Source organism: Candoia aspera, chromosome 3 (genome assembly GCF_035149785.1).
Source record: "Candoia aspera isolate rCanAsp1 chromosome 3, rCanAsp1.hap2, whole genome shotgun sequence".
Taxonomy (NCBI): domain Eukaryota; kingdom Metazoa; phylum Chordata; class Lepidosauria; order Squamata; family Boidae; genus Candoia; species Candoia aspera.
In genome coordinates, this window is record NC_086155.1 from 110,925,352 (window position 1) to 111,069,530 (window position 144,179).

The 144,179-nt window shown below is 40.7% G+C and overlaps 2 protein-coding genes across 2 annotated transcripts; both read right to left on the reverse strand.

The window, feature by feature from the left end:
* Nucleotides 1-23,754: 23,754 nt before the first annotated feature.
* CRIP1 (cysteine rich protein 1) lies at nucleotides 23,755-32,703 on the reverse strand. The gene is made up of 5 exons (XM_063298593.1): nucleotides 32,504-32,703; nucleotides 27,042-27,136; nucleotides 26,449-26,506; nucleotides 24,369-24,417; nucleotides 23,755-24,243 (listed from the first exon to the last, which is right to left on the reverse strand). Exons 1-4 carry the CDS (start codon nucleotides 32,541-32,543, stop codon nucleotides 24,377-24,379), a joined length of 234 nt encoding a protein of 77 aa, XP_063154663.1. The 5' UTR covers nucleotides 32,544-32,703; the 3' UTR covers nucleotides 23,755-24,243; nucleotides 24,369-24,376.
* A 19,413-nt stretch (nucleotides 32,704-52,116) lies between these two features.
* Nucleotides 52,117-120,070, reverse strand: LOC134493809 (cysteine-rich protein 2). Its single transcript, XM_063298592.1, has 8 exons — nucleotides 119,919-120,070; nucleotides 84,392-84,486; nucleotides 74,024-74,081; nucleotides 73,073-73,210; nucleotides 67,998-68,066; nucleotides 65,290-65,384; nucleotides 54,696-54,753; nucleotides 52,117-53,393 (listed from the first exon to the last, which is right to left on the reverse strand). The coding sequence occupies exons 1-8, from the start codon at nucleotides 119,959-119,961 to the stop codon at nucleotides 53,326-53,328; spliced, it is 624 nt and encodes a 207-aa protein (XP_063154662.1). The 5' UTR covers nucleotides 119,962-120,070; the 3' UTR covers nucleotides 52,117-53,325.
* Between the last annotated feature and the right edge of the window lie 24,109 nt (nucleotides 120,071-144,179).

Here is a 144,179-nt window from a genome sequence, read left to right on the forward strand (position 1 = left end):
TTTCAGCAGTGGGGCTTGTCAACAAGGCAGTTAGTGATTAGTAGCATCCAGTTGTAGCATTCAGCCATTATCCAGGCCATCATCAGGTCACAAGGAAAAACACACAGCTATTTCAACCTATGTGAAATGGTTTCAAATTGTTTGATTAAAGACAATATTGCCACCACCACCAAAAGGGATCCAAACAATATACCAGATAGCAATTGGCACTGAGCAGGGATAGACTGGAATCATTTAGTTCCAAAGCAATTTGATGGACGGCTGTTGGAATGCCAGGTAGCTTGGGGTCACAGGGAATTGGTTGTGGCAGTGCTAAAACTCACAAATCTAAAATAACGTATAACGTATTTCAACTATAAACTGAAAATAAAAATGTGCAAAGTTTTAGTAAAGAATCTCTCACAGAATAACATAAGGAAAAGCAAAATTGCAGAGCAGACCATGTCATGGTTTTCCAGCTTATTTTTGTTGGCAACTGCTAGATAAGGTGAGGTCCAAAATATATAAAAAGCTCTGTACATGTGCAGAAAACATAAAAACACAGACAATAAATGAATGCCTAATTCTCCAGTTCTAAACAATGTATTCAAATGACAACTCATTGAATTAAAAGTCACCTCTTAAGCATAGTAGCTATATATGCTTAAACTTCTCTGGAATATCACCATTCTTTATAATTTGAAGTTACAGGGAATGGTGCAGTCCCTTGTTTTTCCTGCCTCTTTTCCAGCCTTCATACTCTCATTTTTCCACCTAGAGAAGAGATTTTACCCACAATTGTTGTTGTTTATTCGTTTAGTCGCTTCCGACTCTTCGTGACTTCATGGACCAGCCCACGCCAGAGCTTCCTGTCGGTCGTCAACACCCCCAGCTCCCTCAGGGACGATTCCGTCACCTCTAGAATATCATCCATCCACCTTGCCCTTGGTCGGCCCCTCTTCCTTTTGCCTTCCACTCTCCCTAGCATCAGCATCTTCTCCAGGGTGTCCTGTCTTCTCATTATGTGGCCAAAGTATTTCAGTTTGGCCTTTAATATCATTCCCTCAAGTGAGCAGTCTGGCTTTATTTCCTGGAGGATGGACTGGTTTGATCTTCTTGCAGTCCAAGGCACTCTCAGAATTTTCCTCCAACACCACAGTTCAAAAGCATCTATCTTCCTTCGCTCAGCCTTCCTTATGGTCCAGCTCTCGCAGCCATATGTTACTACGGGGAACACCATTGCTTTAACTATGCGGACCTTTGTTGTCAGTGTGATGTCTCTGCTCTTAACTATTTTATCGAGATTTTTCATTGCTCTTCTTCCAAGAATTAAGCGTCTTCTGATTTCCTGACTGCAGTCAGCATCTGCAGTAATCTTCGCACCTAGGAATACAAAGTCTTTCACTGCTTCTACATTTTCTCCCTCTATTTGCCAGTTATCAATCAAGCTGGTTGCCATAATCTTGGTTTTTTTGAGGTTTAGCTGCAAACCAGCTTTTGCACTTTCTTCTTTCACCTTCATCATAAGGCTCCTCAGTTCCTCTTCACTTTCAGCCATCAAAGTGGTATCATCTGCATATCTGAGATTGTTAATATTTCTTCCAGAGATTTTAACTCCAGCCTTGGATTCCTCAAGCCCAGCTTGTCGCATGATGTGTTCTGCGTACAAGTTGAATAGGTAGGGTGAGAGGATACAGCCCTGTCGTACTCCTTTCCCAATCTTAAACCAGTCTGTTGTTCCGTGGTCTGTTCTTACTGTTGCTACTTGGTCGTTATACAGATTCTTCAGGAGGCATACAAGATGACTTGGTATCCCCATACCACTAAGAACTTGCCACAATTTGTTATGGTCCACACAGTCAAAGGCTTTAGAATAGTCAATAAAACAGAAATAGATGTTTTTCTGAAACTCCGTGGCTTTTTCCATTATCCAGCGGATATTGGCAATTTGGTCTCTAGTTCCTCTGCCTTTTCTAAACCCAGCTTGTACATCTGGCAATTCTCGCTCCATGAACTGCTGAAGTCTACCTTGCAGGATCTTGAGCATTACCTTACTGGCATGTGAAATGAGTGCCACTGTTCGATAGTTTGAACATTCTTTAGTGTTTCCCTTTTTTGGTATGGGGATATAAGTTGATTTTTTCCAGTCTGATGGCCATTCTTGTGTTTTCCAAATTTGCTGGCATATAGCATGCATTACCTTGACAGCATCATCTTGCAAGATTTTGAACAGTTCAGCTGGGATGCCGTCGTCTCCTGTTGCCTTGTTATTAGCAATGCTTCTTAAGGCCCATTCAACCTCACTCTTCAGGATGTCTGGCTCTAGCTCACTGACCACACCATCAAAGCTATCCCCGATATTGTTATCCTTCCTATACAGGTCTTCTGTATATTCTTGCCACCTTTTCTTGATCTCTTCTTCTTCTGTTAGGTCCTTGCCATCTTTGTTTTTGATCATACCCATTTTGGCCTGGAATTTACCTCCGATGTTTCTAATTTTCTGGAAGAGGTCTCTTGTCCTTCCTATTCTATTGTCTTCTTCCACTTCCGCGCATTGCTTGTTTAAAAATAATTCCTTATCTCTTCTGGCTAACCTCTGGAATTTTGCATTTAATTGGGCATATCTCCCCCTATCACTGTTGCCTTTTGCTTTCCTTCTTTCTTGGGCTACTTCTAGTGTCTCAGCAGACAGCCATTTTGCCTTCTTGGTTTTCTCTTTCTTTGGGATGTATTTTGTTGCCGCCTCCTGAACAATGCTGCAAACTTCTGTCCAGAGTTCTTCCGGGACCCTATCTACTAAGTCCAGTCCCTTAAATCTATTCTTCACCTCCACTGCATATTCCTTAGGAATATTAGTGAGCTCATATCTAGCTGATCTGTGGGTCTTCCCTAATCTCTTTAGTCTGATCCTAAATTGTGCAAGAAGAAGTTCGTGATCTGAACTACAGTCAGCTCCAGGTCTTGTTTTTACCGACTGTACAGATGTCCGCCACCTTTTTTACCCACAATACAAAGGGTAAATAACCCAGCCACACACAAACCTCCCCTGCCCATGTGTTAAACTTAGAAATTCATTTTGTTGTCTGTGCTTAAAGAAAATCTGAAAATGCAGGAGTTCTCAAATAATAAATGTGTATTTTGCCCAAACTCCTGAAATCAAGAGCGAGAGAAAACAAGACAGGGAGGGGGAAAGAGGCTGTAACAAGGAAAGCAGTAGTGTTTTACCCCAGAATAATACCTCAAAAGAAATTAGGTAAAAAGGGGGTTGTTACTGTGCTAATTCAGAGGAGAGGGAACGTCAGAAAACCTTCAGACTCTAGAGCTCAAGTTAGGCTCCAGCTAGGCTGGGAAAAGATATTGCCACATTGGAAGAAGAAACTGAAAAAAACAAGATTTCTTTGTGTCAGAAAGGAGAGGACAAGAATGTAAAGCCCATTTTGCAATGTGAAAGATTCCTGGGAGGAAACTTTATTTTTTTTCTTTTCCTGTCCCCTGCTTTTTATTTACATCTTACAGAAATCTGTATGAGACAGAGAGGATCTCCCACAAAGGACAGGGATGAGGGGTTCAGAAAAAATTCTCCACGTAGCCACTGCCAGAATCCCTTGTTTTTTCCCTATAGTGAGAACATGAAAAAAACTAAAAATAAATTTTCCATAACAGTACGATAAAATTAAAGCCAAATTCACACAATAAATCTCTCTCAGGAGGTTTTGCATGGACTCACAGGATTAGGAAGTTTCACAATCCATGAGTTTAGAAACAGAGCAATATATAGATAAAACCTATTTATAAACAGTCTCTGAGCACGCACAAATTCCGTTACCCAATGTTAAAAATCTATAGTGTGTTATAACAGAAGCTGTATTAAACTACATTTTTATCACCAAGTAAGAACAGACTTATAACATGCAGTAACTTATTAAACTAAAGGTGCACCAAAGAAAGAGAAAAAAGTAAAAGTCCATTGGAGTTGGGCAACCAATAAATTTAAAATAATAATAATTTCTTTATCTGAAAAATATTCCCATTCCCTTCTGCCAGCCTAGAAAATATACATTTGGGCAGAGTGGGTGCACTCCAGGTCCCTTCTATTAAACGCTGCCATCTTGTGGGATTGAGGAAGTGTTCCTTCTCTGGCACAGCCCCTCCAGCCAGTTAAGGAAGGCACCCACTCTCCTGGGGTTTTGCAAAGTCCTTAAGACCTGGCTTGATCCCAGGCCTGGGGTTAGTGTGTTGGAGCATGTGTGTTGTGTCATGCTTTATAGTGGCTGTTTTAGTCTGGGCTGTCTTGTTTTGTCTATGGAGTTCTTGTTGCTGTCTGAGCTTGGTTGTTTACTTGCAGACATTCCCAACTAGGTAAGATCATCAGTGCTAGTGAGTTGGGGTTTGCTCCCTGTTTATATACAGTAGCTTGCCCTGCCTGTGTTGGTTGGGGTGTGGTTTTATCCTTGGTAGTTCCTTGATTAGGGTGTTGTTTTCTGCTTGATTATTTGTCTGCTTATCTGGGTGTTGGCTGCTGGAGAGGATGTGTTCTGGTCTTTTTGCTTCCTTCTTAGCTTTTTTATTGTCTCTTTTGAATGGTGTGTAAATGTGGTTTATCTCTATGTGTCTATTGATGGCTGATTAGTCTGAGTGCCAAGCTTCCAGGAATTCCCTAGCATTTTTGGATTTAGCTTGGTCTGGGATGCTCACAGTTTCCCAGTTGAAAGTATGGTAGAGTCTGTCCACGTGTTGTTTTCATCATGTCTTTTGACTGCTAGTTGATGTTCATGGATGCTCTCTGCTAGTCTTCTGTCTGTCTGTCCTACAGTGGCTGCTACAGTCCTTACACTGTGTGATGTAGATGACTCCTGTTTTTTCTTCTTGGGCTACTGGGTCTTTTGGTTTGCTTAAGATGTTTTGGAGGGCGTTAGTTGGTTTGTGTGTTATGGTGATTGTCTGTTGGTTGTTTCTGAGATGTTTTTGATGTATGGCAGTGTTATCCTTTTCATAGCTTGTGTTGGTTGGCTATAGTGGGTTGAGTGGTCAGGCACTTTTTGATAAAGTTGTGTGGGTATCCATTTTGTTGGAAGATGTTGTATAGGCGGTCTGTTGCCTTTTTCTGGTGTTCTGGGTTGCTGCAGTGCATTAGTGCTCATCTGACTAATGTACTTACACAGCTCCTCTTGTAGGAGGTTGGGTTTTTACTTTGGCAATGAAGCACTTAGTGTGGGTTGTCTTTCAATAGACTTGTGTTTCTAATTTGCCACCATTTCCCCTGCTGATGAGGTTACACAGGAAGAGTAGTGTGTTGTTTTCTTCTTGCCTTGTGAATTTTATTCCTTTGAAGGTGTTGTTTCATGTGTCTTCTGCAGTTGTTCCTTTTTTTTTGACAAAGGTGTCATCATGTTTTGTCTATGTTTAATTGTTTCTAACTTTGCATTAATTTTGTAAGTTGCCCAGAGTCTGTTGGAGCAGGCGGCCATAACAAATTCAATGAAATAATGGTACATATATGACCTTGGCAAGCAAAAGCAGTTGGAGAGTTCAGAAGACAGTAGGAAATCTTATTTATTGAAAATCACAATATTTTTACCCAGAAATAAGTTAGCTCAGCCAAGGTCAACAAATTAAGGTACTTCCCCTTACAGACACAAACACATTTCTTCACTCCCTTTTCTTCCCCTCTTTTTCTCATTTCCTCTTCCATTTAAGGCAGTAAAGGTATAAAAAAAACCACTCCAAAGCTTTGAAGTTTTACCTAGCAATCTGATTTCTTAGGAAGGGGGGAAAAAGGAACCAGACAAGGAAAAGGATGCTTCTGGAAGGTTTTGTCTCATCAAGGTGAAGGATTTTGACAAGGACACAATGTCTTTTTATTGCCTTGATAAGGGGCTGCAGCTAATAACTTTCCAGTAAGTTTTAAAGTCTGGAGAGAACTTTTTGGTAGCCAGCTAGTGGTGTCAGGTGGGGACAAGGAAGGAAGGTTTGCCAAGAGGGAAAAAGTAGCTGTTTGGAAGTTCCAGCTCAGGGCTGAGGCATGTGTTGGGGTCAGGTGCCAAACCAATTGTCAAGAAATGGGAAAAATGAAAGCCTGGTGCTTGCCACAGAAGTAAAATTCCTGCTTCTATGTTTCCAAAGCATAGCACTCTGATGCCAACTGTAGTAGAAAAGGGATTTATCTGAACCAGAGACTGAGACATATTACACTGAAGCACAAGTTGATTTATTGACAGCACTGGAGGCAAAAATGGGCCTACAGACAGGCGGGATTACAGTCTCTCTTTATAGACTTATGCAAATTAAAACATACATGTAATAGGATATCACAGCCAGGTATTGCATCATGTGTCTAGTGAGGACAGTGAGGCCGTTGGAACTATGAGTAGTGGGACAGAACAACAAAGAACAGAGGGGTCTTGAAAGAACAAAGAGATAGTATTCCATGAATATGGTTTCTTTCTAGAGAATTATTTTCTTTTGATTTCCCAGAACTCTCCTGGTGTCTTTTCCCAGCCTATGAGCGATCTTTGACCTTCTAAAGGTTTTTATGTCTGAGCTGACAGTTTTACTTTCCCTGAGAAAGAGTTTTTGTAGAGATGGTAGTTGTCTAGTTTGAAACAATATAGTATTCTGGAGCTGAGCCAGTGCTTTCTTTTCCCTGGGAAGATATGCATTTGGTTAGGGGCTTTTCGCTTGGCCCCCCAAATTCTCCTTCACTTGGCCCCATCAACAACTTCCCTAGGCTACATATCAGGAAGAGATGCTCCAGTCTCTAGACTGATATAGGAGAAAATGGACTAATTGGCTCTGTCAGTACTACTGTGCCTGTTGTATCAGGAGAAAAACTTCTCACCCAGATTTGGTCCCAATTTCTTCCAGTGCAATTTGGTGCCATCATACTACAAATTCCATAAATCCTGCTGAATGCAATTGATTCATCTTGCCCAGCAGATTTCATCCTCCCTTTACTTCCCATCATGATTTTGGTTGGATTTTTTTTAGGCGGAGGGGGATGTTGGCTAGGTTGGAGGGAAGCCTTAAAACTAAAATTATTTACTCACACTAACTGAATTTCCTACCAAATAAACAAGCCTCAACTGAGAAAGGACTTGGAGGAAAGAAGTCATTTAAGAACAAATTCTCCCCTTCTTTGTGAGGCTGTATATCATTAAACTATTTACAGATGCCCAGTATTTATCATGCAGTATTAACTGGATGATGATAATGGAAGAACCAGGGATGAGTTTCTGGAATAAATCTGCAACTTTATGAATGAATCTGATTGAGGGGAAAAATATTCTGTTAAGTGACATGAATAGATGGGTGGGAACAAAGCAAGATAATAAAAAAAGTGGTTGGACCATTCAAAGACCCAAGAATAAATGTGATTGTTTGATGAGTTTCTGCTTAGAAAAGGTGTGTTTGTTTCAAATACATAGTTTAAGCATAAGTTGGTTCCTGTGTACACAGGGCAAAAGGTCTACAAGTCTACATGCATGGATGATTTCATGGTTTGTGATGAACGATTGAGAAAATTAGTGAAGCATACAAGAGTGACTGTGGGACAGACTATTATTTGGTAGTGTCAAGAGTGGAACTTGGGAGAAAAATAGATGTGGAAGAAAATAAAAGAAGGGAGAGAAACAAGTGAAAGTAAAACTACTGTAGGAAGAAAAGGAACTACAGTATGAAAAAAATGTTAGAAGATTAATCTTCCATAAGAATGAATGGAAAGTGGACATGAGGAAAGAGGATGTGGAAAGTGGAACAGATTGTAAAGAATTATGTTATAAAGACCAGAGAAATGTGTAGAAATATGCTAATGGGAAGTACAAGAAAAGAAGTTTGATGGAATGGTGCTGTAAATGAGGACAACATGTATATTAAGGGAATGATTGCTGCAAAAAACCAAGATAAGAGAAAAATATATAATGTGTATAGAAAGAAATGTGGTCAAAGAGAGCAAGGAACAACCTTCAACTGAGTAAATGGAATTAAAAATGAAAGTCATTCAATTATTGGGATGAGATTGAAGTGAGGGAGTGCTGGATAGAAGGAGTATTTTCAAGATCTGAATGTGAATGAAAAATATTGGAGAATTGAAATAAATGCTATCAGTGTCAGTAGCCAAGAAAAATAAAATGGAAGTCATAAATGCTATAAGAATATTGAAAATTAGTAAGACTATAGATATAGACAGAGTAATGGAGAAGATGTTTAAAAAATGATGTTATTTGTTTACGGAATGGGTCTGTGATTTGTTTAATGTGTGTGAAGACTACATCAGTGTTATCTGGAAGAGTGATGTTATTGTTCCCCTAATCAAAAGAAAAGGTAGCAAAAATTAATGTAAAAACTAAAGGGTTTTTACATAAAGTTTTTAGTTTGTTAAATGTGCCTGGGAAGGTGTTTGGCAGGGTACATTTGGGAACTGCAATATAGCTTCATGGTAGGCAAAGGGTATGCAGATTTTTAAGAAAAATAGGTTCATGAGAATTTTATTGGTTGGATTGAGTTTGTGAAATCGTCAAAAAGGTGAGAAGTCTGAAGAACAAAAGTCAATGAATGGGCAGTATATGGACATGGTGGAAACAAGGATGGTTTGCAAGAATAGGATGGTGTGAAAAGTACAGTATAGTGAATGGTAATGGGGCAGACTATTTTTAAGTAATTTCCTTTTCTTTTTCTTATAGTAAACCTTTAATTTTGTTGGCTTATAGCTTCTTAGTTCTGCCCTGTTACAACACAACCTCTATCCTTACATACTATGAATTTCGAAGATCTAGGAAGGATGCACAAGAACTGGGGGCTCAGTTGATGGTCTATAGATCCTTCTGGTCCATTGAAAAGAACAGGTAAAGGAAAGAAAAATACTGAAAATGAGTGGCCACATAAATGGTATTAATGGAACAAGGCTGATTTCTGGAATCATGGTCTTTATTATCTGGTGTCTTCCACCTGCGTTGCAACTCACAAAGATTGCAACTCACAAGGAATGGTAAAAATATGTTTAGCCAAAGCATGGCAAATTTTGATTAGAATGGCTTTAAACTGAGTCTTGTAGGAGTTGCTGTAATGGAGCTGATAAATCACTAAGTGAAAAATCAGAACATCAGCTCATAAAATTCATTTTCTGTACCCTAATGCTCAGAATATTGGAAATAAATGAGGTTAAACACAATACAGAAAGGCAAATGCACAGGGATTGGTGGAAATAGTCCCTTGACTGGAATTCAGCAACTGAATTATACAGTTTCTTCAAAAGGAACAGAAGAAATAGAGAGGTGGAGTTTCACTGTATGCTAAAAGTACGTACTCCTGCGTGATCCTTTTAAGAAATTCTTGACATGTTTTCCTGACAAATTTTCCTTCAGAGGATAAATATCACTTATTCTTGACTTTAAACTAGGTTAGGTTTCCCCTGCACAGTCGTGTCTGACTCTAGAGGGCGGTGCTCATCTCCATTTCATGGCCAAAGAGCCAGCATTGTCCGAAGACACTTCCACCATCATGTGGCCAGCATGACAGGCACAAACGCTGTTACCATCCCACCAAAGTGGTACCTATTTATCTACTTGCATTTAAACTAACCAAAAAGGTAAACTTACCTCAGGATGTAGAGTATCAGCAGCACTAGGAGAAAGTAACCATGATGCAGTTCTTTAATTAAAAAAAAACACAGTGAAACAACTTATTAAAAGGTTTATCAAGAAACATAATAATGATACATAAGATTATCAGATTAAATATTTTACAGAGTATTCTATAGTCTTGATGCAGTTCTTAACTATAAGGGAAACTAAAGTTGAGTATAATTCAAATGTGTGTATCTTTGATTAATTCACTCTCCCAGATTTTAATCACTTTGAGTAATTAGTAAGACTTTATGGGAGGAGAAACAAATGGGTGAGAGATGAGTGAGAGATCCTAACAAAAGAAATACTGAAAGTGTAGTTGCAAACAATTCAAACTGTTTCAGTTCAATTCAAAAAAGGAGAACAGGAGAAATAGCCACATACAATTTAGTGAAGATTTGAAAACAAACAAACAAAAAAAGGACCTATTCAGGGAATGGATTGAGGGCCAGATCACCAAGGAAGAGTACATACTTGCAACCAGGAACTGTAGAGCTGATGTCAATAAACTAGCTTAGAATGGGCTGAGTGTAGCAAAGGATGCCAAGAATAACAAGCGGGGCTTTTCTGAAGGAATGAATCAGTAAAGTAGCTGCTCAGTGGAGATGGCAACATCCTGACAGGTAGTAAAATAAAGGTGAAGATTTTTATTCTGCTCTTGTTACATTTGTTTGCAGATGTTGAAACTCCAATCAGACTGGAACATAGAACTGATCTGTCATTTCAAATGTCTTCTTCCAGTTTCGCAGATCTAAGTTTTCTCCATGATAAAACTTGGAACTAAGGGCAATGAAGCATTTGAGATAATAACTGGAACACAAAAACACAAATGGAGGGATTCATGTTGAATCCAACTGAACCCAGGTAAGACTCCTTATTTTGATGAGTGTGGTAAAGAAGTGTTTTCCATCTTTGCTGCATCTTCACAGTGTTATCCAAGAAAGCTGTTTGTAGTGGAGAATGTATTATATTCTGATAATTAAAGAGAAACAATCAACTCTCAATAATTTACCATGATAAATTGCCAAAACACTTTGAAGAAAAAGTTGATGGTGTTCAAAAGGCCTTTACTTCCATGTGAAGTGCAGTTACTTAATAGATGTATTTTTTGTGTGTGTGTATTATTGAAGATTTTAATTACTGTAATAAAAACTAATACAAACTAAGCTCAGAGAGAGAAAGGAAAATAAAAAGAGAGAGTAAAAAGTGCAAGGAAGGATAAGTAAAAAAAAGAAGAAAAAGGAAAGAGTGAAATAAAGAAAAAGAAAAGAAATATATACAGAAGTGACTTCCAATCTTCATCACAAGTATAAACAAGTTTGGTAGTCTCAGTCATCGTCTCTGCTCTCTACGGAGACATGTTTAGCTCACCATGCCTTCACTGGAAGTCCATGTCATAGATGTATTGTGAACATTACTTTATATAGTTGTATTGAACAAGTTCCATTTTTGAGGCTGAAAGATTATTCTTGCCTATTAGTTAGTAAATGGGATGCGGTGGCGCTGCGGGTTAAACCGCTGAGCTGCCGATCGGAAGGTCGGTGGTTCGAAACCGCGCGGCGGGGTGAGCTCCCATTGCTCGTCCCAGCTCCTGCTCACCTAGCAGTTCAAAAACATGCAAATGTGAGTAGATCAATAGGTACCGCTTCGGCGGGAAGGTAACGGCGTTCCGAGTCGTCATGCTGGCCACATGACCCGGAAGTGTCTATGACAACGCCGGCTCCAAGGCTTAGAAACGGAGATGAGCACCGCCCCCTAGAGTCGGACACGACTGGACTTTACGTCAAGGGAAACCTTTACCTTTTTATTAGTTAGTAACCAAGGATTAGTAATTAATTCCTGTTAGAGAAAGGAAGCAGTATCTGAAAAAGGCAATAATCAGGAGGCTCTTGAGGAAATTTATCTTGGCTTCAGAAGTGGTAGATTACTCAGGATCCCATTTTATGTGGGCCTACCAGAAATTTCAGTTAGTCAAAAAGAAGGCTGAAAGATGCTCAACTGGCATTAGCCAATACTGTCATATGGTGATAGTGTTTTGTAAGATTCATTAGCTGCCACTTTGTTTTTCAGCCTAGGTGGGATCACTCTGACTTCTCCAATACCAGGGCACTGCAATCATCATCAGAGGGCTTGTCTGGATGCTGCATCAACTGAAGTGTAGTTAAATAACTACAAGGAAAAGGGCTTTCTCAACTGTGGGACTTCTGTTTTTGGGTGGATTAAAATAAATTAAATAATAAGTAATAAGTAATATGAAGCTTCAGGCTTTGTATATTGTGGCACGTTTATGGTGCCTTCAGAGGACATTGACATTCAATTGTGAGGAGCCCATATTTGATCTCTGAGCCTCATGTGTGAAGCCATTAGTGGACAGCTAGGACCACTGAATGGAGCAGAGCTTAACACAGCAAAAGGTGTACACAGAAAAAGAATATTATCTTAAATAGCATTAATGAGCACATTAGAGAAATATAGGTTATTGATGTTACACATTTAGCCCACCCAAGCATAAAGAATTACACACTTAGACAAAGTAGGTTCAAAAGTAAGTAAAAAGAGTCTTACTGATTTATTTGGTCCAGTTACATCCATTCCGAAGAAAAATGATGATTCTCGTTCTTTCTTTTTCCTAAACTTAATTGACCATCAGCCCTCTTTGCTGCTGAAGACTGCATGGAGAAAGGGGGAACCTCCTGATTCAAGGCCCATTGCATGGCCCAAAATGGAAGAGCTGCAGCTGCATGCTTCTTCCCAGAAGGCGGAAGGAGGAAGTGAGCAAAGGAATGTGGGAGGGGCATATCCAGAAGCACATAGAGAATTTGCATCCTAGAGCAAATTCATCCACATGCTAATAAGGCATGCTAATTTGCTGGGACCTCCAACAATGGGAGCCTCATATGAGCAAGGATAATCCCCCAAAGTACAGACTTAAAACAGAGCTGATGTGGATATTCTGCTTTGGTGAGGATGACTTCTACATCAGCATAGCTGTTTTCTCTCACTTGTTCTACTTCTCCCACCCCATCATCTTACAATAATAGATTTATTTATTTATTTATTTATTTATTTATTTATTATCCCGCCTTTATTATTTTTATAAATAACTCAAGGCGGTGAACTACCTAATACTCCTTCCTCCTCCTATTTTCCCCACAACAACCCTATGAGGTGCATACTGGTTTTTAACTATATATCAGTAATTTTCTCTTCTTTTTGGAAGAAACATTTGTTCTGGCTATTTTCCCTTGCTGTTTAACATGTCCATTTATTGCTTGCTCATATTAGGGGTATGATGGTCAGCCTACATGCTTTTTTTCTCCAGATGTGAAGAAATTATTAGAAAAAAGGGAGGTGTGCAGTTTTAGAAGTTATTTCTGGAATTCTGAAAGGAAACAAAATTTGTGAACCTCCCATGTATGTTTTTTATTAGCCCCACTAGAACAGATACAGCAGGAAGAAGAAAGAGAACACATCCTCTCAAATTGTACTTGATTCCAGACAGGGCCGCAACTAGGGACTGTGTCACCCAGGGCAAACATGGATTCCATGCCCATTTTGGTGCCCCCCCAGCACTCATTTTGGTGCCCCCCCCCAGTTGCAGCCCTGATTCCACTTACAAAATTGGAGGACAAGAATCTCCTTCTTGAGGAGAGGTATAGATCTGTAGTTTCAAGAAGACAAAATGCAGTATCTACTTGCCTCTGCTGCAGATAAAAAAAATATATTTTTTAGAATCTATAAAACTTGCAAGTAGTACCCATGGCCACTAAACACACCAGGGTGGGGCTAGATTATCTGAAGGTTTTCTGAGTCCATAGATTTTGTGATATAGCTGCTGCCTTAGTCTATTTATTTTCCTAGATACAGCAATAGAAAGAATAAATTATCTTGGGAAATTCCACTGCTAATCTGATTCATTTTTAAATAACTTTCCCAGTCCTACTCAGTGCAGTTTTCTCAGATTCTCCTAAATGCTTATTACATGATTACAAATTACAATTATATTTTACATTTCCCAAATCCCTTAATGATCAAGTGTATGTATATGTGTGTGTTTTCTTAAAATGCCCTGCTTTGGTAGACATTCACAATATTAAAGTAATATTCTCTGGATGGGGGAAGTGTTTGAAATAGTGTCTAACTTTTTATTGTTAATATTAGGCTCATCCCAGAAAATTAAGCAAAAAAGGCAGATTGGGGGAGATGGGCGGTAATAGAAATTTGAAAATAAATAAATAAATAAATTTATGTAATAGCATTAGAACTGGAAAAAAAGTATTTTAAGATGTGAAGAGATTTATATAGTCCTCTCCATTAATGTGGCTCACGATAGTAGTCAGACTGACAAGCCCTTCTCCTTTCCCCTGCAGACCTAGCATCTCTCTTTGTACCTACAGGACAAGTAAAAGATGGCCACAAGGAGCCATTTACTTGGGTTTAGGCTAATGCTTCACCTTGTGCATTTCAAATTGCTGAGGTCTTTTCCGAATCGTGGAGAAGTGATGAATCTGAACCTTGTCTTGTTTAGGCCTGGCCTGGCCTGGCCTGGCCTGCTCAGTTCTGATGGCTATGATGGCCTGAGATTTCAGTTTACGAGGAGGGGAGATTGGTTTCATCCCTTGCTTAACCACAAGAGCTACACGCCTCCCAGTGTGAGGCAGGGAGCAGTTCTCTGAGGGAACTGAGATGGATGGAGAGAAATCTTTCTAGGCTCTGAATTTATAATTCCTAAAGAAAAACTAGAGACGTACTGTAACTGTATGCTACACAGTTAGCATAAGGTATTCCTTAATATTTAAAATGCATAAACAGCTGTCTAATTTATTTGCTGTGTCTAGTTAATTCTCTCAAAAGGATTTTCTTATACCGAGGAGCTTCTAGTCTGGACCTTCTAGAATAGGCCCAGGAGATGCCCGGCAGGCAGTGATGCTTGAAATATCCCCAGGCTTTAGTCAGCAGTCAAGGGCAGAGGGCAGGTTTAGGAATGCTCAGTAAAACAATAGAGATGTTTTAGGCTTGTCATATTTGGTTAGTAGTTATTTTTAATTTTCAGTTTAATACACAGTAGCTCTACTCTGAATGGTCTGTAGTCTGTAATAACTTTATTGATTAGTCAAATGACCATATCAGAAAGTTGGGCATCAGCCACTATAAAATATAAAATGTGATACCATAAAACAGCTAAAAACAGTAAAATTAACTAGAATATACTATGTTGAGATAAAATAAGATAAAATACGGTAAGATAAAATAGAGATAAAATTGTAAGATAAAAATGCAGGATGTGATAAAACAAGTGATAAAATACAGAAACAATGTGAGTTTAAATGAATTCATCACCTTTACTTGCCACCCCAATGCGTTCTCAGTTGGATAGCCCTAACTATAAACTTAACAGTTCTATTGACCACGTATGTATTTGTGCCCTGGAGGAAGTAACATAGTCTTTTGTTACGATCCCAGTATGTGGTTCTGTCAATTAGTGTCTGAAGGTACTGAGCCCTTGCTGGGGCATATAGTTGGCAGTTAAATAGGACATGTGCAATGTCTTCTACTTCGAGTGCTCCACAAACACATGCCCGCTCAAGGTAAGGCACGTGGTGAAATCATCCGTATCTGTCCATAGAATCTAACTGCTCAAATCTTGCTCTAGTAAGAGCTATCCTATGTTATTGTGTCAGACCCATTGTCAGGTACTTTTCTATTTGAAAGGACAGTTTATTCTTGGCCAACCATTTCGACGACCTATTGTGTGCAAGTGACTCAATGTCTGTCTGGGCATTAACATCCAAGACTCTTTGTTTGAATATTGCCTTGGCCTGGTCTCTGGCTGAAAGTAAGTATTGTGATGAAAAGCCAAGGAATGCGATAGTTTGGAGGGGTTGGTTGATCCATGTGGAGGGTTGAGGTGTGCCCATCTGTTCTTCAAGGCACATTTTTGGTAGTCTATCATGTTCCATTGGGAGAATCCTCCACCAGTAGTTGAAGACTTTGGTTACTGATAGACTATAAATGGAATGGGTGCCTGTTGCAGCTCTTACTGCTGCTGCAGGTGTATTCCTGTCGGTCCCCAGAATAGTTCTTAAGAAGCATGCTTGATTTTGTTCAAGTAAGGAGGCCTTTGATAGGCCCCACAATTCGGCACCATATGTTAGCACGGGTACAACTTTTGCCTTATGGACCTTCAGAATGAAGAGCAGAGAGCAAGGGTGGTTGTAGCTGAATTAGTGTTTTAGAACTTGCTGTGGCCTTTGCAGAACTTTGCTTGTAATGATTAGCCCAAGGCCCTGTATCTGTAAAAACCACCCCTAGATATGAAAAAGAGTCTATTTGTTTTATAGGCTCCCCATCAAAGTGCCAATTGTACTTGGCCCGTCTTTTCCCAAAAACCACCACTTTGGATTTGGACTTGTTAATGTTTAAGATGTTTGCAGCACAGTAAGCACCAAATTTCCCCATCAATCTTCTCAGGCCTACTTGGGAATGTGCCATCAAAACCATGTCATCTGCATACAAGAGGATATTGATATGTCTGTTGAGGATCTTTGGCATGTGGACATCCGTAGAACGGAGTAATCCTGGGATGTCGTTAACATAGAGATTAAACAACACTGGGGCCAAGATACATCCTTGTCTGACACCTTTGTGGGTGGGTATGCTCTGTGTAAGAGAGCCATTGACTCCGGTACGGACTTTCAAGCGTGTATTTGTGTAGAGGGCCTTTATCAAATATAAAAGTCTAGGTTCCATATTTAACTTGGCCAGCTTTTTCCATAAGATATCTCTATTTATGGAGCCAAATGCCGTGCTAAGATCAATAAAGGATGTAAACAGGTACCTTCCATCAGTTGTATATTTAGTGATAAGATGGTGTAAAACAAAGCAATTGTCTATTGTGGAGTGCCCATGTCTAAACCCAGCCTGTTCTTCCACCAGTATATTTTTCTCGATCGCCCAGTCCTCTATTTTTCTCAGGAGGTGTTTTGCATACATCTTAGCTGTTATATCAATAAGGCTTATGGGTCTGTAATTTTTAGGGTCTTCCTTGTCCCCTTTTTTGTGCATGGGAACTATGATGGAAAGTTCCTGTCCTGCTGGAACATGGTCAGTGTTGTCTATGTTTGTAAAGAGTCCTGCCAATAGTGGAGCCCACCAGTCAGTGTGTGTCCTGAAAAGTTCTGGTGGTAGGAAGTCTTCACCAGGTGCCTTACTGGGTTTCAGTGAGTGGATGATGTGTTTAATTTCTGTCACTGTTACTGGTAGCCAAGGAGGAAAATTTTCAAGGGTCAGAGGCTCAGTAGTCATCTTTTCAGGATAGTTCTGCTTGAAGCTGGCAAATAGGGTAGTATAGAAATCCTCCCAGACTGAAGCTGAAATGGGGATATCAAGTAGGAGCTTACGCTCCTTCAACATGCCAGATATGATATTCCAAAATATGACTGGATTAAACCCTTTTGCTGACTTTTCTAGCTCAGACCAAACTGTAGCTGTATATTGAGCCTTCTTATTGGCTGTTAGTTTCTTATAATTGAGTCTGAGCTTTAACATCTTGGTGTGATTGTTTGGGGTGGGGTTTCTTTGAACCAGACGCATAGCTGCTCTAAGGGTCTTTCTTGAGAGAGAGCAATCAAGATCGAACCAATTAGATCTTACGGGCTGTCGGTTCCCAACTGGCAGTTTATCTATTAAAAGGTTTCTTAATGTGCTGCACAAATTGGCATATCCAGTAAGGATTCTATTTGGGTCTTGAGTAGTTGTAACAACCATGTTCACCCAAGACTGGGTCCTCTCAGAGTTCATAAAATTAGAAATTGCCTTAGTATCCACCTTGGTCCATTTAAGCCTCCTGTCTTGCCTCACTTCAAGGTTAGCACGTAACCTTTTGTCGTGTGTTGTTGGCAATCGTAAATCGAAGTTACCATAGAATTTAACTGCAATCGGTTGATGATCGCTGTCCTCCCTCACGTGAACTTGAATGTCTGAGAATAAGTTCATTTTGTCTGTTGAGACACATATGTAATCCAAAACACTGCTAGCATTCCCAGCATGGAAGGTAAAGAGATATGTGTAGCAGCTGCCTTTGCCTCCTAGGATGTGAAGGTTGCATGTATATATCAGAGAGATCAGTTTGGAGCCAGCCATGTTCCTTTTAGAGTCTCTGGAGTGCCAGGGTGGGTCGTTTGTTAAGTAGGTCTCAGGTATGATACCCAAGTGTACGTAATCATACAAAGAAGCCCCCACCCTAGCATTGAAGTCTCCCAGTAGCTTTGGGATGTTTTATGTTTATCTCTATGACTGTCTTTTCTAATTGCACCCAAATATCAGAAGAGAAACAGGGAGAGGAGTACGGTGGTATGTATGCATTTAGCAGCACAACTTCAAATGATTTGTATTTGAATTGGATAGCTAGGAGATAGAAGGGGTCTTCTCTGAGGACCAATTGCTGCCCTTGCCAACCCAGCTCTGCCTTAGCAAGTACGTATAATCCCCCTGAGGCCCACCCTTTTGAATAAAATTTGCATGATGGTATAGACCAGGATCTGAAGCCTGTTAAGTGAGCGTCCTCATCACTGGTGGTTAGCCATGTCTCTTGGAGTGCTATGATGTCAAATTTGGAGAGGAATTCCAACAGATCTCCATCTGACATTCTATTCTTCCATCTGGCTATATTCCATGTCAATATCCGAATAGAGCTTCCTTGTTTGTTGCCAGGAGGGATGACTGGTGTTGTGCTGAGATCTGTAGTTGGATGGTGTGGCTCATGCAGTCATTCTACAGGTAGGATAAGATCCAGCATTCCTTCAAGTATCTAGGAAGACACACTGGTTGAAATTTGGCCTTCCTTTACCGCTGTCTTGCTGCTGTGTGGGTTCAGGTGAATTGTGTGGTGGCTTACACATAGGGTGGTAAGCATCAACAGGTTGTTTCATATCTGTGTCAGTGGCCAGAGGAGTTGTCTCAGTCTCAGGCAGTGGTCTTCTTCCTACCTCAGAGACTGCCTTTACCTTAATTTCCTCTGGTTCCTGCGGCAGAGGTCTGCCTGGAGAGCTGGAAAAGGTGCCAATTTTTGAGTGAGCTAGACTGCTGTTATCTGTCTCAAATTCCTGGTGTGAGGGATTTGGATCTGCTCCAGGGGCCTCTATTGATGATATGCATATCTGAGTTCCACCTGGTAACGGAAGGGGCACAAGTGCCAACAAGATCTTTCTCAAAGTTATTACAATTGCCTTGGGTAGTTGGCAAAACTAGATCGATTAGTGGTTTGGCTGCTTTGCGTGTTGCCACCAGAGTCTCTCTCAGATCACCCAGTCTTTTTATAATGTCAGCTTGTTCCACATCTGACAAGGCACTAAAGGAGTTAATCAGATTTCCCTCCAGAAGACTATCTGTGCACTGTCTTGCTATAGGTAGTACAGAGTGTTTGCCTGGGCCGTCTTCTCTCAGGGGCTGAGCTGGTGAGGTGTCCTTGAGGTTATCTGAAGTTGAGTTGTCACTTTTGTTCTTTAAGGTGACAATGCTCTCTAGGTCCAGCTGGCTTAGGAGTGGGCTGAGTTCCTCTGAACAAAACACGCGTGTTGGAACTATTGAAAAGAGGTGCAGAAAGGGCCTCATTTTAAACAGCATGCTAGAGATTATGGGCTGCCTGAACGTAAGTAGAATTCGCTCGCAGCCTCTGCTGAATGGGAGCCATTCAGCTTTTTCCAAATCAACCAGCTGCCTTTCGCATCATAGTAACTGGCTTAAAGATAATTGCTCTTTTGGATCTCCATTGTCCTCTGTTTACACTGTTGTTTAATATTTGTAGGGTAATTTGATTAGGCGGTAAGTAATATTTACGCTTTAAGCGTCTCTCTCCCTTGTTTGCGTGGCCAATAGGCACTTGTTTCTCGCCCTTCTCCACCTGTATAATCAGCTCTGATTGCTGTCTTTCTCTTTCTTAATATGGGGGAAAGGTTACCTGTGACTTCCCTGCTAACTGCCTTTGTTGCACACCTCATATGGGAAATCTGTGCTTCAGCAATGTTGTCATTTGTTTGATTTTCGTTAAACTTCATAAAAGCTTCTCCCAAGGAAACCACCTTGTTCTCAATCGTTGTCAGCAGCTCAAAGATGGAGAGAACAGTTTGTGCTGTCAGCAGGCTTTGCCTGGTTAAAAAGTCAGTTATATTTTCGTTCTTTAAATTTATCAAGTTTGTGTTCTCACTCCCATCCTGCAAAAGCTGTGCAGCTGCTGAACAGATAGCAGCAGTCTGTTCAAGTGGGGAGGGTGCATCCTCTTCCATAGAAGAGGAGAAATCTATGAGTTGCTGGCTTTCAATCTCTACTTGTAAGTCCCACTCTAGTGCATCATGTCCATTAGGGAGATTAGAGGGGATTAGGTTACTTACAGGAGATGGCTGCCTGGGCAGCCTGTGTTCCGGAATGTGTGCGGCATCTCTTCTTTCTTTTTCTAGTGTCCCAGAATTTTCCTCCACTCTGTCTGCACATTGAGGACTCCAATAAGACAGCACCAGGCTGTCGCACCAGGGGGTAAGTGTGGAAGATATTGAACAATAAAAAGTAATCCTTGGAGGAGATCCTTACAGCAGTTGCTGCCTCATCGCCATCTTGGCTCCACACAAATAGGAGCAGTAGAACAATTCCTTTCCTCCACTCTGGTTACAGTGTAATGCCAAGCTGAGCATAACTTATTTTTTCTTGCTGAATCCCCAAAACAGTGCTTGTGTGATCTGGGTAAAATAAGTTAAATCAGGGCCAAGGCTCAGTTCCCCTTGTTCTCGATCTCAGGCTGTTTACAGCTAAACATGTTATGAAGACAACCAGTTTCCTGTATGTTCTTTCCACTCATTATCTATTTCTATCCACACCCAGTAGAGCAGATTGCCTTTGTTTTGAAGACTGTTTATAGCAGCTAGAACTTCCTCAAAATCTCTGAAAGGGCAAGTTTTTCTTTCATGCTGCATCTGGTTCTTTGCTTGGTGACAAGTCTTCCTATGGTGGGAATTTATTTGGGTCCTTGAACAAGAATTTAGGTTGTCTTTCAGTGAACAGGATAGCAGATAACCACTTTATGCAAACCTTTCTTTTTTCATCAAGGCTGTGTAGGTTTTCTGGAGTAAATAATTGCAGAAGGCTTTGTAACTGACCAATAGATGCTTTTTGAGAAGCTAAAGGAAAATGTAACTTGCTATGTAGTAAATAGGAGCTAGATAGCTGTTTGCTATCTAGTGCATTAGAGTTTTATGCATTGCATTTACTTTAATATAGTTGTCATTGCAGCACTAACTGCATCTAAACTGCATTTAACTTAAACAGTATTTCATAGTAGCAAATTTAGCTTGACCAACTCTGGGTGGTATGTGTGTATAGGAAGGGAAGTTTCAGAACTAAGCTGCATGTGGTTTTGTAGAGTGATATGCAAACAGCAATCAAGGAGGCAGCTAAAACAGAAAATACAGTTATGAGTGCCAAGTAAGGTTTCAAGTGCAAGGCAAACTTTAAGTTAAAGTTAAGAAATCAAGTGAAATATTAGGTTAGAATTGGTAGAAAGATCAGGCAAGAAAGTACATTTAAATAATAAAACAAAATACACTTTTAAAGAAGGAAAAGCTTTTTAAAATCTCAAGCTTAGTCAAGCAGCAGAGAGAGAGAAAAACTGAGGCTTTGCAGACAACTGGCCATTTCCCAAGTCTTTATAATGCTACTGTAACTGCAATAATGCCTCTATCTTTTCAATTTATGCTGACATCCAAAGCATTAATGGTTATATCTTTACTTTTGCCATTCTACAATGACATGGAAAGTTTGCTGAGCAGGCCAACCAGTATATGTCCTTACTGCCTAATAGTGGGTCAAGTGATAACTTAGCATATTTTGCGCCCCCATCTACCTGAAATTCACCTCTTCCCCATCTGAGCCTGTTCAAGCTGTGACCCAACAAGAATCCCTCCGTTTTCCTCCCATAGAAAAAACTTGTTAGACGTTTCCTCCCTTTTTGTTTTTCTAACAAGTAAGAAAAATTAGCAGCAAACTGTTAACTCACCTCTCTCTGCATCTAAACTCCCATTGCTTTCACATTCCTATTTTCTCCTATGTATCATTCTTTTAATGTTTCAGTGTTTGTGTATTTTTTGAAGTGGCTGGCCTTTGGAGAATGAATGGATGCATGTATGTATTCGTCCACATATATCAAGCAGGTTGCAAAACTTCTGAGGGGAGGTCAGAGGGAGAGGACGGAAGTAAAACATGTGATGGAAAGTCCTGTGATGCAGCATCTTCCCAATCAGGATATCATAGTAAACCTGCATAAAGAAGCCCAAGTGGCTGCAGATATGGAGGCAGGCCTCCAGAACCAGCATTCAAAGCTATTTCAAGGAGCTGCAAGCTCAGTGGTATTAGATTTTTATCCTGCCTTTTTTATATACAGTATAACTCAAAGTGGCCAATATACTTAATACTCCTTCCTCCTCCTATTTTCCCCACAACCACTACCCTGTGAGGTGGGCTGGGCTGGGCTGGGCGAGAGGGACTGGCCCAAAGTCACCCAACCAGCTTTCATGGTCTATGCGAGGACTAGGCCAGCACATTCACCACAACACCAAACTGGCTCTCATACGGTATGATGCTAAATGTTCATATAGAAGCCCATCAGATAGATAGGGGGATGCATAATTCATACACATAACCCTAACCGCCCAGTCATTATGAGATGGGTGGTAAAGAAATAGGACAAATAAATAAATACACACGCACCAGAACATATTAATCAATCAATCATATTTATATAACTGCTCATCTCACAAAACGTGCCTGGTAGTTCTGTGATACATGGAGAAGTTGATATACCTCTTTGGGCATGGAGAGAGTAGCTTGATTGCAGATGTTGTAATGTCCTGGTTTCAGACAACAATGACATTTCAAACTGCAACAGGGACATGGTGGGAAATATTTCCATGCAAAACAGACCATCTATACAGCCTGCAGAGGCCCTAGTGAAGGTACCCATGTTAGAATGGAGTAAAATATTTTGTTTGATAGATCCATTCATCCCTCATTATTTTCCCTGAGACAGTCTTCTTTTCAGATGCTTTGTGTGAAGATGCATAAATATCTGCTCCAAATTCATGCTGTCCTGTCTTTATTGCCTTTAGTATTAAACATAATCCTCTATGTACTAAATGTACTAAATCTGTATTAATTTTGCTTTATTTGGATATTTTTAAAACATTTGACAAATTTCTTAAACAATTATTGGTGGCGATGGAATTCAGATGCCCTTTTATTTCAGTGGGCAAGCAGCACACATTAATCTGTTTGTAAATGTCATGCCTTTCTTTCTTAAATTAAGAACCCAAATAAAGATTGTAGCAAATGGTGGCAAACCCAATTCTAAAAGATTCAGCCAGTGAAATGATTAAAGCAAATCCTATCAGTCAAACCAGGGCAGAGACATCTGAAGGCCAAAGACTCAGAAAAATCAAATGCTAAAATTCCAATCAGCAGCAGCTTCATTTTCTGTTTGTCTTTTCCTTTTCTTTTACAAGAATGGGAGCATCCCTTCACTGAATAACTATGTGTTGTTTAAGTTAGAAAAAGTACTTTGAATCATTTCCTTCATCCAGCACAACAGCTCTAATCAAAATTGGAGCCAATTGCTTTCACATAATCTGGTTATTTTAAGTAAAATGAAAATATCAGTAAATCTCATAATTGAGTTCCTATGCCACATGTATATTTTCTCTCTTAAAACATGGCTGCATTGCTGTACAATTGGGGCCACTTTGAATGGTACTGTCCCAGCTTTTCTATTTGCCATACGCTTTTCAGCTTCAATATAGAGTCAAACTTACCCATACTACCCTAACAGTGGCCTAGACTTGCTAGTTTGCAGATACACAGTAGCTATGGAAAATATATTGAGGAGAAGGAGTTGGATGGGACAGTCAGGTTAACAATATATCCCCTTTACTTGTTTTCCACTGCAAGTTATATCCCAGATTACATATTGCACGGTAAATTAAATAGCCTGCTAAAGCTGAGTATAAATGAACAGACAGCCTCTCTGGGATTGCTTTAACACAAATACACATCAATGCTCTGGCAGACTACATACTTGGTTGCTGATTGTACAATCAACTGATTGCTCCACAATGGGTTTCAATCTGAGCTGAAGTTTATAAATTCAGAATGCAAGTTTCAATGGGTACAGTAAGTGTTCATTTCACATGAGTTCACTAAAGACAATTCTGAAGACAGTTGGATAGCCTCTGTAATAGTCTTTCTTAAAGAACATCAGCAAATATTAACTAGACTTTTATGTTCATTTCCTGATTCACTGATCCTCTGCAAGCCTCTTTTGATTTAAGCTTTTATTTGTAAGTTATAAAAACCAGAATAAAAGGAAAGATCTAAAAGCAGGCTTAGATTTTTTTTTAACTTGCACACTTCCCTAAGTTGCTGCCAGTGCTATTATTTGCTGGTTTCTACATGATTATATTTCTCAACTGATGTGAAACAGGAAACTCCCATTCATTTATCATCTCTCTTTCTGAAGTCTTTATTATATTCACTTCTAGGAGAAAAAACAGTGGTTGTACTACTTATGAACTCCTGCCTGGACTCAGCAAAGTTAATCCTTCCAGTCCTAAGGAGGAAAAGAAAACATTATGAGCAAAACCAAAGAGCAAGACTTGGCCTACAAGGCTAGCTCACATCTGGCCTCTCTAATCAGTGGGCCTATCAGTAGAAGTTTAAAGAAATGACACTTACCTAAGGCTTTATTTGAAAGTGTAGCTTTCAGCACCTCCACGGCCAAACCCTAAGAGAAAACTAAGGTCAGGCATTATAGATTTTAACAGCACCTCTCCATCTCTCAGTCTATGACAAGTGCTTCTCCTCCACTCTGAGATAAGGTACTGGGGGAACTTTTATACTATCTGATGAGCCAGAAAAATTCAGGAAAAGAAATGGTAAACGCTTAGATAAGACCTTTTAGCCAATGCTTCTTTCTTCTGTGATACCTTCCAGATATATAGAGAAAAATCTTTTCCTGTATTGGTTTGGGTCAACTATAGCCTACTCTGTAGTGAGGTCAGAAGAGTGTATTTAAATGGACTGAAGCTTCTTATGATGTAACAACAGACTGCTACATTCGGAGTTTGACAGCAACAACTTAACAATGTCCTGAATAAATGCAAGACTTCTATGACATTGTCTTGGTGAACAATGGCTAAAAAGAATCTGCCACCTCACTGTTAACAGAGGAAAAATCCCATTTTTCAGAAATTTGCGACACCTTTTGTCATTTCTATCTTTTGTAAAACTTACCTGTTAGAAACATACAGGAATATTATTTATTTGATTTCTATAGCCGCCCATCTCAACAAGTGACTCTGGGCGGCTTACAACAATATGTTGGAGAAGAAACCCCCAATCCCTTGTACTGTTGCAAAACATGAATTGTTATCAAAACAAGCTTTCTGTTTGGCAAGCTTACCCCTAACCCTAACCTCTAAGGTGAACACAGGACACATCAGTGTTGCTAATATTTGCCTGTTTTTCCAGAACTTCAGACAAGTAGTTGTGTAAAATATCCATAGTACAGCAAGATTTCCCACTTCATTCCAAACCTTGCATTCACGTCTTATCTGAAAGAAGGAATATGGGGGAAAATACTGGGTCCTATAGGATTTGGTAGAGTTCCCTCTCCAAAGTCATTAAGAGGGCTCCAACTCCTAAGAGGTAAAACTGACATACAGTTCTTCCTTCTTTCATCCTTCCCTGCTAATCTCTGATTTCTCACGTCTTGAAATCTCTTAGAAAGCCTTAAAATCTCATAGAAGCAATTGGGCAAAGGGTGGGAGTGCAAAAGACTTGTAGATCCTCCCCTGCCTTCAGTTATGCTACTGACCCAGGGGAAATTTAGAACAGCTGCTGGCCTGGTTTGAATAAATTCTTTCCCATAGCTTAGAATAAGAAAAATTAAGAAGATAGAAAAATAGAACCATGAAAATACGTGACAAGCAGGGCTTTAGAACTGCTAGAAAGCTGGAGCATTTTGCAGTACAACATGGGATTGCTCTATATATTATTTAGTAGCCAGCTTTTACATAAAATATTTTATATTTAATAACTAGCAAAAGTATTCCATTTATCCAAGATTTTTGCATGCTTTCAACCCAAATACATAGAATTTGGAATGAATCATCTCTCAAATATGTTACAATGGCAATGCTTCAAATGTTACAGCTAAGTTCTCAATTCAAAATTTGTATAGAAAAACATTATATAAGGAAACATTCCTTATAAAAGATGTGCAGAAATGCACCTGAAATAATGTACACATTGTTATGCATAAAAAACCATATTGCAAACAAATGAGTCACTGGCATGGAACAAATTTACTATTATAAACTCTTAGAGAAAATGAGTGAAAATCTACTTGGCTGGCTTTATTTCAGATGAGGCATCTGACATTGTGACATTATAATGATGCCAGATAGAAATGCTATTTATATAGGACAGATACTAGCAAATGCACACTCAAGGTAGATTTTACATCTTATGAACATCTTGTGTGAAGCAAAGAGATTGCTGTAGCACTAGATATGCCATTAAAAAGTTACTGTATTATACTTCTGGATAACATTATTCAAGAAGAAAAAATGCTAATCTCTCTCTCTCTCTCTATCATCTCTCTCTCTCTCTCATCTATCTATCTATATCTATCTATCTATCTACCTCTACCTATCTATCTACCATCTATCTATTCATCATCATCATCATCTGTTACTGTCACTAGAATTTCTCTAGGCGGCTTATACAATAACATCCTCCTGCTGACGCCTACCTTTAGGTCCAAACAGTGCAGCATAGCAGGGGTAGTTGCAATAAGGTTTCCCATCATGCTGTAGAAACAAGAGAAACATCTCAAAGGAAACATAAACAAAATTATATTTGGTGGAGTCTGCCCAAATTTCTGTTGGATTACCTTCTCCCTCTGAGGATGGAGGCAGACACAAAGTCTCAAAACTGCCAGTTTACTCATCCCCAAAGTTAAACAGGCAGGTGTTTTGCAGTGTAAACAGACTAACATTAAGAGCCATAGGCCTGGCTTTTGTCCCTATAGTTCCCTCTCATTTGGATAGACATCTCGACTATGGTCTCTCTTCTCCAGTTTGTTCGCACAGATTTTTTTCCAAGCATCACTGGAGAACACGGCCATTTACTGAAGAACATGGTCCCAAAAGTGGTATAGGAAAACAGTTTATGTGGCATTATTTCTGTCCCACATATGGTTAAATGCCAGGCCTGATAACTAAACATAAAAATAGGAATACATTTAAAAGAACAATTATGCATTAGCTATGCTATGTGAGACAGGACAAAACTGTTCTTCAAGCAAAAGCAAAGGACATGTATCTTTCCATGTACTCCACTTACCTCTGCATGGCCACCTGCACTTAAGGTTTTGTTGCATTTTTCACACTTCAAGCATGGTCGGTGCCAATCTTTCCCCAGGGAGGTGACTTTTTCAGCTGTCGTCATATAAACATAAATCAAAAACATTTATGGTAGAGGTAGAGCCATAGACGAAGAGAGACTGAATGAAAGTGCCCCACTCCTAACTGATATGGTCTTCCGAACAGCTATTCTCCAGGCAGGGAGTCTTTCCCAGCCTTCCCAACAAATCCCTTTTTAATAGGAGAACTTGGGGAAAAGAATGTGCTATCTTGCTAAGCCATAGCTTTTGGATATTTTTTCTTGGCTTAGTATGTAAACACCAAGCTAAGGATGTAGGAGTTTGCTGTGACTATTTGTTCAAACACACAGTTTGTTTCCTTTTAGCTGTTGCCATCAATCATTTGACTATACTTTATACTGAAGCCATTTCAATTAAAAAGATCTTCCTCCTTCCCCACTCCACAGTACTGGTTTGCTATCAGGCAGGCAGGCAGTATGTGCATGCACAGCCACCAACCCCTCCACAGAAAGAAAATTTCAAAAGCCCCTTTTCTCATAGCCCCAGCCCATCATCTATCTGCTGTAAATAACAGCAGACAACTCATTTAGTTGCTAGAAAGATGACTGAGTATGTCCTGAAAGGTGGCGTATACTGAATGGGAGTGTTCTGGGAAGAAAATGAGTTAATAATAACCAAAAGCCAGCTAGATGTTACATAGTGGGTGGTAAAGTAAGTTGATAGTCCATGCTAGGTGGGAAAAATTTTTGACTACTTAGAAAATTTTGGACTTAATTACATATAAATAATACAGACAATTTTAAAGATTAATATACACTTGAAACCAGAGAATTTTCTTTTGGGATTGATAAACAGTTGAAAAAAACCCATAGAACTTAGTTTTTGTATATGACAACTGCAGTGAGATTATTATGTGCACAAAGGTGGAAAGATTGGACTTTACCCACAATGGAGGAATGGATGGTGAAGATGATAGAACTTGCAGAGATGGCCAATTTGACAGCTTTAATTAGAGATAAGACATTGTCTAAGTTTAATGCTGATTGGAAACCCCTTATTGATTTTTTGTGTGAAACAGAAAAAAAAAATGAAATTATGATTTTTTTGATGATTAGAAAAAAAAATAGATTATAGAAAAAATGTAAGCAATGCTATAACCAAAGAGTAAGAGACTAATTTACATTTATAACTATTGTAAAAGAAAATCGGAGGTCATTTCTTTATATTCTTTTTTCTTTCTTTTCTGCACTTCCAGCTTCATTCTTTTATTTCCTTCTTTTTTCTTCTCTCTTCATTCTAAATACTAGTTTTTGTTAGTTTTTATCTTTCTTTTAAAATACTCTGACTATGAAATAACAATGAAAAAAGGGAGTGAGGAGAGAGAACAGATTAAGCTATTTCCTGGAAGTTGGCAGCATCAGTTGGATGACCAACTAATACATTTAGTGTGAAAGGGAATTCTGAGGGTGCTTAAACTATTCATGTAGAAAGGAACTTTGGTTAGACTGAGCAGCAGTACTATCAATGGGACTTACATATTAAAAGTATTTCTATAACACTGTTCATTATAGATAATAACATCTCTAATGCATCAACTGTTCTTCAAACAGAAAAAGAGTTGTTCTAAACCTTTTAAAAATCTGTGTACAATTCAGTTCCTTTTTTTATTGCAGTCACAGGAGAACAGTTGCCATGGAGAAAATTGCTGGGTAAGACAAGACAATGACTAAACTGTTTTTGCCTCAGTTTAATCAAAGACTCTCCAAGTAACCAAACAAAACAAAAATTAAAGCAAAGCTGAAAGTAAAGATTTTTAAAGTAATAAATACCCCAACATTACTGCAGGAGAAGCCCTGCTGGTATCTTATATTTTAAAAAGAGAAAGTAGGGGAGAAAGAGAATTATTCTGGTTTTTAAATTTTGAAGCACTTATGGGTCACTTGAAGGGTGGCGAAATGTCTCCTTTGGCTTTTCTGCAGATGCCTCAGGATTGCAACCATTTTCTCATCATTGTTTGTATACTAAGATAACTTTGTTTCTAAAATAGAAGTACCACTGTGTGGACTGGACAATTAATCTATTGTAGATGGATGGTTCTGAAAGCTGCCAAACCATTGTTTATCTATTCCAAACTGGATTAAGAGAAGGACAATCTTACTCTGAACAGTGAGAAAGGTACATTTACACGTACTTTCATGGATTCCTGAAATGTGTTTTCATAGATGTCTGAAACTAGCGTGAAGAGGTTTTTTGTGAGATATATTCGTTTTCATAAATATCTGAGAACTGATCATATAGATGTACTCCAGTTTGAGTGTGTCTATCTGCACAACAGGCAACTCAACATGATCTCAGTTCTGCAGAACACACATGACTTGACTGGATGTTTGAAGACAATCATGGTGTACTGCCACAACCATTTGATGATCCAAAGAACAGTAATAAATACATAGCCTTGAAAAAGAATTGGATTATTTGTACAACCTTTTTCTTTACAAGACAAGTCATATGGGTATCTAAGCATTGTATCACACCCCAGGTCAGTTTAAATTTTCTTACAGAGATTAAACAAAATACTTAACATAAAAAAATTGTCCTGCTTTTTCCATTGTGACAAGGATAGTATTTAGGACTTTCTATCCCTAGCAAGAAAGTAAAAACAAACCAACTAAACAGCTAGTATGGAATAGACTAAGTCAGCTCAGCTGCAGCCCTTAGCCAATGCTTATGGTATCAAGGGAGAATTACTCATTCTATGTTTGTTATTAACAACATCTAGAAAGCTTTTGTGTTAATTTTAATCATTCCATTTAACTTGCTTTCCTCTTCTTCAGTTGCTTGTATTCCTCCCACTTAATTACCTTTACATATTTTTTTTTTAAAACAAGAACTGCATTGCTGGATGTTTGTTATGCTTATCTGCTTTACACCTTAAGCAAACAACTAATAAGTTGAAATTAAAAAAAACTATGTGGACAAAAGGTAGCATTAGTCAACTTTCTATGGCAGCAAGTCAGTTTGAGCAGCTATTACCCATTTCTGTTCAAAAGGCGACGTGCAAAACATCTAACAGCAGCTGCTTTTTTAAGTAGTGCTGCGGCAGGATATATATTTCTTTAAAAGTTGTAATATGATTACTTTATGTGCCTTGCACATATTCAGAGTTACCTCTTGCATGTTCTAAAATTGTACCCCAGTACTAAAGAAAGACCACAGGGTAAAATCCTAAGATTCCTCACATCAAATTAAATTGTATCACCAAGTTGATTTTTGCATTCTGTCTTCCAAGATGCATGCACAGCTCTGAATAATATACACTGAACAACATGTTGCACCAAACTTCAATGATTCCCTCACATAATTTCCATGAAATATTGCCCTGGGCCTTTTATTTACAAACCACAAAAATCTAGACACACACAGTGTCAATCCATATATCATACAAATCGTATCATGGATTTGCTTAAGGTGTGAACCCAGACACACACACTTTCCAGTCTGTCTGAAAAGCAGGAGAAATTATTAGTGTCTTGCTTCTTTTATTAAACTTCTTACATTTCTGGTTGCCTAATTTACAGTGTTGCATCATGTATGTAAATTAATTAAAGAAGTGAAGAACCTTTGTTCCTGTCCTTAGAATCTAGGGTATTCTATGCATTATGAAATCTGCAAGTTTAACTCATTTATTCACCTATATCCTGGGCATGAAAAATCTCTGAATCACAATACTGTATCCATGTTAAAATACATGTTCCTCCCTTCTCCTGCTGGTAAAAACTAAGGAAGCCTGGAATTTATAATTCAGGAGAGAGCAACTAGCATTTCTTATTATTTTCACCCTCAGGCATATGCTCTCCCATAGGGGCATCTTCAAGAGCAGGTGATTGTGCTATTTTAGTATTGTTTCTTATTGGCTTCAGCAAATTTTGTATCATCTGGCTACTCCATACAGAAATACAGGGAAATATATTTATAAAGTGATCATCAAGCATGAACTATGATATACTTCATTTTTTTCATGATAACAAGTTTATAGCCCCAACTGGACTCTAGATCCAATCAAAGGGCACTGTTTTCCAACCCTCAAGCATGGATTCTTCTGTCCTTCAATAGGAAGCTTGCAAACCAAATTTAGAAAAAAACCCCTTCCCAAAAGTCTGGCACCTTCCACATGAATTGAGACTACAACTCCCATAATGCTCAGCCAGCATGGCAACACTGGGAGTTCTGGAATTTATAGATCCAGTATTCCTGGACGACACTGGAATAGGGAAAGTTTGTTCAGCCAAGTCTCTGACTGGACATATTTTGCATAAAACATGAGTTGCTGAAATTATCCTCTTAACTATTTCCACAAAATGCAGACTACTTCTTTTTACAATCTATATTAATAACATCAAACTGGAAAATGAATAAAGAATGTAGGTAAATGCTAGTGGCTGCGAGTGAAGTTTTGCAGTCTTATCTGGGAACAAAATCCACTAAATACTGCATATATTATTTTTACACACCACCATTAAACTCAGATTGGTGGTGGTTCACCCTACATCCTATCAGAACATTGGTCCACCTAGCTTGGCACACTGTCACCAGTTCTCCAGGGCTGAGAAACTCGTTCTCTCTCTGAATGGCTGACTTAGCCTTTATGTAGACGAACCAGTTCCTTGCCCATCTGCAAGAAATAAATCTCCCTCCTCCTGAATCAAGCTATTGTCTGTCTCTACCCCCCCTTTCTCTTTTTCTTCTTCGTAAGGCGCTCTCCTTCCTGCTGCAAATAACTATAAGGGAGAGTCTTTTTAAAGTTCTAGAAGTGCAACGTACGGAATGTAGGTCTGGTGTACTGAAATCTTCTAGTTTGGGAAGATTGGAGTGTGCTAATGTGAGAGACAGTAATTCTCAGTGCCCTGAGATGCACCAAAAAAGGTCTTCGGATCAGACTACAACAGAAAGACACAGAGAAATCAAGAAAAACGTAATAAAAGTGAACTTTAGCCCAAGCCTGTGCCCTTTTCCTAATCGAAATTGCGTCTCCGAACTTCTCTTTACTACGCAGAAGACCTCGAGCTCAGGTACTACAGTCTTCCCACAGCGGGCTCCCAGGGTGGTCCACACATTGGAGGACCCGGGACGCTCTCGGACTTTTCAGTGCCCCACGACCTTAGTAGGGGTTTGAGCCATTAGCAACTTTGCCCCGAGAGACGGGGACCCGAACTGGAGGGCCACCGAGAATCTCCGTCCTGAATCAGCCTTAGCTGCTACCTAGCACGCGTAACGCCGGCTCCGGAAAAGGCCCCAGAAAAGACCCAAATCCTGGTCTCTCAAGTGTTTCTCGGAAGTGGTTCCAGACAGTGGCCCCTCTTTGCTTTGTCCACCCCGGCTATGTCTGCCCCGGAGCGAGGAAGGGACAGTAGTTCTCACTTACCGAAATAGACCTCTTTCTGGCAACGAGGGCACTTAGGCATGGCGTCGTCGAGGGTGCAATCAGTCCGCAGTGCAACGAGGAAGCAAGTGAGGCTCCGTTAGCGGATACTCCCCGCAGAAAAGATCTCGCTTCACCACCTCCGGCCACGCCCGCGTGGGCAGCAGAGCGGGAAGGGAGGACCGCGCCCTCGGAGCGGTAGCATTCGGGTCGCCGCGGTCTTCGGTTACTCGATTACTTTTAGGCGCGGCTCTGTTGATTGGTCTCTCTAGGCGCCCTTGACAATTAAAGCCCGGGATGAGCTTGGTGGGGCTGCCCTTAGGAGGGGCCTACTAAAGCGGAAGGGAAGAAACTCCGCGGAAAACAGCAGGAGGTCTCAAAGGACCGTAGCTGCAATTCAGTAACAGGAATAAAGAATGCATCTTGAGAGAGAATAAAATGGATCAAACAATTGTGTAGCTCTGCCATATTATTGTTAGAAATGTATTATTATATATATTTTTCCAACTACTGTCTTTTCTCACTGTTGCCCAGAAAGTTCCATTTTGGATAAAAGAATGGAAGGATTGGAAGGGATGTTGGACATAATCTAAAATTCACTACAACAGCATCTTGACAAAAAACTGTATAGCCTTTAGGTAAATACTTTCAGTGAAGGAGATTCCACCATCTCTAGAGGCAGGCTGTTTCATTGTTGAACTACTCTATTGTTAGGAATTTTTTTCTAATGTCCAATCAAAATCTGCTTCCTTGTATTTTATCCATCTAATGTTAGGCTGACCATATTTCCTTGAGACAAAAAAGGGACATTAGGATGGCAAAACAGGACGGGGTTAAACTTATGTAATATTCTGTATTCATGAAAAAGACAATAAAAAACATCAACAGTAAGCTGGGAAGGTGCAGGAGGAGGAGGTGCGGCAGTGGTTGGGTCTGAGAGGCTGGTGCAGGGGTGGCGTTGGGCGGAGAGGTTGCTGGAGGGCTGAGGGCGGCAGCAAGCTGGGACGGGAGGACAGGAACGGAGGAGTCTAGTAAACGGTTGTCCCCGACAACCTGTTCCTCTCTGGCGCACCCTTTTATTTTATTTTCTTCCTGCTGTTTTGGCCTGAGAGCCAATCAGCTTCTTTTCTGCTGGGCACACTTTTCCAACCGTCTTCCACTGCACTGATTGGCGGCAGCATCTCTTCCTCTTGCTCACCGCCAATCAGTTGTTCCTGCAGTTCCCACTCTAGGTTTCCTGCCGGATTGAGAACTACTGCCAAGTCAGCCTCCTTTTCAATTTCAATTTCAATTTTTTCCCGCTTTTCCCAATAACGGCTCCAATGTTTTTAAAAAACAGGACAAAATTGACATTTATATTAAAATGACAGGATGGTTGGGAAATGTTAAAAAAAAGCAGGACTGTCCCGTTCTAAACGGGATGTATGGTCAGCCTCTAATGGCAGCACAGTCGAGATCACATTTTGCCATATTTATTTGTTTATAGGCTGTTCCAACCAGCCAACCTGAGTGGTGTACACTTGCCCAATACATAATGAGATTTAAAACAATACAAATCAAATTTAAAAGCAAAACCCTACGTTACATTAGAATAACATAAAACCAAAACACATATTCAGAAGAATAAAACCAATTCCTTCTCAGAAGGGGTAGTTATAGCAAACTAGCCCCCATGGTTTGGTGAAATAGACAATTTTCATTAATTTCCTGAAGGCTAGAAAGAGGGGGCTGCTCAAATGTTGTGGGGGATACTGTTCCACCCAAAGGGGCAGCGACTGAGAAACCAGGCTTCCATGGTCCCTGAAGACGGCAGTGTCTGGTCAAGGTCACATACCCTACCTATCCTACTAGATCTTTTGGGGGAGGCAGATGTTACTGAGATACTGCAGATACCCTGCCACTAAACCTTGTAGGGTTTTAAATATGACAATTGGCACCTTGAATTGTACCCCAAAATCAGTGCAACCCTTGGAATAGAGTTGTTACATGGGTGTACTTGAGTTGCTGCATTCTGGATGCTCTTGTTTGTTTATTTTAAAAGATTTATATGGCCCCCCATCTTGTCAGACACAGCTCTGGGTGGCTAACAACAACAATAAATAACAGAATACAGCAATACAACAAACTAGAAACCAGGCACCCAATCCAAATGCAGTATATCTATCCAGCTATATAGTCCCACCGTGTTATCCAGTGCCTGGGGGAAAAGCCAACTCTTGATGGTTTTCCAGAAGGTTAAGAGGGTGGGGGCCTGCCAGATCTGGAGGCGAAGGGTATACCATAGGGCAGGGGCTGCTATGGAAAAGGCATGCTTCCTTGGTCCCACTGGATGGCAACATTTGAGGGAAGGGCCTGGAGCATGTTCACTCTATTGGACGTAGTGGGATGGGCAGATAAGGGCAGCCCTATCTAGAGTGTGTAACAGTAGTCCAATCATGAGCATTGGCATGAGCATTGGCATGAGCAATACAGTAGTGAATAATGCCTTCTGTTCCAGGAAAGGTAAGAATCGGCACACAAGATGAGCTGTGAGTCTAAGGTGATCCCAGTTGTGAACCAGCTCTGTTTGGGGGAGTGCAACCTTACTGAGAACTAACAATGGAATCTTACTGGAATTGATAGGCTTTCAAATCCAAAGCCAATCCATCTCACTGGGAATCTTAACCTGTTCCTCCCCATCCAGATGTGGACAGGCTCCTGGATAGCAATTTGACAGCACCATTTATTTGGCCAGGGGTCAAATAGTCTCTACTGAGATTATTACAAGTCTTGTTGAGTCTAAGTACAATAGATTTCAGCAAAATTGATACTCTACCAAAAAAGTTAGTTACTGTACTTCAGGCATCACTTGTTCCTGATGAACACAGGCTGATTCCTGCAAGCAATTTTTTTTTATATGTCCTCAGATTGAATTGGAATCTATGTTTACAGTAATCACTACCACTTAACTATCTCTTTATTTACCATTGGGCTGCCACTTTCTCCTTGTGTTACTTGTTCTGCTTAAGTCCATTTGAACACAATTCTCATTTGTTTAGAAGACAGAAGCAAAGTTACACTGCCCTCTTGCCTTCACCTGTTAACCAGCCCTTCCTTTTTTCTTTTTGAAAACTATAGTTATGTTGAGGCAGTCTAAAACTGCATTTCTATGTTTTACAACCACATCACACTGCTGACTCCTATTCAGTTTTCAATCGATGATTCCAGTAACTTTTCTGCAGGTATTATTACTGAGTGAGGAATTTCCCATCCAATACCTCTGCATTTTAGTCTTTTCTGAGTAACATACAGTACTTTTGATTTGTCCCTGTTAAATTTCATTTTGCTACTTACTTTCAGTCTGTTTCTCTTAACCTATCAAGATTATTTTCAGTTTTATTTATATCTTCTAGGGTATTAGCTTCACCTAATGTTGTTTTACTTGCAGATTTAACAAGTTTTCCTTCCATCTCTTCCTCTAAATCATTAATAAAAATACTGAAGAAGACTCAGATTGAATCTTGTAAACCCTACTTGACATTTCCCTCCAACCTGAAGAGGAATCATGCTCCTTGAGCATGATTTACAAGCCACTTAATTGTAACTTGTGTGCAAACCAAAATGTCATGGGCAACTTTTCTTATGTCTACAGTATTTCCAACAATTGATTGTGGGAGTTACCCAGTCAAAAATGAAAGCAAATTAATCTGGCAAGACTTGTCCTTGACATATCTAAATCTTTCTGTTCTTGATTTTGGATTTTTTTGCCATTCTTCCCTGCAGAACTCTTTTAGCTCAGAAATTTTCTTAATGTGACCTCTCAGATTTGATTGTTGTTCTACTTTCAGCAACCATGGACTCTTCAAAGTAGCTCTCTGAGCATTTGGAAAGAAAGATAAGCCCAAGAAGGCTGTTAAAAACTCACTGTCTCCAACTAGCAATTTCAATTGTGAGAAGCATTGTGAAGAAATGGGAGCTATATTTCAATTAAGGTAAGCTCTGGAAGAAAAGTCTTTGTTAGAACTGCTTCCAAACTGGTCACATTTCTAAAATAAATTCCACAGATCACTACAAATGACCTGCTGAAAAGCTTAGCTGACATATAAAACCATGATCTGCATGGGAAAGTTGTTATTCTGGTTGTCATAAGTGATGGGGTTTTTAAAGGTTAATAAAAGAACTCCAAAGCAGCTAACAACAATCTTGCAAAGTAGAAGTGTGAACCAAAAAGAAACTTGCACATTAAGCTTAATTATGTTCAGAAAAGAATTCAGTCTTCACACAGTAGTTAGATGAAGAGGAAAAAAAGGTAGCTTACATTTATTCAGTGGATCTGGATACAAATAGCTTCATAATAGAAAGCTGGTTCTTTGTAGACACATTTCTATGTGGAATAGAAATGTCTGCATGCAAGCGAGATGAAAAGGATGAGAGCTTGCAGGTGTGCCCAAGAGGTAAAATGGAGATTGTTAATCCCCAAACCCGAGAAGAAGGAGGAAGTGGAAATCAGGTGACCCACGTGACATCCCACAAGCACAACTGAGATGCGTTTACTAGAAAAAAACCCTTATGCTTATGAGACAATGCTGAGTTGACCACTGATAATTCCAACAATAAGAAAGCTTATTTTTTAAAAAAACCTTAAGTATGCCAAAGAAACCTTAATAGACATGAAACATTTTGGAACAAAATGCTTTGGACTGATGAAACAAAAATTAAGCAGTTTGGCCGCAAACACAGAAGATACATTTGGAGAAGAATGGATGAAGCATTTGAAAGAAATTCTTTTGTGTTTGCCTGGGGTTAGCTTGGTTATGCTTGGTGCTGTGTAGCAGTCAGGGACACAGGAAATACTGTGTGGGCGGAAGGAAGAGGGGATTCAACACATTGTTAAAGCTGCCCTGCAGTCAGTTAAGAAAGTGAGGTTGGAAAGGGGTTGGATATTTCTTTTTTTTAATTATTAAAACATTTAAAAGAACAGAATAAATAGCTCCATAAAAGGAAAAAAACAGCTCTTATGAAAGAGACATAATGCTTAATAATAAAAAATATCAGTTAACAGGGTTTACAATTATCATAACATTTCAAATTCTTTATTTCATCAATCAATTAATTAAATGTACAGAACTAAGCTTCTTATGTCATCTTTAAGAAATAACTAGAAATTAATATTGATATCACCACTATTTGTCATTGTTCCAAAGATAGATGCATGTAATCTTGGAAAACAGGCATGGACAATATACAGCCCACGGGCCAAATGTGCCTGCCGAACAGCCTTAAAAAAACTCACCACTGCCAAACCTTACCACTGCTCTGAAAGACACACTGCACCTCCAACACCTCCAGGCTCACTGCTGCTGCCAGTGTAAGATCAATAACATTGCTGCTGCTCTGCTTGCTGCCAAACAGCTGATCAGCATACCAGGTATTCCTTTATGGTCTGTGATTGTTTTTAACTTATCAGTGTGATCCTTTTCCCTCCACAATTGTGCAGGCCTGATGTAAAGGGAAAAGAAAAAGTATAAAAATGAAATTCTGTTCAATTCAAACTTTGGTTTTACATTTTTTTGTGAATAACACTATATATTTCTTTCCAGTACTTTTGAGTTTTTTACATGACCATCACATGATAAAATGTTCCTTCTGTATCATTTGTCTTAAATTTGTCTCCTTTCTTAAGATTGCTTTTTATTCTTCCAGTAATCTGTAAATATATCAACCTTCGTAGATTTCTGCCTTCACCAGATAATTCTTGCTATGTTTTTAATCTATTTCGGAAGACTGGATGCACCATATCTTCATATATACAGTAATTACACATTTCTTGCAATAATTATTTCCAGAATAAGAAGCATTTGAGGATGAGGGTAAAGGTGAGATTGCTGGACTTTCATTTTTGTGGAATTCTGTGGAAACTAAATCTTTAGTTGCAAGGACTAATCCCCCATCTGGGTTGCTGCATCTTTAGATGGAGAGATTGAACAGGAATAAATCCTAGGGAGTGGCCTGTGGACAAGTCATTAATGTTATTTATGTTGGAAGTGTTAACAAATAAGCATGCCTCAATTAGCAAATAAATGAGTTGATCCCATGATGCAATTCTCTGTGTGAGAGGAAGCTGTTTGTTGCCCCTCCCACTTCCTCTCTCTTTCTTCCTCCTTCTTCCACCAACTGAACAGGCAGCATGGATGCTGCTGTCTTCATCAGGGCCTTGTGCTTGGGCCTTGATGAAGAATTCTGCTCTTATCTTCCATGCAGCTCTTAGCAGCTGTAGGGCTAAGGGTGAATTATGTTTAGGGACAAAAGAAGAACAAAGATTTCATCTTTTCCACCGAACATGGATGTAACCGAACCAAGAATAAAGTCAGTAAGATATTCTTTTTACTTCTTAACCTACTCTAAGTGTGTGATTCTTTATGCTTGAGAGGGCTGAATGTGTAAGATCAATAACATGTGTTTCTCTAATATGCTCATTGAAGCTATCTAAGATAATATTCTTTTTCTGAGTATAGCTTCTCAGCTGTGTTAAGCTCTGCTCCATTTCAGTGGTTCTAGCAGGCCACTAAATGGCTTCAATTTATTAAACAAATTTATATAGCCACCCATCTCACCAAAAGTGACTCTGGGCAGCGTACAACAAACATAAAACAACAGATAGAAAAACAACAGATAAAAACATAAAAACCACATTAATAAATACCATAAAAAAGTAAAGATACAAACCACTGGCAGAGGGAGGATAATAATGGCCCCCTCAGCAATGGAGCCATCTGAGCAAGTCTCCGGTTCGCTGAGACCCCCAGGCCTGATCACATAACCAGGTTTTGAGGGCCTTTTGGGATATCAGATGGGATTGAGCTGATCTAATCTCAGGGGGAAGGATATTTCATAAGGTGGGCACCACAGCAGAGAAGGCATGTCTCCTGGGACTCATCAAATGCAGGTCCCTTGCTGATGGTACCCGCAGCATGCCTTCTCTGTGAGATCTGATGGAGTGGGCTGATGTAACCAGGGAGAGGCAGTCCCTCAGCTAGCCCAGTCCCATGCCATGAAAGGTTTTAAAATTAAAACTGGTGCCTTGAATTGGACCCAGAAGCAAACTGGCAACCAATATAGCTTGCAAAGCAGAGTAGTAACGTGCGCTGTTCTCGGAGCACACATAATGGCTCGTGCTGCTGCGTACTGTACCAGTTGAAGCTTCCAGATACTTTTCAAGGGCAGCCCCACATACAGCACATTGCAATAGTCCAATCTGGAGGTGATTAAGGCATGAGTGACTGTGAGCAGGGCCTGCCAATCCAGGAATGGATGCAACTGGTGCAGAAGATGAAGCTATGCAAAGGCCCTCCTAGCCACGACTGCCACCTGCTCATCGAGCAGGAGTCTTGAGTCTAGGAGGACCCCCAGATTGCACACTGGGTCTGTCCATAGTGCAACCCCATCCAGGACCAAAGATGGCATAGCCCTGGAACCAGTGACTCTCAAAAACCACAAATATTCAGTCTTGCCAGGGATCAGCTGAAACCTGTTGTTCCCCATCCAGACCCTCACAACCTCCAGACACCAGGATAAGACATTCATGGCATTGCTTAATTTGCCAGGAGTGGAGATATATAATTGATCTCACCCCATGGCAATGGATGAGCTCACCCAGCGGCCTCATGTAGATGTTAAAAAGGAGAAGAGAAAGCACCAACCCCTGTGGCACCTCACATAGTAGAGGCCGAGGGCAGGACTTCTCCTCCCCAATCATCACTGACTGGAATTGACCCTGAAGGAAGGAGGTGAACCAGCACAGCACCATGCCACCCACCTCCAATCCCCTGAGCCAATTCAGAAGGATATCATGGTTGATGGTATCAAAAGCCGCCGAGAGGTCAAGTAGGGCAAGGATGGATGCACTACCCCCATCCTGCCCATGTCAGAGGTAATCCAAAAGCGTAACCAATGCCATTTCTATCCCATACCTGGGTCTGACTCCTGACTGAAAAGCAACCAGATAATCCACTTCTTCCAAGGCCCTCTGAAGCTGTTGTGCAACTACCTTCCCAACCACCTTCCCCAGAAAAGGGAGGTGAGATACTGGGCGAAAGTTGTCCAGTATAGTGGAGTCGAGCAATGGCTTCTTGAGGAGGTGGCGAACCATGGCCTCTTTAAGAGGTGAAGGAACAAGCCCCCACTCAAAGAAGAATTAACCACCACCCAAACCCACTCACATGACATCCCCCAGACTGCTTTAACAAGACAGGAGGGGCATGGATTTAAAGAGCAGGTTGCCAAGCTCACAGTCCTGAGGACCCTGTCTACTTCCTCAGGTCTAACAGGTTCAAACCATTCCCAGCAAGACTCCTCCCCAGGCATCTCCTTGGGACCTGTGACAAGGCCAGCATCCAACTGGAAACAAATCTGAGCAAGTTTATCTAACAGGTGCTCTGCAAATTCCTTTGCATGCTCCTGTATGAGGTTCTCCACGCCCCCCTTACCCAGGAGGGCCATTGTCACCTGAAACAGGGTTGCCAGGTGGCAATCTGCAGATGCAATAAGGGTGGAGAAGTACTGGCACTTCGCTGCCCTTATCTCCACAAGGTAGGTCTTAATAGCAGCTCTAACTCATGTTTGGTTGAGTTCACCCTTTGTTGAGCACCAGCAATGCTGTAGACATCTCCTCTCCTGTTTCATCTCCCTCAGTTAGTCAGTAAACCACGGGGAGCACCGGGATCCCCAGAAGGAAGATGTTGCACAGGCGTGATCCAATCCAAGGCCTCAGCCGCCACCTTATTCCAAGCGGCAACCAGGGCCTCAGATGGGCCGTGCAGCAGACCAACAGGGATGATCCCAGCCCCCTCTGAAACTGGTCAGGGTCCATCAATCACCGGGAGCAGACCAATCTAATGGGTCCAACCTCCCTGCAGTGGGTAGTGGCACAAGAGAAATCCATAAAAATCAGGGTGTGATCTGACCATTACAAAAGCTCCCCTAATTTAAGGTCACATTGCCACTGCTCCAACAGGAACACCAAATCCGGAATGTGACCACTGTCTCAAGTCAGGCTCTGGAATACCTTGGATAGGCCCATAGCTGTCATGGAAGCCATAAACTCCCAAGCCACCTCAGACCCCATTCCCAGGGAAGGCAGATTGAAGTCCCCCAGAACCTGGGGAAAGTCCACTGCCAACCTGGAAATGGCATCAGGGAGCCCAGGCAGGTAGGTTGCTATGCAGCAGGGAGGTTGGTACAACATCAATAATCCCAACTGATCCCTAGAACCCAGCTTAAGGAACAGAGTCTCACAACCAGGGACCTGTGGGGCAGGGCCCCTGAAAGCCATAAGAGATTCTCTGATGACAATCACCACACCCCCAGCCCTGCCCTGGAGTCACATTTGATGTCACACTTGAAACCCAGCTGGGCAAATTTCAGAAAGGGCAACCCCTCCTTCAGGACCCAGCCAGGTCTTGGTGATACATGCCAGGTCAGCCCTCTCATCCACAATCAAGTCACAGATGAGGGGAGGCTTATTACAAACCAACCTGGCATTCAGCAGCAGCAACCAGAGGCTGGAGCCACTGAAGGTCCACTGACAGGGCATTGGGGCTGGGATCAAGGAGCTGGAATGTGGAACTGTTATGAGACAGCGTTCCATGTTCCCTGAGAGCAGCCCCCTCCTTGTCTCATGCCAAATCTCCCCATGCCTTTCACCACCTGCCTCCATCGCCTGGAAGGTAGCTCCATCCCCATATCCAAGGCCCTCAATTCCCAGACCCGGGAACACCTACTTTCCTCACCAGGCATCCTTGGGAGGGGAAGCTGGGCACCCTGCAGCACTTTAGCTTACCAGGTCTCAGCACCAACAGTCACCTCCCTACTCTACCACCACACACACACACATACACACCCTGTTGTTCCCACCAGCAGGCAGGGGCTCCCTTGCCCATTCACCCTTGTCAATTCCTCCTCCGACTCTCACCCAGGAGGAGGAAACCAACACACACACACCCAACATCAGTCATCAGTTCCTAACTAAAATTAACTTCCCAGTTTCTATCTAAATCCTTCTTACCTAGGAGGTGGGCACGGCACAAGTCATATATATGTTGGCTGCTTAGGTACAACTTGAAACATATTCTAGGTAGATGCTGTTCTCATAGCCTAATCATCTCTTACAAATCAGGGGCCAGGGTAGAAAGGTTTCTTGGACCACCATTATGATGAACCAGGGAATGTACTGCTCTGGTTTATAATCTTAGGGTAAGATTAGGCTAGTTCACGATTATGTTGTGAACTCTTCTACCATTGGAGCTCCTACCTCAACAAACTTGGATGCAAGCAGTTTTTTTACTGGATATTTGCAAGCTACCTTGGCTAGCCCCTCTACACATGTACAATAAAATAAATAAATATATCTTCTTGGATATGGATACTATCTTACAAAGTAATGTATTTCTACCCTTCCTGAAAGAACTTGCCCAGAAAAAAATGGATTTTTTCCTAGTTTTTCCTTAGGCCTTTTTTGTTTTGTTTGTTTTGCAAAAATTAAGAAATATTTGGAAAAAAAATATAAAATATTCCATAATATTTTCACCTTAAATAATAAATAAAATGGTTAAGACATAAAAGAAATTAGTCTATCTTTGCAAATATACCAGATCAAGTAATAAATGAAGTGGCAAAGTCTGTCTCACAATAGGTAAAGCTTCAGTTTCCAGGGGTCCATGAAAACAACAAGATAAAATATATCAGAAGAAATAGAAATTGCTTATAGTTACACTATTTCACTCCCCCTCCAGTTTTCCAGTGGGTTTTTTTTCTGAAAATTTGTGCTTTTCTATATCAGTTTGATACAGTGGAGGACAAAATTTGGAATACATAACTTTTTCTGTGGTTTGGTTTTATGTTATTGTAGTGTCATGTGGGGTTTTGTTTTTAAATTTGATTTGTATTGTTTTCAATCCCATTATGTAAAATGTGCAAAATGTGTAAAGTGTGATATGGACTATGCTGCCATTAGATGGATAAAACACAACGAAGCAGATTTTGATTGGACATTACTGTAGAAAGAATTTCCTAACAATAAATTAGGTATGTTATAGGTACTGTCCGTTCACCACCTTGATTTTATATATATACCAAAAAACCCCTAAGGCTAGATTGCTTTTGATCACAATGCTGTTGTAGCAGATTCCTCCATGACTGCTACTTGAGAAGTTTATGTTGGCAGAGTGCTAGAAAGCATTTGGCCCAGGAGAGATCAGAAAAGTCACACACCAGGCATTTCTATAAAAATAATTTTATTTACAGAAAACAAACATATTTAAAGGCTGTTTGCTGAGAGGAGAGATTTCTCTCAGCTGCATATTCTCTGCAAGCCTACACAGAAGGGAAACTGAAACTAAAACAAGTTCAGGCAAGTTCCTCCCTTAGGCAATGCAACCATTAACACGTGAAAAGGGGACAATTAAATTCAACCTCTTCACCTGGCCAAAATGATTAGTTACCATACTAACCTTAATCTGTAGTAGAAAACATATTAACAGTTTATAGTATACATTTTTAAAACCAGACTGCTGTACTCCCTTCAGATCAACTTTTTGGAACCTGTGTTGCCATTGATCAATAGAGCCAGAATGAAAATATATAAGGCGACTCCCCTCTCCTATTTTCCCACTCTTTTTTCCCCTCACAAACACATGTCCACATTTATGCACCTACAAAATGATGCCACTCCCCATAATACAGCTAGACTTGTAAAAAAGAAATTCAGTACATCTTTAGATTTTAAAAAGCTGTGGCATTGTTAACAAGTGTGTTTTCTGAGATTAGGTTTGACCAAAGTCCCCAGCCCCAAATGAATTCCATGATCGGCTCCAGTGTCAGATCCTAAGCAGCAGATAAGCTTTTCAAGATCTGACCTTGAAAAAAACTCAGCAAGAATGGTGGAAGAAGGTATAAGGAACGAGCAGGCACAAAGTTATGCTGACAGTAATGGCCAGCAGGTGGCCAACTGCAGGATTATGGACTGTTGGGGGTGTGAGATGAAAGTAAGTTCATGAAAAAAAAAACTTGCTTCCTAATTAATTAACATTTTTTCAAAATATTCAGAAAACTTCCCATATATTTATCTGTAGGGTTTTTTTTTAAATAGAGACTTCCAGTATGTGGCACTTCGTAGATTTTGCACTTTGTTCTTCAATGCCTTCCTCCTTTTGATTTCTTTATTGCTGTTAATTCAGTACCATTATGTATCAGGAATGCATAACAAGCTTGGGGGAGTGTGAGGCAGGTTGCTCCTTGTACAGTGCTTATGAGCTGACAGTATATGCAGATGGGGACTGGAGCTGCCAAGGTCATTAGCCTTTCCCCAGGCAACTTGCATTCCAGCCAGGTAGATCCATAATAAAAATGACTTCATTGTAGATTAATAGATCAGTGTGAATTGTCTTACTAGGCAAGGTTTATCTTTCTCAGTGAACTCCCAATCCATTTCCAAGCATGATTCAAGGAACTGATGTTTACCTTTAAGGCCTTACAAGGGATTCTCCCAGAATAAAAGATTTGTGAAATAAATGAAATCATGCCATGCATCTCAGAAAATAAACATACACATGTGTACAGTTGTGGGAAAAAGAAAGTACACCCTCTTTGAGTTCTATGGTTTTACATATCAGGACATAATAAAAATCATCTGGTCCTTAGCAGGTCTTAAAATTAGGCAAATACAACCTCAGATGAACAACAACACATGACATATTATACCATGTCATTATTTATTTTACAAAAATAAAGCCAGAATGGAAAAGCCATCTGTGAAAAAGTGAGTACACCCTTACTGCTTCCATAGGTATTAAGAGGTTAAGTAGCAGCCAAGTGCTGCTAACCAAATTCCCTTGATTAACTGATCATCAGCATGTGTGCCCACCTCTATAAAAGCTGAAGTTTTAGGAGTTTGCTGGTCTTGAGTATTCAGGTGTGTGTTAACACAATGCCAAAGAGTAAACACATCAGCAACAATCTTAGAGAAGCAGTTGCTGCTGCCCATCAATCTGGGAAGGTTTATAAGGCCATTTCCAAACAAAGTAAAGTCCATCATTCTACAGTGAGGAAGATTATTCCCAAGTGGAAAACATTCAAGATAGTTGCCAATCTTCCCAGGAGTGGATGACCCAGCAAATTCACCCCAAGGTCAGACCGTGCAATGCTCAGAGAAATTGCAAAAAATCCAGGAGTTACATCTCAGACTCTACAGGCCTCAATTAGCATGTTAAATGTTAAAGTTCATGACAGTACACTTAGAAAAAAGACTGTACAAGTATGGTTTATTTGGAAGGGTTGCCAGGAGAAAGCCACTTCTCTCTAAAAAGAACATGGCAGCATGGCTTAGGTTTGCAAAGTTGCATCTGAACAAATCACAAGACTTCTGCAACAATGTCCTTTGGACAGATGAGACCAAAGTGGAGATGTTTGGCTATAATGCACAGCACCACGTTTGGCAAAAACCAAACACAGCATATCAGCAAAAACCTCTCATACCAACTGTCAGGCACAGTGGAGGGGTGATGACTTGGGCTTGTTTTGCAGCCACAGGACCTGGGCACCTTGCAGTCACTGAGTCAACAATGAACTCCTCTGTATACCAAAGTATTCTAGAGTCAAATGTGAGGCCATCTGTCTGATAGCTAAAGCTTGGTCGAAATTGGGTCATGCAACAGGACAATGATCCCCAGCATACCAGCAAATCTACAACAGAATGGCTGAAAAAGAAAAGAATCAAGGTGTTGCAATGGCCCAGTCAAAGTCCAGACCTCAACCTGATTGAAATGCTGTGGCGGGACCTCAAGAGAGCTGTGCATAAACAAATGAGCTGAAGCAATGTTGTAAAGAAGAGTGGGCCAAAATTCCTCCACAAGGATGTGAGAGACAAAGTCATACAGAAAACACTTACTTCAAGTTATTGCTGCTAAAGGTGGTTCTACAAGCTATTGAATCATAGGGTGTACTTACTTTTTCACACATGGGTTTTTGACCCATTTTGGCTTTATCGTTGTAAAATAAATAATGACACGGTGTAATATGTCATGTGTTGTTCATCTGAGGTTGTATTTGCCTAATTTTAAGACCTGCTAAGGACCAGATGATTTTTATTATGTCCTGATATATAAAACCATAGAACTCAAAGAGGGTGTACTTACTTTTTCCCACGACTGTATATAGAAGTAGTGTTTACTGTTGGATGTCTCTTGCTCTCAGTCCATCACAAATACAACTGTGGAATGCTTTCCCCATTTCCACATCCTACCCCCAGCTGGACAGGGAAGGATACATGTACTATAAGGGGGTGGTGGTGTTGATTGTGTAATGCTATGCTGTTTAATGACCAAAATAAAAAAGATTTGATATTATTATTATAAGGGGGTAGGGTGGGCATGCAATCCAGTACAGATCAGCCAATTGAATCAGAACAAGCATAGCTGCTGCCTAGTTTTTAAATTAGTTTTGTAAGGGGAGGAATTGGGACCAAATTCAGCTTACAGGGGCAAACACTGATTGGTAAGATTCTAGTTCTGATTTTTCAAAAGGGCGATGAATGCATTCTCTTAGCCAAGTGGCAGCACCTGGCTAATTTGTCTGTACTAGGAAGCAAAGCCAGGCCTGCTGAGTTTTTTTTTTAATATTTTATTGGTGAAATATAACAACCAGAAGATATGATGAAGTAGAACCAAAGATATAACAGCACTAATACAATCAGAAAAGAATATACCGAATAGTAATTGTGTTTGAAGAAACTAAAGATATATTCATAACGTGTTAATATAAAATGAGCTCAATCCTTTAACATATTATTAAATCTAACCATATAGACCACCTATTGCTCCATCTTCTCAGTTTTAATAGGCCTGCTGAGTTTTTGGATGGGAAACCACTAGGGTCCAAGGTTGTATGCTAGACTAGGTAGCTGAGCAAATTTCCCAGAAGAAGGCAATAAAAGGCCCCAGCTAAACAGCTCAGTTAGCACCTCATAATTCTTCTTCTTGTTCTTTAATACTGAGATTTGCAGTATTCCCCTTATCCCAGTAAGAATAACAAGAGGAGACTCTGGATCCAGTCCTGGAACTCTGCACCTGGCCAAAGCAGCTGAACAGCTAAAAATAAGTGATTATCTAGCCAAGAAGCTCCTTCCCAGATCTCTGAAGTCTCTGACTCCAGTTAGGATACTTTAATTGCTCCTAAAGAGAGCCAGTTTGGTGTAGTGGTTAAGGCATCAGGCTAGAAAAGTGGAGACTGAGAGTTCTAGTCCCGCCTGAGGCACAAAGACAGCTGGGTGAACTTGGGCCAGTTACTCTCTCTCAGCCCTGGGAAGGTGGCAAGGGCAAACTACTTCCAAAAAACCTTGCCAAGAAAACTGCCTGATGCCTTAATCACACCAAATTAGCCCTCTATTATTATTATATGTTATTATTATATAATATTAATGATATAATTATTACTAATATTATAACATATAAATATAATTATTAATAATTATGTAATAATAATAATGTATCCCAATAAGTAAAGGAGTCAAATAGGGCTCCTCATACCCCATCTAATATCTATTTGAATTCTATTGTCCCAGAAATTGAAAGGCAGGGAGAAAGATGAAGATTCTGCCTGAATGTGCTTTGGGATATTTTGGCTGACGGTGGAAATAGTTCACTCACCAAAACTCTTGTAAACTCTCCGTTTCTTAACCTTAAAGAGTCTTTGTGAAAATCATCTGTGGAAAAAGAATTTCAGTTTTAGGAGATGGTAGAGTCTGATGCCCAATATGCCTGCACAACAATCATTGGGAGGGCATATACATTTCTCTTTAGCCTCAAGACTGCTATTGATGCTAACTACACACAGACAGCAGGCAGCTATCAGGGAGTCTTTGAGCCATCTGCTATGGATGTCCAGGTGGCTGCCACTGCTGTCCTTGATTCCATCAGGAAATTTAGCTTCCTTCCCCAATATAACTGTTATCCCTAATATTTTCCTGGGACAAATATAGTGAGGATCATCCAAGTAGTCTTTTTGCCAAGCAAAATCACACTCCCAGGAGCTCACCAAATTATTGATTTAACAATTTAAACTAGAAAGAATGTGATGGGAAAAGAGAGACAAAAAAGAGAAATATTCTCATTTTCTATCCTTCTCCTTGAAATCATATGCTTCCTTCCCTCATCCTGGTCAGCTGTTGTCACTGATGGGAAGTATAATGTGATTTCAGTGCAAGGAGGAGACGCTTAAGACATACATCACTGTGTGCTAGAAGGGGTGACCATACCTGGGTTTAGAAGTCTGTGTGTGTGTGTGTATACACACACACAACCTGTGAAGGGAGAGAGAAAAGTATTTGAGTTGGTATATGTTTGGCAACATAGCTATGCATTGTCTGCACAAAAAGAGCTGCAGACAATACACAGCCCTTAAGAACAGAAAGATTAGACCACTTTAATGTACACAGACTAATGAGTTAATACAGGATCTTGTGCAACCCTTTACACAGCTGTTGCATGGAGCTATTGGGCATGTGGTGCTGGATTGACAGGACTGTCAATCTTTCATAGCATTTCCTCAATTTTTAAAATTGTATCTGTATAATATCATGTCCATTGTGGACAAAAAAACAAAATTAAACAGGTAGATTAAGTTCTAGTTAAATATCTCAATTTTAGAACAGAAGGGATATTTTAAGTGACCTTCAGTATTATTGCTCAATTCAGTTGGTCATTGACAATGTTGTTTAAATGAAACATTTAGAAAGCCAAACAGATCCAATAAAATGTAAGATTACAGTGTAAGATTACAATGTTTTTGGATCAACATGTAGAAGCTTGTAAAATATTAGTGTAGTGGAAAAAATAAACCTAACAAACAGAATGAAGACAGCACCCCTCCCCCCTGTCTTTTAGATGTTAGGGTCAAACCCAGTTCATCCCTCTGCCTAATCCCATCAGACTCAAATTGACCTTCCTTGCCCCAGACAAATCCCCCCTGCAATCCCACCAAACCAAAGAATAGACGCCTCTTTACCAGCTCACATCACAGCCCAAAGGCAGGCCTTACAAGGGACTTGCAACATAGTAACAGGGTGAGAAACCCTAACCTCCTATCCTCCATCAGCCGATGACCTCAAGGTTCCATCTTCTTGACAGTGAATTTTCCCAGCTCTGCTGCCTTCCCATTTCACTTAACAACAGAACTCATAGAAGAGAATATCTGTAGCTCAGGGTTGAACTGGGGAGTCCTTGGTGCTCTCTGAGCTTGGTTGTTTACTTGCAGACGTTTCATTACCCAACTAGGTAACATCATCAGTGCACTAGGATTCCCCACCTTGTAGCCCTCAACTTGACCAAGGACAAGATGGATGGATGATATTCTAGAGGTGACAGATTTGACCATGGGGGAGCTGTGGGTGGCGACAATCAACAGGAAGTAATGTCTAAATGCAGAATTGCAGTTACAGTTTTGACCATGATATGGGGTAGCTCTTTGTTGTTGAAAACTGTTGCCTATCTTTTGTCACCTGTTTATGCCTCCCTAAAAGTGCCTAGTTTAATATGAACATTTTTGCAAGTTATAGTCTCTGGCATCATATATATGATAGATTTTATATATATAGAACTTAAATACAAATACATTTCATATTCATATATTTTATATTTAGTATTTATATATTAGAACATTTGCATTTTTATTATGGCTCTCAAACCATGTTTTATTTCCTTGAAGAGTTGTGTTGGCTTCCTTACTCTTCCTTTCTAACAGGCCTTGATAGATAGCTGTGCCCATAGAAGCAAGATAAGGCATACATTCCAAAAATAGCTTCTTCAGAGGAAAATGAATAATAATCGTCACGCGGCCCTAGCAAGGAAGTTAGTTCCTTATATGGAGTGATGTTAAGATAGAGTGAAGGAAGTAAGTTCCTAATATGGAATGTTGTTAAGGTGGAGTATGGGTAACTGAGTAAGGAGTAGTATTCTAAAGGAGGAATTGAATGGAATGCATATAATGTGCTGAAAGGAGGGGTTCCTGCACAATCCCCCACCTAACAGCTTGCTGTCATTGCTTTTGCTCTTGGGTGAAGAATAAAGAACTTAATTTCATGCAATTGTCTTTTTCTCTGACCCTGGCTCAGAAGTGAACCTGGTAAGGAAATAAAAAAAATTCTCACACACACACACACACACGTGGTTTTTAATTTTCGTCATTGTCCTATCCTCCCTATTTTCGCTGGGTTGCATTTATACCTACTTATTTGGATGGGATAAAGGTAAGATGGATGGTTTTGCAGTTCACGGGATTTGCAACTGATTGAACCACCACAACTGGAAGGCATTCTTAAATGATTCTACATTGACCTGGAAGAAAACATCAAAGAGAAGACTCAGTCCTCAGCCCAGTGCTATTCAGTTTCTTTCTAAACGAACTAAAGGATGGAATGGAAAGGATGCTCCCCAAATTTGCAGATGGACACTTAAAATAAGAGGTTATTGCCCAATACTTTAGAGAATAAAAATACAATTCAAAATGTCCTCAAGAGACTTGAACATTGGCAAAATTCATTGGGCTTATGATCAACAGTTACAAATGTAAAGTCTTGTATCTAGGTAGAAAGATCAAATCCATAGGCTTAGGACTGGTGAGATCTGGCTTGGCAGCAGTGGATAGGATAATACTTTAGGGCTCCTAGTGGACCATTAGTTGAAGATGAGCAGACAGTGTAATGCAGAAACTTATCCAGGGAAGTAATCGATCCATTTAACTTCTTTGTATGAGATGGGCAGTGAAGAAATGTGATAGATAAATAAATCTGTGCTGGTTATACTTCCTTGAAATACAAGGAATGACTAAAGTAACTGACCGTGTTTAGCCAGTAAAAGCTACATCAGCCGTCTACAGATATCTAAAAAAATTGTCATGTGCAACAGGGATCAAATATGTTCTCTGCTGAAACTAAGGTAGGGCAAAGACGAAAAAAAGCTGAAATTCCAAGAATTATTCATTTTGAATACTAAACTGTCTGCAGAATTCCCACTTGCTGGAGGCTTTCAAAGAGGCTTGATGGTTAATGGATTTCTGCACTACGTTGTGGGTTGGGCTAGATGATCTATAGGTCCTTTCCAATGTATACATTCTATTGTTCTATATATTCCCATCATAATAGTCCTCTTCATTAATTTTTTCATTCAGTTGCCCATGGAAAAATGAAGTGCTATTGCTGTGAGGCAAGAGTAAGTGAGGAAAGCGTGGAGGGTGTATTATTTTTTCCCCTGTGGCATATTCACCTCTAAACTCATAGTATGATTCCCTGGTTCTGAAAGGTAGCATTAAAATTAGAATAATACATAAAAATAAATAGTAACTGTGATGTAAGCACTTTTTTGCCTTGTTATCATGCTTCAAACATGTTGTCCCTTTGTATTTTAAGAAAAAAGTGACACTGTAGCATTCTCAATCTTATCTTTGGTTCCTACAATATGTAGTATCAAAGCAGAACAGAAGATCACTATATAAAGATGAAGGACTGTCTCTGAGGATAAAGGATTTTTTAAAGATTAGGATGAACTACCCCCTTTCTCCTAGAAAGAATAGTTTCAAGCACAGTCCACACATGAGTTGTCAAACATCTTTATTTACTGCAAAAAGTAGGCAGATAAGCATTCTGGGTTGGAAAAGCTAGTCTGCAGGTTGGGTAGTGCAGGTTTTGCAATGCGAATTTGTTAGTGCTGCCTCAGCTCATACTCTTGATTAGTTTTGATTGTGCCTTCTGCCCCTGAGTTAATGGTCCAGGGCAGCTAGAAACATTAGAAAGATAGACTATTCTCCAAAGCAAAAAGCACATTACTATCTGGTTATAAATAAACCTCAAGCACATACATAACCCAAGTTCAGAACCGGTTCCTTTGCTAGGGTTCCACCCAACACATATAAACACACACACACACACAGTGTCTCTTTCTTTGCTCCTCCCATTTTATAATGCAGGCTGCTTTGTCTTTATAGCAAAGAGGACACATTCAGTTGGCAAGCAGTAAGATCTTCCATGTATACATACACGTGACAGATACCTACACAAATAGCTTATACTTCCACATCCAAGTTACAACCGCATTCTGTCAGGCATATTAGTAGGGTCATAATTTCTGACAGATTCCCCAAGAATACAAACTGTGTTTTCAAAAGACAGCACTTCAGCTTTAGCTAAGCATACAGGACCCTAAGTCAGCTGCTAAGGAGAGCTTGCTGCTGACATCTGCTTCCATAAGGACTAGTTCTGAGCAGTGATGAAATTTCATATAGGAAAGCAATTCATAGCTAGTAAGAATCTGGATCTCAAACTAGCAGTCACTATTCTAGATTTGGCAGCCTTGTTCAAAAATATAACTGATTTTTTTTACCTTCCTGCTAAACTTATTTATACTTCCTCCAAGTGTTTAGCCATTAATAGCTAATGGCAAGTTGGACCTCAAAATAATGAACTCCTAATGACTACGATGGCCACAAGGGACATAACTGAATTGTGTTCTGTCATGTAAAATAATGGCAGCAAAGTTATTTGCCCAGAACACACTGAGTTGAAGAAGTGAAATAAAAATGAGACCTTTGGTAGAGAAGCAGCTCTGTCCTTTTAAAGCACAGCCATTAGAAACGGAAGAGGGAACAGAATGCCATCTCCTGCCTGGGGAGCAGACAATGGGACCTATGCAGCCACCTCATCCTCTGCTTCTAAGCAGGTGTCACTATATCTATACACACAAGATTAATCAAGAGAATGCAGTGCAAACAGGCTGAGCAGATAAACAGTTGGCTAGAAAAAGCTCTCAAGGTTGGTCTTTTGCTTCAGATTCTTTATCATAGATGTAGCTTCCAACTGCACCTGTGTTCACTCCTACAAAAGAAAAGAAAACAGAAAAGAGTCAGTGGAGGAAGAATTAAGGACTGAAGAGGCTGAAGGGAAAAGAGGAAGTGCAAGCCAATTTGGGGGATTAGTTTTAATTTATATGATCGTAAAAACCAATAGTGAATTCATTATCTGAAAATGGATGTTTGTAAGAGAAGTATCTGCAGGTTAAGAGAACCTCAGGGAAATGCAAAATGTTTTGAAAAAGGCCTATGATGGGTGAGAAAAACAAGATGATCCAATAAGAATTAAGCATACTTAGAGGCCACACAATTTTGACTGAGAGAAAGAGGCAATGCAATAAAATGAAGTGTCTAGAAAAAAGGCATGGTTGATTGGCTAACATCTTGATCAAGAAAAGTAACAGTTAAATACTTCAGGGCAAGTCCCACTTGTTATTCCTAAGTGTCAAGGATATTTTTCAGCAGTGTCTGCAGGGTGGTATCAGATACACATCAGCAGCACTGCAGCACAAACTCTGCCCCTTTGCTACATGTATTGTGATGTGGCACACCTGCCTCAAAAGAACGGAGCTCATGGCAAAACAGCATGAGACAGCTTTTGCATTTTCATGAAAACAGCAAGTTCCTGTGGACCCCACTATTACTTTTTTACTTGTATGCTCCTTGCCATAGCTAAATAGTTTTATTTATTGTATTTATTTCTTATAATTATCATATGATGTGCTTTCTAGCTTTAATTTAGAAGTATAACACTTCAATTATACTTTAATCATAATTTGAAGTTTTTCATCAAAATAAAATTGTAATTTAAGATGATTTCTTTTATGGTAAAATTATGCAAAATACATGTTACAGAGAGTCCGTAACAGTTTTCATCTGATATGCCCAATATCTTATCTTGTTTAGATTTGATATGCCAGATCTAGACAAGAAACATGTCTAGTGAAGAGTGACAAGCAATGAATCTGCACAGCAATAACAAAATAGTACTAACAATTTTCTTGTGTCACTTGGGCCCCATCCATCCATCCATCCATCCATCTGATTTGTATGGCTGTCCATCTTAGAGTACATCTCTGGGAGACTCACAACCACAATAAAACTATGAAAACCATAAAAACAGAAACTGAAAATCTGGGGCCTCAAGTGTTCCCAGGATGCCCCAGCAACTATCCACAGGCTCCCATCGCTTTACCCCAGTGCCTGGATGAAGAGCCAGGTCTTATGACTAGGTGGCAACATGAAATGAGGTGAGAGAAGAGGTAATTGATAATAAGTGAGTCAGTTGCCTTGTCAATATTTAAATTTATCTGTCTATCACACTCACCCTTTGGTCCAAACAGGATCCCATAGCATGGTTTGTGGCAATATGGCTGTCCATCATGCTGGAGGGAAGAAAAATAGAAGATGAATACATCAGTGTAAGTCATGAGGTCAGCCCCCTTTCTCCTAACAACTTTAAACACATTGCTAACTATTGAACTAAATATTCCCATTAGTATGTTCAATCAACCTATGCCTCAAAGCACATTAAGTATTACATAAAGACACATGCTCTAGAGGAGGTGCCAGAAGTGAAAAACAAGCTTCTAACTTAGCCCCTGGACATCTATCATACTAAAATATTGACACTCCCTGCCTCATGGCAATTATAACATAAGGCCAAGGAAATCCCTCACTCCATAGCTGCCTCTGTTCTAGCTGTCCCAGGGATAAAACTGCAAGCCTTTGACCAAATTAAAAGGCTATGTCCATTACTGGCAAATAGTACACATTGTGCCTGAATACAAAAGCACATTTTGGATCCCAGATCTCACTGACAAACAATGTAGAACAATGATCTAACACATCTCTATACCTAGAGGAATGTTGTTTATTCGTTTAGTCGCTTCCGACTCATCATGACTTCATGGACCAGCCCACGCCAGAGCTTCCTGTTGGTCAACACCCCCAGCTCCCCCAGGGATGAGTCCGTCACCTTTAGAATATCATCCATCCATCTTGCCCTTGGTCGGCCCCTCTTCCTTTTGCCTTCCACTCTCCCTAGCATCAGCATCTTCTCCAGGGTGTCCTGTCTTCTCATTATGTGGCCAAAGTATTTCAGTTTGGCCTTTAATATCATTCCCTCAAGTGAGCAGTCTGGCTTTATTTCCTGGAGGATGGACTGGTTTGATCTTCTTGCAGTCCAAGGCACTCTCAGAATTTTCCTCCAACACCACAGTTCAAAAGCATCGATCTTCCTTCTCTCAGCCTTCCTTATGGTCCAGCTCTCGCAGCCATATGTTACTACAGGGAACACCATTGCTTTAACTATGCGGGCCTTTGTTGTCAGCGTGATGTCTCTGCTCTTAACTATTTTATCGAGATTTGTCATTGCTCTTCTCCCAAGGATTAAGCGTCTTCTGATTTCCTGACTGCAGTCAGCATCCGCAGTAATCTTTGCACCTAGAAATACAAAGTCTTTCACTGCTTCTACATTTTCTCCCTCTATTTGCCAGTTATCAAGCTGGTTGCCATAATCTTGGTTTTTTTGAGGTTTAGCTGCAAACCAGCTTTTGCACTTTCTTCTTTCACCTTCATCATAAGGCTCCTCAGTTCCTCTTCGCTTTCAGCCATCAAAGTGGTATCATCTGCATATCTGAGATTGTTAATGTTTCCTCCAGCGATTTTAACTCCAGCCTTGGATTCCTCAAGCCCAGCACGTCGCATGATGTGTTCTGCGTACAAGTTGAATAGGTAGGGTGAGAGTATACAGCCCTGCCGTACTCCTTTCCCAATCTTAAACCAGTCCGTTGTTCCGTGGTCTGTTCTTACTGTTGCTACTTGGTCGTTATACAGATTCTTCAGGAGGCAGACAAGATGACTTGGTATCCCCATACCACTAAGAACTTGCCACAATTTGTTAGGGTCCACACAGTCAAAGGCTTTAGAATAGTCAATAAAACAGAAATAGATGTTTTTCTGAAACTCCCTGGCTTTTTCCATTATCCAGCAGATATTGGCAATTTGGTCCCTAGTTCCTCTGCCTTTTCTAAACCCAGCTTGTACATCTGGCAATTCTCGCTCCATGAATTGCTGAAGTCTACCTTGCAGGATCTTGAGCATTACCTTACTGGCATGTGAAATGAGTGCCACTGTTCAATAGTTTGAACATTCTTTAGTGTTCCCCTTTTTTGGTATGGGGATATAAGTTGATTTTTTCCAATCTGATGGCCATTCTTGTGTTTTCCAAATTTGCTGGCATATAGCATGCATTACCTTGACACCATCATCTTGCAACATTTTGAACAGTTCAGCTGGGATGCCGTCATCTCCTGCTGCCTTGTTATTAGCAATGCTTCTTAAGGCCCACTCAACCTCACTCTTCAGGATGTCTGGCTCTAGCTCACTGACCACACCGTCAAAGCTATCCCCGATATTGTTATCCTTCCTATACAGGTCTTCTGTATATTCTTGCCACCTTTTCTTGATCTCTACTTCTTCTGTTAGGTCCTTGCCATCTTTGTTTTTGATCATACCCATTTTTGCCTGGAATTTACCTCCGATGTTTCTAATTTTCCGGAAGAGGTCTCTTGTCCTTCCTATTCTATTGTCTTCTTCCACTTCCGTGCATTGCTTGTTTAAAAATCATTCCTTATCTCTTCTGGCTAACCTCTGGAATTTTGCATTTAATTGGGCATATCTCCCCCTATCGCTGTTGCCTTTTGCTTTCCTTCTTTCTTGGGCTACTTCTAGTGTCTCAGCAGACAGCCATTTTGCCTTCTTGGTTTTCTCTTTCTTTGGGATGTATTTTGTTGCCGCCTCTTGGACAATGTTGCAGACTTCTGTCCATAGTTCTTCTGGGTTCCTATTTACTAAGTCCAGTCCCTTAAATGTATTCTTCACCTCTACTGCATATTCCTTAGGAATATTAGTGAGCTCATATCTAGCTGATCTGTGAGTCTTCCCTAATCTCTTTAGTCTGATCCTAAATTGTGCAGTAAGAAGTTCATAATCTGAACTACAGTCAGCTCCAGGTCTTGTTTTTATGGACTGTATAGATGTCTGCCACCTTTGGCTGCAAAGGATGTAGTCAATCTGATTTCGGTGTTGTCCATCTGGTGAAGTCCACATATAAAGCTGTCTCTTAGGTTGTTGGAAGAGAGAGTTTGTTATGCAGAGTGAATTGTCTTGGCAAAATTCTATCAGCCTATGTCCTGCTTCGTTTTGTTCTCCCAGGCCATGCTTACCTGTAATTCCAGGTGTCATTTGACTGCCCACCTTAGCATTCCAGTCTCCTGTGATGAAAATAACATCCCTTTTAGGCGTGTCGTCCAGTAGGTGCTGCAGATCCTCACAGAACTGCTCTACTTCAGCATCTGTGGTCGGGGCGTATATTTGGATCACTGTGATGTTAGATGGCTTGCCCTGAATTCGAATTGAGATCATTCTATCGTTTTTTGGATTGTATCCAAGCACTGCTTTAGCCACTTTACTATTAATTATGAAGGCTACTCCATTTCTTCTGTGGTCCTCTTGTCCACAGTAGTAGATCTGGTGGTCATTTGATGTGAAGTGGCCCATTCCAGTCCATTTCAGTTCACTGACGCCCAAAATGTCTATCTTTAATCTTGACATCTCACCAATAACCACATCCAATTTGCCCTGGCTCATAGATCTCACATTCCAGGTTCCAGTGGAGTGTTGATCCTTAGAACATTGGATTCGCCGTTCACCACCAGCACCGTCGGCCGCTAGCCGTCCGTTCGGCTTTGAGCTAGCTGCGTCATCACGTCTGGGGCTAGTTGAACTCATCCTCTGTTCCTCCCCAGTAGCATTTTGACCATCTTCCGACCTGGGGGTCTCATCTTCCGATGGTATACCGACATATCTCTGATTGTACTGATCCATTTAGTTTTCACGGCAAGAATACTGGGGTGGGTTGCCATTACCTTCCCCAGGGATCGCATTTAGTCTGACCTCTCTGTCATGACCTTCCCGTCTTGGGTGGCCCTTCACGGTTTAGCTCATGGCATCATTGAGGTGCTCAAGCTCCAGCACCATGACAAGGTAACGATCCTTTGCTGAAGGGAAAAAGAATAGCTCCAAACATTTTGGGCATTGGACACTGATATGTAAACCCCTGCCCCCACCCCCACCACAAGCTAACTTCCATAGTGGCAATGCATCCATTTGTTCCAAGAATTTCTCCATCCGTAATACAACACATTATCTTAGAAGGGAAAAAAAAGTGAAGCCTCCTTTGAATTGCTTGATTCCCAGTGAGTATCTAGGCATATCCAAGTAGTTTTCTTGCTTTGCAACTGCTGCCTTCTTAAGACTTTTTTTACTTGTAAGTTTAGCCTACAACCCTAGAATTTCCTGGTAGTCTTCTATCCAAGAAGTAACTAAACCTGACCCCATTTAAGCTTTTAAGATCAGCCCAGATTAGCTAGGTACTTTCACCTGGTTTCTACTCAGTAGCATACACTACAATTTACAAACAAAAACTTACAACCCCAAAATTTCTGTATGAAAATGTAGAAATTAGATAACATAGATATTTTACACTGCTGTAGATACACCTATTGATAAATGAATCAGATGCAGAGTTATAAAAGAACATTTGGGAGTTACTGTCAAAAACACATCCAGAAGGGACCAAGGGTAGGATACAGTAAGGAAAAAACAGTGTGTTATGAAGTAAATGTACAGAATAATTAATTATGAAGAATCAATGTGTGGTTTATTTTGTGATGTGAATTATTAATGTGAAATCATGCCAAAATCTGCTTCTCTTCCAGATCATGTTTCATCTCTTCTAGTAGCAAAATATGCAAAAGAACTGCTAGTTCAGTTCCAGAAATGCAGGAAGATAAAACCTGAATCCAACTCAATGGAGTCCTACCTGTCCTAACTACCAGGAAACACACTGAGACAATGAACTGGTCTCTAATATTTATTACTAGTACTTAACAAGAATCCTAACAAACTGAAGAAGCGTGGGAAAAACCCAGACATATAACCCCCAAGGGTTAAGGCGGTCCCGATCTGTGTGTCATGTGCGCCGTTTCAATGTCTTTGATGCATCGTAACGTTTCGCATGTCATTAATTGGATGCGTGTTTCAGTTGTCTAGGGAGGATGGGAACGATTATCTTTTGGCTTTGCTTTGGAATGTATTTGTATTATCTACTGCGCTCAAGGTTACTTTCCCAGGCTAGCAACTCTGACGATTGCTAGCACCTGTGCCGGGCGGGGCTGTTACGAGGGGGGCGGGATACGTTTGAAGCAAGGGTTTAAGTTTGTATTTGGCGCGCTTTTGCTCATTCTCAGCTTTCTCTGTATTTGTCTCTAGTACTTTAATAAATCAGATTTCATTCAGCATCCTCTTGTGAGTCTGAGTATTTGGGGCTAGGGCAATCATTACATAAAGCTGAGAATCTAAGTTCCTAAATCCGCTGGCCCCTGTCCAGGAAAGACAAGCGTCTAACCCTGTGAGGGAGAGAGCCCGCGATGACTGAACCCGACATCATGATGATGGAGGAAGGGGAACCGGACTCGACCGTGAGGCAGTCCGGCCGACCGTCCCAGGGTGGGGAGCTGTCAGCCATCCGAGAGGAGGCGAGCTCCGAGTCGGAGAGTGAAGCCGGGGGGCTGAAAACGGCCCCAGAGACCACCGTAACTTCGCCGGGCGAGCTGCTCACCTGGGATGAGACACAAGGAGATGCCACGGCAACGGGGGGTCCCTCCTGGAGGCAGAGATACCCATTATCCCCCAACGTGGTGCAGGTGCAGCCAACGGAGGGCTCACCCACTCCGGATCGGATCCGAGTGTTGGAGTCCAAAATGGATTCGTTGGAAGCTATATTGAAACAGCTGAGCTTGGATGTGACCTCGTTGCGAGAGGTCCGAGAAGAATCAAGCCAAAGGCATTCAACCCCCTCTTCCCAGGGGCTGTCCCCGGAACGGCGACGGGTGGTGCGGAGGCGCGAAGGGGACCAGTCGGTCCAGATGGAAATCGCAGCATCGCCAGGGCGATCGCCCCGGGGCCCCGTACCGCCCCGAGCCAGGGAAACACGAGCCGCGGCAGCACCGGTGGTGGGGCGCAGCGCGGCGGGAGGCGGCATGCGAGACTTCCCTGTCAAGTTTGATGGGGATCCGACCAAACTCTCGTTCTTCCTGACGAACGCGAAAGCCTACATGGAAGAATGGGGGGCGTTTTTCCAATCGGAAAAGGCAAGGATCATCACCATTGCCACCAAACTGAAGGGGAGGGCGGCAGACTGGTATGTCCAGATGTGCCAGTCGGAGGCGCCTGAACTGGAAAGTCTCGAGGAGTTCCTCGGGGCGTTGAAGCAACACTTCGAGGACCCCTTAGCAAAGGAGAGAGCAAAGCGAGCCCTGAAGGAACTCAAGCAGGGGTTCAGATCAGTGGCCGATTATGCTTTGGAGTTTAAAGCGCTAGCTGGGAAGGTGGATGACTGGTCCCAAGCAACCATTATCGAGCTCTTCAAGGATGGCTTGAATACAGAAGTGCTACGCTGGTCCCTGGGGAGGGACGACCCATACACGCTGTATGAGTGGATCCTGCTGGCGGGGAGGGCTGAACATGCCCAGGAGATCTTTGCCCAGCGGAAGACCGCCAAGTCGGGGCGGGAGGTGAAGCCCAGCCGCCCATCGACCACCGGGGGGAAACCGGGACAACGACCCTGGGACGAGGAGCGGGAGAAGCGATACGCAAAAGGCTTGTGTCTGAGATGTGGTAAGGAGGGGCATCGAGTGGCAGCATGCCCAAAAGCGAAGGTAGAGGAACGGCCCGGAAAACCGCCAGGAAAGTCCCCTGCATTGCCGAGGAAACAGAAAGCTGCGGTGGCTGAAACCGAGGGAGACGATGTGATGTTCTTCGAAATTGAGGGGGAGACCGAAATCCCGCAGCCGGCGGGAAACGCCAGCCACCTGCTCTAAAGGGCGCCGCTGGGCAGGTGGTAGAGGACGGGCGCGAGCCTCCATCGGTGAGTGGCACTTACCGCATACTCATGGTGAAATTGAAATTGGGCTCCCAATCCAAGACTGTGGAAGTATGGGCCATGATTGATTCGGGGTGTTCCCGGTGTCTTATGCACCCCGACGTGGTGGCAGCTTTGGAGCTCCCCACGTTCCCTTTACAGCGACCCATCGCTTTTACTCAATTGGATGGGTCCGTGGCAGGGGGCAAACCGGTCACCCATTTTACAGGGCATGTAGCCTTGCAACTGGGCAGTCACCAGGAAGGGTTATCTTTTGTAGTGGCTCCGGTTGGGGGACCATTGGTGGTGTTGGGGGTACCCTGGTTGGTGCAGCAAAATCCCCAAATAAACTGGGTCTACCGAACTATCACGTTTAGGGATGGATTTTATCAAGCGGCAGAGGGGAAGGGTGCCCCAGAGGAGATGGTGGGGGTTGCGGCAGCTGCGACTCCGCCTTACCCGGCCTCTCCTCTGGAAGGCTTGCCGGCTGAGTACAGGATGTTTGCTGATGTATTTGGTGAAAAGGAAGCTGACCAGTTGCCTCCCCATCGAAAAACGGACTGTGCCATAGAACTGCTACCCAACACTCAATTGCCTAAACCAAAAATTTATTCCATGACGCAAAAGGAACTGACCCTGTTGAGGGAATTTGTGGACAAAAATTTGGAGCGCGGATTTATTGAGCCGGCGAATTCACCCGTGGGGGCGCCGGTTCTTTTTCGCCCAAAAAAGGACGGCACATTGAGACTTTGTACGGATTTCCGCGGATTAAATGCCGTCTCAATTTCCAACAAATATCCCTTGCCATTGATAAAGGACATGTTGTCACATCTGGCCAAGGGCAAGATCTTCTCTAAACTGGATTTAAGAGAAGCCTACTATCGTGTACGAATCAAGGAGGGTGATGAGTGGAAAACTGCATTCAATTGCCCGTTGGGAGCCTTCCAGTATAAGGTGTTGCCGTTTGGGTTGGCTGGGGCCCCTGGGGTATTTATGCAATTAATCAATGAAGTTTTGCATGAACATCTGTTTAAAGGTGTATTGGTGTATTTGGATGATGTATTGATTTATACGGAAACCATGAAAGAGCATGTAGCTCTGGTAAAGAAAGTCTTGTGTAAACTCAGATCTGCTGAATTGTATGCAAAGCTATCAAAATGTGCCTTTCATCAGACCCAAATTGACTACTTGGGGTATAGGATTTCTGATAAAGGTATAGAAATGGACCCTGCCAAGGTGCAGGCTATCATGGACTGGGAGAGTCCCCGCACCCGCAGGCAACTTCAAAGTTTCTTGGGGTTCAGCAACTACTACAGATTGTTCATCAGGGGGTTCGCTGAGATTGCCTTGCCCCTAACGGAGCTGCTTCGAACAAAAGGGGTGGGAGATACTAGGAGAGTCAAAAATCCCGGAGCGCTGTTGAGGTGGACGCCCGCTTGTCAAACGGCGTTTGAGCGGCTGAAAGCAGCGTTCGTCAAAGAGCCCATTCTACAACATCCTGATCCCTCCAAGCCTTTCGTGGTACAGGCAGATGCCTCCGATTATTCTATTGGGGCATTATTGATGCAAAAAGATGAGGCAGGATGCCTCAAACCCTGTGCCTATCTATCCCGCAAATTCTCCGAGACTGAGAGACGCTGGCATGTTTGGGAAAAGGAGGCATTTGCAGTGAAAGCTGCATTAGAAGCTTGGCGGCATCTATTGGAAGGGGCAAATCATCCCTTTGAGGTCTGGACTGATCATAAAAACTTGGAGGCTCTTAGTACCCCTCGAAAACTGAGCCCTAAACAGGTTCGTTGGGCTCAATTTTTCAATCGCTTCAACTTTCAGTTCAAATTTATTCCAGGGAAAAAGAACTTCTTGGCTGATGCCTTGTCCCGGCAACCTCAGGATTCTGGGGCGGCGCCAGATGTGGTGAGCACCCTCTGGACGGCGCCCCAATTGGGCATGCAGGCTGTGACGCGAAGCCAAACACGCGCACAGCAACCGCCTACCACAAGCGCTGCTCAGCCAAGCACTTTGTCAATTCCCTCCCAATTGCAACAAAAGTTTCTAAAAGAGCTAAAAACTGATACTTGGTTGCTTGCGAATAAAGATACTGTCACTTTTGACAGAGGCTTCGCTTGGAAATCCGACCGCCTCTACGTTCCTGAAACCCTCAGGAAAGATGTGTTAACACGTTCCCACGATGACAAACTCGCAGGTCACTTTGGGTTTGTGAAAACCCTGCACCTCGTTCGGAGGCAATTCTGGTGGCCCACATTACGCAAAGATGTCAAAGACTACATTGCTTCATGCACTGTCTGTGCAATGTCCAAGCGCAAGGTGGGCAAACCCCAGGGACTGCTGCAGCCGGTAGCAACCCCCTCTTCCCCTTGGGAAGAAATTTCCATGGACTTTATTGTAGAGCTTCCACCCAGCCAACGCAAAACGGTCATTTGGGTGGTCAAAGACTATTTTTCCAAACAAGCTCACTTTATTCCTTGCGTGTCCATTCCGTCAGCACGTCAATTGGCCCGCCTGTTCCTTGTACACGTGTACAGGCTACACGGATGTCCCTCCCGCTTGATTTCGGACAGGGGTACACAATTTACCTCACAGTTTTGGCGGGCTTTTCTCAAGCTGTTAGGCACGAAGCAAGCCCTGTCCACGGCTTGGCATCCTCAGACGGACGGGGCCACTGAGGCTGTTAACTCTACTCTGGAGCAATACCTGCGCGCTTTTGTGAATTATCAGCAGGACAATTGGGTAGACCTCTTACCATTTGCTGAAGTGGCTTACAACAATGCAGTGCATCAAAGCACTGGACAAACTCCGTTTCGAGTGGCTCTGGGTAAAGACTTTGTACCTATCACTGATCTCCCACAACCTCCTGCCAGTACAGTCACTACACATGATTGGTCAACACAACTCGCTGACTCTTGGCCAATGATTCAACAGGCATTGGCTGATGCACAAGCAGATTATAAACTCTATGCTGATCGGAAGCGTGCCCCACACCCTGCATTCCAAGTTGGGGACTCGGTTTACCTTTCTACCAAGTTTATCAAATCTGCACAACCTTCAAAGAAACTGGCACCTAAGTTTGTGGGTCCTTTCCCGATCGTTGCTCAGATTAACCCTGTGACTTTTAAACTTGACTTGCCTCATAACCTGAAACGCTTACACCCTGTTTTTCATTGCAGCTTACTCAAACCGACTATTCCTTCTGATCGCTGGCATCGGCAACCTCCACCCCCCACCCCCATCATGATTGATGGTCAGCAACACTTCGAAGTTAAAGAAATCCTCGACTCTAGACGCCTTCGCAATACTTTGCAATATTTAGTTCGTTGGAAACATTTCCCTCATCCTGAGTGGGTCGCTGCACCAGATGTGGCTTCCCCGGTTCTAGTGGCCCGTTTCCACTCCGCTTATCCCTCGAAACCTGGTCCCTAGGGGTATTTTTAGGGAGGCGGTATGTCATGTGCGCCGTTTCAATGTCTTTGATGCATCGTAACGTTTCGCATGTCATTAATTGGATGCGTGTTTCAGTTGTCTAGGGAGGATGGGAACGATTATCTTTTGGCTTTGCTTTGGAATGTATTTGTATTATCTACTGCGCTCAAGGTTACTTTCCCAGGCTAGCAACTCTGACGATTGCTAGCACCTGTGCCGGGCGGGGCTGTTACGAGGGGGGCGGGATACGTTTGAAGCAAGGGTTTAAGTTTGTATTTGGCGCGCTTTTGCTCATTCTCAGCTTTCTCTGTATTTGTCTCTAGTACTTTAATAAATCAGATTTCATTCAGCATCCTCTTGTGAGTCTGAGTATTTGGGGCTAGGGCAATCATTACACTGTGTCTCTTTGAATGGCTGAACAGTTCCTCAGTGCTACGCATGCGCTTGACAGTCTGGATGGGAGCCCCCTGCTCGCCATTCTTACTCATGACACTACCTCAGCATGGCCTCCAGGGATTAGAGTCTTCCCGCAACGCTCACAACGTAGACAGGGACGGTGCCAATCCTTGCCCAATGAAGTCACCTTCTCAGCTACAATACACAAGAAAATGCATGTAGTTCAACTTTTTTTTATAGGTGTAAACCAATATAGGTGTAAACCAACCTTGGAGTCAATGCAGTTGTATGTTGTTAAAAATAAGAATTTTAACACATCATCCTTCTCAATGTTTATTTCAAGACCTTCAAAGCACATTACATTCTGAAGTGAATATAGTTTTATTTAAAACTTAACAATATAGACTTCAGTTGTATCTCTCCAATGCAGAAGATCTGTAATTAGGAAGCTGCCATTAGCTTTGAAAAAGAGCCTAAAAATAGTGTGAGGATGCTTGGTGTAAAACTAGGCTTTGGTTGTGCTTGCTAGCCAAATGTACTGAAAGTCACTGCACTATCTCTATCATTAGCAGGAGTGCTATTAGTGGCACTACTGGTTCCTGTGTCCCATGGGATTGCCCCCTTCTGTCTAGCCCCTGACCTTTGCACCCATCAGTCCTCCTCTGATTGTGCTGGAGACTGGAACCTTGAGTGTTGCCACCTTGTTCTTTAATGTCCTTTATCATTGATTGGTATGTTCTCTCAATGACATTAGCCAAAATGTTAGCCAATGAACAGTTCACTGGTCAATCTTCTTATTATCACCAACCTTGCTTGTCTCATTCTCAGAGGAGCTCCATTGCAGCCTTTGGAACTTAGTAGTGGAGCTCAGGAGCAAGAGATATGCTCAGCATGAGAATTAAGGCACTGCAGCTGGAATTTAAGTGGGCTGTAGCTTATAATGCTTAACTCAGAAATAAACCTGCCTTGTGCTAGTATTTTTACTACTTATTCAGATTCTGCAAATGGATGTCCATCCACTTGTAGCCTTTTGTTCCCAAGTCCACACAATCTCATGTTAGAAAGAGGAGAAAGGAAGGCTGGCAATTAGCAGGCCCACCTCATCAGGTACAACAGTCCTTGATTTCCTCTGGGCACCAACCAGCTCCAGCCCTGGAAGCCATGGCTGGTGGGAATGTGGGCAAACTGAGGGCCCCTGGGAGACAGGAATGATCAGTTGATGATAAGATGCCGCTTCCTTCCCAATAGGAACAAAGATGCAGCTGCCTTGAACTCAGAGTACCCAGCTCTGCATCTACCCAGGAGCTCCTGATACCAAACATGAAGAATCAAACAGCAACACCCCACAATAACGCAGTCTGTCCAGAGAGAGTGCAACCTCCATTTATCCATCTACGTCATCCGTTGCCCTCCCCCCTTTTTTTTACTTCCCTCAGCCTTTTTCTTAGTCCATCATTTGGGTCATGAGGTTTTGGGTTCTTGGGAAATTATCAGACAATCACAGCACGCACAAACCATGTGGATTTTTTTTTTTACTCCTTACACTCATAGCATCAACAGATACCCTCTTCAGAGTTAAACAACATTAATAATGCTTGATTGGCCACCTCCAGGCTAGCAGCACAATCATTTCTTGGATCTTCACTATTAGGCACAACTTCTCAGAGTTGATCTGTCTTACTGTCCATCTTCATTATTCAATGGTCTTTTCCTGGTCCACTCTTTCATTGCTTCAGTGAACTTGCCTTATCCTAGAATCTACATAGCTTCAGTAGCTAAAGCTGCCTAAATCATCTTCATTCATTAGCCATCTTCTTCTCCTTCCAAATGCCAAAATCTCTGTCCATCTGAATTAAGTCTTCTCTTTCTGCCAGCACATCATCCCCTTTTCAAGTTCCCTTCCTAATGGGAAGATTTCTATGTAAGTGTAATAGCTTATCTCTGTAGTGTAACACTTTTCCCATGCCAGTTTTCCAGCTTATGCTTATCAAAGGACAAGAACAGTGTGCATATCCAGGAGACCTTGTGACATGACAGCAGACAGTATTCTACTTTCTGCATCCTATCACAATCTGCTTGCAACACATCCCTGTTACGTGAGTTTCTGTTTGCTATGTTCATTGCCTCTAGGAAGTAATCAGATTTTATTTAGTAGAGAATTTATTGATTAGTCCTTCAATAGCCACAATAGTAACCCCTCACAGATCAATCATTCAAAGATGTTTATTTTCTTGCTCTCACACTTCTCACTGAAAAAAAGTTCAACTGATTAACTATAGGATGGGGAAGAAAGAAATGTACTGCATGGAATAACCAGAGCAATCTACATGCCAACTGGAGAAAGCTTTTCACATGAACAGTTGAGTTTCAGCAAAGGAAACCATAAATCATGGTTTTTAGAACTTTGTGTGTTATAGCTGTTTGGATAGCAGCACACCCAGACCTATTCCAGTGTCCATTAAGGGTGTGTTCTGTGCAAACAAGATTTAGGGCAGCATGATTTCATATCAGATCTGGGATGGGGGGTGGGTGGGAGTGGCATTAGGGCAAAATAACTATGTGGATGTGGCTAGAATGTTATTTATTGCTATGATACATCTCAAAAAACAGTAATGATCCTTAAATCTCTCATATGTATAAAAAATAATACTTCGTATTTTCCATAGCAAAATTAGGATAACTCCCTTTAAAAAAAGCTACCATTTCCAAATGAAGTGTGCTTCTTTCATGGGGCTGCAAGATCCACTGTATGTGTGACATAAAGATAGTTCAGGTGCAATGCAAGCAGGAGGTCTTCACAAAACTCACCAAAATAGACCTTCTTGGAGCAGCGTGGACAGACATTGGGCTCTCCAGTGAAGGTAGTAATGCTGGAGGCTGAAACATATAAGAATGCATGTGTTACAGATATATGCAATTCTGTTGACAGGATCTGCATTAGATGGACATTAGTTATCTTGGGAAATATACTCTGAACCTGATATTGGTGTCCTGAATCCAACCTGCACTTTACATTGTATTGTGGAGAAGTGAAAAAGCAGAATTACCCTGTATTAAGAAGAAACAAAATAGGAATGTTGCAGCGTTAAGTGTCCAGATTAATTAACCAGAAGGAAGATTCTAAGCAAGATTTCTGTCACCTACACATTACACAGAGATCATAGTCCTTGTTCTACTCAGATCCTAAATAACACAAGACATTTTAAAATATCTTATTTAAGTAGTCTGGCTTAAGAATATACTGTGTTGTACTCTAAAATCAATTAGTTTTGTCCGATGAAAAATGAATTCCTTCACCTTTATAAATTATTCAAGTTGAAACTGCATGCACAATTAGTTTATTTTGCATACTCCATTCTGTATTTTTACTCTTCTGCATAACATTTGCTGGTTTGCTAGTCATGGACAGAGATTTGCAGTGCTCTAAAACTCTGGCTCCAGTCCTATCTACTGAAATTCTTGTAGCAATCCTTCTGGTTCCTACATTTTAGTGGACATCACCCACACATTTTCAAAAATATATTCCTTAACATACATTTTTGTTTTTAACAGAAAGTTGAGAATCTCAGGTAGTTTAGTTTTGTCCCCAATTCCAGACTGTTTACATTTTGTAGATTGTGGCACAAGTACAGCTCCAAAATATACTCATCTCTGATTAAGGGCATATCTGTACTTACCATTTAAGCATTTCCTGCCTTGTGCTCAAGCTGGCTTGACTCCAAGCCAACTTAAGAAAATGCTGTTCAGACTTAGACACTTGCAAGGTATTCAGTCTGGACAGCAAGCTACCATGACCTCCCACTGGACAGTTTCCTGTTGCTGTGCCCTCCAATCTTTCTTTTCTAGGAAAGCAACTGCAGTTTACGTTCCTTCCTATGGGAAGGTCTTACTGGATGTATATACTTTTATATGTGTGAATATACTGTATATTACATATATACAGAGTTAAACTGAACTTTACATAAAGAGTTAAAGCATCAAAATGTATCTACATGCAAGCACAAAAGCAAAAATTCTTTTCTTACTGTCCTGCTGATTTTTAAATGTTTTTAAGCTGTCTTTCTCATGAACGCTATAATAATACAATTATAACACTTGCTCTATAAATAGAAAGTTGCTGGTTCAAAATACAGATTTTTTTTAAATTATTATTTTTCTTTTCCTGAACTTTTCCTTGTGCTTTTTAAAAACAAGTCCTGCAATGCATCGTTTCATTATTTTTCCCGTCACTCGAGGTAGAAGGACTTCAAGTAGTAATAAAATATATATTTCTGCTAGGTTTTGAATCAGCAACCTTCTATTTATCTTCTATTTACAAGACAAGTGCAAGGACCCTTTTGCTTTTACAGTATTCATCATAATAGTAACTCCAAAAGGTACCAAGGAGTGTGGTAAGCACTGACTCAGTTGAAAGGGTATTCCTCCCCCTGGGAAGCAGCCAATGAACTTATGGGTTATCCTGCAACAAACTGAACTGCTCTATCTGAAATACACAGGAGTGTTCAAGGTGATATAATATAGAACAGTATACTTTGGAAATGAAGCAGAAAACACTCTGAGGTTTCTTTGATGGTGAGTGGGAGATTCATAAAGGGCAACACTGTTTATTTCTGTCCTCCAGAAATAATTGTCCACCTGTTCTGTCAGGCATGACAAGGATCAGCAAAACAAAGATGGAGGATAGCTTTACAAAAAAAATCTCAAATTGAACCAACCATCTCATCTTTCATAAAAGGATGCGCAGAAAGAAAAAGCAGATGTCTAGGATCTTATCTGCTAACTCCCCGAAGTCCTTCAGCCACCCACATTTGCAAGATCCTGATTTATTTATATATACATACACATACATAATGTAAAAAAAAAATTCCCTTCTCACCCATATGGGTGGTACGTGTCTTCCTCAACCTTGGGTCCTCTACCAGAGGCCTGGGAGTTTGAGGGTTCTGCGCAGGATCTTAGCTGTTCTTAGCATTGCACTCTTCTGGACAGAGAACTCTGATGATGTTCCTGGGATCTGTTGGAGCCACTCTCCCAGTTTGGGGGTCACAGCCCCAAGTGCCCCTACCACCACTGGGACCACCTTGGCCTTCACTTTCCACATCCTCTCTGGTTCCTCCTTCAGGCCCTGGTACTTCTCCAGCTTCTCATACTCCTTCTGTAGCACCGCTACATCTATCACCACCACTGCCTTCTGGTCCTTGTCTATTACCACAATGTCCAGTTGATTGGCCAGTACCTGCCTGTCCATCTGGATCTGGAAGTCCCACAGGATCTTAGCCCTGTCATTCTCCAAGACCTTCTGTAGAATCTTCCATCTGGACTTGGGAGGGTCTAGCCCATACACTGTGCAGATGTTCCTGTACACAATGCCAACTACTTGGTTGTGCCGTTCAGTGTTTGCTGTTCCTGCCTGCATCTTACACCCTGCCACTATGTGTTGGACTGTCTCTTAGGTCTCTCTGCACAGTCTGCACCTTGGGTTCTGTCTAGTGTGGTAGACCTCTGCTTCTATGGATCTGGTGCTTAGTGCCTGTTCTTGTGCTGCTATGTTCAGTGCCTCAGTGCTGACTTTTAGTCCAGCCCTTTCCAGCCACTGGTAGGATTTCCCAATGTCAGCCACCTCAGCTATCTGTCGATGGTACATCCCATGCAGGGTCTTGTCTTGCCATGGCACTTCCTCTGCTTGATCTTCCTTCCATGTCTGCTGCTGCCTCAGGCATTCTGTCAACAGCTCATATTTAGGTGCCGTCTTATTGATGTACTCCTGGATGCTCTGGGTTTCATCCAGGACAGTGGCTTGGACACTCACCAGACCCTGCCCTCCCTCTTTCTGCCTAGTATACAGTCTCTGGGTGTTGGACTTGGGGTGGAAGCCTCTGTACATTGTGAGGAGCTTCTGGGTCTTCATGTCGGCAGCCTCCATGTCCTCCTTTGGCCAGCTCACTATACCGGCAGGGTATTTGATGACTGGCAGGGCATACATGTTGATGGCATGGATCTTGTTCTTCCCATTGTTCTTCAAGACCTGTCTGTCCTTTGGTGGTACTTAGTTGTTGCTGTCTTCCTTGCCTCCTCATCGTGGCTCCCATGTGTCTGTGGGATACCAAGGTACTTGTAGCTGGTCTGTATGTCTGCTATGTGGCCTGCTGGTAGTTCCACCCCATCAGTCTTAACTACCTTCCCTCTCTTTACTACCATCCGGCCATGCTTCTCCAGTCCGAATGATATCCCAATGTCCTCACTGTAGATCCGTGTCAGGTGGATCAGTGGGTCAATGTCTCGTTCACTCTTAGCATACAGCTTGATGTCATCCATGTAGAGGAGGTGGCTGATGGTAGTTCCACTCTTGAACTTGTATCCATATCCAGTTCTTGTGATAATCTGGCTGAGGGGATTCAAGCCCATGCAGAACAGCAGTGGGGACAGTGCATCACCTTGGTATATGCCGCACTTGTGCAAGCTGCCTTGAGTTGACTTCCAGTGTTGTCTTCCACAGTCCCATTGAGTTCTTGAGGAAGGTCCTGAGTGTCCTGTTGACTTTGTATAGCGCCAGGCATTCACAGATATGGATCTGTGGCATTGAGTCATAGGCTTTCCTGTAGTTGATCCAGGCTGTGCTCAGACTTGTCTGTCATTCATATGTATATGTATATGTATATGTATATGTATATGTATATACTGTGTGTGTATGTATGTATGCATGCATGCGTGTGTGTGCATATAAATATATAATTTTACTGAACATTTTAAACACAGGAATAAGACTAATGCAATCTAAAATAGAATAAAAATAAAAAGACTAATGCAATCTAAAATAGAATAAAAAGAAAAGAGAAAAAAGAAAAGAAAATACTAAAAGTGCAAAAAGAAAAAGAGTAGCAGAAAAATAGAAAAGAAAGAAAAAAAGATACAAAGAAGTGGCTTCCAATCCTCTTTACAGCAATTATAAGTACAATTATAAATTGACCTCTCTCTCTAAAGTTACATAATGACTCTCTTCTTTCTAGCTCAGGGTTGAACTGTGGAGTCCTTGGTGCTCTCTGAGCCTTGTTGTTTTCTTGCAGACGTTTCACTGCCAGATTAGGCAACTCCCTCTCCCTCTCCCTGTTCACACTGAAGATGTTGCCTGGTCTGGCAATGAAACATCTGCAAGAAAACAACAAGGTTCAGAGAGCACCAAGGACTCCATAATCTATCCTATCAAATCAAAACCATGAATCATAAGTTCATTCTTCTATTTTTTATGCAGAAAGTCCATAAAGGGTTTTAAGTCACCAATAATCTCGCTGCAGTTATCATATATAAAAACAATGTTCCATGACTTTTTTCCAACTGCTTATCCATCAGTCCCAAGAGGAAAAGTTCTTGTTTCAGTTTAATGTTAATCACAGTGTAAATTTCAGTCCTTTCAACCACATATTTCCCCATTGTTCCATCTATATATTATAATCAGAATGTTTAGCCCACTTTATCATACATTCCTTAACTTGTTCTTCTTCTGTTTCAAATTTCAATAAAACTTTATACATTTTAGCAATCACATGTTCATCATTTGTACACAATTCCATTTCAAAATCAGTCATACAACATTCAATACCATAAATTATTTTACTTTAAATCTTTCTGATAACTGTAAATAAGAAAACCATTGACAACTATGTCCCTCTGCCATCAATAGTTCTCTTGATTACAAGATCTTGCTATTTTCTTCAGAATGATAAAAGGAGCACCATAGTGTTGCATTACAAGTACTGCCCCTTTTGAGTGTGCATGCAACATTGTGATGCACACAGAAAGAGGGCAAGGCTTGTGTTGCAATGCTGTGACACTGATTTTGTCAGTCCAAGCCCCAGGCGTTTTCAGGCTTCTGCTTCACTGCTTACCTTTGCTAGGTCCCTTTGGTGCAACATTCGCTTTCTTTTCTTCCATTTTGGATATGTGCTCAATAGGGCCTGGTGCAAGCTGTCCTTCAGAAGGAGGCTTATCATAAATATAGGATCCTGCTCCTCCAATATTTACACCTGAGAATTGAACGGGAAAGATCAGAGAACCCTGATGCCAGAAGCCCTTCTGTGCTGACTTATTCTCCGCCATATTCACATATTTGATGAAATCAAGTGGGGTCATGAGCAACATTCAACAGTCTTCTTTCTGTCAAGATTCATTACATCATTTCCTTAATTTCTCTAATTTCTCAGGCTGTAAAGGAGGCAGCAGGAGTTTTTTCTTTCAGACTTGCAAGATTCTGTTAATGTAGCTTTACAATAAAGTAAGATTAGCTTATCTGGTTGTGTTTCCTGTCTGGTCAACCTGTTAAGGCTGACATCAAGCTTGCAAGTCTGAAAGTACAAATCTCCTGCTGTCTCTTTTATAGCCTGAGAAATTAGAGAGTGTCCCTTCTGAGCCTCTTGCTCTTCCCACTATCCAGCTGCGGGCTATGCCCTCTCTTATCTGACCGTTTCCTAGGCAGCATCTCTTTGCCCCACCTCCCAAGGTCTTTTCCACATACCATTACACTCACACACACTCTCTCTCTCTCTGCTTATGCCTCTATTCTATATTATGCCTTCTCACAATACTTTTTTGCATATTTTTGTTTGCACTGTTTTGTTCATTAAACACTAAATCACATCTGACATAGAGCATACCATAAACAGGCAACGTTTGCCACAATGGAGAGTCCTATATATTTCCATCCACACAGAACTAGATGTCTTTGGCTGGGCTGAAGGAAAACTAAGTTCAGAACAAGAGGATGAGAGGGAGGAAAAAAGAGTGACTGCAATTTAGCAACACTGTGCTAAATTCCCAATGAACCAGGAAGGGACACATACCTTTTGGTCCAAACAATGTTGCATAACAGGGCTTGTGACAGTATGGCTTCCTTTCATGCTAAAATGGAAAAATGCCAAGAATTAGGCTACAAAAATATTGGAAATTATAATCTGCTTCAAACAACTGCTTCTCAGATTTCATTCATCACTAGATCAAAACCTGAGGGTCCTAAGTACTACATGGGCACCTCAGCCTTTAAGGAATGTGGGCACTCTAAAAAAGTATAGCCATTTCAGTTACTTGCTTTGAAAATGTTATCTACTCTTCCACTCAGAGTAGGGCATCTCTTGTAACATTTAAAAATAACAAACCAGTGTAGAAAAACAAAACACAAAATAAATAGAGTTAAACTTGGATCCTGGTGACTTAATGGGCTTGTCCGTGTATTTTTCTTGCCAACAGTTTTTTTTTAATTTCCTGTAACATAGGACCCAGGTGGTCTCCCATCCAAATAGTATCCTAGCTGAACTTTTTAATATCAGCATAGCTTTGATGCTCTAGGCCACACTAGTTCCAGCATATGGGTAAGACCTAAAAGTTGTTAAGATGGCAAAAAACTAATAACATGGGAACTAAGAGTTTTTACTGGGATTGGGAGTTCCAAAATCCTATGGACTCTAACAATAAAAGTATTTTCCTGGCTCCTGCTAGAGCTGCTAGTGAAGAGGCAAATTTTTTAAAACTCCATTCTCTGGTTCAGATCAAAACTGAACTGGAAAAGAATGTATAGCTTCCTTTTTCCTATTTCTTGCAGCACTTTCAATTTACAAAAATATTCTGTGATAACCCACAGTACAAACTGGTAACTAGCTCTCTTTTCTTTATTTGCCTGAAACTTCAAAAGACTGTTCATTCAGCAAATTTGAATATACACTACCATATAATTAGAATGCTCATCTCAAATTAAGTATAGAATTATCTCAAACACCCTTCAAAATAAAGTCTAATCAAAATAATCATTTTTATACAAAACATGATAACTTTGCAAGAAAATTACATTCACATATAGAATCATACAATGTAAGGATTGAAAGGGACCTTGGAAATAATCTAGTCCCTGCCCAATGAAGGAATTCACTACTACAGCATCCCTAATAGATGGCCATCCAGGCTTTGTTTAAATACTTCCAGCAAAGGAGAGTCCACCATTTCCTGAGCAGTCTGTTACAGTGTTGAATAGCTTTTAATGTTATGAATTGTCTAATGTACCCATGTTCCCAATGTCTAATGTACCCAAATGGAGGCCTTTGCATTTGCTCCTGTTGAAATTAACCTTGCACCTTCCAGCTTGACAAGATCCTCTTAAATCTCAATATTGTTGTTTTAAGTGTTTGTTACTTCCCCCCCACCATCTTTATGTCATCCACAAATTTGATATTCTACTTTCAAATCCCTCATCCAAGTAATTATAAGTATGTTTAACAGTACAGTGCTCAGAATGGAACACTGTAGTGTGCTACTTGACACTTCCTTCCAGCTTGATGTTGATGTATAATTTGTCAACCAGCTCTGTACCCATCTAATGCTAGCACAGTCCAGCTTTTATAAAACCATCTTCTCTACTAAATTCTCACTGAAGCCTATTTCAAGGTACACTATGTTCACCATATATCCCATGTCAGCTATATTGGTCACTCTATCAAAGAAGGAAGTCAGGTTGGTTTGTCATGATTTAATTTTGATAAATGTATGTTGGCTGCTGACAAGCAATGTGTTCTTTTCTAAATGCTCATAAACTGTTCAACAATGTGTACCAGAGTTTTGTCTATCAACATTTAGCTGACTAGCATGTAGTTGACCCAGTTCCTCTTTATTCTCTAAAGATAGGAATAACATTCATATTGAGCATACTAATCACCCTCAGCACACTCTACTAGAAGCTGGTTGGTTTTTCTCTTCTTTGTCTCTCTCCCCACCACCCTATGCACAGATTTGGAAGATGAATGGCATCCCTCTCTGGATTTTCTTCATATCACCAGTGGTGGTGATGACTGGGGAAGGCAATGGCAAACCACCCCACTCTATAGTCTGCCAAGAAAATGTCATGAAAGCGGTGTCCCCCCAAAGGGCCAGACATGACTCAGTGTTTGCACAGGGGACCTTTCACCTCACATGTATAGCACAAGCTCAGAAACATTGCTCCAAATGAAGATTAACTGTTCCAATTTTCCAAATGCACTTTAGTCTCTTCATGCATCACAGACACACAAACACAAACAGATACACAGACACGCCCACAGAATTTTGCAGCCTTGAAGGCTACCCTCATCTAGGAATAGATTAAAAAAACCTCTCCACTCACGCTGGTCTAGTGTTGAGTCCCACTGATTTTAGCATCTTCCTAGCTCATTTCTCAGACCTCTTTTGGTATTTCAAATAACTTACAGTTCCAAATAACCGTAAGGCAGCCAGTCTAAACAGCCTCTTTCTGAGATAACCATTTGCCATTGTGCCAGCACACAAGATTTCACATTCCCAAGTGAAATACAAAGCAGCCATCTTAGATGGCTTCCCAAGCACCTTTACTTCCTCGCATTTTTTTCTTTTTTGTTATATAGTGAAAAATACAATGGCATAACTGGATTTAGCACCATTGCAGACAAAATTAGCAGTGGGGCTATTCACTCCATCACTTTCTGCTGTGGTCAAGTAGAGTGAAACCTAACATGAGCAGTGAGACAAAGTTCTTGGAGCAGGGTCACTCTAGGACTTGGAGCCTGTTCACAAATATGGTTGACCAGGGGAAGTTACTCTTACTTCCATATTAGTAATATTAATATTAGTAATCCCAAGGCTGTTTGAGACTAAATTATGCTTCCACACCCACTCTGCTTTTAATTGTTTGCATGATACTACCTTTTAATTGTTTGCATGATACTACCTTGACCTTTAAGGGACTCTACTTGCTTGAAAGGATATAATTTCACAAGGTTTTCCCCTTCCTTCCTTCCTTCCTTCCCGTCAAAACACTTTTTAGGTCGAAGGTAGGTATCTCTCCCCTTTGTCCAATTTTAATTCCCCTCAGTCACAACTGCCCATATTAATTGTTATTTCTTTTTCCCTCCTGTTTCCCTATAAGTGGCCACATTTAACCCTCTCTCTAGTTCCACACCACCCCCACTGGTTCCTTTCATATAAAGTTCATAATTAGTGGAAATTTCAATTTGAGACAAAATCCTACTGCCTAGCTACCCATTATCACTGTAGGCACTAGAGTGTGGGCATGGGGTAAGATCTGCCTACTGCTTAGCCTTCAGGCAAACAAATACATTATTTAATTTTGTTTACCTTGCAATGGTTTTCTTGTCTGAGTAGTGGCAATGTGATCTGAGGGGAGAGTTAGATCTGTCTCCATTGTCATGGTCAGACCACGCCCTGGTAACCCTGAGATTCTATTGTGCTGCCCCACTCCACAGGGAGGCAGGACCCATTCGATTGGTCCGCCACCGGTGACTGATGGACCCAGTAGGGTTTCAGAGAGAGCTGGGGGTTATTCCCGAGGATCTGATGCACAATTCAGCGAAGGTCCTGGCCACAGCCTGGAATAAAGCTGCGGCCAGGGCCTTGGACAGGATCACGCCTGTGCAACCTCTCCTGCCTCGTTCAACCCGTCACTCCCCGTGGTTTAAGGAGGAGCTGAGGGTTTTGAAGAGGGTTAAAAGACGTCTGGAGTGCCGCTGGAGAAAGACAAAGACTGAATCTGACCGAACACAAGCTAGAGCTGCTATTAAGGCCCACCTTGTGGCGGTAAGAGCAGCAAAACATGAGTACTTCTCCGCTCTTATTGCATCTGCAAAATGTCGCCCAACAGCCCTGTTTAAGATCGCTCAATCTCTTTTGGGTCAGGCAGACTCAGTGACCCATTTACAGGGCCACTTGGAAGAGTCTTCAAAGCATCTGCAGGACAAAATCGCTCAGATCCGTTCTAAGTTGGACTCTAAGCATGAAGCGGAGTCTGGGGAGATGCCAAGGGAGCGTACTTACCCTGTTATCTGGGACCGGTTTGATCTTGTTGGGCCTGAGGATGTGGACAGGATCTTCCGGACTGTTAATGCAACCACATGCCATCTTGACCCATGCCCTTCCTGGCTGGTAAAATCAGCCCGGGAGGTAACTTGTGATTGGGTCTAGGCAATGGTTAATGCATCCTTGAGGGAGGGGGTGTTCCCGGCTGCCTTTAAGGAGGTGCTGGTATAGCCCCTCCTCAAGAAGCCATCCCTGGACCCTACTATACTGGGCAATTTTCACCCTTACCACCTTCCCTTTTTGGGAAAGGTGGTTGAGAAAGTGGTTGCGTTGCAGCTCCAGAGGATTCTGGAAGAAGCGGATTATCTGGACCCCTTCAGTCAGGTTTCAGGCCGGGATATGGGACAGAGACCACATTGGCTGCACTTATGGATGAACTCTGGCAGGAGCGGGATGGAGGGAGTGCATCCATCCTAGCTCTCTTGGACCTCTCAGCGGCTTTCGATACCATCGACCATGGTATCCTTTTTGGGCAGCTCGGGGTTGGGGTGGGCAGTGTAGTTTTACGCTGATTCACCTCCTTCCTCCAGGGCCATTCCCAATTGGTGTTGATAGAAGAGAAGAGATCTGACCCTCGACCCCTCTATTGTGGGGTGCCACAGGGTTCGGTTCTCTCTCCTCTCCTATTCAACATCTACATGAAACCGCTGAGTGAGATCATCCGTCACCACGGGATGAGGTATCATCAATATGCAGATGATACCCAGTTATATATTTCCATCCCAGGTGAAATAAGTGATGCGGTCTCCACCCTTTCCAAGTGCCTGGGGGCTGTGGGGGTCTGGATGGGGAACAACAGGCTTCAACTGTACCCTGATAAGATGGAGTGGCTGTGGATTGATGGCCCCTCCATTTCCAAGAAGTTGTCATCTTTGGTTCTGGATGGGGTAGCACTGTCCCATTCAGAACCAGTGCAGAACCTGGAGGTCCTCCTGGACTCGCGACTCCTGCTCGAAAAGCAGGTGGAAGTCGCGGCCAGGAGGGCCTTTGCACATCTTCGGGTGATGTGCCAGCTCCGCCCATTCCTGGATCGAGATGCCCTCCGAACAGTGACTCATGCCCTTGTCATCTCCCACACAGACTATTGCAATGCGCTCTACATGGGGCTACCCTTGAAGAGTATCCGGAAGCTTCAGCTGGTCCAGAATGCGGCTGCGCGGCGAGTTATTGGTGCTGCTAAATCGGCACATGTGACACCACTGCTGCGCGGGCTGCGTTGGGGACCAGTTTGCTTCCAGGTCCAATTCAAGGTGTTGGTTATCACCTTTAAAGCCCTACATGGCATGGGACCAGGCTACCTGAAGGACTGTCTTATCCCCATAACATTGACCTGCCCCACCCGGTCAGGCAGAGAGGGCATGCTATGGACTCCATCAGCAAAGGAATTTCATCTAGTGGGGTCCAGGTGGTGGGCCTTCTCTGCAGTGGTGCCTGCCCTTTGGAATATCTTGCCCCTGGAGTTGAGACAGGTTTCCTCGCTCCCAGCCTTCCGGAAGAAATTGAAGACCTGGTTCTGCTGCCTTGCTTGGGATGGGGAGGGTAACAGCTCCACCTGGGGGTGGTTGGCGCCATAGCACCCTTTATTAATTTTGGTTTTATTTCAACTTGGATTTTATATTTATTATCTTATTTATGCTTTTAGACTGTAATTTAGGTTTTTATATTTTTATTATTATTTTTATTGTAAACCGCCCAGAGTCCCCCGTCGGGGGAGATGGGTGGTGATACAAATTTAAATAAATAAATAAAATATTTAATCAAGTTATGGTTTCAGTGGTTGAGGCACTTAAGAGAAAGGGTTCAATTTAGAATATTTAATATGTCTACATCTGGAATCATAGTTATAAATATGCCAAGTTAAAAATCACTTTTCTAGAAAGACAGAAATAAAACAAATTTAATTTGTTTCTAGAGCACATACTATTTTTTTCATTCCATGGAAATCTCTCCTCTTCCTCCTCCTCTTTTTCCTCTAGAGATCAGCCTTCAGAGGCTGAGCAAGTAAGGGAGGCATTATCTGTTTCCTACTGTGGACAAAGTCTCATTTCTGAGAGGAAATACTGATAAGATACGGACATTTTTTCCCTGCAAGCAATGTTCCGTTTGTACTGCCAGCTAGCTGCCACAGAAGGTAATGATAGGACTGCAAGAACAGCATTTTTCCTTGTCCCAGCAGCTTCTCCTCAGATAAGAGAAGCTTATCACCTATCAGAGAAAGCCAAAGAACTGATCATGGCTCCTTTCTGTCCTATTTTGAGAATGCAACTCTAACAGGGTAGAAATCTGTCAAGAGTACTCAGGTGTTGGCTATATATACTTTTAGAAAAAGTGCTTCTCTTTTGAGGCACTTTCCTCAGATTGCATATTCTGAGGGAATCTCAAGTAAGAGAGACAGAAGATTTGAAGGTATGACACCTATTATACCTAAATACCCTGTTGAATTTTATTTTATTTTATTCATTTTTTGTGCCTTCCAAGTCAATGTTGACTCTAGGTGACTACCTGGACAAGTCCCTGCAGTTTTCTTGGCAAGATTTCAGAAGTGGTTTGCCATTGCCTCCTTCCTACGGCTGAAGAAGAATGACTGGCCCAAGGTCACCCAGGTGGTTTCTGTGCCTCAAGCAGGACTAAAATTCACAGTCTCCTGGGTTCTAGCCTGGTGCCTTAAACCATGACCCCAAACTGGTGCTCAATCTGTTGAATACTTATAAGAAAATTTAAAATAAGAATCAATAATTTTGACTCGGATTTGGAGTGGCAAGGCCACGGCAGTACACCTCCCCCTTCTCAGTGCATTTTCAGCCTTAATTTGCACAGTGCTTAACTATCCATTTCTTGGCTCTCCAATCTTCAATTCCAGTATGTCTAAGAAGCCTGAATTATATGGAAGACTGTTCCAGATGTTGACACATTAAAAATTCTAAATCAGTGTTTTTCAAACATGGCAACTTTAGGATGTGGGAAAGATGTGGGATTCCCCATGCTGGCTGGGGAATTCTGGGAGTTGAAGTCCACACATCTTAAAAGTTACCAAGTTTGCAAAACACTGTTATAAACTGACACCTTTCTCTTAAATGTCTCAACCACGGGAGCCATATCTTGATTAAATATATTGCAAAGTAAACAAAGTTACTGTCTGCTTCTCTATATGGAACTAGCCATCATTTAGTGAAGAGAATGTTTTCCAAATAGCCAGCTCCTTGTTGAACTTAAATAAATGCAGCTGTTGTGTCCCAAAGCAAGTAAGTGTAGGAGAACGAGGAAAATTGTAAAGATGTTGAGAGCATAGAAAGGATGCTGGCAAGGGGCCTGAGCCTCCCCGTTTATGCCATTTTCCTAAAAGGGACTGAATGTTGGGAATTAACCCATGAAAGATAAAATAGGTGTTTTTCTTGAAACTGCCTGTTCCTTTATCATCCTTGATCTATGGACTCATCTTGCATACTGCTAACTGAGGCATGGAGATGTGTCACTAACCAGTTTAAAGGACGTATCTTTATAGTATCATCTTTGACTTTGCCTGAGCCCACTGCACACACACATATCCAAATTAGTTGTTCCAGTTTAGAAGCAATGTTTTCTCTACTTTCCCAACACAAATCTAGCCACAGGAATGATCCATAATATGTCAGTTATGCTGGTAATTATGTAATCAAAGTCTCTGATGTGCCCAGCAGCTCCTCAGTTTACTGCAGGCACTTAATTCTGCTCTCAATTGCCATTTTGGCTTTGGCTGTAGAAGAGCGGCAGCTGCAGGGAAGGGAAGCAGCAGCCTTGGAAAATCAATCCGCCTCTGTTTAAAATCAATGAGGAAGCTCCACTGGATTCAGTCTACTCCTGAATAAAAGTAACAAAGCACAGGATTTCATAGTTTGTGTGGGAAGGATAGTTTGCCTATCTATGTTGTAGTCTTGGAGCCCAGAACATGTTTCTCTTGCTAAAGCCAGTCCTTCAAAAAAATCCAAAGCAGCTTACTCCCAAGTAAGCTGTTACTGTACTTGTGTGATAGCTAAAAGTTAAACGCCAGGAGCTCAGGTAGAATTAAATGGGTCTGTTTCAATTGTTACTTATTGCTTTTGTTGTGATCTGTCAATTTCAGAGCAAGGTGATCTCAAAGGAAGTCTGGGTGTTTCCAATCCCTCCCTCTTTTTTTTTGGCACAGAGTCTAGAAGATTAAAATCATCTGGACTTAATTTAAACTAATGTTCTGAGGATCTGGAGTGCAGCTTTGACCATTTTCTCGCCACCACATCTGTGAGTAACAAAAAGCACATACTTTTTATCTCTCTGCAAGCACTATCAGGGCATAATGAAAAAGTCACCTCTTCCTTTTCCAGATTAACTCTCACTTTATTAATCCTCATCTGGTCCATTGCTACTGTCAGACATTCATTCAGAAAATCCAGTTTTCTAGGTAGATGAAAAAGAGTTGTGGGATATCTTCATGACAATAAACCCTAATCTCCATACAATCTGTCCCAGCAGTTCCATGGAGATATTGACTAATGTGGAAGCTAAAGCCAAAACTTAAGAAACACCATCAGACATTATCCACAAGTCTGGACAAACCCCCCAGATCATCCCCTGAATCAGACTTCTAAAAATGGTAAAATGGTACCTCCTATGCTTAGAACTAGCATGTCCCATCATTATCTTGAGGCAAAACATGGATCCAAAATACAGACTTTTATGATTTTACATGGGATACTAAAAAAATCGCCATCAAATCATAAAACATATCCAGGAAATATACATGTCTGTGTCTATTTATATATTTTTAAAAATAGTGAAATACAAGAACTACCAACAGCAGAAAAAACATAGTAACGGTTATACTATTGAAAAAAGAACCTACATATATTATAGTAATTAAAGTAAACTAAATGTAATAAAAAGAAAAAAATTAATAAACAACAAAAAAGATCCACAGCCAGTTTGGTCTAGTGGTTAAGGCAACGGGCTAGAAACCAGGAGGCTGTGAGTTCTAGTCCTGCCTTAGGCATGAAAGCTGGCTGGGTGACCTTGGGCCAGTCAGTCTTTCTCAGCCCAGCTCACCTCACAGGGTGGTTGTTGTGGGGAAAATAGGAGGAAGGAGTATTAGGTATGTTCACCGCCTTGAGTTATTTATAAAAATAATAAAGGTGGGATAGAAAATAAACAAACAAACTAGCTGTCATGAGTACTGATGGCGAGCAGGAGGGGGCCTCTATTCAGGGGGGAAAACACATGCGTAGTACTGAGGAATTAAGCAGCCATTCAAAGAGACACAGATCAGACCCGCCTTAACTTTTGGGGTTTATCTGTCTGGGTTTTTCCCACGCTTCTTCAGTTTGTTAGGATTTTCTGTCTTATGTAGCAGCAATAAACACTAGAGACCTATTCTTCGTCTCAGCGTGATTCCTGACTGTTAGGACATCAATCCTAACAAACTGAAGAAGCATGGGAAAAACCCAGACAGATAAACCCCAAAAGTTAAGGTGGGTCTGATCTGTGTCTCTTTGAATGGCTGCTTAATTCCTCAGTACTACGCATGTGTTTTCCCCCCTGGATAGAGGCCCCCTCCTGCTCGCCATCAGTACTCATGACGCTAGCTATTTGTATCACAATTTGGCATGCATGATTTATTTATTAAATTTATATCACCGCCCATCTCCTCCAATGGGGGATTCTGGGCGGTTTACAATAAAATAACACCAAAAACATAACCACCTAAAATTACCATTAAAATATACATAAAAACAAATGTAAAATCCAAGTGGAGATGGAACACAATCACTAAGAGGTGCTATGGCACCAGCCATCCCCAGGTGGAGCTATCACTCTCCCCCTCCCAAGCAAGGTGGCAGAACCAGGTGTTCAGTTTCTTCCGGAAGTCCGAGAGCGAGGAAACTCATCTCAACTCCAGGGGCAAGATGTTCCAAAAGGCGGGCGCCACTGCAGAGAAGGCTCGCCTCCTGGACCCCACTAGATGAAATTCCTTTACTGATGGGGTCCATAGCATGTCCTCCCTGCCTGACCGGGTGGGACGGGTCGATGTTATGGGGACGAGATGGTCCCTCAGGTACCCTGGTCCCATGCCATGTAGGGCTTTAAAGGTGATAACCAACACCTTGAATTGGACCGGGAAGCAAACTGGTACCCAGTGCAGCTTGCGTAACAGTGGTGTCACATGGGCTGATTTTACAGCCCCGATAACTGTCTGCGCAGCTGCATTCTGGACCAGCTGAAGCTTCCAAAAGCTTTATGTATTTATTTAACTCTTAAGTTTATCACTGAATCTAAACAATTAGGTTGTAGATGAAGCAAACATATTGCTTCTTCTTCTCATTTTTATGTCTTACCTCTGCATGCCCACCAGGTGTCAGGGTCTTGTTGCAGCGCTCACATTTCAAACAGAACTTATGCCAATCTTTTCCCAAGGAAGTTACTTTTTCAGCTGTACAAACAAACAAAACATGGAGAGTCAGAACTCTATAGACCAGAGATTCTCAACCTTTATATCTTTCAAAACCTACTTGAAAGGACTAAAAATTGAGGACCATCACCTACAAAATGATGGTAGATGGAGAGAGAATCATATAGAGTGTTATGATCTGTGTTTTATGAATGCTTTGGAAAGCCTTTCCCACAGTCAGTAAAAATATGCTAACAAATTAAATAATCAATACATTGCCTGCCTTTTCTTGACCCCACAATCAGCTGCCTGAAATAACTGCCTAATGCTGCCTCATATCTTGATCACTTCATCTATTCTAAGGTTTTGATTTCAATCATGACATTGGAGATTTTCTTGAGATAGTTCTCAATGTAACAGTTTAGTCTGGTGTAGACTGAAGTTATTTAAATAAAAAGATGGAGAAACTTTTTTCTATAAACAGGATTTGACTCATAGAAAACCTCTGTGTGGAAGCCACAGCTAATAGTGGAAGCAGCCACCTTGAAGATGTGTTGAGTGTAAGTCAAGAGTGCTTATAATCTACAGTAGTGCACAGCTCTCTAACTCTGTGCTATCTGATAACATCAGGAAGTTTTTCCTAATGTTTAGACAAAATGTGTTTCCTTGTAATTTCCACCAATTGGCTGTATAACTTACTTCTGAAACAACAGAAATCTCCTCTGTGACTGTTCTTCAGATATCTTCAGATGTCAGGTAGTCGTATCTCCCTTTAAACCTCTTGCTTCCAGAGTAAAGTATTAGGGTCTTTTAATCATTATTTTCATAGGGCATTTTTTTATCCGATGGAACTTCATTTACAGAACACATACTAACTTCCAATAGAAGAGAATAGGGTAGCTCAGAGTTGAACTGGGGAGTCCTTGGTGCTCTCTGAGCTTGGTTGTTCGCTTGCAGACATTTCTTTACCCAACTAGGTAACATCATCAGTGCGAGTGAGTGTGGGGTTTGTGAATACAGTAGCTTGCCCTGCCAGTTTTGCTGGGGGTGTGCTCTTCTCCTTGATAATTCCTTGATTAGGGTATTGTTTTCTGCTTGATTTTTTGTCTGGTATTAATCCCTGCTTATCTGGGTGTTGGCTGCTGGAGAGGATGTGTTCTAGTCTTTTTGCTTCCTTCTTAGCTTTTTTACTGTCTCTTTTGAATGGTGTATAAATATGGTTTATTTCTATGTGTCTATTGATTACCTTTTGAACCTCACCTTATTGATTCCAGCAAAAAGCTGGCTGGGAAATTATGGGAATTGAAGTCCAAACATCTTCAAGTTGTCATGGTTGAGAAACACTGCTTTAAAGTATGATTCCATCTTGTTCTACAGGTAGTCCTCACTTAACAACCCTAATTGGGACTGGAATTTCCATTGCTAAGTGATGAGGTCCTTAGGAGAAATATCATGTGATTTACTGCTTAGCTACAGCAGCTTTGGTAATCCCGGTTGCATTCATTAGGCCAGGACTGTGCTGCACTCACCTCTGCTTCAACTCCCCCATCTGCCTATCTACTCCTACAAATTAGCCATCAATAGACTTTATTTTATGTGATATTTTATCTTTAAAAAATTACTCAAATAAGAATTATCTGTTTTGCTTTCACCTCTAGAAGCTATTCCAAAGCTTGGGCACTAGAAAGATGCTGGAATGTACATTATTTGGGACTTTGCACATCTATCATATGTACTGTCAAGATATGCATAGTTGCATAATTTTACATGCCAGAGGCTGGCTGAGTGTCACAGTACAGGCTACTTCAGTGGATTGGCAGGAAGTTGTCATCATGTCTATTTCCCCATAAACATTAAATTTTATATAAATCTAATGTTTCCATAAGGGAAAATATAGTTTAATCTTTTTTTTTTAGTCAAGTTCCTAGTTTATATCCACAGCAGGAGGAAGAAGACAGCGAAGGTCAGCTGGGGGCAGTAGGGGCAGGGGTGGCAGTGCGCAGGGCAGCAAGACTGCTCATAAAGTTACTTTATCAGCACCACTGTAACTTTGAACAGTCACTAAACAGGGCAGTCGTACAAGCAAAACCATCCAGATCAAATTTCTCTAGAGCCAGGATCTCTTGAAATTAGATTAGATTTGGACATATTTCAAGAGAGCCAGTTTCGTCTAGTGGTTAAGGCTCCAGGCTAGAAACCAGGAGACAGTGAGTTCTAGTCCTGCCTTAGGCATGAAAGCCGGCTGGGTCACTTTGGGCCAGTCATTCTCTCTCAGCCCAACCCACCTCACAGGGTTGTTGTTGTGGGGAAAATAGGAGGAGGAAGGAGTATTCAGTATGTTCCCCGCCTTGAGTTATTTGTAAAAATAATAAAGGTGGGATAAAAAAAAAGATACAGTGCAAAAACACTATGTCAGAGCTTTACCATTTCAAACAGCAATGTTCCAGAATATTCAAGAAACACTATGGGGTCCTAACAAAACTTTGAGTCACCCATGAACCTGGTGGTTGCTGCAGATTTCTTAAATGTACCCCTTCTTCTAAGATAAGTCTCTAAATTATTCATACGTTGCTGTTGTTAACAGAAACTGCTGTTAACAGAAACAATAACAACTTTAGAATGCCACATTAGCACAGTTAGCAGATAATGTGGATTCAGTTTCATAATTATCTTAATTTGCTTCCTTTTTGGTAAGAGTCTTTTTTTCAGAAATACCTGTCCATTTTTCAATGAACATTTGGAATAATTTGCTGGACTTAGCTTTGGCTTGTTAAGATAGCAACAGAGCCTCAATTTGATTATCTAGTTAATAGAGAACATTCACAGTTATCACAATCATAGTTGACAGCTGAAAATGTCATCCTTAACATCAGCAAAGGTCAATTACCCTATCCAGAAGACCTCCTTTGACAAAGCATGGGAAGAATGCTTTTCATTTGGAATAAAGCAAGTGGGATTATAAATTGCTTAAACGTTAAAAGAACTCTCTTTCTGAAAGCAAACTTGGCAACTACTTGATTAGCCTCCAAATCATTATCCCCAAAGTTGACAAGAGAATAAACAGAGAACTGTCCTCTGTGCAGACCACTGTTCCTTTTTAGTCTTAATTATACAGACTAGGTAAGTTAATCAAAACTTGTTTTAAATGGAGGGGCTGAGTTCGGATAGGGGGTTGCATCTCTTCCATTTGGTTGACAAAAGAAAGTTTTTTATTCCACAACCTACCTTTGGCATCTGTCTCAGAGTGCTGGCCTCTCTTTTATTATTCATTTGTGGTAGGGTTCTGTTATTCAGATAACCTCAACAGAGATTTAAAAAACAACACTTCTAAACTCATCTATATATAAAATAGACCTTCTGTAATGGTTGAAAACTAGCAATAACTGTCCAAACAGTAATGAGATATTGATGAGAAACTACAATACAGTATTTCAAAGTCAGTTTGTGTCCTCATAATGACCCAACCTATTCTTTTGCCCTGTAGCTTTCTACCTGTTGCAGTTTCCTGTGGGGAAGTGAATTTTGTCATCCTACAAAAGTTCACAACTTTCAGAACACAGTTAAAATGAGTAAAGACCATGATGGAAGCCAATACAAACAAATGTGCAAGATCACTGCATTTGAAATGCAACTGATGTTTTGAAACCCATCTCGGTCATTCGCAGCTAATCACAGAACAGGTATGATGGAATTAAGGAAAAATCACTAAGATGGCTAAATGGAATTAATTGCTTGGAGTATAGAAAAAAAATGGCAAAACCTCCCAGAAGAGAAAGGGCTAGGAAGAACATTCTTCTCAGAGGAAAATAACTCATTGGCCCTGATGTCATAAAGGGATTGCCCTCCAGGAAGGCATACCACAGCCAGTCCTTTGAATCATGCTGGAAATGAACTACAGGGCTTTATTCATAGAAAGAAACATACAAATATTGGGCTATCTGCTGGATGTTACAGGGTCATCTGGATGGCCAATATATTTTGCATACACATGCAATTTTCTTGTTGTTGTTTATTCGTTTAGTCGCTTCCGACTCTTCGTGACTTCATGGACCAGCCCACGCCAGACTTTCCTGTCGGTCGTCAACACCCCCAGCTCCCCCAGGGACGAGTCCGTCACCTTTAGAATATCATCCATCCATCTTGCCCTTGGTCGGCCCCTCTTCCTTTTGCCTTCCACTCTCCCTAGCATCAGCACCTTCTCCAGGCTGTCCTGTCTTCTCATTATGTGGCCAAAGTATTTCAGTTTTGCCTTTAATATCATTCCCTCAAGTGAGCAGTCTGGCTTTATTTCCTGGAGGATGGACTGGTTTGATCTTCTTGCAGTCCAAGGCACTCTCAGAATTTTCCTCCAACACCACAGTTCAAAAGCATCGATCTTCCTTCGCTCAGCCTTCCTTATGGTCCAGCTCTCGCAGCCATATGTTACTACAGGGAACACCATTGCTTTAACTATGCGGGCCTTTGTTGTCAGTGTGATGTCTCTGCTCTTAACTATTTTATCAAGATTTGTCATTGCTCTTCTCCCAAGGATTAAGCGTCTTCTGATTTCCTGACTGCAGTCAGCATCTGCAGTAATCTTTGCACCTAGAAATACAAAGTCTTTCACTGCTTCTACATTTTCTCCCTCTATTTGCCAGTTATCAATCAAGCTGGTTGCCATAATCTTGGTTTTTTTGAGGTTTAGCTGCAAGCCAGCTTTTGCACTTTCTTCTTTCACCTTCATCATAAGGCTCCTCAGTTCCTCTTCACTTTCAGCCATCAAAGTGGTATCATCTGCATATCTGAGATTGTTAATGTTTCTTCCAGAGATTTTAACTCCAGCCTTGGATTCCTCAAGCCCAGCTTGTCGCATGATGTGTTCTGCATACAAGTTGAATAGGTAGGGTGAGAGTATACAGCCCTGCCGTATTCCTTTCCCAAACTTAAACCAGTCCGTTGTTCCGTGGTCTGTTCTTACTGTTGCTACTTGGTCGTTATACAGATTCCTCAGGAGGCAGACAAGATGACTTGGTATCCCCATACCACTAAGAACTTGCCACAATTTGTTAGGGTCCACACAGTCAAAGCCTTTAGAATAGTCAATAAAACAGAAATAGATGTTTTTCTGAAACTCCCTGGCTTTTTCCATTATCCAGTGGATATTGGCAATTTGGTCTCTAGTTCCTCTGCCTTTTCTAAACCCAGCTTGTACATCTGGCAATTCTCGCTCCATGAATTGCTGAAGTCTACCTTGCAGGATCTTGAGCATTACCTTACTGGCATGTGAAATGAGTGCCACTGTTCGATAGTTTGAACATTCTTTAGTGTTCCCCTTTTTTGGTATGGGGATATAAGTTGATTTTTTCCAATCTGATGGCCATTCTTGTGTTTTCCAAATTTGCTGGCATATAGCATGCATTACCTTGACACCATCATCTTGCAACATTTTGAACAGTTCAGCTGGGATGCCATCGTCTCCTGCTGCCTCGTTATTAGCAATGCTTCTTAAGGCCCACTCAACCTCACTCTTCAGGATGTCTGGCTCTAGCTCACTGACCACACCGTCAAAGCTATCCCCGATATTGTTATCCTTCCTATACAGGTCTTCTGTATATTCTTGCCACCTTTTCTTGATCTCTTCTTCTTCTGTTAGGTCCTTGCCATCTTTGTTTTTGATCATGCCCATTTTGGCCTGGAATTTACCTCCAATGTTTCTAATTTTCTGGAACAGGTCTCTTGTCCTTCCTATTCTATTGTCTTCTTCCACTTCCGTGCATTGCTTGTTTAAAAATAATTCCTTATCTCTTCTGGCTAACCTCTGGAATTTTGCATTTAATTGGGCATATCTCCCCCTATCGCTGTTGCCTTTTGCTTTCCTTCTTTCTTGGGCTACTTCTAGTGTCTCAGCAGACAGCCATTTTGCCTTCTTGGTTTTCTCTTTCTTTGGGATGTATTTTGTTGCCGCCTCCTGAACAATGCTGCCAACTTCTGTCCAGAGTTCTTCCGGGACCCTATCTACTAAGTCCAGTCCCTTAAATCTATTCTTCACCTCCACTGCATATTCCTTAGGAATATTAGTGAGCTCATATCTAGCTGATCTGTGGGTCTTCCCTAATCTCTTTAGTCTGATCCTAAATTGTGCAAGAAGAAGTTCGTGATCTGAACTACAGTCAGCTCCAGGTCTTGTTTTTACCGACTGTACAGATGTCCGCCACCTTTGGCTGCAAAGGATGTAATCAATCTGATTTTGGTGTTGTCCATCTGGTGAAGTCTCTTAGGTTGTTGGAAGAGTGTTTGTTATGCAGAGTGAATTGTCTTGGCAAAATTCTATCAGCCTATGTCCTGCTTCATTTTGTTCTCCTAGGCCATACTTACCTGTAATACGAGGTGTCATTTGACTGCCCACCTTAGCATTCCAGTCTGTGATGAAAATAACATCCCTTTTAGGCATGTTGTCCAGTAGGTGCTGCAGATCCTCACAGAACTGCTCTACTTCAGCTTCTTCAGCATTTGTGGTTGGGGCGTATATTTGGATCACTGTGATGTTAGATGGCTTGCCCTGAATTCGAATTGAGATCATTCTGTCGTTTTTTGGGTTGTATCCAAGCACTGCTTTAGCCACTTAACTATTATGAAGGCTACTCCATTTCTTCTGTGGTCCTCTTGTCCACAGTAGTAGATCTGGTGGTCATTTGATGTGAAGTGGCCCATTCCAGTCCATTTCAGTTCACTGACGCCCAGAATGTCTATCTTTAATCTTGACATCTCACCAATAACCACATCCAATTTGCCCTGGCTCATATATCTTACATTCCAGGTTCCAATGGTGTGTTGATCCTTAGAACATCGGATTCGCAATTTTCTTAGTGCAGTACAAAAAAATGATTATCTGCAAAGTCCCTAACCTGTCACCATCTCTATTCAATTTGAATGAATGACAGCTTTTTTCTTGGAACTTAATAAGCTGGAAAATTAAATTTCATTATAGTTTTTACTTTTTTAAAAATAAAATATGATATCCTCAGTTTCCAAGAAACATAGTCTCTAGAGTTTATTTCCCAGATGATATCACCAATTCAAAATGCATACAGCTAAAAACAATTTAAGAACAAGTGGAGGTTAATCGTGTTCCAAACCCCACCCTGAAGTGAAAAGTGCTTTATTCAATCTCTTATAATTCAAGGAAAGCAGGAGTATTCCCTTAAATTTATATTTACTACTTTTGTACCTTCTTAAAACTTAAAACAGGCTATCAAAATTCCCTAAAGCTTACTTTCTTCAGTATGGAAATTTTAATGCCACAGTAGGAAGTATGTCTTTTGGGTCTACAGAAAACTTAAAACCTAAAAAGCCTCCCAGCCCTCAGAATTTTTTTACACTTTTAACTGGATAAAGTGAATCTGGAGAAGAACAGAAGGAATGGGATGCTGCAAATAAGTAAACTATGATATTTCTTTTTTAAATGTTAAACAGATTTATTATTTCAGTTTCTCTCTGCATACATACCCTGTTGTCCAAAGCCACTCTCACATCAGATAATGGGCCCAAGTCAAAGAGAGATTAGGAATATAAAGGGTTTGTGTTTTTTAGAAAAAAAAAGGAAGGGAGGGGATCTGGGATGCTGTTAGGTTTCCAAGAGAGAAAGATTCATTAAGGCAGAATGGCTAGCTATGATCAAGGCAGAATAGCTGATTCAACTGAGCTCCTAGATGACACTAACTATACAAGATGATCCATTTGAGTGAAAATACTGAACATGCTGGGAATGGCCAATATCCTAGAAGACCTGAGATAAGGTGAATGTGGAAAGAAACAGGAGGAATGGGATGCTGGAAACAAGAAAACTGGTATTTCTAACTATTTTTTTATTTTTATTTATTATTCAAATTTTGCTACCACCCATCTCCCCCAAAAGGGGGACTCTGAGTGGTTTACAATAAAATTAGGACTATAATAACAATTAAATCTATACAAACAATTACAAATATAAAATGCAATATAAATAAGTATACAATCCAAGAGGTTAAAAATTCTGATCAGGTGGGAGGGGCTCTAAGGTGCGAGCCAACCCCACGGATGGTTGCCCACCTGCCCGCCCCATGCAAGATGGCAAAACCAGGTTTTCAGGGCCCTCCTGAAGGTTGGAAGTGAAGGCGCCTGCCTCACCTCTGAAGGCAAGATGTTCCAAAGGGCGGGGGCAACTGCAGAGAAGGCCCGCTTCCTGGACCCCGCCAGATGGCATCTCCACAGACCCTGCTTCATGCTTGGAGTCCAACTTGGAGCGAATCCAGGCGATTTTATCCTGCAGATGCTCAGAAAACTCTTCCGCATGGCCCTGTAGGTGAGCCACTGGCCCCATCTTCCCCAAAAGGGTACATGTGATCCTAAACAGGGCCGTGGGGCGGCATTCTGAGGATGCAATAAGAGCGGAGAAATATTGGCGTTTCGTCGCTCTTACCGCCACAAGGTAGGCCTTAACGGCGGCTCTAACCTGTGTTCGGTCGGATTTAGTCTTTGTCTTCCACCAGCAGTGCTCTAGATGTCTCTTAAGCCTCTTCAAAACCATCAACTCCTCCGTAAACCACGGGGAGTGTTGGGTTGGATGAGGCAAGAGAGGCGCGATCCTGTCCAAGGCCCGGCCACCTCCCTATTCCAGGTAGCGGCCAGGGCCTCCGCTGGACTGTGCAGCAGATCCTCAGGTATAACCCCCAGCTCCCTCTGAAACCTCACTGGGTCCATCAGTCGCTAGGGGCGGACCAGCCGAATAGGTCCTACCTCCCTGCAGAGGGGGGCAGCATAGGAGAATCTCAGGGTCACCAGCGTGTGATCTGACCATGACAATGGGGACAGATGCGGTTCTCCCCTCAGATTACATTGCCACTGCTCCGAAAAGAAAACCAAGTCCAGAGTGAGGCCACTGTCTCGAGTCAGATCCCGAATAATCTGGGACAGGCCTATGGTTGCCATGGTTGCCATGAACTCCTGAGCTGCCTCTGAGGCCCACCCCAGGGAAGGCAGATTGAAGTCCCTCAAAACCATAAGTCTGGGGAACTCCACTGCCAACCCTGAGATGGCCTCCAGCAGCTCAGGCAGGGAGGTTGCTACGCAGCAGGGAGGTTGGTACAGTAGCAACACTCCCAACTGTTCTTGGGAGCCCAACCTGAAGAACAGGGTCTCACAACCAGCCACTTGTGGAGCAGGGCCCTTGAAGGCCACCAGAGACTCTTGGATGACAACTGCCACCCCTCCTCCCCTGCCCTGGTGTCTCAGCTGGTGCCACACCTGAAACCCAGCCGGGCACATTTCCGAAAGGGCTACCCCCCCTTCTGGGCCCAGCCAGGTCTCGGTGATACACGCCAGGTCTGCCCCCTCCTCTGTGATTAAATCACATATGAGGGGGGCCTTGCTGTTAACAGACCTGGCGTTAAGGAACAGCAGCTGGAGACCAGGGCCCTCAAGAATCCGCTGACCAGGGCCTGGGTCTGAACTTGGAGGGCCGGAACACGCCACCAGTAACAAACACCGGGGGCATCTTTCCCTAAGATGGCCTGCCCTCCAGTTCCCGTCATAACATCCCTGACCCGTCACCACCTCAATAGTACACCCCGCCCTATAGCCCCCAGAATTTCCAGGCCCAGTTGCCTCCACTCCCAGACCTTCAGGCACCCTGGATGGAAATAAGGGTCTCCTCCTCCATTCATTCACACATCTCCTGCACTCAATCAACCCCAGGGCAGTGGTAGGCCCCGCAGCGCACCAGCTCACGCTCTTGGCGCTGTGGAAGCCTAACCAATGCCCCCACACTCTCCCTGTGCCCCCCCTCAGCCTCTCTCACTGGTCAATGGGGAGGCACCTCATCCATTCCTGCCCACCTCCTGTCTCTCACACAGGGGTGAGCACCCTTACACACAATCACACAATTCTGGACTCTCCCCGAGTCTCTCATACTCGGAAGGAAGTACCACACTCACACTATACCACACAAACACTGGAGGGACCCTTTTAACTGCCTGGGCAGGTTAGGGGAACGACCCACGGTCTGGTCTAGCTCCCCACTCCACACTGCTGGGGCCTACCCACCAATGCCCATCACAGTTATTATATCCCTTCTGCGGTTGGAAGCCACCAGCCCCACTCAATCCCCCTTCGCCTGTCTTGAGGGCTTCGGTAAGGGGCCAGAAACCATAAAAGCTCACCGCCCCCCCCCACTGCCAAGATCTTTGTCCAGAGGGTTCTGGCACCAGGGCCTAAAGTTTCAACACTCATCGCCCCCTATTGTCAGCCACTCCACCAAGGGCTCGCTGCCGGGGCCCAGAGAAGACGCCACGTCTGCTGCTCCTCGCCGCAAGGCTACCTTGTCACTGAGCCGACTCCACTATGCTGGAGTTCACTGAGATCCACTGAGCCACCAGGGGTCAGGGAAATGCCAGGCCACTCCTCCACACATCATGTCACCCGGTTCCAGTCCGCCAGGCCCCACTCACTATGAGTGACATATTTCTAAATCACACTGATGATAATGAAAGTGCAGATGGGACTATGGGATTGTAAGAGCTATTTCAGTAAGACAACATGGCTTCACAAGTTTCCCTCATGTAATACAATCTTTAAAGATATGCATCTTATCACAACATAACAGCTTATTCTTAGAACAGTAAGAGAACTGGAACTACAAGATGTAAAACTGCCTGGGGTATCTGAATTGATATTATACTCCATAGTCTGCCTGTGGAATATGGAAGAATTATTAATTTTCTTCAGGTAAAAGAAAATCCAAGGTTTTTCCAAGAACAAGTACAGGAGTTTAATCTCTGAAAGCAAACTCAGAAAAGGATGAATAGCCAAATCAACCCTATAGACTCACTTTAAAAAAAAAAGCAAGCATTGTTTCCCTTTGGGAGCAATTTGCATTTAAAAATAAATGCCCACAAACAGAAATAAGTAACTCTCAGCAGAGAAATTCCATTAAAGGCAAATTCTACTCCAATGAGTCATCAAGCAGGCATGCTGATAAAAAAGTCATGCCAGGGATTTATGAAGAATGAATCCTGTAAACTAAGATGTTTTGCTGGAGAAATTGTTTTCAGAATCAGCTGAAAATGGACTCATAGCAAAAACAGTTTGGATAGTGGGATTTTTTTTCTCTCATATTTCTTTAACAATGTAGGTTTTTTGGAGATAGATATGAATTGTGAAACTCTAATTTACTTTGCCAGCGTTGACAACAAACATGCAGAGGGCAAAGGAACAGTTCTATAAAGTACAGAATCTATGGAACAAAGTTTGCATTCCAGAAGCTTATTATGTTTCCTTCTTAAAAAAATAATCTTATGAATACATAAACAGCAACAAGGCAAGAATGCAAGATTCTTTTCAAAAAAGTGTTGCTTTGCTTATGAAATCAATGAACTGATAATGAAGAGAACTCTAAAAGAAGATGATCTGTATGAAATACTGTAGAATGTGTGAAAGAATGAACAAAGAAGTGTTCTCATAAGGACTCTATGGGGCTTACCATCACAGATTTGGCCACAGAAATATTTCAAAACTGATGAAGAATCTGAATATTAAATCCTGTCAGTCAGAATTCAAAAAATAAACTGTATTAAAGCAATTGCAACAAAAGCCACATACTTCCCATCCACACTATTTATAAAATTTATATTTTATAAAACACCTCTATTTATAAAACACCTATTTATAAAACACCTCTAGATTTAGATCAGTGATTTAAGTAAGCCCTTTCCTGTAAAGACCTCCAAAAAAAAATGTTCTGACATTTATACAAAATTTTTCCAAGTAAATTTTCATTTACCCTCTTAAAGAGAAATAAGAGTGTTGCAAAAACTCAAAAGATATATGACCAGAGTTAGGAATAAATCCGGAAGAAAGTTTAAGAAATTCTGTGTACTGCTAATGGTGAATACACTGAAAAGGACACTGAATAATTCTTAAAGCAGCAAAGCTTTAAGCATGAGAAAACAATTCCATATACCCTAAATAAATGGTATAACAGAAATAAACAAAAATAGAACACCACTGCAATTTTTTTTTAAACGTATGGCACAGCAGTTCAATGTTCATGCTGCTTTTTCTTGCTGGGAAAGCCTTGTGAGGTCCAGCAGCCAGATGTGTAGACTATTTAGCCGTGACAAGTCACGGTGCCCGGGGTACACCACGAGGAGGCTAGTCTACATTGCACTGAGTTGGGCTAAGAGAAAGTGACTGGCCCAAGGTCACCCAGCCAGGTCACTAGATGAAAGGATGAGGCATGGACTATGATATGGACATAGAGCCAGTTTGGTCTAGCAGTTAAGGTGCTAGGCTAGAAACCAGGAGTCTGTGAGTTCTAGTCCCGCCTTAGGCATGAAAGCCGGCTGGGTGACCTTGGGCCAGTCACTCTCTCTGCCCAACTCACCTCACAGGGTTGTTGTTGTGGGGAAAAGAGGAGGAAGGAGTATTAGGTATGTTCACCACCTTGAGTTATGTATAAAAATAATAAAGGTGGGATAAAAATAAAATAAAATGAAAATATGTTATGTGGTTTTATTTTGTGTTTTGAAGATAAAAAGAACAGTTAAGTATTTATTTGATAACTATTTTATTATTTGAAAACTATTGTCCAGTCACCAATCTTCCCTTTTAAAGGAAGGTTGTTGAAAGAGTAGTAGAAAGACAGCAAATAAGTGCCCTAGAGCAAACAGATGATTTAGAACACTTCACGTCTGGGCATGGGATGGAAATGGCAGTGTTGCAGTGGTGGATGACCCTTGTTGGGACCCAGATGGGGATAATTCTGGTTCTACTTGACCCCTCAGCAGCCCTCAGTACTATTGACCATTATTCAGAAGTGCTTAAAAGTTTGTGAACCCTTTTGAATTTTCAATATTTCTGCATAAATATGACCTAAAATGTGATCTATTCTCCACATACAAGTCCTAAAACTAGATAAAGAGAACCCAGTTAAACAAATGAGTCAAAAACTTTATCCTTGTTCATTTATTTATTGAGGAAAAAGATCCAAAGCTACATGTTTGAGTGTGGTGGGTTCAGAGGGTGCCATGGGGGGGGGGGGTGCATGCCTGGGTGCAGCGGAGTGGTGCCGCGGGCAGGAGCTATGGCGTGTAGGTGGGTGTGTGGATGCTGTGGGGGGGTAGGGGATGTTATGGGCAGATGCTACAGAGTGCGGGTGGGCGAAAAAGCAGCAGGATTGACTTCTGACTTCCTGCCGGCTTCCCCACTGACTTTGCTAGTGGGAAACTGGCAGGGAACATAGGAAATTGTGATCATGTGACTGTGGCTTGCTGCAACATCATAATTGTGAGCCAGGCACCAAGCACCTGGATGATCACGTGGCCGCGGGGACACTGTGACAGTCAAAACTCTGAGGACCGGTCATTAAGTCCCTCTCATTCAGCATTATTGTAACTTTGAACGGTTGCTGAATGAATGGTCATAACCCTAGGACTACCTGTAATAACATAAGTCAGTTGCATGAGTCTCACTCAACAAAATATAAAATATAGAAGTCCTACCAAATCTATATAAACTGACTTCTTTCAGTAAACATTTCAGTTTTGAAAAAAAAGTCTCCTTTAAGTAAAGCTCAGTTGTGATAACTTCATGGATAAGTCTGATATTGTCAGAATATAGAGTGAAGAACCACACTGAGACAAGAAGCTCTAGTGTTTATTGTTCTACTCTACTAGACAGAATCCTGCTAAACTGAAAGGCACTAGCAAACTCTACTAGAAAAACCGCAGAAACCTAAGGTGGGTCTTTTCTGATCTTCTTGGCCAGGAGCCCGAGGGTGTGCACGCTTTTCCCCCTGGAGAGGGCCCCCCTCTTCTTCAACATTGTGTATTCCTAATCGAATAATAATCCTAATAATAAGGGCTATTTTTTTCCACTTTCAAAGGTTTCTACAATTTTATTCCATTGCTCTAGATGTAATGTCCCTGGCTTGATTCCATCTATGAAACTGGATGACCAATCAAAATAGTCTCTCAGATAGAAAAAATAAGAATGTAGAAGAGTTACTATAAACTTATTATACAGCACTTCATACTTGATTACATCTGCATTCTCTAAACTTAGACAAACCTTTATGATAATCCTCATTAGGACTACTGTATACTCACTTGTCCAATGATGGACAGTAGATAAGCTACTGTGTAATTTTTTTTAGCCTAGCAATTGTGGATCTCTTAAGTTAAAGTCCTTCTCCATTTATCTATTTTGTGTAGATTCTAATCCCCACAGATATGTAATCTGTCACATTATGTTTTAATTAACTGGCTGACAAGATATATTTTTAACATACAAAGTCTTTTAATAAACTGCAAGACTATTGACTGTTAGGGCAATTCTATGATCTATGTCTTACATTAGCTGTTGTTGTCCTACAACCTTCATGTATTTTAAAATTACAAATATTTAAACATTTAATATTAATTTACATTTTCAATCTTTAATTTTACTTTACAAAATGTTTCTGTCCTAGTGTAGTTTAGTTTTCTTCTATTACATGCTAGTAATTCACAATAAAAATATGACAGGGAATAACAAAGCTTTTTCAAGAATACCAAATCTTTAGGCTAGGCTGGTAAGTTGAAAAACATCATCATATAAAAATCAGTAGGAAAAACTAAAGTAGAGTCAATGGTGTACCCTCAGAAACAAAAGACACGCAGCAAGCATAAAGCACTTAATGGGGCAACCAGGGAAACGCCCTAGGAGCGTGGGATGAAATCCAAACGGAAAGCATATTTTAGTATTCAATCTGCCAACTCAGGAAACAGCAATGATGTAACGTCCCACACCCAGCCCTGGTGATAACCATGCCAGCAGCCAGAACAGAAGCACAGTGTACTCTCCAGAGAGGAAACTAACTGTGCTAGTCACCAAACATAAAAAGCTTTCCTATTATCTAAGTGCTACAGTTCCAAAAATACACACAAAAAGTTCTACTTTCTATCCCAAACATTCCTGCCCTGGGTGGGTCAAGAACACAAAACACTGAGAGAAAGGAAGGACTTGGTATCTTGCCCTAAATCAGGGGTGTCCAACCTTTTGGCTTCCCTGGGCCACACTGAATGAAGAGGAATTGTCTTGGGCCACATGTAAAATATATAATATAGTTAATGTATATAAGTAATAAAGCTTCATTTATTTTTTATATTTTTATTATAAAATTTTTAAAAAGAGGGCAACATAAAACTAGTGGGATATTTGACTTCGTTTTTGTGAAACTAATGCATCAACGTTCGATGAAAGTGGTTGCAATTCTCAGTGAGTTCTCAAGGTATTCGTCAGAAATTTTAATTCTAATTTTACTCTTTGTGTGATTCATCCTTGAAAATAGTTGCTCACAAATGTACATGCTGCCAAAAAGTGATATCATGAATAAGGCGTGATTGTGAAGTGAGGGATATTTTTCTCTGGGAAGATAGGTCTTACAAAAGTCCAGCAGAGAGACATGATCAAATTTTTCTTTGAGTTGAATGTCTGATTGCAACTCTATGCATTCCATTTGAAAATTTGGAGGTAATGTAGTTACACTGACTGAAAATGGAGTCGAAAATATACCAAAATATTGATGATTTTTCCGGAAATCTTGAAACCTGTTCTCAAATTCCTGTATCAAACCGAAAAGCAAGGCTGCATATTTCTCGCTGTTCACAGGACTGTTTAGCCAGCATATTAAAATGTATAAAATTATTTTCCATAACTTGAGCTTGTCATACTTTAAGTTTCATTTCCAACTCTGTTATGGTTTAAAACATTGCAGGGATAAGTTGGTTTTCACCTTGAAGACGCATGTTTAACTCATTTAAATGAGTTAATGCATTTAACTCATTTAAATGAGCGATCACATCCACCAAAAATGCTAAATCTGTGAGCCATTTTTCATCTTCAAGTTCTGGCACAAATTTTCTTTTTGATTCCATAAACAACTAGCTTTCATTTTGCAAATCATACTTCAGAAAAGTAAAAGATGTCCCCATAATCAGCATCCGTACTTTGAAGGAACTCCTGGAATTGGCGATGATTCAATCCACTGCTTTGATGACTATTTGCATGACATTATCCATTTTTAAAGCTTTCGTGCATAAATTTTCTTGATGTAGAATGCAGTAATATTTCATCAAATGTGAGTTGCCAGCAGCACTTGCATCGTCTTCTATCAATTTTGTAAGTCACTCACTTTTACCAACTGTCGCCAGGGCGCCATCAGTAGATATACCAGATATGTTGACAATGGTTAAAGAAAATCACTTTAATGTCATTTTTACTGCTTCGTACAAATCAAGAGATTTAGTTGTGCCTTTTAATGGCACCAAAGAAGCCATTTCTTCAGTGACATTATATTTGTTATCAATACCTCTAATAAAAATGGCAAGTTGAGCTGTATCTGTAGCATCAGTACTTTCATTAGGGGAGCCCAACACTACATGCACGACTGCATTCTGGACCAGTTGTAACTTGTGGGTGGTCCTTAAGGGCAGCCCGATGTAGAGCACATTTCAGTAATCCAAACAAATTGTAGCCGAAACACCATCATCTGAGCAAAGAAGTGTTGGATTAAATTTATATTTCACTGCTGCCATGGTAGATCTCAAAAAACCCTATATCAGAATACAAAATGTGAGATTTGGTAGTTTCATGAATTCCAGGGCATTTTTCCCTCTTAAGAATATTTTAAAAAAAGAAAACCAATATCCTATTTTATTTTGGAGATCCATGGACATAGTCTAGGGGCCCTGATGATCCATGACATAATGGATTTTGGATTAGTTGCAACCAAATCATAAATTACTTAGCTATTAATTGGTTAGACCTGGTGAGAAATGTAGAGGAAAACAGGAAGAGAACTGAAGGAAACAAAGACTATTGCTTTGTAGACTTCAGCTGCTCTCAGATAAATGTTTATTGTGTAATTGTCCTTCAACATCAGACCCATAGTATTGACATCACTGGGTCCCCTTGAAACTTCTTGGACTGCTAAAGATCCAGCAAAAGCTGTTTTCTAGCACCAAATGAGATGTCAGGGACATTAGAGGAGCTCAATTTGTCAAGTGCAATGTGGCTTAGTTCCCCATTTTTCTACTTTCGATATGCACACTTTCACACTTTCTCCCCAAAGGGGACCTCCAGCACCGCGTCTCCCAAACCCCTCCTTTGGGAGGACAGGGCTGGGCAGGCAGGCCCCCTCCCTGGCTTCCCCATGTAGGGACCCCTCCCCGGCCTCGCCTCCCCGGACAGCTGCAGTGAGGGCAGCCCTAGAAAGGAGGAAAGGGATCGGCCCTAAATTAGGTTGACCATATTTCCTTGAGACAAAAACGGGACACTGGGATGCAAAAACGGGACAGGGTTAAACTTACGCAATATTCCGTATCAGTCCCTGTGGCCTTGTTTCCCAGTGCGAGGGGCAGTCAGGCTGGGATCTCACAGCAGCAAGGCAAGGCAGAGCAAGGCTGATCTGGAAGACTGATACCTCACAGCAGCAGAGTTTCCCTGGCGTAGCAGGGCAAGAGACAGGCACTAGGACTGGCACGGAATTACAGCCGGGCTCCAAAGCAGAACTCCACATGGCGGCAGTCTCAGAGGCAGCAACAGCAGGATACAAGCCAGCAGCAGACTCAGGGATGGCGGTGACAGTGAGGCAAGCACCAGCAGCAAGCCGGGGGGCAGCGACAGCAAGACTAGACGCGGTGACAGGCTCAGTGGCGGCAGCAGCGAGGTGCAGGTCACGATTGTTTCTGGTGCAACTATGAGGCAGGGTGAAGGGCCAGGGTCCATCATGTTGGCAGGGCAGGACTTTTGAGGTGATTCCAGAGAAGAGGTTTGAGGCGGTTCTGGGAGCTTGATAGAATGGCTGTCTGCGACAACCAGCTCTTCTCCTGAGTGCCTTTTATTGCCTCAAATCTCCTGCCGCTTGCAGGTGGGAGCCAATCGCCTATCGCGCTGATAGGCGGTTTTTAAAAAAAACAGGACAAAATGGACATTTACATTAAAACGAGGGGATAATGTTTTGGGGCCACATTACTAGCTGTTCAGGGCTGCATGCAGCCCGTGGGTTGGACACCCCTGCCCTAAATGACAAACTAAGGCACACTGAGTTGCTTCCCACTGAGGAAAGTAAGATAAATGTTCAGGAATCACAAGTTAAAGCTTCTTTTAATGGCTTCTGCATTCCCTGATTTGATTCAAGCCAAGTTTTGCTTCTCTCCTTTAGCATCTTCCTGCCCCACCCAGCTGAAACACAGCCATTGCCTGCAGTTCCAAAGGAATCTAAGAGGAAGATGGATGAATCAAGGCCTGACTTGGAATGCGGACTTCTTTCCAAGAGGCTTTGCTGTGTCTGAGCTAGTTGTTTTTTTTCCTTCAGCTGAGGGTAGTTCATGACTGTCAACTTTACAGAGATGTAGAACATGAGAATAAGAACAGGACAGACATTTCTGAATAATTCTGAAGTGTCCTAACATAACAAAAATTGTGGGAATGGGGTGAACTTGAGAGCAATGCAAGAATGTTTATCAACCACTCTGAAACGAAGAACCAGGGTTGGCTTGGTTACTTCAGAAACAAAACAGATAACCCAGATCCTGAAAAAGATAACCCAGATCCTAAACTTAAAAAGCATCTTAACACATATTTTCTATCTTTTTTCTGTGTGAGATTATTCTGATCAAAATTGCATCCTTTCACCAAAGAGATAGCAACCCTTATCAAGCTGATTTTTTTTTCATCATGAAGTAATAGAGAGCCCAACAACATAAAAATACAAAAGATTAGAAATGGAGGATAACATCTTTGCTTTTCTATCACCAAATAAGTCTACAAATGAGGCTATGTTGTTCCAGAATAGATTTGTCTGAATAACTATATGAATAACTCTATGAATAACGTAAAAAAAATGAATAGCAGCATACAATTTTATAAATTATGTAAATGATCTGTTAATGTGTCAAGCCTTCCTAATAAACATGCTTGAAGGACCTGCAGTTGGCAGAGGGATCTTGCTATATGTACTGTTAAAAACTGGCATACATGTGTACATGCAGAGTACATGTAGATTCTAGGTATCAGATTACATATAGGCCAAATTTAGGGACCCCAGGTAGGGTCAGATCCATCCTATAGAATATTACTTGATGACTTTAGGGCAGTCATTATATCTCAGCCCAACTCACTCACAGGGCTGTTGTGGGGATAAAGTGAAGGAAGATTCTTAGCTGCTTTGAGCACCTAAAGGAAAAGTAGAATATAAATCTAACAAATGAGTAACACATTCCTCTAAGAAAGCAGCATCTAAATCGGAAAACATTATCTAGAGAGAAGTACTTTTCAGAGGAATTCAGCTAAGCAACAAAATCCTTCTGGTTCTGCACATCTCTTATTTTCATTCCCTCTTCCTTCTTTATCTTGATGGATATATATATCTCAGTGACATCACAGACTGAATACCATAGAAACTAACAAAATATATACACATGCTTCTAGTTGGCACTTTCCACCCTGATTCTTGCCTGCTCTTATGCAAGCCTAGCTGGTTGGATAGGAAGGCACAAATAATTTTTTAAAACTCACCCAAGAAACAATATATTCAGTCTTTAATTCAATCTTTCAGGCAAGGCAAGCACCCTCTTCTGTAATGAGGGAACACACATAGCAATGACAGAGAAGATAGCACTGCTGGCAATCATAAGGAATGGAAGAATTTCAGATGAATTTGTTAAACTAAAAGCTACTGAACTGCTCTCACTACTTTCAGTGGAGCCACGAAAGCAGGCTTGCACTTCAACAAGGTTGAAATGTTTCCCTGTTTCATTAAACTCAGTACCAAAAGAGACTGTAATATGAAAGATGCTTCCATGAAACATTAGGGTCTGTGATCACAGAAGAAAACTGTTCTATATTCATAGACATAAAGACTAAGCAGATTTACACAGAAATGGAGTTCAACACAATGTTGCCAGCAGCCTGTTCAGGACACCAGTTTTTTCCGCCTGCAGAAGACAGAGTAAAGATTATTTGAGATTGTTAAATAGATCCGATACTGTCAGTTTGAAGAATTTTAAAAAAGCTAGTTTCAAATTCATGCAGTACTGTTGAGCTTGTTTTTATTTATTATTCCAATTTCTATCACCACCCATCTCCCCCTAAAAAGGGGGACTCTTTTGTTCATATTGTAATAGGAATATATTTATTTACTGCTAGCACACTTGTTTCTTGACCATCTTTTCTATACTGGGCCAGTGTCCTTTCTTCCAACAGAAATCCTCCACAGAATCAGTGTGTTCATTTAGGTGGCAAAAAGCCACAAAGAGTGGACCAGTAGGCTGTGGACTCACCTTCAGGCCTCCTCTGGAAGCTCTTTACAGTGGCAGGCTAAGCTGTAGGCCATGGATGCAGGGGTAGGTTGAGGCCCAAACAACATGAATTGTGGTGGCCAGCTTGGTAGACTCTTTAACCCCTCTTGGCCAGCCTCACAAAAAAGCGTCTGTTGAATGAAATGGAAGTGGGATGCTGCACCTTTTCACTGGCACCGAAATTGAGGACCCTAGTTTTCTATATGTGTAAGAATTGGTAGCTGTGTGGGCTTAATGTTCTTGCTATTAATATTTAGAAGACAAATGGGTCACTTGGAATTCCCTGGTCTTGAAGTCCTTGTTCCACAGAAGTGAAGCTGACATACACTTGCATAGTTCTTATAGAAGCTCATGAAGAAATTAGCCTTACAAGTGATAGATTATGTGGCCAGCCCAAATGCAGGGTAGGTCTTAGCATAAGATAGAAAAGTTACTGTACATTTCTAAATCAAGGAAGATTTGAGAAATATGGATTTGAGTGTCCTAATAGGCATGTATAATTGCCTTATTTTGCCTTATTTTTACAGTATACTGCTATCAAGATACTGCTATCAAATTTATAAATAATTTAAGATTTATCATTGTTTTGCCAAAAATTAAACTTGATTTCCCTTGTTCAAGGCCTCCCCAAGCAAATAAATCAGTAAGCCTTTTGGCTAAGATTGAATCTAGCTTAGTGTATTTGAACTAACATGTTCATTTTATTGTTAAGTCCTTTAGTATATTTGCCAAGGCACTGGCTTTGATTGGAAATACTTCAATTCTTCAAGTCTTCAGTTTTCAGCCTCAAGGAGGCTGCTTGTTGAGGGCTACGGCTCAGGAACTGGCAGGTCAATCACTAATTCAGGGCCAATCTTGCCCTTTATGGGCAAGAAGTAGTTTGCTGAGTCCATTGACACAGCAGAGAGTAACAATAAAAATATCTACCTTCAGTAATAAAAAAAGAATTATCCAGAATCTAGCAGTCTCTGAGCCAGAGAAGAGTCTGCCAATCTTTTCTGTTTTGGAGGTGACCAAGAATGTGGTTGCTGGAATCAACAGTACAGATATTTTAGCAATGCCCAAGGCAAAGGGATCAAGTCCCAACAGAAAGGAACATCAATTTAATACTAAATACCACCTACAGCAATATTGGGTCACCTGGGAATAGTCATGCAGAGACAACTGGGTGCTCTATTGATTTAAGTGGAAATATGCTTTGAAGCTCAAATTAAGGAATAGATTTCTACCATTGCTAATATCCAGGAAGTCAGTATTAGATCAAAGAATGTTGGAGGCTGCTCATCATCTGTTGAGCATTTGAGGCACTGACCAGCGGCCCCAGCGTAAAAGTTTACTGGCCTGTTCTGGGTGTTGTTCATTGTCCCAAAGAAAATCAGGGCCTGGAGGGCTGTTTAAATTTGAAGCCACTGAACAGATTCATCAGACCTCAGACATTTATATTGGGGATATTGGTATCCACAGCAGAAGCTGTGCATGCAGAAGCTTCCATGCAGTTCCACAGCAGAAGCTTCCATGCAGTTTCCTGGTTATGACACGGCTGTCTGATGTACAGCATCAGATTACAGCACTGCAGGTTTCTTAAGCCTGCTTATGGAAAGGACCAATTTCAGGGCTATTACATAGTTAGTCTGAATGGGGAAGAACAGGCTTAAACTAGCAACACCAGTGATTGTGGCTTTGGTCTGAGGATTTTTTTTTATAAGAAACTTTATTAAATTTCAGAAGGCTTCAGTCTGAGGATTTACTGATTTTCGTTCTGGCTAGGTTTCTACTTCTGCAGACAAAACGGTACACTTTTGGGGGGGATTTGTTCTTGGACTTACATCTACTTCTCAAATAGCTGGTGGCCACATTACCTGACCTAATGATCAGGTATCATCAATACGTTGCTAATAACCCAACTGTATATCTCGATCTCTGGCTGTTGAGACTGTTGAGACACTGCCCCAATGCTTGGAGACTATTGGGGTCTGGATGGGAAGGAACAGGCTCAAGCTTCAGTCAGTTTTCAGACTAGGGCATAGTATGGAGACAGCGCTGATCGTATTATGTTTGGCAAAGCCAGGATGGGGCTGATGCCTCCATCTTTGTTTTCACTGATCTCTCAGCAGCTTTCAAGACCATTCACCATGGTATCTTTCTGGATCATCTCTGGGGGTTGGGGCACTGTGTTTCAATGGTTCACCTCCTTCCTCAGTGGTTGTTTCCAGTTGGTGTAGACAGAAGGAGAGAGACTGTGCCTACAGCCAGGGCTGCAACTGGGGCGGGCAACTGGGGCACGTGCCCAAGCACCGCGCTGGTGGGGCACCAAAGTGGGCACGGAGTCCATGTTTGCCCCAGGTGACACAAATCCTAGTTGTGGCCCTGCCTACAGCCCCTAATATGTGGGTTGCCTCAGGGTTCGATGTTCTCATTCCTGTTTAACATGAAACTGTTTAACATGAAACTGTTAGGTGAGGTCATCCAACTGTTATCTGTCAGTTCGGCGTTTGGTATCATCAGTATATGGATGACATTCAACTATATATCTCTACCCCAGGCTGCACAGGTGAAGCTGTCAATGTAGTAATCCAATGCCTGGAGGCTGTTTGGGTCTGACAAGACTGAATGGCTGTGGCTGCTTGGGTCCCTAGGTCAAGAACATCTTCACCATTAGTATGCAACTTGGGGAGCCTCTTGGACTTGCAGCTACTGCTCAATGAGCAGGTGGCAGCTGTGACCAGGAGTGCCTTTGCACAGGTTCATCTTGGGTGCTAGTTGAAGCTATTATTCAACCAGGATAGTTACTCATGCCCTAGTCACCTCACAACTGGACAACTGCTCCACATGGGGCTGCCCATCCAGACCATCTGGAAGCTACAGCTGTCCCAAATGCAGCAGCACAAGCTGTGAAGGGCATTTCTTGTTATGCCCATGTGTCATTGCTATGCAAGCTGCATTGGTTGCCAGTTGGCTTCCAAATGCAACTCAAGGTGCCAGTCATCACTGATAAAGCCTTCATGGCATAAGGCCTGGCTATCTGGAGGACCACCTGTTTACAGTCATTTCTGCCCACCTGGTGCATTCAAGCAGAATAGGTGCACTCCAGGTACCCTCAATTAAATGTAGCCATCTTGTGGGACTGAGGAAATGTGCTTTCATGTTTTTATTGCTATGGCTGTTTCTCTCCAAGCTGCTATCCCTTGTTACGTTCTGTTGTTATGTCTTTGTTTTAAATTGTATTTTGAACATTGTAAGCTGCCCAGAGTCTTTTGGAGTGGGACAGCTATAAATCATCATCATCACCATCCTAGCAAAATTAAATGACTTTGGATTCAAAAATCAGCTACCTACAAGGATTTCTTGTCTTAAGTTCTGGGTAAGATTGCCAATTCACAGAGAGAACTAGTGTGCAATTTGAGGTGTGTGTCCTGGACTCAGTCTAACTCAAGAAAAAAGTGGCAACTGTGGTTAAGAAGCCTGTCCATATATTAATCTAGTATGCCTATTTGGCCCTTTCCTGGATTGGGAGCCCTTCTCAATCATGCCTTGGGCATGAATTATGGGGCTTTCCTGAAGAACCTTGGGCATGAATTATGGGGCTTTCCTGAAGAACACTCAGAAGTTACAGCTGGTCCAGAATGCAGCTGCAAGAGCAATTTTAGGTACCCTAACATGGTACAGGTCCTTACTATTTGCAAAACTACCTTTCTCCAATTGTTTCTGCCTGTCCTGTAAGAATTGATAGGATTGGCATGCTTCAAGTCCTGCCTATTAAACCAGGTCATCTTATGGGACAAGGAATTGTGCATTTTCTGTTGCCATGCTTGCCCTTTGAAGGGCATTCCTTCCCTTGATGTCCACAAAACCCTGACCCTGCTGTTCTTTAAGGCAGCCTTAAAGATTGGCTTTTGCCACTGGAGTCTATGTCATACAATAATGACTATTCCATAAGCAAAACAATTACACTGAAATGCAATATCTGTACAAATTTGCCCACTAGTCTGTACAGTGAGATCCTCAAAAATCCTTTAAATATAGTTTGAGGTGGCTATTGTAAGTAAAATTATACCGATTCTAAAAAACTCTCCCTAAATGTCTATTGTTTGTTTAAGGCAAAATCTTCTTATTTAAGCCTTTAATTCTTGCTGGTTTGATTTAACCTGCCTGGTCCTTCATATTTTTAGTCTGATATTCTTTATTGTATTTGATCATTAACATGTGACTAACTTTTATTGAAAAAATTAAGTGCAAGGATGATAAATTCAAACATCAGGGAACAGCAACTGATTTGCAAACAGCCCAGAAGGTATTTTAGATTTTAATAAGCCCAGGTTAACTCCTCTTCTTTAAGGAGTCTTTCAGCAAATAGGATAGCTATATAAAAATCTTCATGTCAGCAATCTGAAAAGACACACTCGACCTATGGAAAAACAGGTGGATAGGAAGTATGGTAATTAACGTGGCCTTACTTCTCTGAAAGAAACCTATCACTGTTTTCCTAAACATCTGCATTAACAAAGATGTATTATGTCCTAAACATATATTCATTTCCAATATGTTTTACTAAGTTCTTACGTCTGTTCTTGAGACTAGTCACATTCAGCACATAAGTTTGTCACCTGTAGCACCACACCCCATCACAGACACAGTACACACTCAGCTGTTCAGTTACAAGAAAGCTGAAAGCTTCAAGTCACAAGCAGAAACTCCTATGAGATATTCTTTGGGCTCCCTGATATCTCCATCCTAATAATGAAAATGCTGCATTTACAGAATTTGGGACTTATATGATTTCAGCATTCACATTCCATAATTAAATATTTGCCACTGAAGAAAACAGCTCCATGTGATTTATCAGTTATCAGTCTATTAAATGCTGGATTCCTTATTATTTAAGAAAGAACACACAAGTCTTTATATAAACATATACATATAAAAATTTACATAACTGTCAGACATAACTATCAAACTGCATACTACAGATAGGCTACATAATGTATCTAAAATATGAATTTTAACAGTTATTTGTACCTTGAGTAGAACTCTGGAATAATTGTTTTCTTGGCTATCTATGGTTTTCTTCAGCACTAAAGTTCAAAAACATCAATATACTTTCTATCCTGCTTCTTCAAAGTCCAATTTTTGCTTCCAGAGTACCTTGCACCTGAAATAAATAAATATCTTTTCCAAGGCCCTCATTGCTGCCCTACCATGTGCTAGGCTGCAGTGTATTTCTTGACCGCAGAAGCTATCAACTTCAACAAATAAATGGATAATCAAACAAATCAACCCAGAGTTCTCACTCATGGTATAAATAAATAACCAGGCTCATATTATCCAGGTAGTCCATGGGTTATGATGGCAATTGGGACCAGAATTTCTGGACAACAAGAGAAGTTGGGATCCTCTCTTGGGACTTGGGATTAATTTTAAGAGTGTCTGCCATTATAGACAGACTGTGTTTAAAAGATGTTATGGAAGAAGAACAAGTTTTACCGGACAAGATTGAGATTGATCTGAAAGTAGATTTAAACATGACAGGCTACAAGAATGATATGGAAGATGCTATATTAGATATACAAATGAAACCAGCTGATGTCTTAAGTATTCATTTATTTAATTTTTATCCTGCCTTTATTATTTTTATAAATAACTCAAGGCAGTGAACATAGCTAATACTCCTTCCTCCTCCTATTTTCCCCACAATAGCAACCCTGTGAGGTGAGTTGGGCCGAGAAAGAGTACTCAAGGTCACCCAGCCAGCTTTCATGCCTAAGGCAGGACTAGAACTTAAATTAAATTAAATTAAAAGGGATATACAAACAACAAACCAAAAGAGTGACCTGGATAACTTTCCTATATTGGATTTACAAAAGAGATATCTTAAAGTTTTGAAGAATTTTGTGAGAAGGGATAAAGAAAAAAATGAAATCAAGTTCTACAACATTATTTGAAGGGATTAAAGATCAAGATTGTTAAAAGTAAAGGGAAGGAATATAAAGTTGGTTTATTTGATCAAGGTTACAATAGATATGTTATCTCTGGTAACCTTTAATGAACTTTTGCTGACTAGGACTGAACATGGAGGTTTTAAGGATTTGTTTATAGATAAGAGATGAGATATAGGAAGAAGAGGTCATTTGTTGTATTTTAAGAGAAGGTGATAAGTTACTAAAATTATTTATATCTGTGATGAAGGGGGAAGTCATTTCTTTATATATTTCCTTTTCTATATTCTTATTTTTTCTTTCTTTTCTATTTTTCTTTTATTTATTCTTTTCTGCACTTTCTATTTTTCTTTTTATTTATCTCCTGCATTATTTATTTTTTTATTTTTCTTAGTTTGTATTCATTTTTATCTTTTTTAACTATAATGTTTAATAAAATTACTATTAAAAAAAAGCCATTGAGTCCAACCTCCTGCTTCCGTGCAGGAGTCCTGTCCTGACAGTCAGAAATCACGCTGAGACGAGGAGTAGTTCTCTAGTGTTTATTACTGCTACATAAGACAGAGTCCTAACAAACTGAAGAAACATGGGAAAACCCAGACAGATAAACCCCAAAAGTTAAGGCGGGTCTGATCTGTGTCTCTTTGAATGGCTGCTTAATTCCTCAGAACTACGCATGCGTTTTCCCCCCTGGATAGAGGCCCCTTCTTGCTCATCAGTACTCATGACAAGTCCAAATTAAGAGCATCCAAAACAGATGGCTCTGTTTGAACACTTCTAGTGAAGGGTAGCCCACCAGAACTCTAAGTAATTAGTTTCACTGTCAAACTGCTCTTACCATAAGTTTTTTCTAAAAAGCATTCAGAATTTCCCTGCAGTCTGGAACAAGACAGAACAGGTCTTGCTTTTCTTCTAAGTGATGTCCTTTCATGTATTTGAAGTATGCTATCATATCCTCCTCAGTCATATTGCTTAAGACTAAACAAACCCAGCTCCTTCAAGTTTTCTTTGCAGGGCTTAATTTCCAATCTGCCGATCATACTCACTGCCCTTTTCTGAACCTGTTTTAATTTTTCTGAATTCTTCTTAAAAATATGTTGCCTTGAACTGACCACAAAGCTGAATACAAGCTAAACACAAAGCTGAACACAAAGCTCAAGGGTGGGGTCTGATTAAAACAAAAAAGTGTGCAATTATTAGTGCCTGTAATTTGGAAATTATACTTCTGTGATGCAGATTAAAATTGCATTTGTCTTCTTGGCAGCCATATCAGACTGATAACACATTAGCCAATAGTAGTATGGCTCTTCATAACATCTTATTTATTGCTGTATTGTTGATATTGAGTTCATTTATGTTACCTTGCAATACCTTTATATTTGAGTAAGAGTATAATCAGATTGTTTTCCCTTTGAAGCATATGCACTGTATATGTAAGCATCAAAAGGCATTTAAGCCTTAAAGAGGAGCAACCGGTTCTAAACATAATTACTTGCCCAGCTGGTGGTTGGACTCAACATTGTGGTACATAGACTCGTTTGGACAGAGTTTGCAAAAGATCACAAAATTAGTAACAAAGACAACACAGTCAGCATTTATTTAAGCACAATATACCTTGCTAAACTGCAGGGACTAACCCTTGCTTACCATCTATTTTCTTTTTGTTATGCGAGCATTTGTCCCCTTAGATGTTTTAGTGTATCATCTTCTGGACAAGCTTGTCCTCTTGCTCTGCCCCAAATTCCTATCCTGCTATTGTCACGTAATCCATCAACAGCATCATCTGAAGGCTAAAATATTATTGCTAAATATGGTAACATAATGAAGAACCATCATAAAACACCATGAATTCAAATTCTCATCTTCATTTTAAGTCCAAACTTGTAGCTGGCTTGGTTATAAATGTAAAAAAGAGAGCGAGCGCTTTTATTTTATCATTCCAAAAAAAACTGCCTAGGTCTAAAAAGAAGGAGGAAATATAAGGGCTTGCTATTTCCCTTTTGTGAGCAGAAGGATAATGATTGTGAAGCTAAAACAGGAGACATCTTGGTGCTACTCCCCCCCACCCCAGTGAAGAGGTGTCTCAGATATGTTTTTCCTTAAACTGATTGTGTTAGAGGATTTTTACATTCACGCTAAGGTTAGGGCAACTCAGTATTCCAGTTTCCTTGATAACCACAATGTTATTCTAGACTCTAGGAAAAAGATAGGACCTATGGATGAATTTGTCTTTGTTAGTCAGGATGACAATATATTGAAGGGTTGAAAGAATTTTAATTTATTATTAAGATATAGTATGCTTTTACATATGTTTTTTCATAGAAATTACAGAGCAGTTTACAAAGAAAAGTGCTCTGTAATTTAACAACTACATTTTGAGGATATCTAATATAATCTAAAGAGCATCATTAGGCCCCATGAAAATGGTCCAAAATTCTTAAAGTCAGGAAGGTATACTAAGAGAAGCATTCCTATAGAGCTATAATCTGCTCTTTACCACCCAAGATTGCAGGACATGGAGTAATGGCCTTAAATTACATGAAGGCAGATTTCATTTGAATATTGGACAAAGCTTCCTAACAGTAAAAGTTTGACAGAAGCTGGATAGCCACCCATCAAAAAAGGTTTAATTTGGATTCTTGGACTTGGCAGAGAGATTGAACTTGATGGCCTAAATGACCCTTTCTAATTCTACTTTGGTCCCAAGCCTTAAGGCATTTATATGTCAACAGTGGTATTTTGAAGTAGGCATAGAAATTAATAGGAAACTAACACAGATAAAAACTTGAAATGGCATTCAGAACCAACTGAATAACCCTATGGTTATCTTGCAAGTAATTTTGATTCACACATATGTTCAATTATCTAGCCATAATTGAATCCCTATATTTCACAAGTAATATATTCTGTTTCTACTTTTTCCCTATTCTATTTCCACTATCTCTTTTTCAAGTCACATATAGTCATCTGACTTCCCTCCAAGGTAATGAGTGACAAAGCCTTGGTAATAAGTGACAAACTTTACACACCTTGAAGCTACTCCTTTGTTTTGTTTTGTTTTGTTGAAAGGATGGTGTCAAAATAAAGAGGAAAACTTAATTTTACCACTGGTACACCTAAGGCTGTATTTCTCTCATAGTCTGGGAGTGAGATGAAGGCAACATCATGGAAAAAGATATTGCCAATCAGTGCATGCTTGTGCCATGGTTAGATGCAAATGTGGAAAGGTCCTATGTAAGCTGCTTCCTTATCAAACCTTTAATGTACTTTATCTGTTCATTTCACAGAGCATCCAGATAACACTGTCATCAGCTACCAGCCTGTGATAAATTGATACAGTAGTGATAATGTGATGTCACCAAAGGGTGTGGTGCTAAAATGTTCATCAACAGTAGGCAGGGAGGAATGTTTAAATAAAACAGGTGCATTAAGCTTACCAAAAGTTTAAAATATCTATTTTAGAACTTACAATTACATCAATTAGTGAAAGTCAGGCCAGTGCAAATCAGTCATTCTAGTGGTTAAGGTGCTGGGCTAGAAAGCAGGAGGCTAGAGTTCTAGTCCCACCTTAGGCATGAAAGGCAGCTGGGTGACCTTGGACCAGTCATTCTCTCTCAGCCCAACCCACCTCGCAGGGTTGTTGTTGTGGGGAAAATAGGAGGAGGAAGGAGTAATAGGTATGTTCACTGCCTTGAGTTATTTGTAAAAATAATAAAGATGGGATAAAAATTAAAAAATTAAAATAAATTTGCCATCTACCTTTGGGAATGGAAAGTTGGGGGCTCCAGGCATTCGCCACTGTTAGCTAGCTACAGAGCACAGGACAAAGGCTTTGGAAAGCTGAGACTTATGACTATGAGAGAAGTCTGACACAGATACAAGGATTCAGCTTCTCAACTTTTAACCATTTGTATCCTGAACAAGAAGTAGGTGAAGTCACCATCTGTTCAAAAGGTTTTATCAAATTTGCTCTTGGAAGAACACCAGTTCTTCATACAAGTAGTCAGACATTCACACATCGTGCCAGGCAGGGCAATTTAGAAAAAGCCTACACATTTTTCTTATCGCATTTCAGAGATGCACAAGTCAGTCACACATACATTTGTTACATATTGACTTCTTTTACATTTTTATTTAGTTCTCAAGGTTTTCAATGAACATGGCAATAGAAGAAGTACTGTAACAATTGTCAACAGGTTTGTTACCACGGTACTCTGTTCATTTGAAGAAAAAAAATGTTAAGCAAAATAGCACCCTTATAACCTTTTTGAAAGGTTATAACGAATGAAACGAAACATTCAGTTGTACTGCTTTGCAGAGTCTATATACGAAATAACTTTTTAAAAAAGAAATACCAAAATTTTTGAAAAGTCACTAGTATGAAATAATAAAGGTCCAAAGACTACTCCAAATGAGTTGCCAAAACGAGGTTTTTTTCCCTGTCCTGGACAAATTTTCTTATCAATATTAGAATATGGCAGCTGCAATCAAGTCTTAATATCTCAGTCTTTTCTAATTATCTCATGTTACATTTAATTTCACTCAAAATTCCACTTGTACGTATTTCCTATGAAGTCAGAAATTATAAAAAAAAAATCAAATTATGGTATATCCAACTGCTCATTTCAAGCAAGTACATTTTCTCACAAGAAAATGGGAACATTAAATAACAAATTATAGATTGGATCCAGAGAGACACTATGTTAACATGATCTTATTATGGCACACAGTGGATAGGGAAATACTGCTTATCTTGAAGATAAAAAAGCTATTAATTGAATAGGAAAAGTTAAGTAAAAACAAATATAATTGAAAATTATTTTCTTTGAACAAAGTATTGAAATATATATAGATTTAAAATTTGGTACAAAAGTTCGATTTAAAATGGCCTTTAAACATGGAAGGATGGACTGGTGTACATAATTGCATTTATAGTCCTGATCATACATACTGAAAAATCTATTCCCATGCTCCTCAAGATGAAAACATGGAGTTGGGTGTTTAATTGGGTGCTCTGATTGTCCCCATATTTTCCAAACGTTTGTTAAGCAGTCTATGGTTGCAGAAAATTTGAGAAACACTGGTCTAAGCTTTCATGGATTTTGTTGATTTTCTTTAGCTAGGGGAGGGACTGAGTATGCAGCCAAGCATTTATTTTAAACCACTATTCTTTTTCCTGCCTCTTTTTCCTGCCTCTTTCCTGCCTGAGTGTGTTGTGAAATGAGGCAAGGACTGAGAAAGAAAGGAAGTAAGTGAAATAACTGAAGGAGGATCAAGTGAGAATAGGAATGAAGCGGATTATTAAAAATTGCCACAACCACTCAGAAGAGTGGTTTTGGGTAAAAATCAAGTGTTATATGGGTATTTATTAGACACATACCCCTTCAGCTCCCACGATCCTGTTACCTGGAAAAAGGCTGTGACTGGAATAACTAAATGCAAAGTTTCTCTGACTCGAGAAGGAAGCTGTGATCACTGAATCCAATACGTCTTCTCCTTTCCAACATACTAAGGCACTTTTTTTTTTAACAAATGAGCACGAAATGGTTAGTTTTCTTTTCATTCCTTTTGATATGAAAGCTACAGACTGGAAATGGAACTCTGTAGATGATTTCAAATTGGGAACACATCCATCTTGCCTTGAGCAAGTTGATATGTACCATGATTCCAGGTTTAGCTTGCCCTCATGCTGAGCCAGAACATATCCCAGAGTCCCCTGTTTAATGTAAATAAGAACACATTATAGTAAGATGAAATTGTCCACCAAAGTCAATAGAAATCTGTGGTTTGATTCCAATGTAATAATCAAAATCCAATAAACCATGGAATGTGAATTGGCCTCAGATGTGTAACCACAGTAGATATAATAAACCTCAGGCTAAGGAGTCTTGTGTTATTCTGCTGCATGTGGGTAAACAGCACATTCCTTGTAGTGTTATATTTGAACCAGACCAGTAACTATTCAAAGATGTCTCCTATAAATTCATATAGAATTTCAATTTTGACTTCAATATTTTCTGTAGATATTTTTCTACAGGAGTGATTCCAAAAGCACTCATAGAGGAAAATGCTATGAATATAGTTCTCATTTTATGTTTTAAGACAATTCTCAGAGTGGAAAGAAAGTAGAAATATTTCATAATAAACTTCACTCCTGCCCAAATAACTTTAAACAAACAAAAAAAATATGTCTTCCTTAATGTGGTTATTTGAAAATGGTGGAAGAGAAACAAGCACATTTGATCGTACACGATTCAGTTACAGGATGATTTGGAAAACTGACCATTGTGTTGTCACATATTTATCAAACTCAACCAATTTCAGGAAGGAAAAAAGAATTGGACATAACAGATGCTCAAAATAGAATTGATATTTAGGCTGGATGTAACAAAGCAATTCTATTAAAAAATGAACTGGTAAGCAGAGATTGCCTTCCTGGATTCTCCACAAGCAGCTAATAATACCCAGAACAAAGACTGCCAGGATAAAGAAAAGAATCAGGCCAAGTTATTGTGTAGCAGCAACAAAACCACATTCTGGACCAATGCATCTGCTGTTGAACAAAAGACAATAATGTTCCTTTGATAGAGGCAGGAAAAAGAATAGTGGTTTAAAATAAATGCTTGGCTGCATACTCAGTCCCTCCCCTAGCTAAAGAAAATCAACAAAATCCATGAAAGCTTAGACCAGTGTTTCTCAAATTTTCTGCAACCATAGACTGCTTAACAAACGTTTGGAAAATATGGGGACAATCAGAGCACCCAATTAAACACCCAACTCCATGTTTTCATCTTGAGGAGCATGGGAATAGATTTTTCAGTATGTATGATCAGGACTATAAATGCAATTATGTACACCAGTCCATCCTTCCATGTTTAAAGGCCATTTTAAATCGAACTTTTGTACCAAATTTTAAATTAAAAAACTATAACTCAGAATACAAACTTGCTAGATAAGAATGTTGTTCAATAGAAATCAAAATCTCTAAGAGTCATTTAGATGCCTAGCCTAATAAAATCCCAGTTTTAGATACTCATTTTTCATATTTCCTATTCATATTTATTTGCTTGTGCAACATCACAGTTCTATTCATATTTGGTAAGTACACTTGAGAGTTGTTCATTATTGTCAGTTTACTAAATTGTAGTACTAAATCAATCAAGCAGTTATCAGCCACTTACTCATTTCTGCAAACCAGCTGACTGGCAGTAAATGCAGAGGGAGGACTGAAGTGGCTCAGTAAGGTAGTGAACATGGAGAGCCTGCAGCAGACCATGGTTTGAGAATAGACCACAATAAATTTGATAATCCTTCACAAATATATTGCTGCAACAGATGACCACAATTTGAATGGCTCTGAAAACCATACAAAACAACGTTGCTAGATATCTCCTAACTCAGCTCCTAAATATCCAATATGAGTGAGAATTAAATTCAAATTCAATAAGAGATAAAAATAAAGTTATGGACCCACAAAATGCTGGCCACAATTCAACACATAGTTAATCTCTTGAAATCTGTACTACTATTCATAAACTGCCAGAGCTGCTTGTTTTCTGATATAAAATCACTATAGACTATGATCTTTTACAAGATTTCCATACTTCCATGCCATGTACAGAGGCTTCAAATTTCTCACTGTTCTCCTTACCTGCTTTTGACAATCAGGGCTTTAATAGAGGATATTTATAAACCATTTTGAGAGCACTTTTGGTCTTTAAGGATAACATATATATTGTGGAATAATAGAGAACATCAGTTTAGCTTCAGCATCTACGTTTCTCATCTCCTCACACAGAAACAGCTTCCAACAAAAAGAATGGGAACAAACCAGTTGCAGATTTTTTTTAGAGCAGGCACAAGATGACCAACTACCATTTTAAAGAGACACCTGCATAGAGTATGTGCTTAAGTTGACAATTCCTTCCACAAAATGCCCCCATTAAACATATGATAACAAAGCTCTGTTCTAGTAGATATTTGTTGAGTTGGTAGGTACTGGTAATGGAGGAGCTGCCCGTTTAACATGCTTTATCTTAACTGAGAGAACAGAGGCTAATCAGATGTGCTAGTAACCTAACAGCAGCACCAGACTGAGTGAGAAAAATAGTACTGTACTTTGAATATGAGACAGAGCTGATTTAGATAAAGGTTTTCCCTCTGAAAATCTAGTTATCAGGCATGGAGTAAATATGGAAAGGAAGGGATTTTTTGTAAGGAAATCTAGAGATGAGATTTGGATTAAAGGAAAAGAGAAAAGATATTTTCAGTATATGTGAGGCAGGAGAACTTCTGGATCTCTCTGCTCTGTTTCCAACACTACCAACCATACAACTCTAAAATATTGCCAAGTAGAGTATTCTGGTGATATATGTCCCTGTTTGTCCATAACATCTGGGATTCCGAATTACATTGATTATGAAAATGGAGATTCCATTTACTACCATGGCTGAGGCTGTCATGGACACCACAGAAATGTAGCAATAGCCTTGGGTGGGGTTGAGATAGAATAAATGGAATTGGCTGAGGAGGGGAATTTGAACCACTCCTACTTCTTGGAAGAAGCTGCTACAGAAACAGAGGAATCCTAAAAAGCATTTGATTTTTAACAAAAAAATTGAAAAGTTTTCTCTATCCTGCAGCCTCTGTGTGCTAAAAACCCTTACGTTTAATCCAAAAGGGTCTAGGAAAGTTATAGTGCACATCTGTAAGGAGACCTGTTCTTGTTTTAAGGGTATCACAGCCACCAACTGGAAAATACCTCAATTGTGAGGAGAGGAAGGATGATAGATAACAAGGGGAATTGAGAGATTACCTACACTGGCTGGCCTTTGAGGACCCAACAACGAGTAAATAATGTTCTTCTCTCCATAGCACCAATAACCTTCGTTTCAGAGAGGCACATTTGAGAGGGGAAAGAAACTAGAAAGAAGGCAGACAAGCCTACCTGCCCTCTCAGCTCCCAGTACAGTCTGGGCGCTCCTGAAGGCACAATTTCTCAGCCAGGGCAGGGAACCTTAATATGGCACTGAAAGAGAGGGCAAGCATCACCAGCAAGCTGGGGTAGGGCACTCAAATCTCTAGGCTGCAGGATTTAGAAAACGCCACTCTAATACTTACCTCCGAGAGGGAGATATATGCCTGGAGAAATACAATCATGCAAGGAGAGAAGGAGAAAAAGACTCACCGAAGTAGACAGTCTTGTCGCACTTGGGGCACTTGGATGCCATGATGGATAAACGAAAACCCAAGCGCCTCTAATCGCCAGCTCTTTCTCTGCTTCTCAGCCCCCCACCAACACGCTTTTTCTTCCATCCACCCACGCCGGCTGGAACACGCCTTACTCCCTTGCCCATTGGCTGCTCACTCCAGCCAAGGGAGGAGAAGGCTTCTAGATGGAGTTGCCACTGGGTGGGGTTACTGGTCCAGTCCCGCCTCAACACCTCCCATTATTAACGAAAGAGCAAAAACAGAGCAATGGAATACATTCCTGCTGTATCTTTTCAGCATTCAGAAGGGCAGCTTCCGGCGGCCGGAAAAATGAGCTCCGTTTTGCTTCCAGCTTGTTAGGTTGGTGGCTGTCTGCTGCTCCAGTATTACCGCAGCCGTGTTTTTGCCCACCGTCAGAAAGAAGGATGCACACTAAGGAGCAGCCGCGTCTCTTTTTAGTCGGCGCTCCCAGATAGCATTGTGGGAAGACTTGGGCCTAGAAAGACTGTGCTGTGTGAACAGGCATCTAAACAGGCGGTGGCGGCTGTTCTATCATGGTGCAAGAGATAAGGCGAGAGTCAGCTGCTAAAAGCGAACAGCTGCAGTATCCACAGGGAGAACAAAGTTACAAGGCAGAAGCCAGCAATGTGAAGTGAACTAAAGCAGGGATAAGATGAGTTGGGGACTAGGAGGCTGCTGTCAAACTAAGGTAACCAACCAAAGCTGCCTATGCTACTCCCAGCCATTTCTGAAGCTGACATAGCAAGTTCCAGTACAATGGTTTGACAATGACTGACCATTCTTCTGCTTCCCATCTGTGCAGAAAAGGCAAGCCTTGCTGGCTGGCCCATATGCCTGCCTTTTCCTTTTTGGAATTCTTTCCTCCTCACTAGTTCCCTTTCTGTTTAGATGCCTGTTTCCAAAACGCTTGCACACAAAATACCATAATGCTGCCGCCCCCTAAAACCTTCCCCGGGTTCCCTCTGGGAGAACTCACAGAACAAACAGAAACAATTAGAGAAAAGTGGTCCTCACAGATGAAAGCCAGTACCTTGAATTGCACCCAAAAACCAACTACCTATCAGTTCAGCTCAAAAAGAAGTGTCATATGCTCATACCAAGGTAAACCCATAACTACTTGCCCCATTGCATTCTGGACCAGAAGCTGTAGCTTCCAAGTGGCCCTCAAGGGCAATCCAATATGTAGCAAAAAGTTACTAAGGCATAGGTAGCAATGAGAAGAGTCAGTCAGTCATGGCTGCCACTTGCTTTTCAGTAACTCCAGGAGGACCTTAAAATTGCTAACTAGTTCCACCTATGGAATTGCAATCCCATCAAGAACTAAGGATGAGGAATCCCTGCACAGGGCCAGTCCTTGAATCCAAAGCTGCTCAATTTTGTTAGGATTGAGCTTAAGTCTGTTCCTCTCCATCCAGACTCTTCACTGCCTCCAAGCGCTGGAACAGCATCTCAACAGCTTGGTTGGCCAAGGGCTGAGATATGTAATTGACACCCTCAACATATTGATGATACCTTCACCCAGCAGTCTTACGTAGATATTACACCCAGTCCAGAAGGTGCAAAGAGAAGCGGACAGCCTCCAACCACATATATGTCTGTTTCTGTGATAGAGCCCACTCTCTGCATCCACAATCAGCTGAGATACTCCATACTCCATACCTGCTCCTAGGCCAGGTCCCTAGGAAGATCATTATTGGACTTTTCAGACTGTATCATATTCCTTTCGGGGCTTCTGAGATGTTGCATGCAAATTAACTTTAGTCTGGTGACAGGAGATGTGGTAGTCCTGTCCTGAGGAGAAGACACAGCTGCACAACGTAGTTTGAGAAGACTGTTTGGAATGTGAAAGGCAGCCTGTCCTGGTAGAGACTGGGTAGGAAAGCAATAGAAGCCCTGGAGTGAGGCAGTTGCTTGTGAGTGTGGGAAGTCATCACCACATACCAACTAATCACCCATGGTGTTACCACTGACTTTATACTCTCTGTGGGCCACAGGGAGTGGGCCTTGCTCTCTGTGTATATAAACAGAGAGCAAGGCCCACTCCCTGTTTGCACTGAAGATGTTGCCTAGCCTGGCAATGAAATGTCTGCTAGGAAACAACAAGGCTCAGAGAGCACCAAGGACTCCACAGTTCAAGCCCAAGCTACAAATTTTCCCTTCGATTTTTGTGTATGCCATTTTAATCATGAACAAGTTCATTTCATCTTTGCAATAAGAAAAGCAAATCAGCTTCCTAGACAAAGAATACTATTATGATGAAATAGGAAGTCATAAGAATTAAATAAGAACTGAATAATACAGAAATTATCTACCAACCCTTTACCAGGTATTCTCACTTCAAAATATACACAGTCCTTCCTCTTTTCTCCTAGAGTTTGGGGAAAGGGTAATGTTGGAAGCTGTCAAGGAAATTTGTCTAGATATCTATCAGTTACATCCCAAATCACGTTTGATGGACATAACCTAAGGGAACAACAAATAAATACTGTAAAGGTAAAGACGCCTGCTGTATAAGGAACATGGAACTGGGAAGCTAAATATGTTAAAATACATTTAATGTAAATTTTGTTCGAAATATATAAAATACAAGAAAATTGCTAGTTTCTGGAAGTAGGAATTAGAAGAATTGCCACTTCCCTTGAAGGAACACATTCACCATTTGGGGATACTTCTGGATCCATCATGGCTGCTAAAACCCAAGGGATTTCTATAGCTAGGAGTATCTGTTAACAGCTGAGGCTGCTATGTGAACTGTGAGCCTTCTCCTTAATTGTACCTGTTCTGTGGAATAATTTCTTTCCATGGTTTATCAGGCCATGTGTATTTTATGCATCTATTGCAAAACTGTCTTTTTATATTGGCCATTGTGTTTTTTCTTAGCAGGTTTATTTATCATATTTTTGTCACCACCCATCTCCCACATACAGGGGACTCTTAACATAGACAAAGCAGAAGAAGCTGTAACAATACTGGTAAACTAAGAGCACGATGTCTAAAACTGTTATGTAATATAGAGTTTTTATTACATAACAGCTCTAGATAGCACTCTCAGTTTTCCAGTTTGTCTCCTTCTCTATACTTCTCCCAAAGCTTTCTTCTTCCTGTCTGTTGCAAGGTCTTGGGACCTGTAGTACTCCACCTCCCTCCCTTTGTTAGATTGACACTTCACTGCCTTTTTTCTTCCTGTCTGCTGCAATGTTTTCTGGGACTTGAAGTACTTGTAGTACTTCACTATCTCCTTCTCATTGGAAGACAGAAACAAACAATGATAAATTTAATATGAGAAAATATCATTTTGCAGATGAAGCAGAGTCACAAACACACACAACACATACACATATAATTAATAACTTCTGTCCAAGGCTTCAGGCAAAAGTACCTTTCCCAGATGATCTCCTTGCTGAAGGGCTGATAAGGCATATCTTCAAATTGCTCAGGAACAGCACATGAACCCCAACCAGATGGATTGTCCTAGATTACAGGTGTCATGAACTTTGCCATCTTCTATAACTATCAGGAAGAGATGGGAAGAAATAAAATACAACAAATAGATAATATAAAGCAATAATTAATTGATGCTTTAGTGAAACAAGATGCAAAAACAATAGACATACAAGTAGATAAATAAATTAAAAAATAAATCCCAACAGAAGATAACATCTATTCAAAACCCAAATGGAAAAAATATCCACACACAGCCACACAGACATTGTGTTGTTCATTTTAAGGAGGCAATGACACAAGAGGTGAACTTACTATATTTATTAAGACCAAACTAACATGGGTAGCTTCAGCTGTTGTAAAGAACAACTTGCTTACATCCCCCTATTTTTAAATAAAATATTTGTGCAACGTTCAACACTGTTCATTTAGTCTATTCATGGTTAAGGTGCTGGCCTAGAAGCCAGGAGACTGTAAGTTCTAGTCCTCTCTTAGGCATGGAAGCTGGCTGGGAGATTTTGGGCGGTCCCTCTCTCTTAGCCCAACCCACTTCATAGGGTTGTTGTTGTGGGGAAAATAGGAGGCAGGAGTATTAGGTATGTTCGCCACCTTGAGTTATGTATATATAAAAAGGCAAGATATCATCATCATCATCATCTGTGCCCTATGGAAGATGTCCTATGGAAATAACATCAAGAGTCTGGATGAAGAAGATCACTACAAATACCTGGGCATCCTTCAGGCTGACAACAGCACACTGAAGTCAAGAAGAAGGTTAGTAGTGAATACATCAGAAGAGTGAAGAAGATCTTAAAGTCCAAACTCAGTGGCGGAAATACCATCAAGACAATTAACACCTGGGCAAATCCAATCATTAGATATACAGCTGGAACAATGGACTGAAGCTGAACTAGAAGCCCTGGATAGGAAGACCAGAAAAATAATAGCAATGAATCATGTCCTTCATCCATCCGGTGACATAGACAGACTATTTACCAAGGAGCATAGGTGGGCATGGAATGTTGCAAGTACACCAGACAGTTGAAGAAGAAAAAAGGGCACTGGAAAAATATCTGAAGGACAGTGAAGAAGATGCACTGAAGCTAGTACACCATGAAGGCTTACTACCAAAGAGACCAAACTGACCTATAAGACCAAATGAAGAATAGAAAAGAGACATGGCAAGGTAAAGTATTACATGGCCAGTACATAAAAAAACTAGCAGCAAAGCAGATGCAGGGAGTCCTCGCTTAATGACCACAATTGGAACTGGAATTTCAATTGCTAAGCAAAATGGTCATTAAGTGAATTCAACCTAATTTTATGACCTTTTTTGTGGCAGTCATTAAGCAAATCACTGTGGCTGTTAAGTGAACCACATGGTTGTTAAGTGAATCATGCCGTTCCCCATTGATTTTGCTTGCCAGAAGCTGGCTAGGAAGATGGAAAATGGCAATCATGTGACCATGGGATGCTGTGATGGTTGCAAATGCGAACTGGTTGTCAAGAGCCCGGATTGTGATCATGTGACTATGGGGGTGCTGCGACAGTCATATGTGCAAGGACTGACCACAAGTTGGTTTTTTCAGCACTGTCGTAAGTCTGAACCATCACTAAATGAATGGTCGTTAAGCAAGAACTACCTGTAACCACAAGACCTGGCAATGGCTAAAAGCCGGAAAATTGAAGAAAGAGACAGAGGGGCTAATTCTGGCTGCACAAGACCAAGCCTTAAGAACAAATGCATATAAAGCTAGAATTGAGAAGACAGCAACAGACAGCAAATGCCATCTCTGCAAAGAAGCTGAAGAAACAGTGGACCACCTAGTTAGCTGCTGCAAGAAGATTGCACAGACTGATTACAAAACAACAGCATGACAAAGTAGCAACAATGGTGCATTGGAATATCTGCAAGAAATACCACTTGCCTGCAAGCAAGAACTGGTGGGACCACAAAATAGACAAAGTAATAGAAAATGAAGAAGCTAAAGTGCTCTGGGACTTTAGAATTCAAAGAGACTAGTGTCTGCCATACAACACCCCAGACTTAACAATTGTTGATAAGAAAGACAAAAAAGTCTGGGTAGTGGACATTGCAATACCTGGAGACAGCAGAATAGAAGAGAAAGAACTGGAGAAAATCACAAAATATAAAGACCGGCAAACAGAAGTAGAACGACTGTGGCAAAAGAAGGCAAAGGTAGTACCAATAGTAATAGGCCCCTTGGGTGCAATTTCAAAACATTTGGAGCACCACTTTAACACCATTGGCACTGACAAAATCACCATAAGTCAATTGCAAAAGGCAGCTTTACTTGGAACAGCTTACATCTTGCGATGATACCTTTAGTATTATTAAACAGTAACATCTGCCTATCCCAGGTCCTTGGGAAGACTCGATAGGTGGACAAAAATGCCAACTCCAGTCTAAACATCTGGCTGACTGTGCGACCAACCATAATCTGCTTCTTGATTACCTTTTCATGTAGCTTGTACAGTAGCATCTGAATATTTATTATTTATTTATTTTCTATCCCGCCTTTATCATTATTATTTTTATAAATAACTCAAATAAATAACTCAAGGCGGCAAACATAAATACTCCTTCCTCCTCCTCTTTTCCCGACAACAACAACCCTGTGAGGTGAGTTGGGCTGAGAGTGACTGGCCCAAGGTCACCCAGCCAGCTTTCAAGCCTAAGGCAAGACTAGAACTCACAGTCTCCTGGTTTCTAGCCCGTTGCCTTAACCACTAGACCAAACTGTCTCTCTTTATCCTTTATCTTTATCCTTTATAATGCCCAGTTGGTGCTGGTTTTTCTAAGTTCTCTGTTGATGGTGTTTTAGATTCCTCTGTGTTTATATTTTGGGATGGAACCAAAAACTTTCTCAGTGAAGAAGATATTCACCAGTTGTGTTGAGCTTCACAATCTTACTTTTATTCTGACTTGATGTTACATATTCAAATCTGTATGCTATGGCAAAATTTTTATTACCAGCAAATTGTAATCCATTATTTACTTTCACAAGTTGTGGCATGCTGTGTTGAATGAGCGCTGTTTCAAAGTTTTAATAGTAATTTGCACTAACAAGACCTCTAGTTGAGAGACTTCTGGATAATTTGAAAAGTAATTGATTATTACAACAGAGACTTTATTGTGTACTGTGAACAAGTCAATGCCTATCTTTCACATGGGGCCAATCTTTATTTCTGAAAGGTTGCACTGGCGAACTGGGATATATCTGACAAATCTTACACTGAGAATTCATGTTTCAATATCATACTACATGGGAAGACAATAAAGAGTGTTTCTGATATGTCTCTTGGCCCTCTCAATCCCTGTGTAACCTTCATGTAGGTATACAAAAATTGTGGACTATAATAAATGAGGAACTTATTATAATAATAATAAGTGAGGAACCTTGGAGAAACATGTCTTTAGATTCCAAAGCTCAGACAAGAGAGACAAAAAGTATCTAGATCCAGGATTATAAGCAATGGGGATTCTGTTAGTGGATACAGGTAGTCCTCATTTAGTGACTGCCTCATTCAGTGACCACAGTTATGATGATGAAAAAGTAGCTTTACAGCCAATCCTTGCATTTCCGACCTTTGCAGGTCTGTAAAGCAAAGGAAAGCTGAAGTAAGATCATAAGCACAGTCATGATTTCACTTAGCAACCGCTTCGCTTAATGACCAAGTTGCCAGTCCCAATTGTGCTCACTAAATGAGGACTACATTGTATTGTGTCAACCCTGCCTTCTTTCTGGTGTCCCCTGGGGACTGAGCCTATGAAAAAATAATCTTCAGATTCCTCCTTGGACACTTCTTGAATTGTTTTTGTAGTTTTGCATATTTTAGCTATACGGTTATACTGTTTGTACATGCTTCATACTGCATCAGCTGCATTGTTTGCATGCACTTTGCCCTGTTTGCAAGGAGTTTTCCCTGCTGCTGCTTCCTTCCTAAAGCTATATTTCTGAGTAGAATCTGCTGGTCCTCTCCTTTAAATCTTTATTTAAATCTCCATAAATCTTTATCATGGCTGATGGCCAATACTGGAATATTATCATTGTTGGGTCTTCTGACTTTAAACTGTGAATGATCAACTTCTGCTACTTGGCATATTTCAGTATTTTCTAGGAACAGGTTCACCACTCCAAGTAATAATTCTTGCCCTCTTTTGTTTCTTATCTTTGATCAAAAATTCAGTCAATGTACCAAGTCATATGACTTATTCTTTAGTTTCAGATCTGCTACAAATTCTGCAGCAAAAGAAATCTAAGCTTGTCTGAAATACCTATTAAAAAGTGGCTTGGGGGAAAATGGACTTTGAGAAAATATAGGGTTAGGAGGATAGATTGGAGTATGTGTCATTTGATCTAAGAGTTTGGTAGCCTACACTCTGGTGAGATACAGTACCCGTACAGTTCCAGCTTTTATTTCTCTACAACACTATAGAGTGCAGATAAAAGGAAAAATCATAATCCAAATTAAATACAATAATTAATTAATTATTTAAAATACAGCCAAAAATAAAACTACTATTCTTAAGACAGTAGGTAAAGGTAAAGGTTTCCCTTGACGTAAAGTCCAGTCGTGTCCGACTCTAGGGGGCGGTGCTCATCTCCGTTTCTAAGCCTTGGAGCCGGCGTTGTCATAGACACTTCCGGGTCATGTGGCCAGCATGACGACTCGGAACGCCGTTACCTTCCCGCCGAAGCGGTACCTATTGATCTACTCACATTTGCATGTTTTCGAACTGCTTGGTGTGCAGGAGCTGGGACGAGCAACGGGAGCTCACCCCGCCGCGCGGTTTCGAACCGCCGACCTTCCGATCGGCAGCTCAGCAGTTTAACCCGCAGCGCCACCGCGTCCCTTGCTCTTAAGACAGTAGTGGTATAAAAATAAAAAAGTTCATTTAAAAATAAAACAGTCTAAAAAGCTGTTGATGCCTGGGACAACAGACCTGTCTTCCACTGTGATTTAAAACAAGATACAGTTGGGTGAATCATACTTCCCATAACGGAATGCTGCAACTGAGAAAGCTCTACTCCCAGCTATCACTCTATGTGCTCAATCTACTGGTACTTTCAGGTGTTCTGAAGTCTTATTTAGCTGTCCCATTTAACAATTGTTTAACTGCATTTTGCACCTAAATATAATTTCTTGACCATCTTCAGATGTAGCCCCATGAATTGTAGCAATCCAGTCATGAGATTATTAGGGTATATTGTGCTTGTTTAGGATAAATATCTGTTTACTAGGTTCTGAGCTAATTTTATTGGAATGATTTTTAATTAATGTGTTTTGTACCATACATTGATAAGGGAGCATACTAAATAAGTATGTGTGTGTGTGTGCCTTTGAGTCAGTTTTTGCCTCCTGGAGTCTGCCTGGACTTTCTTGGCAAGGTTTTTTGAAAGTGGTTTGGCATTGCTTCCTTCCTAGGGCTGGCTTCATGCCTAAGGCAGGACTAGAACTCACGGTCCCCTGGTTTCTAGCCTGATGCCATTAATCACTACACCAAAGTGTCTCTGTGCTAATAAATATTATTGCTATTATTTTATTAAGATTCCTATCCTTATTTTTATATCTATTTATTAATGGTATTTATATTTTTATTTATTGTATTTGTATTTTATTTACTGGTTTAATTGACTATCTTGTTGTAAACCGCCCAGTGTCCCTCCAGTGGGAGGAGATGGGTGGTGGCAAATTTGATAAATAAAAATAAATAGATTATTATTTTATAATATGATAATATAATACACTGAAGTAGGGCTGTGCAGCAATATAGGGCTGTGCAGCAATCTATATTCAAAGAATAGAATGAGATCTGGAGTTGCATAGGCTATCAAGAATACCTTAAAGCAGACCTTGTGGAGTTTCTGGGACATAATCCAAGGAAGACACATTTGGAGCATGTTTGGCCCTTCAAAGTCAGACCTCTGCCTCGCTCAACTAGTCTATTCTGGTCAGGTAGGGTTATATCTGGCACACCAATTGAAGCATATTCAGCCTTTGTCATTGGGACTCTATGTATCTCTAATGACAGTTTGCAGTCCTGGAGATCCTCCCAGCTTCCCTCAAAGGGACTCTGACTTCATCCCAAAGAGGCCACATTTGTAATTCCTGGATTTGAGAACTAGATATCCACAGCACATTCATTTTATCTGGTTTTAGGTTCAGTCACTTGGTCATCATCTAGTCAATTAGATTATTATTTAGGTTATGAATTATTATTAAAATGATTAAATCACCTTTGAATATATTACAATTAGATAAATCTTCATTAAATACCTACTTACAATTACTGGAAAAATTCACTGACTCTATCACACAAGATGCTTAATCAGGTTAGTAAAAACTTAGTAGATATATTTGCACAATATGCTAAGCTTAGCTTTAACTCTGATTTTGTTTATTCTGTAAGCTTAGGGTTATGTATGAACCTGGCCCATTTACTCATTCTGTCATCAATGTATTAATGAATTTATTCAATAATCAAGTTAAGGGGAGTGGTGTGAATACAGCTTCTATGCTTCTCTGTATTTAAGTGTGGATTATAGTTTCCTCAGGCATCTACTTCTAAAAGCTATATAAATGTTGCAATTATAAGAGAATGTTGACCACATCCTGACTGGTACCACAACATGCAAAATGGAAGCCTACGTTTTCCCACCAGCATATTTAATAGTTTGATAGATGACTAAATCTGTGATAATTCTGCAAAAATCTCTGCACAATGTCAAAATCCTTTCAGTCAAACAATAGATAAACCATAAGACCAAATGCAGGCAAGACAGATGCCTTAATATGGTTTAGTATATCGTGAAAATACAGTCACAAATTCCAGCCAGGCCCAATTCAAATCATTTGTCCCAGCCAAGTGATGAGCTGAAATATCTTTTCTGGTTTTTGTATCATGCAATACAGGACAATATATCTCATAACTTGTGGCTTGCCTAAATCAAGAAAAAGAGTAAATTATTTAGATCCCCATCAGCCTGAGACTTCAGTAGCAAAGGTTATTATAAACTCATACTAAGGCTGGAAATCCTACCTTCCCGTGGTGCAACTCAAAAGTGGAGGAGACCATGCCCTCCACATATCTCAAAGGAAGATTTTGTAAGCTCCCTGTCAAACAATGTCTCTGTCCTTGTGGTGCTGGATAATGGATAATTATCCATTATGTCCTCCACTGCCCCATTTACAATGAGATCAGGGCCAAATGACTGATGGCAGGTGAACTCAAGGACTCCAACCTCAAAAAGTTGAACTATCTTCTTGCAGATGTGTTCCCAGCTGTCAGCAACCAAGTTGCTACTTTTGCTCTGCTGTCATTTAAACTTAGAAATACTTAAGTTCTTAGTTGTAGCTTTGGCTTTATTTTGCTGTCAACTTTTTACATCTAATGCTCTTTTTAATACTTTATTTGACAATCGTACTATTTTACTGTTACTTTATTGTATTTGATGGCATGCTATATGTTATGACCTGTGGTTATAATAATAAATTTACTTAACTTACTTGATTACTGTGTGGTATACATTCAAAAAATAAATAAGCGATACATAGGCCTTTTTGTGCATCCAGTTACCAGAGTAATTTTTTGACTAGATAAATGTGTGCCTTATTTCCTTTTGCATTCTTCCATACAGTAAATGGAAGTCAGTTTTTCAACATTTTGAACATAATTTGAAACTAAATGGCTAGTAAAGTGGGATTCCCTCAGCCCTAAAATTAGAAGTCTGGGTATGACAGCCCATAAATCTAGAACAGTCTTTCCATCTTTCTCTAGATCAAGGGTAGGGGATTGCCAACCACTGACTGGATGGTATGCATGACACATTTGCATCCATTTTGTACCAGCTGGATATGAGGATGGAATGGTTAACTCTTTCTTCCGTGCTCACTTTCTTTTTTCTTTTTTGCAAACCTGATTGCAGCAGTAGATTTGCAGCAGAAAAGAGCCTTGCACCACGCTGACAGCCCAGGGAACTGCTGCCCGCATCACCACCCTGCCTCTTCCTGGCCGGGCCTGGTGAGCAAACTTTGGCAGACAAGGCTCTGCTGTACTGCTGCACTCTTCGGGTGCGTCCCTGGGCTACACCCTCACCCAGCACCTATGTCCTGGGCCAGCAGCAGGAGGAAGAAGACAGCAAAGGTCAGCTAGGGGTGCCGGGGGGGCAGCAGAGGTAGGCAACAGCAGTGGAGTGCAGGTCAGCCAAAAGGACAGAGATAGAGGGGAGATAGGCAGGTAAGGGGAGTGGAAGCACATGCTGTGGTTGTAAATGTGGGCTGGTTACCAAGCACACAAATTCTGATCATGTGATCATGGGGATGCTGCAATGGCCATAACTTTGATTGTGAGTCTTAACTACCATTTGTTCAGCACCATCGTAACTTCGAATGGCCACTGAACAAATGGTCGTTAAGTGAGGACTACCTGTGTTGAGAAAAGTATTATTACCTCAGATATCAGACATGTTTTAATGTACAATTTGATATATTGTTATTATACAGTTAAGTGAATATATGATATATTTGCATGATTGATATTAATTTAGTATGTTAATTTTTTAAGGTTCTTTTTCTGTATTTATTTTTTTCTTTTCTGTTTGTTTATTTTGGCATTATACTTCCACAGCTAATTAAGTTGTTGGGTATTACACTTTTTCTTTTAATTTGCTTTGTATATTGCTTTTCCTATATTTTTCTTTTAAAAATTGCAATTAAAAAAATGTTGAATGTTCCTTGAATAGTAATGGCATTACCTTGGGAACAGTATGAAACATACAAATTCTCTAAAGGATGAGAATGAAGGCAGCTGGCAACCTATCACCATCAAAAGCAAAATGACCATAAGCAGACAATTCCCCTAGAACCTAGTGAACCAATTCCAACTGTTAGCTTCTGAAGAATCTTCTACAGACAAATGTGAACTACAAAAGACTTCCATAGTTGAAGCTATGTCACCCAAACCAAGTGGAACAGATCCATCACAAATCACCAGAAGAACCACCCCCTCTCTACCCCACCATAGATGTCTCTGCTCCATCTCACCTGTCTCTTAGATGCCCAAATCTGAGATTTGGCAGAGAGATTGGCAAGGCTCATTGCACCTGCTGATCACAGACCCTTCTTCCTTCTCTATATAGGCCAGATGTCAGGACCGGACCAAGAAACGATGCTGAGTCAGTGTATTCCAACTCTATATTGATCTCACTGTATAGACAGAATCTTGCCAGACTAAAGCTATCCTAACTAGGTAAAGGTAAAGGTTTCCCTTGACGTTAAGTCCAGTCGTGTCTGACTCTAGGGGGCGGTGCTCATCTCCGTTTCAAAGCCGAAGAGCCGGCGTTTGTCCGTAGACACTTCCATGGTCATGTGGCCGGCATGACTACACGGAACGCTGTTACCTGCCCGCCGAAGCGGTACCTATTAATCTACTCACATTTGCATGTTTTCGAACTGCTAGGTTGGCAGGAGGCTAACCTACGGGTAAATAACCTAGGAGAATCTAGGGTGGGGCCACCCTGACTCTCTTTGACCCCTGCCAAGGCTTTCTAGACTGAAAGCCCTCTTATCAGCTTGGAATGCATTCCCTCCTCCTGGGAATCCATGGCAGCAGCACCGAATTCCACCACATCACCCCCTCCTTCAGGAACACATTCAGTCACACCAGATGACATAGTAAGGCATAACTTCATGGAAGGAGTGGGAAGGATCTTGACACCCAGGTGATGTTCTCACTAATACTTCTCAGGAAATTTTTTCAAGTGGACTGATTATGAGCAACAGTGGTTTGGATTTTTCTGCAATGGTAGAAATGTCAGAGAGGAGGGACTGCTGTGCAGAGATGGAACTGAACTCATTTAGGAAGGAAAATACATCTTTGGCTGAAGCTGGCTAACCTTGTCAGGGAGGACTTTAAATGGGGCAGAAGTTGTATGACCACTGATGAATAATGAACTAGTAAGTGATGAAGATGGCAGCAAAGCAAAGTGTTTTGGAGATAGTTGGTTTAACAAAGAAAGAAGGGAAATTGAGCCGTAAAGAAAAGGGAGCGTTAATATAGGGAGTCTGACATATTGTCTTAAATGTCTCTACTCTGCAGCACAAAGTATGATAACAAGCACGATGAACTGCATGACATGAAGCAAAAAGGCAAGTATGATACAATAGGATTACAGAAACATGGTGGGGTAAATCCTACCAGTAGAATATTGGGCTTGATGAATAATACCTTATCTGAGAGGAATAGGGTGCAAAAAAGAGGAAGTAGTATAGTATAGTATATCAGGAATTAACTTACCCATACAGAGGTCCACTGGACTAATATAACACAAATGTTGAAAACATTGGGGTTAAGATAAAAGGGCAAGCTAACAGAAGGAATGTCTTGCTATGCGTCTGCTACAGATCACCAGCCCAGTCAAACTGAAGCCTCAAAAAATCATGAAAAGTCTCCAGAGATCATGATGGGAGATTTCAACTACTCAGACATCCGTTGGAAGTAATTCTACCACATACAAAATGGAATTGTTTGGAGATATTAAATTATGGGAACATCCGGTACAAATGACGTTTGTCAGAGTTTTGATTTTAAGCTTGAGGGCAGGCTGAGGGAATGTGGGATGTTCAGTCTAGAGAAAAGAAAACGAGAGGAGATATGATATCAGTGTTAAAATACATAAAAGGAAAAATAGTCAAAATTGTTTTCCATAGTTAGACAAGTTAGGCTGCAGCTATTTACTTTAACTACTTTAACTATTTACTTTACACTTCACTTCACTTCACTTCACTTCACTTCACTTCACTTCACTTCACTTCACTTTACTTTACTTTACTTTACTTTACTTTACTTACTACTTCCTGACAAAAAGATATGGGCAACAGTGAAATAGACTATCTATAGATGCTGTGGTTCTCCATCTCCATATCTGTGGAAGTTTTTAAAGGATGGCTTAATTGGTTTTCCTGCACATTATAGAAGGTTAGACTAGATGATCCTTGAGGTCCCTTCCAGCTCCACAGTTCTATGACTCTAGGATGCCTCCACCTGTTACTCATTTGTTTTTCATGGTGGCTCTTATCATCTTAGGTGGTCTCCCCTGGATGTACACTTTGACAGTGTCTTCCTTCTTAAGATCCATTTGAGAATCAGGAACAGGCATGGCAGAAAACTCCACTTAACCATGATTTACTTGACTTTAACTTCTGCTCTTACCAGTGCTAATAGCAAGAAATTGTTCTGGATTTATGGATCAACAGTGAAGAAAACAACAAAGAAAATAAACAGTACTGTAAACAGTATAGATTAGATATTGACCAATAGACTAGAGTTATGCATATGTTCTGATGTTCAAAAAGGAGGCAAATGTAACATCCTGAAAATTAAAAATGTGTTATTTGATATTGATATTGGGGGTGGGTGGGTGATACAGATGGAAAAAAATATAAAATCATAAACATATTGATGCAGTGATTAATAAAATTCATCATTAAATTATGAATACATTCTTCCAATTTTATTTGTCTTTTAAATGCCTGGTAAGTAGATTAATATTAGGGACGCGGTGGCACTGTGGGTTAAACCGCTGAGCTGCTGAGCTTGCCGATCAGAAGGTCGGTGGTTCAAATCTGCGTGACGGGGTGAGCTCCCGTTGCTAGTCCCAGCTCCTGCCAGCCTAGCAGTTCGAAAACATGCAAATGTGAGTAGATTAATAGGTACCGCTTCGGCGGGCAGGTAACAGCGTTCCGTTTAGTCATGCTGGCCACATGACCACGGAAGTGTCTACGGACAAATGCTGGCTCTTCGGCTTTGAAACAGAGATGAGCACCGCCCCCTAGAGTCAGACATGACTGGACTTAATGTCAAGGGAAACCTTTACCTTTACCTAAGTAGATTAATGGATTTTGAGGATGTTATAGATGTAATGTATATTGATTTCAAGAATGCATTTGATGAAATCCTGCTTAATATTGTTACCTGCAATCCACTTCCAAGCAATGAAAAGTTTCACTGGTTTTACAAGTTTCTCAGTTTTCTTTCTGGCAAGAGTTAACTACACTGGATATTATATTACTGGATGGAAGATATACAGTAACAATATCCCAGTTGAGGATTGAATATCCCCTTATCAACTGGGAGATATTAAGTCTGTTGCACTGTGTTTGTGGACTAGTCTTCAAACTTAATAATCCCCCTTTGGTAAAATTGCCTGGCAGTTCAGCTGAGGACACTGTACTATTAGGGAAGATATGTATCCAAAACCCTTTAGCACAGTAGCCAAGTTCTCTGCTATTGCTGGGGGTGTCTGGATCTAGGCTTTCTACTTGTCCCAATTACACATTCATACTGCCCACATCATGGGAAAAAAACCTGTTAACATGGCTTTGGGAATTTTATTTTCTTACTGTTTTTAGCCTGTTTTTTAGTAAGATTTTTTAAAAAAAAATCTTAAGTTTTACAGACAGAAATAGAAAAATTACAACCCCCCCCCAAGAAATATGCTTCTTAATACATTGATTAATTTTGGAACAATATTCATTTTACTAACATTACTTTTACTCCAACAACTTAATGGACTGATAAATATCTAAGGCAACATTCTTTAAAACATTTAACATATGTGAATCCATATATTTAAAAATATTGTTAGGAATATAATGCCCTAGATGCTTCATAATCTGAGGCAATCAGAAAACCTAAGTCTAACCTAAGTTTCAGTTGTGCTATTGAAACTTCAGAGCCTAAAGGAAGTATAAAAAGCCTTATCCCAAGTAACTGTATACTGTATCCTGAATCTTTCCAAGTGTTGAATCACTTGTATAAGATTTTGCAATCAAGTAGCATAGTTATTTAAAATTGCTAAAATATCAGCATATAAAAATAGTTCATAATCAAAACCACCAGCATAATACTAGTAATACCACAAGACCACCTAATAGAAATTGCTAAGAGTTCCAAAACTAAATCAAAATATGGTGCAGAAAATGGATGCTCCTGACAGGTACCACCCTATTGGAGAATGGTTCTGAAATCATCCCCCACAAAGTTGAGGTTGGCCCCATCCCTGTCAGTTTTCCGTAAGCCCCTCAAAACTTGGTTGTGTCAACAGGCCTGGGGGTCTCAAGGGAATGGTGAGCTGATGAGGTGGCTCTATTACTGTATCTATAAGATCTGATGCTCTCTCCTTGACTGTTTGTTTGTTTGTTTGTTTTCTATCCCACCTTTATTATTTTTGTAAATAACTCAAGGCAGCGAACATACCTAATACTCTTTCCTCCTCCTACTTTCCCCACAACAACAACCCTGTGAGGTGGGTTGGGCTGAGAGAGAGTGACTGGCCCAAGGTCACCCAGCCGGCTTTCATGCCTAAGGCGGGACTAGAACTCACAGTCTCCTGCTTTCTAGCCCATTGCCTTAACCACTAGACCAAACTGGCTCTTTTAATTATATATTAATGTTTTAATTGTTGATTGTTTTTTATATTGCTATTTTATAGTTTTTTATTCTAAGCCGCCCAGAGTTGCATTTTGTGTGATGGGTGGCTACACAGGTAGTCCTCACTTAACAACCATAATTGGGGCTGGAATTTCAGTTGCTAAGCGAAGTGGTCATTAAGCAAATCCGACCCAATTTTATGACCTTTTTTGTGGCAGTTGTTAAGCGAATCACTGTGGGCGTTAAGTGAACTACATGGCTGTTAAGTGAACCATGTGGTTCCCCATTGATTTTGCTTGCCAGAAACCGGCAGAGAAGGTAGAAAATGGAGATCACATGACCATGGGATGCTGCGATGGTCATAAATGCAAACTAGTTGCCAACCGCCCAAATTGTGATCATGTGACTGCGGGAACATTGTGACAGTTGTAAGTGTGAGGACTGGTCATGTTGGTTTTTTTCAGCACTGTTGTAAGTCTGAACTGTCACTAAACAAATGGTTGTTAAGCGAGGACTATCTGTATATATATGATAAATAAATAAAATGGTTTGTTTTAATTTGCAGACAAAGTTTATAGCCTTGCATAATATACATTCTTGGATGTATTTTTTTTTCATAGCCAGTCTATGATTCTAATAAAGTTTCGTCAACATCATCATCTTCTCAGTTTCCTTAGAAATTGCTGATAAGAAATTCCTGTTTCCCATCAAATGTCTATGGGAAAAAGGCAAGTCTGTATTTATTAGTACTTATTAGTAAATCCTTCAGCAAAGGATCGTTACCTTGTTGTGGTGCTGAAGCTTGAGCACCACAACAAGGTAACTGATGTGGTGCTGAAGCTTGAGCCATGAGCTAAACCGTGAAGGGCCACCCAAGATGGGAAGGTCATGACAGAGAGGTCAGACTAAATGCGATCCCTGGAGAAGGTAATGGCAACCCACCCCAGTATTCTTGCCGTGAAAACTAAATGGATCAGTACAACCAGAGATATGTCGATATACCATCGGAAGATGAGACCCCCAGGTTGGAAGATGGTCAAAATGCTACTGGGGAGGAACAGAGGATGAGTTCAACTAGCCCCAGACGTGATGACGCAGCTAGCTCAAAGCCGAAAGGACGGCTAGCGGCCGACGGTGCTGGTGGTGAACGGCAAATCCAATGTTCTAAGGATCAACACGCCATTGGAACCTGGAATGTAAGATCTATGAGCCAGGGCAAATTGGATGTGGTTATTGGTGAGATGTCAAGATTAAAGATAGACATTTTGGGCGTCAGTGAACTGAAATGGACTGGAATGGGCCACTTCACATCAAATGACCACCAGATCTACTACTGTGGACAAGAGGACCACAGAAGAAATGGAGTAGCCTTCATAATTAATAGTAAAGTGGCTAAAGCAGTGCTTGGATACAATACAAAAAATGACAGAATGATCTCAATTCGAATTCAGGGCAAGCCATCTAACATCACAGTGATCCAATTATACTCCCCAACCACAGATGCTGAAGAAGCTGAAGTAGAGCAGTTCTGTGAGGATCTGCAGCACCTACTGGACGACACGCCTAAAAGAGATGTTATTTTCAGCACAGGAGACTGGAATGCTAACGTGGGCAGTCAAATGACACCTGGAATTACAGGTAAGCATGGCCTGGGAGAACAAAATGAAGCAGGACATAAGCTGATAGAATTTTGCCAAGACAATTCACTCTGCATAACGAACACTCTCTTCCAACAACCTAAGAGACGGCTTTATACATGGACTTCACCAGATGGACAACACCGAAATCAGATTGACTACATCCTTTGCAGCCAAAGGTGGCGGACATCTATACAGTTGGTAAAAACAAGACCTGGAGCTGACTGTAGTTCAGGTCATGAACTTCTTACTGCACAATTTAGGATCAGACTAAAGAGATTAGGGAAAACCTACAGATCAGCTAGATATGAGCTCACTAATATTCCTAAGGAATATGCAGTGGAGGTGAAGAATCGATTTAAGGGACTGGACTTAGTAGATAGGGTCCCGGAAGAACTCTGGACAGAAGCTGGCAGCATTGTTCAGGAGGCGGCAACAAAATACATCCCAAAGAAAGAGAAAACCAAGAAGGCAAAATGGCTGTCTGCTGAGACACTAGAAGTAGCCCAAGAAGAAGGAAAGCAAAAGGCAACAGTGATAGGGGGAGATATGCCCAATTAAATGCAAAATTCCAGAGGTTAGCCAGAAGAGATAAGGAATTATTTTTAAACAAGCAATGCACGGAAGTGGAAGAAGACAATAGAATAGGAAGGACAAGAGACCTCTTCCAGAAAATTAGAAATATTGGAGGTAAATTCCAGGCCAAAATGGGTATGATCCAAAACAAAGATGGCAAGGACCTAAGAGAAGGAGAAGAGATCAAGAAAAGGTGGCAAGAATATACAGAAGACCTGTATAGGAAGGATAACAATATCGGGGATAGCTTTGACGGTGTGGTCAGTGAGCTAGAGCCAGACATCCTGAAGAATGAGGTTGAGTGGGCCTTAAGAGGCATTGCTAATAACAAGGCAGCAGGAGATGACGGCATCCCAGCTGAACTGTTCAAAATGTTGGAAGGTGATGCTGTCAAGGTAATGCATGCTATTTGCCAGCAAATTTGGAAAACACAAGAATGGCCATCAGACTGGAAAAAAATCAACTTATATCCCCATACCAAAAAAGGGGAACACTAAGGAATGTTCAAACTATCGAACAGTGGCACTCATTTCACATGCCAGTAAGGTAATGCTCAAGATCCTGCAAGGTAGACTTCAGCAATTCATGGAGCGAGGATTGCCAGATGTACAAGCTGGGTTTAGAAAAGGCAGAGGAACTAGGGACCAAATTGCCAATATCCGCTGGATAATGGAAAAAGCCAGGGAGTTTCAGAAAAACATCTATTTCTGTTTTATTGACTATTCTAAAGGCTTTGACTGTGTGGACCCTAACAAATTGTGGCAAGTTCTTAGTGGTATGGGGATACCAAGTCATCTTGTCTGCCTCCTGAAGAATCTGTATAACGACCAAGTAGCAACAGTAAGAACAGACCACGGAACAACGGACTGGTTTAAGATTGGGAAAGGAGTACGGCAGGGTTGTATACTCTCACCCTACCTATTCAACTTGTACGCAGAACACATCATGCGACATGCTGGGCTTGAGGAATCCAAGGCTGGAGTTAAAATCGCTGGAGGAAACATTAACAATCTCAGATATGCAGATGATACCACTTTGATGGCTGAAATCGAAGAGGAACTGAGGAGCCTTATGATGAAGGTGAAAGAAGAAAGTGCAAAAGCTGGCTTGTAGCTAAAGCTCAAAAAAACCAAGATTATGGCAAGCAGCTTGATTGATAACTGGCAAATAGAGGGAGAAAATGTAGAAGCAGTGAAAGACTTTGTATTTCTAGGTGCGAAGATTACTGCGGATGCTGACTGCAGTCAGGAAATCAGAAGACGCTTAATCCTTGGGAGAAGAGCAATGACAAATCTCGATAAAATAGTTAAGAGCAGAGACATCACACTGACAACAAAGGCCCGCATAGTTAAAGCAATGGTGTTCCCTGTAGTAACATATGGCTGTGAGAGCTGGACCATAAGGAAGGCTGAGCGAAGGAAGATTGATGCTTTTGAACTGTGGTGTTGGAGGAAAATTCTGAGAGTGCCTTGGACTGCAAGAAGATCACACCAGTCCATCCTCCAGGAAATAAAGCCAGACTGCTCACTTGAGGGAATGATATTAAAGGCAAAACTGAAATACTTTGACCACATAATGAGAAGACAGGACACCCTGGAGAAGATGCTGGTGCTAGGGAGAGTGGAAGGCAAAAGGAAGAGGGGCCGACCAAGGGCAAGATGATGGATGATATTCTAGAGGTGACGGACTCGTCCCTGGGGGAGCTGGGGGTGTTGACCGTCAGGAAGCTCTGGCGTGGGCTGGTCCATGAAGTCACAAAGAGTCGGAAGTGACTAAACAAATAAACAACAAATTAGTAAATCTAATTTTAAAATTTATTTATTTATTAGAATGTTTAAATACAATAAAAGTATAAAGAATCAAAGGAAAAATAATAAAAAAAGAAAAAAGGAAGAAAATATAGAATTATTACTTCTGCCCTTCTTTCTATCAAGTAGTTACCATCTTGTTCTTTCCCCTCTCTCTTTTTTCCCTTTTTTCCCCCTTACTTTCCAGATTGGTCCAGTTTGGTCTAGTGGTTAAGGCAGCAGGCTAGAAACCTGGAGTTTGTGAGTTCTAGTCCCACCTTAGGCATGAAAGCCGGCTGGGTGACCTTGGGCCAATCACTCTCGCTCACCCCAGCTCACATGACATGGTTGTTGTTGTGGGGAAAATAGGAGGAGGAAGAAGTATTAGGTATGTTCGCCCCCTTGAGTTATTTATAAATAAATAAAGGTGGGATAAAAATTAATTAAATAAATAAATAAAATTCCCTTCCCTTTTAACCATTTTTAGTCCCCAAATCATAAATCATCAATTCTGTCTTTTCTTCTTTCTCAGAGTTCTAAACTTTATTACATACAATAAATACAACAAACAGCAAACAAAGCAAAGACAACATTTAAGAAAAGAAAAAAACCTCGATTATAAATATAAACATAAAATAAAAAATAAGATAAAGAAAATAAAAGGTGGTTTCCGACTATCCCCATTATAGATATACTTATATTTGAAATACAATAATCTCTTTCCACTAGTTTTGTCATGAGCACTGATGGTGAGCAGGAGGGGGCCCCTATCCAGGGGGGAAAACGCATGCGTAGTAGTGAGGAGTTGAGCTGTCATTCAAAGAGACACAGAACAGAACAGCCTTGACTTCTGGGGTTTATCTGTATGGGTTTCTCATGCTTCTTCAGTTTGTTAGGATTTTCTATCTAACGTAGCAGTAATAAAACACTAGAGACTTATTCCTCGTCTCAGTGTGGTTCCTGGCTGTTAGGATAAGTTTATTCAACATTACCATTATTTCTATTCAATAAATAAAGTTTTAAATGAAACCCGTAATCATAACTTCATTTTTTTCTGTTACAAGCAGGTAATCTAAAAAAGGTTGCCATATGTCCGTAAATCTAGAAACAGTTTTATCTCTTATTAAGTCTGTTAATTTTGCCATTTGTGCTATATCCATTGATTTAATTGTTCATTCTTCTATTGTTGGTACTTGTGGTTCCTTCCACCATTGGCAAGTATTCTTGCTGCAGTAATCATGTGTAGAAACAAATTACCCTGTTTTTTCTCCAGTTCCTCCTCCATTAAACCTAATAGAAACAATTCTGGTTTTTTTTTGTTATATTTACTTTAAGGATTTTCTGAATATATCTGGTCCCAAAATTTCTTTGCTTTTTCACATCTCCACCAGAGGTGGTAGAAGGTCCCTTCTCCCTGTGAGCATTTCCAACATATATTTGTTACATTTTAAAATATTTTTGATAATTTATTGGGTGTTAAGTACCAACACCCAAGTATCATTTTATAGAAATTTTCCTTTAAATTATAACTCAACGTAAATTTTAAACCTTTTGTCCACATCCTTTCCCATTGTTCCATCATAATATTGTACCCAAAATTTCTAGCCCACTTAACCATATGCTCCTTAACTTGTTCATCTTCCAAATTCATTTGCAATAGCATTTTATACATTTTAGTAATAATGTGTTCATCATTCATACAAAGTTGATTTTCAAAGAGAGTTGTTTCATTTACAAATCTATAATTCTTATTGTCCAACTTAAAACATTCAAATAATTGTATATAGGTAAACCAATGACATGAGTGGTCTTCTATCTCTAGTTTTTCTCTTGTCTTGAAAGATTGTTACAACTTGAAGGTAAGCATGGGTTTATCTTCTTCAAAATTTAACACATCTTTATATCTTAACCATTTTATTTCTCTCACACTTTCTCGTCTTGCAAATGCCTCTTGAGGTGATATCCACAAAGGTATATTAGGTGACAGTCTAAGTTTATATTTATCCCAGATCCTTAATATAGCCTTCCTAATATATTAATTTTTAAATTCCTTATTTACCTTCACTTTATCATACCATAAATTGGCATGCCATTCAAATCTTAATTCATGACCTTCAAGTTGTAACAATCTTTCATCCACATAAAGCAACACGCCTCAAAATACAATTTTAGATCCAGCAGTCCTAAACCTCCACATTCCTTGGCATCCTGTAATAATTTGTTTTTAATTCTTGGTTTTTTACCTTGCCAAATAAATTTTGAAATATCTTTTTGCCATTGTTTAAATACTATATCAGTTGACAAAACTGGTATTGTCTGGAATAGGAACAACATCCTAGGCAATACATTCATCTTGATTACAGAAATCCTCTCAAAAGAGGTAAGTGTAATTTTTTCCCATCTTATCTTGTCTTTTTTAACTTCATTCCAAATTTTAACATAATTGTTTTGGAACAACGCACTATTTTTAGTTGACAAAATTACTCCCAAATATCTAATCTTCTTTTCATTCTTAAAACCCAACAATTCTTGATTGTTCAGTGTCATATTTTTAATTAATGTTTAATAATAATAAACATTTTAGTTTATTTACTTTAAAGCCCACTAATGATCCAAAGTCTTTCAATTTTTTTGTCAAATACTCAACTGAGTCTAAGGGATCTTGTAATATCAAAACTAAATCATCTGCAAATGCACTTAATTTAAAGACCTGTTTAATTTTTAAACCTTTTATTTGTTCATCTTCTCTAGTACCTCTGTGGAAAACTTCTAGAACTAAAATAAACAACAAAGGTGATAAGGGACATCCTTGTCTGGTTCCTTTTTCTATCTTACAAGCTTCTGTCAACTCTTCATTTACAATAATTTTAGCCTTTTGGGATGTATAGATTGATTTAATTCCCTTTATAAATGCTTCTCCAAATTCCATACTCTCTAAAACTTTAAACATAAAAATCCAATTTAAATTATCAAAAGCTTTCTCTGCATCCCAAAAAAAATAAGAGCCATCTGGTATTCATTGTATACATATTCTATAACATCTAATACAACTCGTATGTTATCTTTTAATTGTCTTTTGTTTAAAAAACTACATTGATCCTGATGAATAATTTCCTGTAAGATTACTTCCATCCTTTCTGCTAACACCGATGCAAATATTTTATAATTGTTATTTAACAGTGATATTGGCCTGTAATTCCTTATCAATAATGGATCCTGTCTTCTTTTGGTATAAGTGCATTGCTGAACCCGACAAAATCGAATTCGTCAATTCTTCAAATGAGGATCTGGTCTGTAAAACATTTTTAATACCTTGCTGG

Excerpts from the sequence above, each read along its gene's own strand:
- CRIP1 (XM_063298593.1), bottom strand. The coding sequence starts at position 32,543 with ATGCCTAAGTGCCCTCGTTGCCAGAAAGAGGTCTATTTCG. Across the intron at positions 26,507-27,041 it reads GTGCAGGTGGCCATGCAGAG|CATGATGGGAAACCTTATTG; the intron begins GTAAGTGGAGTA and ends TTGTTTCTACAG. Across the intron at positions 24,418-26,448 it reads TGCACTGTTTGGACCTAAAG|GGTTTGGCCGTGGAGGTGCT; the intron begins GTAGGCGTCAGC and ends GTTTTCTCTTAG.
- LOC134493809 (XM_063298592.1), bottom strand. The coding sequence starts at position 119,961 with ATGGCATCCAAGTGCCCCAAGTGCGACAAGACTGTCTACTTCG. Across the intron at positions 65,385-67,997 it reads CTCCAAGAAGGTCTATTTTG|CTGAGAAGGTGACTTCATTG; the intron begins GTGAGTTTTGTG and ends TGTGTATTGTAG. Across the intron at positions 53,394-54,695 it reads GATCCTGTTTGGACCAAAGG|GAGTGAACACAGGTGCAGTT; the intron begins GTGAGTGTGATA and ends TTTCTTTTGTAG.